At 46.8% G+C, this 133,702-nt stretch overlaps 1 long non-coding RNA gene across 1 annotated transcript; it reads left to right on the forward strand.

Moving 5' to 3' along the window:
* The first annotated feature begins 2,556 nt into the window (after positions 1–2,556).
* Positions 2,557–116,599, forward strand: LOC113600636 (uncharacterized). Its single transcript, XR_003421732.2, has 5 exons — positions 2,557–3,133; positions 42,040–42,135; positions 80,361–80,426; positions 81,113–81,233; positions 115,505–116,599. It is a non-coding gene; the product is annotated as an uncharacterized LOC113600636 (long non-coding RNA).
* Positions 116,600–133,702: the final 17,103 nt, after the last annotated feature.

The raw sequence follows: 133,702 nt of genomic DNA on the forward strand, positions 1-133,702 counted from the left end.
TTATTTTAGAGGGGACGGGAGTGGTGACGCTCATCTAATCCTGTGGGTGGTAATATTCTTGTGGGCCCGTGCTGAGTCCGGTGACCACATCATGCACTGGGGGGAAGGGAGTGGCACCTCCCCTGATCTGGGCAAAGGAAAGGGGGTGCAGATGTGTATCCTGCCAAGGCCACAGAAGTGATGTGTCCAAAGATGTTGCAGAGGCTGCCAACATGATCAGAGAAGAGAAAGCCCAGAATGATCAGCCCAGTGAGCCTCTAACAAAAAACAGATGGGGCGCCCCTGGGTGGCTTAGTCGGTTAAGCGGCCAACTCTTGATTTCGGCTCAGGTCACCATCTCGAAGTTTGTGGGATCGAGCCCCTCATCGGACTTTTTGCTGACAGCCCAGAGCCTGCCTGGGATTCTCTCTCTCCCTCTCTCTCTCTCTCTCTCTGCCCCTCCCCTGCTTTCACACACACACACCCCTCTTTCAAAATAAACATTAAAAAACAAACAAATAGATGGATGGCCTAACCAAGAACAACTGATTGAGAAAATAAAGGAATTTCAGGCCTTAATGGGCAGGGCATTTGTAATCATTTTCTAAAGCTCATCCACCAATTTGAGTAAGGAGAAAACAAAATCAAGGTCAAAGGTAGGAATATGTACCTGGGAAGGAAAAATAAAGTGGATTATGACCGGGTGAAGAATAATTCAAATTTAGCGGCTGTAAGAGCAAGAGGGAGTTTAAGAGATCAAAGTTAGTCCAAACCCCATTTTATGCATGAAAAAATTGAGGCCCAGGAGAAACAGAAGTGAAGGGCCTGCCCCAGCTCCCGCAGCTCAGTTATTCGTGCATTGTTAATGAGCACTTAGCAAGCACTGATTAAATGGCAGGCATTTTGCTGGGTGATGGAAACTAACAAAACTGACTGTCCAGGGGAGGAGAAAAGGTCGTGAAAGGCAATGATCACACAATAATGCAGGGAACACGGCACCAGCAGGGCTCAGGGTGGACCGTGGGTGTCCCACACCTCAGCTCTAGGCTCGTTGCTTGCTTGATGCCCATGAGCTCTGGGTAAAAGAAGGCTTGTTTTTAAAAATCCGGCCTACTGAGCTGCCCATTGGAGCTACATCAGATCAGAGGCCTGCGCTTTCAAAGAGACTGCAGTTTTCCAATCTCATGTGCATTTAGAAGAGAACATCCTAAATGTGCCTTGTGCTCGGGCAGGTCCTAAGAGAGCATTCGCACGTCTCGGGACTAGCACAACGTCACTGCCTGTGGACGCCACCACGAGTCCCGGGGGAGGCAGTGAGATTTAATCCGGAGCTTCTGACTTCCAACCCCTTCACTGGACTACCACCTGAGACATATTCTGGCTGGAGTCCACCACAAGCAGGCATGGTGGGCCCTTCACCAAGTCATAAAGTCGGTTTGAAAGGGGTGTTTGACCGAATGGGAGCCCCTTCTACCAGTGGTTCTCAAAGGTCACTGCCCCTTGGAATCGTCTGGGGAGCTTAAAAAATCCCTGTGTGATTTTTTTCCACCTATATGATGGAGCAAGGGGAGCACAGACCTGGGTGTTCCTGGGGAGCAAGCCTCCAGCTGCTCATCTCTCCAACGGGAGAAATACCAAACACCCTCAGAGGACTGGCTGTGTGTCAGTTGCTAATAAGAGGGCTTTACAGGATCGCCTTTCTTAGTTCTGACAACAATCCTTTGAGTTAGTGATTACAGCTCCATTTTACAGATGAAGAAACTGAGGCTGGAGAGCTTAAGTCACGGTGCCCAAGGTCACATGACTAGCAACAGGCTACAGCCTCGCACAGCCTCCAGGGAAAGCCTGCACACTTAACTCCTCCAAGGGGCAATGGGACAGACAGGCAGCTCCCCAGGTATAGTCATCTTCTCTCCTGGGGCCATCCCCTTCCTGTTCTCTCTGTCTCCGGGGATCCTGACCCTTGATGGCCACTGCTCTCCAGCCTTCCGTGACTCACCACCTGCTCAGGTCACTCTTCCTGCTACCATTGCTGTCTGCCTCCAGCGGGACTGCTCTCCCAGGGCCTCAGGCCTCCTCAGGGCTCTCATGGGACCCTCCTTACCCTTCATCCCTCCAACTCAGCCCGCTTCATTTTCTGCTCCCTATCCCCACCCGACAGTGGAGTTTTGGCTTCAGCCCAGCAGTCCTCCTATGAGGGCAGAGAGCAGGGAAGAGGGAGCCTGGAAGGTTCCTTCCTCTACTTGTCATTTCCTGGCTGATTCTGCCATGAGGGCCGATAGAGAGCTTAGCCATCCTCAGAGAGCTGATATTCACTGACAGCTCACTGAGTGCCAGGTGCCTTCCATACATCATCTCATATCAAACTTGCCAGAAACTTGCAAGGTCACTATCACACCCCAATCTCACGCATAAAGAACTGGGGTCTGTCTTCATTCACCAAGCTAGGAGAGTGGCAGAGGTGAGATTCCAACCCCTGGCCATCTGCTCCACGGCCCACATCTTCTCCATGACATCACAAGAGAAAGGTAAAGGGACAAGGAGCACTTACAGAAGTGTCCCTCAGCCCTAGATGTACCCCCAGACCAGCAGCCTCAGCATCACTGGGGAGCCTGTTAGAAATGCAAGCTCGCAGGCCCCGCCCCACACCTACTGAATCGAAACCTGCATTTTAACAAGATCCCAGGTGATTTCAGTGCCTATTAAAGTTTGAGAAGCCTGGGTCTGGGTCCGTGGTCCGCCCTCCGCAGCCCTGGCTGAACACTGGAATCACCTGGGGAACTTTGCAAACACACACAGACTTTAGGGGGCTGGGGGCAACCTAGGCATCAGAGGGGTTTGCTTCTGTTTTGTTTCGCGGTTTAGCTCCCTAGGTGATTCTAAGGGGCAGCAACCTCTGAGACCCCTGTCAGGAAGAAGGGACAGGCTGAAGGCTGTGGAGGTAGAAGCCACCAGCGACTTGCCGTCCCCTCCCAAAGCACAGCGACGCAGTCGGGGGTGGGAGGCCGGGGAGACCCGGTGCCGGGGCAGTGCCCAGCCGGGTCTCCTTCCCGCCGGTGCGTGCGGCAGGGCAGAGACCGGCTGCGGAAGGACGAGGGCTGGGAGCCTCCTTCTCAAGAACCCCGACTGTCTGGACGCTGGGAGGCCGCTTCGGGTGAGTTCGCGGGGTGCCGGTCTGCACCGAGAACCCGGCGGCGCCGGGCGAGCGGGGCGCCGCGAGCAGCGCGCGCAGGCGCAGAGCCGCGAGGCGCGGGACGGGGCGGCGGCTCAGGCCGGGAGGGGGGCGGCTCGGAGGGCGGGGGACGGGGTGCGGCCGGGAGAGCCCGCGGGCCTCCGCGGAGGGCCCCGCCCGCCCGGCAACAGCCGCCCGCCAAGGCCGCCTCCGGGAGGGGGGCGGCGGCAGGCCGGCAGGTGCGACGCGGCCCCGGGAGGGCGCGTTCGAGCGGTTCTTTGTTTCCTGTCCGGCTCAGCCCCAGGCCCGGGCGCCAGCCGGCCAAAGCTGAGTCACGGCTGACTGCTGGGCGTGTGGCCACACGGCCCCCTCCCGGAAGAATGCGTTTCTTTCCTGAAGCCGGCTCCTCTAATGAGCTAGCAGGGACAAAAGCCAGAGAGGTGGCTTCTCTCCTACAAAGCCCTGCACTCACCCTGGGCAAGTCCAGGACCAAGGTCACCCCCACCCAGCCCCCCACCCTCGCAGCTCTCACACGGCCCTGAGCAGGAGCTGCCGTCCCGAGGATGCCACCTCCAAGGGGATCATGATCTGGGGGCTCAAGGCAAAGCCTCGCGACAGATCCGCAGCGTCGTGGTTCGGGCAGGTTTCTCTGGGGCTGCTCCACCTGCCCGGGGTGTGGGGTACAGGCTGAATGGGTTGGCCTGCGATCACCTGGAGGACTTGTCAGAAATGCACGTTTCCCCAGCCTTGTTCGCAGAGGATAAGATGAGTAGAACCGGGGAAAGGCATGGAATCTGCATTTTAACAAGTACCCTAAGTTTTTTTAAAGCACGTGGTCGGTACACTTCACTTGTGAGTCGCTGATTATGTAGAAGTTCCCGGGACCACGGATGCGTCAACCACAAATGGGCGTCGCTGAATAACAAAGTTGAGTTCGCCTGGGGAGATAGGATTAGCAGATAACAATACAATTGGCAGAGATGGGAGTCAGGCCAGGGTCCCCAGGCCCCCAAGCTTGTCTTTAGTTTATAAGCCCAGGTCAAACCTGCCCTGCAGGGATTCCCAGGGAGCTTCTCCAGAACCTCCTTTCTACTTTTGTGGTATTGAATACCACCTGAAATAAAGTGTCAGCTGGCACTTTTACGCCTCTTAGTATTATCGGGCTGTCTTTCCAGTTTGGTATGTGGATTTGGGTATACTGGAGCTTAAGCCCCTATCAGCCACTAACGGTCATTAACCCCAGAAGAATCTGTTCTGTCTAGATAGATGTCAGCTCAGGTGGATAGATGATCTCTACTTTAAAGCTGCTAGCCTATCACAAAAAGATAAAGAAAAAATTTACTGAAAATTAGGCTTAGGAATACATTTATCCCTTTGGTGGGCAAATGTTATCCTGTTAACAGCCCATAATAGAAAAAAAAAATGAACATGTTGTATTTTCTACAATGAAGGCAGATGACCTTGGCTCACATCTCAGCTTTCCCACGTATTAGCTGGTAACCTTGAGTAAGTTTCTAACTTCTTTGTGCCTCAGTTTCCTTATCTGCAAAATGTAGTTGTGAATATTTATTGCTTCCAGATATAAGATTTGCAAGTGTCGTTTTGTGTAATTCCTATTTTCCAAATGAGGAAACTGAGGCTCAGAAAGGCTAGATACCAAAGTCACCCCACCTCGGCATACACCTGTTCCCTCCCCCATTGACCACATCTCATCACTGCCTCCTCGCTCCTGACCGGCTGTCAGACAATAACTGTGCATATTCTCATGAGTGCACTCTAATGGCTAACATTTTTTTTTAAGCAGTTACTATGTTCCTTAAACTAGTGTAAACACTTAAATTCTTGCCACCCTTCCATGAGATGAGAATTGTCATCATCTCCCTCTCTCAGGACAGGAAACTGAAAGAGATATTTGAGATCGAACTGCCAGGAAGGGACAAAACCAGAACTTCCGAGCGGCACTCTGGCTTCTGGGCCTGGGTACTAAACTGTTATACTGTGTTGCCAGTTACATGTATTACGTAAGAGGGGAGGGAGGCTCCCCACTCTCCTGATCCACCAATGCAGCAATGCTGAGACTTTTTCCTTCCCATCAGCACTGCACTTCTGGGTGCAAAGGCTCCTTCTACCGGAACACTTGTAACTCTGCTGGCCTTTGAAAATTGGTATTTATGTAGGACAGCTTAGAGGGGCTTTGGAAGAGACTTGCGTATAGGCCAGCATTGAACCCCCTGATTGCCTGCAGGCAGGCTTCCACAGAGGCCCACCCAGAGCAAGGGATGGACGCTGATGTGGCTCCCTGCTGAGGGGCTGGTAGTGTTGTCTCAATGCTGATGTGGTCCCTGCTGAGGGGCTGGTAGTGTTGTCTCAATGCGGGAATATGGTTTGCAGGCTCAGCCTCCACCCATCAGCTGGTCTCCTGCACGGCAGCCAGCCTGACCCTCCCCTATGTGGTCACTCTTATAACACTGAAGTTTGGGGTGCGTGCTAGGATGCGGACATTAGGGGCGACTCTGGTGAGGTTTCAGATGTAGATAAGGAACATGTTATTGGGAACTGGACAAAAGGTGATCCATTTTTTTTTAACTGTTTTTATTATTTTTGAAAGAGAGAGAGAGCATGAGCAGAGGAGGGGCAGAGAGAAAGGGAGACACAGAATCTGAAGCAGGCTCTAGGCTCTGAGCTGTCAGCATAGAGCCTGATGCGGGGCTCGAACTCATAAACTGCTAGATCATGACCTGAGCCGAAGTCGGACGCCTACCCGACTGAGCCACCCAGGTGCCCCAAGGTGATCCTTGTTATAAAGTGTTTTGTGGAAGGTGAAAGTTGTGAACTGTGAAGTTGAACATGCAGCTGAGGAGATCTCTGAGCCGTGGTGAGGGAGCCGCTTGGTATTACCTGAACCCTCATGGAAAAATGCAAAAGGGGAGACATGAATTAAAGAAGGAATCGTTAAGCAAAATGGAGCCAGAGCTTGGAGCCTTAGAAAATGTTCAGTCTGCATAACTGCAAAAAAAATGAGAAAGAAAGGTGTGGCTGAACACCCACTTAATAACGCGGGTGTGAGCACAGATCTAATCAGCCAGCTCAGTGGAAGCCGGGAAAATGATGGGGTTAAACCAGCAGAGACACGGCCAGTTTGAAACGAAGGGAGCACGAGAAAGCAGGACAGAGTGAAGGCAAGTTCACAACCTTCTTGTATGCTACAGGACCGGCGTCTGTCAATGTGCACTGTTCTTCAAGAAAAAGGAGAAGGGCCCTAAAGGCAGTTGAGAGGTGATTAGGCCATCACTTTGCAGGCCAGAAAGTCTTCTTGAGGGAGCCTCCCTCCCCGACTTGACAAAACTGGCAGAGGTGGGACCATTGTCGCAGGGGGTCGGGAAGGCAGAGCACTGAACCAAAGACATTATTCTCCAGCCTTGAGATCTAGTGGAATTTGCCTTGTTAACCTGTGGGCTTGCCTGAGATCCATTGCCCCTTCCTTCTTTCCTGCTTCTTCCTTTTGGAACGGGAATGCCTATCCTGTGTCTGTCCTATGGGTGTATTTTGGGAGTGTGTAACTTAAATGGTTTCGCAGGCTCACAGCTGGAGAAGAATGTGGCCTCAGAATGAACCATAGCTTGAGTTGCCTGTATCGATTTAGATGGTATTTCGATGAGACTTTACACTGGAGATTTTCGAGTCGCTGCTGGAATGAGGCAAGACTGGGATAGAATGGACGTATTTTGCATGAGAGGACACAAATGCTATGGACCGAGGGGCATGGTCAGGCACTATGCTGAGCTCCACTCTGGGGTAACACCCCCTCTGGCCCACAAACACCTGGGGAGAGCTGTTATTTCTGGCTGGCTGTTGACCAACCAGCTCTCCGGGCAGCTCGTACTCTTTGCTTCTCAAACGTCCCTCCTAGGACACCTCATAAAGCACGATCCAGTGCCCCGGGAGCTGGGAGGAAGCCTGTGGCTCAGGACCTGCCGTGTGCCTTTGCTTGGGTCTCTGCCGCCTGAGCTCTCCAGCATGAAGAAGACCTACCCGGCCTAAACTCCAGTCGTCCCTCAAGGCTTCTCCCTGCCCGTTCCCAAAGTCCGTCCAGCCTCCAGGTAGTGTCGTCAATAAGGGAGAGAACTGATCTGAGTTTTACTTCTTGTGGATAAACAGAAAAATGGCCCAAAGCTGGGCAGCAGCTGGGTGAGGAGGAAGGGAAGGTAACCAACATTCCTGAAGCTTCTGATAGATGCCAGTTGTTCTACCCTCAGGCCGCAGGGACCCCCATGGCACCCTGGGCAAACAGGCAGGGAGAGGTGAAGCTGCTTGCCCAAGATCACCCAGCTAGAAAGGGGCAGAGGCGGGCGTGAGGGGAGCCGCAGGCCATCCTAAACGTACCCCTGTCCCCAACACTACACTGCCCTCAAGGACCTAGACCACCAGCATCCACTGCGGGTAGCCAGCCACTCGGCGCTCTCCTCCCTGCTGCACCTGCAATGGTCTGGGAGCTCTAGAAGAAACACTGATGCCCGGGTCTATCCCCCCAGTTCCTCATTTTGCGGTCTGGGGTTCAGCCCGGTATTGGGCTTTTAAAGATTTCCAGTGATTCTAACATGCAGCCAGGACTGAACTCCACTCTCCTCAGGGATCCACATTCCCTCCCTCTGTAAAATGGGGCAAATGGTACCTTCCGAACACGGTGTTGTAAGGCTGAACTGAGAGGCCTAGGCGGGGAGGCCTGGGGAGGGACGGGACACCCTTGACAAGGGCTACGGGAGCCCCTGTCCTGTGCCCCGCGTTATGCCACGGATGGGTTTCCCTGCACATCGACTCAGCTGCCTCCCCTGAATGGATGGTGCACCACCCTCCTTTCATCCACCCAGCTCCTTACAGCCCGTGGAACCCTTTGCTCGTGAGACCGTGAGACCGAAGCTGCCACATCGTGGTCCTCAACAAAAGCCTGTTAAACAGGCGGATGGATGATGTCCTTTGACCTTCACAACAACTTTGAGAAGTAAACTGGGGAGAGTTCCTTACCTCCCCTGATCACCTGCAAGACGTGGGGAATCCAAAGTCAAGTCAAGGTTCTGGCACCAGCTGTATGTCCCAGGGACACAGTTCAGAGAACTTCTCAAAGCTTTTGTTTCTTCATTTTGTAAAGTAGGAATTTCTAATAATTCCTTTGTTGTAAGTCTATTCTGAAGAGCTGCTGAGACAATATATGGGGAAATCTTTTATATAAACTATTATTTGATGAGGGAATTGAGGTTTGGGGAGGCTAAGTGATTTGCCCACGGTCACACAGCTAGTAAATAGTGAAGCCAGAACTTGAACCCAGGACCAAAGAATTTCTGGGCTTTTCTCATTCCCCGTATAGAAACACAGGCCCACATGTACTTTAAAAACAAAAACGAACACTCCAATAAGTACCTGGTTGTAGAGAGAGATCCAAATATTTGGAGTCTTAGGAGGCTCTGGGGATTTGGGGCTCCCAAGTTGCCGTGTTGCAGTGAATTTTGCAGAAAGGCAGGGCTGGGCCTTGGGTAACGGTTTTTGTTTGTTTGTTTTGAATGTTTTATTCATTTTTTTTTTGAGAGAGAGAGAGAAAGCGAGTGAGATAGAGTGAGAGCCGAGGAGGGGCAGAGTGAGAGGGAGGCACAGAACCCAAAGCAGGCTCCAGGCTCCGAGCTGTCAGCACAGAGCCCGACGTGGGACTCGAACCTGTGAACCGTGAGATCATGACCTGAGCTGAAGTTGGACGCTTAGCCGAGGCACCTGGGGTAAAGGGGTTTTTTTTATAGGAGGACCAGCCTGGAAGAAAATTCAGAGAAATGAGTAAGCAAAGGACTTTGTCCGAGGTGGAGAAGCTGAGAGGAAACCACGGAGAGGAAGAGGCAGTCGTGTGGGGAAAAGCCTTCACCCCCTCGAGGGGGCCTTGCACCCGGAAGAGGGGCTCTAAGCAGCTTGGGGCAGAGCCCCCAGCTCACAGCCCAGGCCCGGCTGAGGAAGGGGATGAGAAGATCCCCCCTGTGCCTGGGGGGCTATGGGCCGGTGTTAGCTCACCTGAGTGCAAGCTACTGCCTTGAAATCACACTAGAGAAGGAAGGAACCCGGCCTTACTGACCACCCGTCCTGTCACCTGTGATCACAGTACGATTAGGTTAGGACCTCATGCCTCTCAGTGAGAGAGGCCTTCTTTACCCCGTGACACAGGTGAGGCTCAGACACACTAGGTCACTGGCTACTTCCCAGGGCCCCTCCGTCCCCACGTACCCCGGCCACCCCTCTAATGCAAGCCCAGAATCCACGTGTCTGCTCTCCCCTGGGCTCCCAGTGAAGTCTGGGACAGACTGTGCAGGGCAGCCCAGCAGGCAGGCTGGCATTACCTAATTGCTGGCCGGCTTCTTTTGTCACCTCGTTTTTCCAAGCTGCCTGGCTCTGAAAGCCTCCACCTCAGACAGACAAATGAGACTCGAGCCTTGTTCTGCCGAGCTCCAGCAAAAGGAAGAGATCAGAAGCTGTCGCCTTGATGGAGCAGCAGCCAAGACGTGTACAAAGCACTGGGGGCAGCGGATGTCTTTAGCAGGCAACAAAGCCCAGGCCAGTGCCCTACTTACGGCTGTGACTTCCCTTATTGGGCTCTGCCTTCCGCTGTGAGGTGCCTGGGGTCAGCATTCTGGGCTTTGGGACTTGATCTTCATCAGCCAGCCTCCCTAGGGAGAGAGCCCTTGTTAGAGCCAGCCCCTAGCATCCTAAAAGCCTCTCCTACCTCAGCCAGGCAGATGTTTCTGGGGTCGGGGAAGAAGAAAGCAATCAAAGGAATGCACTCAGTTGCACAGCCTCAAACAGGCAGGCCTTCGTGCCTGGGGGGTTGAAGCCAACTCCCGAAGCTGGCACAGGGTACCCAGCTCAGAAGCACATCGCGCCCCCTCTGGGCTCTGGCCTGAGGCTGCAGCATCTGCCTCGGAGAGAAAAGTCACCGGAGAGGCCGAGGGTAATCGGGCCTCACCCTGTCCGTGTCCTGGCCGGTAGGTGGGGTGGACAGACAGCCCTGCTGCCCTCCCTGGACTTGGGCATCTCAAGGGTAGAAGCCGGGCCCACTGAACTAGGGATCTCCCAGCACAGGTTAGCCAAGTACTGTTCTGAGTGCCTTAGGTAATTAGCCCATTAACCGTCGCGTCAACACTAGGAGGTTTGATTCCCGTTTTTTTTTTTTTTTTTAATTTTTTTTTTCAACGTTTATTTTTGGGACAGAGAGAGACAGAGCATGAACGGGGGAAGGGCAGAGAGAGAGGGAGACACAGAATCAGAAACAGGCTCCAGGCTCTGAGCCATCAGCCCAGAGCCTGACGCGGGGCTCGAACTCACGGACCGCGAGATCGTGACCTGGCTGAAGTCGGACGCTCAACCGACTGCACCACCCAGGCGCCCCTGATTCCCGTTTTCCAGATGGAGAAACTGCCAGAGAGATTAGGCTCCTAAAGCTCATAAATCGGGAGTCAGGATTTGAATTCAGGCAGCGGAACTCCAGAGTCTGTGTTCCTAACCGTTACACGACAGTGACCCTCAGTGAACAAAGAAAGATGAGCGAGTGAATAAAGCAACCCGTTCGTGGCTTGCGGAGAGAATGACAAAAAAGCCTTCCGTTCAAAACTGTCTCCTCCACGAACCGTTGCAGGGCCTTAATCTGCCGTTGAAATACGTAGCTTTTGAGCTTTAGTCTACGATCGTCTTCAAAACCTGGTCCTAAGAAACTGAGGTGATGGCAATATTGGCCAGGCACGCTAGCCACCAGGAAGTCTAGGCCCGGGAAGAAGTCAACCGAATGTGTGAGGAGAGACACAGGGAGGTGGGGGTTTCCGCGAAAACACTGTGATATTGTCCGTGTTGTGGTGCAGAGGCCGGCGCATGGGCCGCAAAGCCTTGGAACTGGGTTCAAGTGGCTGTGCCGTCTACTGGCTGTGTGGCCCCCGCCAGGTCCGTGGCCTCTGCGAGCCCCAGTCTGTCAGTGGGGTTACCGATACCCGTCTCATGGCTTATGACGAAATAAGTGACTGTAGGTAAGATGGTCAACGAGCGGGAGCTGTTACACAGGTTATAGCTAAAAAATGTTAGTAACGATGACTGACCTGTCGGTCACCTGTTCTTCCCTCCCAAACTGGTTTCTGCTCTGGCGACTCCACATGTGGTGTCCCAGGCACTCTGGTCAAGGCCCTCCCTCTCTCCCCAGCCCTGCCGTCCTTCTCTTCAGTGTCTTTCTTTCTGGGGTGTCCCCGGCCCTCCCCTCCCTGCCCTCTGCCCCGGCCTGGGCCCCCCGCTCCCTGTCACCCATCCTCACCACAGGATGGGTGGACGAGGCTGTTGGAATGTCCACCTTTCCCAGTTTCCCCCAGTTTCCCCCTATTTGTCTAGTTCCAGCTCTTTGCCAGTTGGGGTCCCCAGCTGGTCTTCACACCCCACCCCTTTTTCCTCACTGTCTTCTTGCTGCCCACTCCCTGGCTGGCTCCCTTTCGCTCCAGCTAAGCCCTAATTAACTTATGCACCAGCGGTAGGTGCATGCCGCTCCTTCCAAGTGTTCATCAAAGTCTTGTGCACAACAGACCCCAGACACGGGATACAGAGGGCCCTGGTCCCTGGGCGGCAGGGGTGGGGGGGGGGGGCTGTCGTCAGGGCAGGGCAGCAAGAGGATTCCTGACACCAGAGAGGGAGGGTCAGCGGTCTTCTGTGTGTCCTGGGGTAATTCATTTGTCTGTCTGTCCCGCCAGGACAGAAGTCCCCCGTTCTGAACACACAGGAGTGGAGGAGGGCAGTGAGGGTAGCAGGATACTTAATGAAGATGCCCGCGAAAGTGCTGGTAACCATCACTCCGCTAAGGACTAATGATGATAACTAGTAATAGGGAAAGAGTCATCGTTGACAAAGCCTCTCCCATAAGCTCTGTCACTTGAACCTCACCACCACCCCGTGACGTAATGGGTAAACCCATTTTACAGATGAGGAAACTGAGGCCTGGAGAGTTTAAGTGATTTTGCCAGGGCCTCGGCCGCCGGCCTGATGACCTGAAACACTTTCCTATCACTTAGTCCTTGTCCTTTCGCATCCCCCCATCACCAACCCACCAGTTCGTCCTGGCTGGCCCGAGGTACTGAGCGTTTTGGAGGAAATCACGCAGCCACGGGGACTGTGGCCAAGGACAGACCCAGCCTCCAACCTCACCCAAGCTCTCGACACACTCCTTTTCCGGGGGTTGGCCTGCCCTCTCTATGTCCTCCTTAAAAACAGTTCCAGACCGTCCCTTCCCTCCTTCCTCGTCCCCTTCACACTCAGTGGGTGACCTCGTTTCCTGTTACTCCAGAAGGCCATGGCCCTGGGGCAGGAATAACCCTTAGTTCCAACCCCACGCCGGCCTCTACCCCATCTTTGTTTTCTCCTCTTAGTCTTAGGGCCACAGATACTCTTCCTGGTTGAGGCCTCCCCTCAGTCAACCCTTGACCCACCTTCCTAGCTCTGTGGCATCCTTCTCCATCAGCAACCAAACTTCCCTTCCGAATTTCTACCCCCTTCCTCTGGACCCATGTCCCTGGCCTAGGAACATGCACCCCTGCATTTCTCACTCTACTTCCCCATCCCAACTAATTTCGTGAAAGGATAGTCTACACTGGGTCCGTCCACCTCAGCACTACCGACGTTGTGGACCAGATCACTGTGGTGGGGACTGTCCCGTGCAGGTGCTTGGGTTTGCTTGGACTGTAGACTTGGAGGCTTAAACCTGGAGGTGTATTTCCCCCACTTCCGGAGGCGGGAAGGCTGAGCTCGAGGTCTGGCGGAGTTCGGTTTCTAGTGTGGGCTCTCTCCCTCGCCCACAGATAGCCGTCCATCAACGCATCCTCAGTAGCCCGTCCTCAGAGTGCTCAGAGCGAGGCTACTGGCTCTGGGGTCTCTTCTTATAAAGACACTAGTCCCATCGTGAGGGCCCAGCCCTCCTGAGCTCATCTAACCCTAACTGCCTCCCGATGCCTCCTTTCCAAACTCTACCACTTTGGGGTCAGAGCTTCAACCTGAGGATTTGGGGGGGGACACAAGCACTCAGCCTCTAGCAGCACGGGGGGACACTTAGCAGCATCTACCCACAAGACACGCTTTCCGTTCAGTTTGGGAAGGATGCAAGGACCCCAGCTGCCAGCAGTGATGATTGTGACAGCGTCCAATTGTGACAGCCGTGGAGAAGCCCCGTTGTGACAACTGAAAGGGTTTCCAGACCTTACCAAACATTTCCTAGAGGAAAAAACCCTGTCTCCCTGTCCCCTGTTGGGAACCACTGGTCTACACTATCTATTCCCCTTTCTTATCCTCATTCACTTCTCAATTCACTTGCAATTCCTTTCTACTTCTCTGCCATCCTACTGAAACTGCTTTCGGAAGCACTCCCTATACCCTGCACGGGGCAATCGCTCGTGTCCGTTGTGCTGGGCTATGTCACTCCACTGGAAACCACCTCTCCTTGCTTCTGAAAGTCTCTACTCTATGGGCTCCAGAGGAAGCCCCTGGTAGTCGCCCTCCTGACTGCCAGCCTTTCTCCGCCCTTCTTGCAGCAAGAGCTCCATTTCTCCCACGAGACTGAGATGCTAGTTACTCACTATCCAGCCTTTTTTGCAGCTGGGACTGGTTACTGGGGTGTGAGGGAGAGTCTACGTGGGAGAGCTTCACAGGGAGCATTTACTTTCTGATACAGGGGAGGAGGGACACAGAGAGAAAGCCGCCTTGTTGGCAAAAAAAAAAAAAAAAAAAAAAAAAGATGTCTGGAGTTGCTGCAGCCATTTTGCCAACATGAGGGAAAGCCCCAAAAGGCCTGACTTAGCCATGGAACCAGCCTAGGAATTGCCCGCTTACAGACCTCTTGTGAGAGAATTCGCGTTCCTATTACCTGATTCTTCAGCTTTTTTATTCATTCAGCGATTTGATTACTTGCAACCACAAGTCCCCTGACCGATCCAGCTTCTGAGACTCTACCCGGGCCTCGTTCTCATACTTCTCTGGCCGATCCTTTGCCACCTCCTCTTAGGTTTCCTCCTCCTCCACCCTCTCCCCGACACGATGCTGTTTCCAAGGCTCCTGGTCCTCACTCCATCCTCACTCTGTCGCGCTGAGGACATCCTAGGTGCTGATGACCCAAATCTGAGCCTGGTGCTATCTCTTGAGCTTGAAACGCTTATGTCCAGCTGCCTGCTAACGTATAGTCGCTTTGTTGTTTCCTTCTAGCTCTCTTATCTCTGTCCCCCTCTCAATGTTGGGGCTCCCCAGGCCTCATTCCAGTGTCCTTTCACCTTTTCTAGCTATACTTTCCGCCCAGGTTACCTCATCCGTTCATGTCCCTTTAGATGACATTTGTACATTGAAAACCCTAGGTTATGTCTCGAGCACAGACAGAGCTCTCTGTTGAGGTCTGGATTTGACAGGAATGGCCCACGAAGCTGTCACACCCACATGCCAGGTACTCAGTTCATCCTCCTGAGAAGCTGCTCCTCGATGGTGCGTTCCAGCTCAGTGACGCCCACCTCTGTCCTCCCAGACCGGAACCAGCGGGTTCTCTCATCTTGCAGATTCCAAGAACTGCCAAGTCCCTCTGATTTTACCTCCGAAATCCCCCTCTGCTCCGCCCCTTCTGTCCCCGGCTGCCTGATTCTGGCCGCAGGCCAGGCCACAGGTCGTACTGCAGTCCCCTCCCCGTGACCTACGGCCTCCGCCCCCGCTTCTCTGCAATCTGGCCTCCGGCCTGCAAGCGGAGCGATAGTTCCAACCTGCAAATCTTGCTCTGTCACTTTTCTGCTCAGAATTCTTCAGTAACTCACCATTCCCTTCTAGTAGTGATTTTCAAACCGTTTTCAGCGGAAGGACTCCAATATACAATAAAGTAAAGCAGAAGAGTAGCTGTTGAAGTTAGGGAGGGACATCTGGAGGCCCTCCTAGATACTCAGCCTCCCCATCCCTTGCCCCAGTCCAAACCCACACACGCGTGCACATGTGCACATGCGTGCACACACACACACCGATTCCTGTGTCACTTTCATGCCATCCAGTCTGCCTTCCCCGGATGTACAGGAAGCACCACACCACACCCCTGGTAATATCTAGCATCCGTTGGATACTCTTGAATAATATGCCGCCCCCTACTTTGCATGATCCATTTCAGAACCGTATTTTGAAGCGTCACCAAAGAAAGTCACCCATTTTTGTGACTGGGTGCAAGGCAGGGGCCTGTATTCTCTGTCACTTGGTACAGCAAGGGCTGGTGTCGCCTGACTCTGGAGGACTTGGGCTTCCTACTCCAACTCATCCTTGGCTGTAAGCACAAAAGAAACGCTTCCGAGCCCTCATTGCATCACCCTGACAGTGCTGCCTCAGCGATCAGTTGCTGGAACACGTTTAGCCAGTTGGGACTGAACTGCTGGACGGCGGGACCAGACTAATACGAACAATGGAAACCAGGCCTCTTTTCAGGCTCCTGCTCACTCAGGGGCCCAGGACACTCCGCCCCTGTGGAAGGGGTGACACTGGCAGGAGCGCTCCAGGTCCAAACCCCAGCTCAGGCCTCTTAAGAGGCATGTGCCTGGGCTGGGTAACCACTCCAAGCCTCAGTTTCCATATCTATGACATGACTGTCATTAGGATGAGGACAATGTCCGTCAAATGCCAAATGTGGTTTCTCAACAAGTGATGGTTTTTAGGGGGCACCATACAACGGTCCTTTCCCATTCCTACCTGGGCTCAGAGGTCGGCGCTTCTGGATTTTCTGAATGACCGACTTCACCCCTTCTTCCTGCTTTGTAAGGTGGGGGTGAGTTTGTGCATTCCTGGTATAGCCCCGCCTGGGCCCTTATTTTAGACACCCACACCCTTGAGGTCAGCTGCCCGGGCAGCCTCAGCCTTCACAAGGGAAGGGAGCTCTGCCATTTGGGGGGCAGTTCACTTGGGGCAGGAAGGATTAAGAAACCTCTTGCGGCCGATACGTGTAAGCGCTCGATCCAGAGAAATGTATCTTGTTTGCATCCTGACACCCAGTAATGGCTTTTAGAAAGGCGAGCTCAAGCAACAGGTGAGAGTGTGTGCAAAGCCAATGTCAGGCATCCCTGTGGTTCTGAGAACCTTCGATGCTGAGTGTGGTCCTCGTGACATCAGAAGGGCAGGGTTCCGGCAGGCCCACTCGAGCACCTAGGCGGCCTAGAACCACCGCTCACTCTATTGCAAAGGAGCGGGGGGGGGGGGGGGGAGACCTGAAATGGGCCGAGGACAAAATTGGGCCCTGGCTTCCTCCTGGAAATGCCGTGGGGCCCTGTAGAAGAGGCAGTCAATTCATGTAGAGTACTTCATACACAGCCTGGCACCCGAGTAAGTAAATGCTGGCCTTTGAAGCTCGGTGGAACTTTTCTTGCAAAGAATAAGGGGATTGTAAGTAGAGCTGAAGCCAACACAAAACATAAATCTGGTCACGGCGTCCCCGTTGCCAGTCCCTTCAGCGTCTTCCAGTGAGGACAGGCCTCGTGCATAGCCCGCAAGCCCACAGACGCTGGCTCACCTGCTGTCACCCTTGGCCCCTGCTGTCACCCTTGCTTGCTCATGCCAGCCACAGAGCCTCATTTCAGTTCTTCAAGGAAGTGACCTCTGACCTTTCCTGGTTCCCAGATGCTTATTCCCCCTGCACCTGCCTCCCAAGGCCAAAGAGAGCAGCCCCCCAACAGGCAGCCCTCCAGGCAGCCTTGCCCCTGGGATTGTCGCTCTCTGGGTAGAGATACTCCGGGAAAGCAGCCCCTGGGAAGAGGAGAAGCCTTAGGAAGAGACAGGGTCTTGCTTGCTTTCCTTGCTCCTGTGTGCCCACACCTACATCCTCAGGGCTCCCTGTGCCCTGTGACCACCTGCCGGAGGGGGAGGGCAGGGGGCCATGAGGCACAGTACCCTTCCCCGGAGAGGAAAGCAGAGTTGCTCTTTTAAGCCGGACAGCTGCACGGGTGCTCAAGTGTCAGCAGGAGAGGTTAGGCAGCACAGGCACACGCGTCCAAGATTTATGCCTTGCGAGGCCAGAGCTGGTACCCGAGTGGCCTGCCTTTGTGACTCATCTGTGCCCCCTACACCCGGTGACACGGCTCCGTTTGTTAACTTGGTGTTACTCAGGCTGAGAAGGAGCTGTAGAAATCGTGGGAGGGCGAGGGCTGCTGTTGAATGAGACAACACCTGAGAACGGCTTTGGAAACGGCGTATCAGGGAAGGGCAGTCCCGCTGTCATTGCCAGAAAGAGCCGGAAAGAGTGCCCTGGTACTTACAGGTGGACCGGGGAGAAAGGAAATGGCCTAGAGTAGCGCTGCTCACCTGCTCATTTGCAGAAGCCATGAGGTGAGTGTCTTGAATGATCCCCAGGCTTTCTCCACCTGCAAGATTGGGCAGCAGATAAGACTGTTTTCTTCGAGAAATAATCATTAGTATCGATGGCAGGGCTGACTTGCTCAGTATTGTGCCAACCACTTCACGTGCCTGACCTCTATAATGCTCACTGCAGCGCCGAGAGAGAGGGACCATTATGTAGATAAATAAACTGAGGTCCAGGGATGCTTAGATAACCTGCCCAAGGTCACACACAGCCAGGATGCAAACCTGGGTCATCTGACTCCTGAGCACGTTTCTCCTGTGTGCCGAAGGACTTGTCCAAAGACAACTTTTCAAGAAGGGGTTAACTCAGCAACCAGGTTCCGTTAACCCTGAGCATCTCAACCTTGGTTGTGCTGTACCATCAGGAGGTAAATAGAATAACCAGGCCCCATCTCAGACCAATGGAGTCAGAATCCTGGGGAGAGGTGGGGTCTAGGTATAAACGTCTTTTTGTTGTTGTTGTTGGTTTTGTTTTTTAACTTTTTTTTAAGTCTATTTATTTTGAGAGAGAGAGAGAAAGGTGGGGAGGGGCAGAGAGAGAGGGAGACAGAATCTCACGCAGGCTCCACACTGTCAGCACGGAGGGGGATGCAGGGCTCAAACTCAGGAACCGAGAGATCATGACCTGAGCCAAAGTCGAGAGTCAATACTTAACCTACTGAGCCACCCAGATGCCTCTGGGCATGAACGTTTTCTAAAAGCATCTCAGGTGGTTCTAGGATGGCCAAGGTTGGTCAGGAAGGGCACTTCAAGCAAATGGGGGCAAAGGGCTGTCCATTCGGCCCTGCTCCGTCCCTGCCTCTCTGCGCCAGCCCCCTCCTCCCCCAGGACTGCTGAGCACAAGCCAGGAAGTCTGACTTTCGCCCTGACCTTGGCACAGCACTGCCTCTTGGGACTGCTCTGAGGGTCCCTCCCGCCTGCTCTATGATTGACACAATCTACCTGGAGCTGTCCTTAACTAGCACAACCGGTGGGCCCAAGAGGAAAAGGAGCAAAAAGGCTTTTTTTTTTTTTTTTTTTTTTAATTGGGTCAAGAGAAAACCAGAATTATAAAAAATGCAAGTCACGGTTAGAACGCCGGTCGTTTTTCAGGCCGCTGCCGTACTCTGCACCTCCTACGTAGGAGAGCCGGTGCCCAGGTGAGGGGTGGGGGCCCAGTGTGTGATGCGCGAGCCAGCCACCATGCTGGCCGTGTCTGTGCCTGATCCTGGCCCGGCCCGGCCCGGAAGACACCCCACGAAGGAGACACTGTTAGGGTCCTATGACGAACGAAGAGGCCGAAGTTCACTGTGACCACGTAGCACCAGAGGAGAAGGCAGCCCGGCACCATCTTTCCGGAGTCAGCCTAACTGGCTCCACTTGGTGGTGTCTCCTGGGGGGTGAGGGGACCGCCGGGTCCCCCCTGCTCCACTCGCCTCTTTTGTCTCCTCTCCATGTACTCCACAGGCTTATAACATGGGCTCAGGTGACCCCAGACCTACAGATCTGGGGCCATCAGTCAACACTGGCCACCCACAGAGCCACTCCCCATCAAGGCCACCTTGACTGCGGGTTTGCTCTGTGTTCTTGAGAAATCAGGAGAGGACACTCAGCCTCCCGGGCCCTCGGGCAGTGGGTATGAAGTCCCAGGGCCTGGGAGGGATGGCGTGTGAATTCTCTGAGAGTCCTCCATGTGCCAGACACAGCTGGAGCTCAGACTGTCCCCCCCCCCCCCGCCCCCCAGATGACCCCTACGGAGAACTCCCTGTCCTGTCTGGCTCTCTGACCCCACGCTCCCACCAGCCTTCCCACGCCCCCCACATGCAGACAGGGTGGGAAAGGGAGGCCTGCTTCGGGGCTGGGGAGAAATACTTGCAATGTCACACACTGTGCCCGAGTCGTCATTGTCCTTCTTGCAGTAAAGAATATTCGCTCTTCCATTCAGCTCACATTCTTGAGCCCCTCAGCTAAGTTAGGGGCCGGGCCTGCCAAGAGATACAGCCCAGAGCTGGGGGAACTCGCAGTTTTGTGGCGTAAACAGAGAGTTTAGCCCAAGTTGTTGAGCTATGGGATGATTGCAGTCCCAGAAGCATATCCAAAATCCAGCGTTAGCCCAGAGGAAGGCGTGGGTAACTTTTGAGGGGAGAGGTGCCAAGTCAGGGGAGTCCAGAAAGATAGCTTTGAGTGACACATGACCTCTGAGCACACAGGCCAAGGTCTACCTCCTCCCTGGAGTCTGATCTGACCGTTTCGCCATCCCTGGTCTCCCCTTCCGGGAACCAAACAGCACGTCTTTATGTTTTCTTGCCTTTCACAGATAACCTCTTAATTCCACCTTGTTCACGATGGGTTTTGTTTTGTTTTGTTTTCTTTTGTTTTGTTTTTGTCCAGGGCCCCCTGGCTCAACTGGGTTTCAAGTTCCTTAGGGCATAGACCATTTCTGGTATTTTCTCTCCTCCAGAGGGTTAAGACAATGCTGAGCACCCTTGAATGCTTAAGAAACATTGGTTGAGCAGGGCGCCTGGGTGGCTCCGTCCGTTAAGCGTCCGAATTCAGCTCAGGTCATGACCTCACGGTTTGTGGGGCTCAGGTCATGATCTCACGGTTTGTGGGTTCGAGCCCCGCGTCGGGCTCTGTGCTGACAGCTCAGAGCCCGGAGCCTGCTTCGGATTCTGTGTCTCCCTCTCTCTCGGCCCCTCCCCCGCTCACACTCTGTCTCTCCCTTCTTCAAAAATAAATAAAGATGAAAAAAAGAAACATTGATTGAGCTGGTGACTGAATGGCTGTTGGAAAAGTTTCGGAATTTGATAGCCAGTTCCAGGCGAAGTGTGGGAACACAAATGGGGGCACGATCGGCGAGAGGGACTGTGTTGTTGTGATGGGTACTTTCCATCAGAGAACCCGTGAAGCAGACCTTTACTCTGGATCAAGGGCAGGTGGGGAAGGTGGACAGCTTTTAAATTTCTCGTAAGCTGCCTTTCCATAACGTAATCTATGACCTAAGTGTAGTCAAACAGAGCTGTAAAATTAATTTCAAAGTCAAATATTGGGTCGAGGATTATGGGCTCTTTAGGGGTGATTAAAACTGCTGTTCTGCTTCATAATAAATAATAGAGGAGAGGAAGGAGTAAGACAGCATATTCTGTTCAAAGAACAAAAAGGCCCAAAGAAGTGATATTTTCCCCACTACGGTTTCCAGTTTTAAGAGGAAAAAGAAAAGGCAAGTAAATAAGCTGATACTGAAATTACCTTTTAACATTAATTTTGATCATGGTAACAAATATACCTTATTTAAGCATACAAAGGTATCACAGTAGTATTTTTTTTTTTATAATAAAGAGCAGAGGCTCCCTTACCCTCAGCATGTTTCTTCCCTGAGTCCCAGTTTTCAGAGACAGGCATTTTGGACTCTTTCAGACATTTTCTGGTATTTTCCTCCGTAGTTTCAAGTAACATATTTCTTGACTTTTCCCCATTTTAGACCTATATTAACTTCCCACTATAGTAGAGGAGAATTTAATTTTTACATTTTATACACACTTGCACACATTCACAATCATTCTCCAATATAATATTTCACCTCTTTTGGATTCTTTAATACTCAGAATTTATGTTGATATGCCCCAGTCAATATTGTTAACTGTTATTCACAGATAAGCCCCAGAGTCTGCTATAATTACATTTCCTTTCATGTACAGTGTTTTCTTTTTCCCCGGAGTTAATCACCCGGGTACATTTGCTCCGATTTTCAGGTGCCTCTCACCAAGTCCTCTCTTCCCAATGGAGGCAAGTACATTAAAAGGCTATCAGGTCATTTGTCCTTGTGGTGGCATAAACACAGGTATTCAGTGTCCTCCAACCTGTGGCCCCACCGTGAACTGAGAGCTCTCCAGACCTACTGAACCATGTTGCCCTGGACATGATTGCCTTGGATTAGATGTTACCCGGGTCGCTGTTTTTGGTTTACTTTCCCGTTTTGTTGAAGTACATCCTTGAAGTAGCTTCATGAGAAAGGATCCATGGAAAATGAATTTGTTGAGATTTTGCCTATCTGAAAAAAAATGTCTTTGGCTTAGCCTCACATCCACACGGAAGTCATTTTCCTTCAGAATTTTAAAAGCATTGCTCCACAGACTTCTAGTTTCCAATGGGATTGGTGAGAAATCGGAATACCATTCTGATTCCTAATTTTTCATATTTTCTAGAAGCCTTTATGATCATCTCTTTATCCCTGATTTTGTCAAATTTCACCATAACTTATCTATTTTTTTTTTATTCAAATATTCTGGGCAGTCGGTCCACATTTTTTGGTGTCTTTTTAAATAATTTCCTCCTCTCCATTTTTTGCTCTGCTTTCTTTCTGGAATGCCAATAAATTTGGTGTTGGACTCCTTGCATTGCTTCTCTGGTTCTATCTTTCCTCTCCTATTCTTTTTGTCTTGTTCTATTTCCTGGAAGGCTCCTTCAACCTCACTGCTCAAGCCTTCTATTGAAATATTCATTTCTGTTATAAATGTCTTAATTTCTAGAAGCGTTTCCCTACTCTCTGAATGTTTCTTTTTTATCTGGTCCTCGATCCATGGATGCAACATCTTCTCATTGTTTGAGTTTATAAACTTTAGTTTGAAGCTGTCTTCTGTTTTCTGCATTATTGCAGCTTTAGGACTTCCTGCATTTTTTCCCCTTTTATCTGTTTGCTTAATTAGATCTCTGGCATTTGGGTTAGAGGCTTCCCTCAAAAGTCAAAGCCGCTTGTCTTTCTCTTCATATTTAAGAATGGTGACATTTAAAGCTACTTGGGTGCTCTGGGTACATATTTATTATAATTCTTCCTTTTTTTAAGTTTGCTTATTTTTGAGAGAGAGAAGGGAGAGAGAGAGGGGGGCAGAGAGGGGGGTGGGCAGAAGATTCAAAACTGTCTTCGCACTGACAGCTGCGAGCCTGATGTGGGGCTTGAACCTGTGAACTGGAAGATCATGCCCTGAGCTAAAGTCCGATGCTCAACCAACTGAGTCACCCAGGCGCCCCTTGGTTATAACTCTTAAGAGCTGGGGTTCTGGACTTATGTAAACCTGTGTTCAAATGTTCTTTCTTCTTTAGCTCTGTGACGTTGGGCAACTGCCCTACCATCTGTCCATTTCCTTCTATGTTAGAGATGGAAATCGCCGTAATGCTCAGGCTAGTGCACCGTGAGGCATTCTTGGGGGTCGGCCTGCCCTTTCGGGACTCTAAAAGTGAGCGCCTCCTTAATTCTTGTGGCCTAGGGTCCCGCTTGCCTCCGCCTTGTCCCAGCCCTCCTGAGGATCCCACAACCTCATGTGGTAGCTTTGAGGATTCAGGCAGGATGTAATGCATCCCATCCTGGGAGGTTGGCCCAGAGCTGGCCTGTGGCAAATGCTCAGCAACTGTGAGCCGTTATGAAACATTTATTTAATAGCCACTGAGCATTTGGTGCTATGGCTGTGAAGTCAGAAGATTACAAGAGAGAAGAAAAAAGGAGAGAGGATTGAGCGAAATGAGGTGAAGAAAGCATTATGATGAGAAAAGCAGAGAAAACAAAAGGAGAATCATCACAACCTAACCAAGAAGGGCTAACCTTGCGGACAGAAAACTGCGGAAAGCAAATTACACAGACACTGAAGCTTCAGGGGGCAGGGTTTCTAGGGGAAGAGAAATACCTTCATCATAATGAGGAATGAGTTAATAAGAAAAATCTGGAATCCCCGTCCCTTCTGAAACACAGAAGTGATTGCTTCTTCAAGGCCTTCCTGAAGGAAGAGAAGCAGCCTCCGGCCCGGGAGAAGACGATCTTTTACAATTTGTGTCCCCTTGATTTGAATACATGCCACTCACTGCTGCCGCTTTTCTGCTTTAATTGACCGTCACGCTTCTGGGCCTCTCGGTGATCTGAGTCAGGGGCAGGGCGAGTGTATAGGTCTGACAAACAAATAAGCAAGCACTGCCGATTCCTTCCCTCCTTGAGATTGTGGGAAGTAAAATCTTTATGAAATAAAAACCTCTCTCTCCCCCTGCCCCATCCCTGGGCTCTCCCTCTCCCTCCCTCCCTCTCTTTCTCTCTCCAGACACCAGCATGCAGTAGAAAACTAGGGGAAACTTAGAAAAATATGAAAGAGCCCGTGGATGTTGTTTTCCCCTCCAGACTCTTTGCTCTCCCCCGTTTAAGAACTCTGTGCTACTTGGACTCAGTTTGAGCTACATGCCTAAGGTGATTATCGATAAACTTTTGTGGTTGTCCCAGCCTGATACTCCCCCTTGGGCCTAAATGCGGGGGGTGTGGCCTCCCTGGACATGGCTGTGGAACAGAAGCCATGGGTGCAGGAAAGCCGAGGCGTGGTGGAGAGAGGGAGAGACCACACCAGCCGCCTCCCAGGCCCGCCTCAGGAAGAACCTGGGAGAAGGGAGAAGGGATGGCCTCAGCACTTCCATCACCAAACACAAAGGAGATGTTTGATCACAAACCGTTTGACCTTTCTGGAATCCCGTTGTTTCTTTGTGCTTTGCTGGCATCTAGGGAAGTGACTGAAACACCAAATCTTTTTTTTTTTTTTTTTAAGTGTATTTATTTCTCAGAGAGAGCGAGAGAGAGGGAGGGAGCGTGCCTGCACGTGTGGGGGAGGGGCAGAGAGAGAGGGAGAAAGAGAATCCCGAGCAGGCTCCGTGCTGTCTATGCAGAGCCCAACATGGGGCTTGATCCCATGAACCTTGGGATCACGACCTGAGCCGAAATCAAGAGTTGGGCAGGCACTCAGCCGATGGAGCCACCCAGGCAATCCCCCACCCCACCCCTGCCCAGCCACATCTACTTTAAAATAAAAGCCCTACTCTAGGGGGTGAGGGAGGGTTTGTCTGCCCCTCAAACCTTTCCTGAGGGGCTCAGGCATCCTGGGAGGAGCTACCACTGCTAAGCGTGTGTGCCAGGAGGCGAGTGGGCCCTGCGCCCCGAATGAGGGGGCCCTAATCCGATACGAATGATGTCCTTATAAGACAAGGAAGAGATGCCAACAATGGGAGCACGTAGAGGAAAGGCCATGTGAAGACTCAGGGAGAAGGCGGCCATCTACAAGCCAAGGAGAGACGCCTCCGGAGAAACCAACTCTGTCCACGCCTTCATCTCAGACTCGCGGCCTCCGGAAATGTGGGAAAATCAATGGTCGTTCAGCCACCCAGTCTGTGGTATCCGGTCATGGCCGCCCCCGCACGCCAACACGGACAGGATGAGAGGAGTCTCCTTAAACGCTCTTCTCATTTCACGATTTCCCAAGTGAAGTCAGAAGCAACGTCATCAACTGAGACGGAGACGTGGGGGACTGGAGAGCGAGGGAACGCGTGAAGCTGGGGACGTGGCTGGGTTTTCAGAAAGCACGAAGGGCTCCCTCATATTTGAAGTAACACCAACCGGCCTGCTCCTCATCTTTTTGACTGTTCATGCTCAGTGTTGGGGGGAGGGGGCGGGGGTGGGGGTGGGATGGGGGCCGGTGTGGCGTTGACAGAAGGCTGAGCTCCACTGGGGCTGTTGGGTGAGTACCACAGTGCAAGAGAAGGGAGGGGGCTGATGTGCACGTGCGGAGTTATGACTGGCCATGGAGTTTAAGCTGGGTGAGGGGAACTCGAGAAGATGACGGAGGGGAGGGACACTTGGGATGTGGTGAGATCAGTGTCTTTATAGGCCCTGGTCCGGTTGTGAAGAGGTGGGAATTGAGGTTCTGGAAGAAACGAGCAGAGCTGGGCGATTGGCAGGTGGTTGAAGAAGCGGTCACAGAGGCCTTGCAATTCTTTGTTGTTTGTTTTTTGTGTTTTTTTAACATTTATTTTTGAGGCGGGGAGGGGCACAGAGAGAGGGAGACAGAGGATCCGAATCGGGCTCTGTGCTGAGAGCACAGAGCCCAACGTGGGGCTCGAACTCACGAGCCTGGAGATTATGACCTGAGATGAAGTCAGACGCTTCACCAGCTGAACCACCTGGGCGCCCCGAGGCTTTGTAATTCTTTTTTTTTTTTTTAATTTTTTTTTAATGTTTTTATTTATTTCTGAGACAGAGAGGGACAGAGCATGAGCAGGGGAGAGGCAGAGAGAGAGGGAGACACAGAATCCGAAACAGGCTCTGGGCTCTGAGCTGTCAGCACAGAGCCTGATGCGGGGCTTGAACTCACAGACCACGAGATCATGACCTGAGCTGAAGTCGGACTCTCTATTGACTGAGCCACCCAGGTGCCCCGGCTTTGCAATTCTTAATGACGGGAAGGTCCAGCAGCTTCGAGGGAGAGGAAATCAAGGGACGAGAAGGGGGGTTAGAAGGACCAAGTCTGTGGAGACTGAAATCAAGAACTGTCATTGAGGAGGCTGAGTGACAGAAGCAGGTGCTGAATGGGAAGAAGTGAGGGGAGTGACCCTAGGCTCGGTGGATGGTCACACCTAGGCGTGGTCCGATGACATCAGCTTCAACTCTGGGGGGGGGGGGGGTCTAAGACCAATAAGTCTCGCAGATGACCCTGATGGGCGTAGCCCGGGGGTCAGAAAGCTCGCGGGTGACTGGCCAGAGTCACACAGCTGCCCCCAAAGCTGGCTGTGGCCCCGGGCATCCACACACTCACCGCTCATCCAGTCCTTCTCTGAGCCACTCCACCAGCACCTCCTGAGGGTCCAGGACGTGCCCTGCACAGTGCTGGACACTCTGGAAGGTCGGAGACAGAGATGAAGACGGGGCCCAGAGGAGCGGGGAAGAGGCCGAGCCCTTGCCGCCCACCAGGGCGCTGCCCCCGAGGGATGAGCTGCCTCCCCATCTGGGAAGGCGGGTGTTAAGGAGCTTCTCTCCCCGACCCCACACGCAAGCGCCTGCTCCCTCTGTCACTGCGTTCGGGCACCCTAGTAAGAGAAGTCTGTTTAGCTTTTGCACTTGATACTTCCTGGCTTTCAGGAATATGCAGTTGATTTTCCCTTCCACCGTAGGCTTTTGATGATGTGAGTAGAGGGTGCCTGTCACTAAACATCCAACAAAAACTTCATCTGATTGAAACACGAAGAACCCGCCAGCACGCTGACATGTTACAACCTGAGTCAAAGCAGTTGAGGCACACCTATGCCCTTCCCCCGTCACCTTCCAGACCACCCTGCTGGGATTCTGAGAACCAAGTTCAGCTCCTGGTCCAGCTTCCAAATGTGGCCAGTACCCAGAAGAAGCAGTACCTTTGAGTAAGAAAAGCATAAGGCCATCTCCCTGTCCCAGAGCCACTTGACACGCTCTTTTCTGTGCATTTTCTGCCATCCAGAGACCTCAGCAGGGAGCCTTCCTGCCATCCTGCCCGATCCACTGTCAATCACACACACACACACACACACACACACACACCCCTTGCTTCTGCTGCCTGGCTTCTTGACATTAGGTGCCTGGCCAACTTGGGGAAGGCCTCACACAATCCCTGACTTCAGGACGGGGCCCAAGGTACAGTGCAGTGTGGCTCTGTGACTCAGAGGGTGGCAGGCCCTCCAGAGCCGAGGCCTCGTCGTGTTAGACATTCTGTGTGTGGTAGTCAGGCTCTCGCTGGGGTGGGCTGCTGCATGAACAGTGATCAGCCACTTAGCAAAGGACTTTCCCAGTCCCAAAGCTTCAGAGGAAATGCCGTGGAACTCTAACCTTGGATTTAGCCCGCGTTATCTATGAGAACAAGGCTTGTCACCATGTTATTATGGGGAAAGTCCTCAGTAATGGCTATAGATTTGGCCGTAGAGTCATCTTACGCACAGCAGCCTCGACTGCAGCCAGATGCCTCCTGTGACCCAGCGACAGGCCTCCAGAGTTCCAGAGAGGCCCTGGTCACTTCCTGCCAGTTTAGGGCCCCGTGAGAATAGAAGGGTGAGGACAGAAGCGAGATAGTTTGATGGCAGGATTTTTAGGGTTTGATGATGGATCCCACGTGGGGGGGGGGGCCATGGGGAGATAGAGTCAAAGTTGGTGACAATAGAGTAAGAGCCCCCCGAAGTTCCCAGGACAGGGCTGCAGTGCGGTGCGGTAAGACACAGGCTGGGAGAAAAGTCTTCTTACCACACAGGACCCGTCTCTAGGAACCGAGTCAAGCTTAGGTTGATTAAGGATTGCCTCCCCCTTCCTCCTCCCACACTTGCTCTCGGGAAATGGCCCCACCACCCCTGCAGTCACTCACGCCAGAAGGCTGGGAGTTATTCTCAGCTCCTCCACCCTCCCCACCCCCACATCCCATCCACATCCTACCCTCTTCTCCATCGCCGTTGGCCCCAAGCTCATTCAGCTCCTTTATTCCAGCAATAACTTGCCGGTGGCTCCATTTTACCTCCCTCTGATCTGTCTGTCTTGTTCCCATCAGAGGGACTTCTACAATGCAAGTCATGCCCTGCCATTCCCGGGCTTACCTCTCCTGTGGCATGTCAATCAAGTGCGGTCTGCCACACCTCAGCACTCCCCTCTCCCCTCCCAGGAATGCTCTTGCCTCCTCTCAGTGTTCTTGGGTGGAGGTGTGGGGAGGGACCGAGTAGGACGTCTAAACTCGGGCCTCACTACTGGGGCTCCTGTACAATATCTCCGCTTAGGTGATTGCTGGCACGTCGGACTTAGTATGTCCCAAACCTCACCCTCAGTTCTATCCTGCACCCCACCCCAAGCCTGCCCTTCCTCTAGGTCAACGGCACCTCCGCTAGGAGGTCACACGAGAAACCTGGCTGGCTGTCCCTCATGCTCATTTTTCTCTTCACACCCTGACATCCCGTCCGGCTTTCCTGTCGCACATTTGCCCACTTGTCCCCATCTCCACGCACTGCCCCCAGCATCCAGGCCAGGGCCTCCAGCCTGGGCCCCCCGGGTGGCTTCTGGACACTCCACCTCCCCTCTGCCCTGCTTTCATCTTCCCCCACTCTGACACGGTGGCCAAGGTCTCTTGTTTCTTTACAGCTTTCATTACTCCTCTCCTGAAGGACCTAAACGCGCACACACACGTCTTTTTCTTAAATGATATATATACTCTACACACGGCTCTGGAATTTCCTCCTCCTCCTCTTCTTCTTCTTCTTCTTCTTCTTCTTCTTCTTCTTCTTCTCTGGAATTTTCTTCTTCTTCTTCTTCTTCTTCTTCTTCTTCTTCTTCTTCTTCTTCTTCTTCTCTGGAATTTTCTTCTTCTTCTTCTTCTTCTTCTTCTTCTTCTTCTTCTTCTTCTTCTTCTCTGGAATTTTCTTCTTCTTCTTCTTCTTCTTCTTCTTCTTCTTCTTCTTCTCTGGAATTTTCTTCTTCTTCTTCTTCTTCTTCTTCTTCTTCTTCTTCTTCTTCTTCTCTGGAATTTCCTCTTCTTCTTCTTCTTCTCTTCTTCTTCTTCTTGATTTATAGTTGGCATACAATGTTTCAGGTGCACGAAACTTGCTTTTTAAAATTGACTATCTGTATATTTCAGAAACTGGCCCCCATCAGTACATAAAGAGGTCTCTGATCCCTACAGTTGTCCAGCATTATGCCGTGTGAATGACCACCATTTGCTCAGCCAAGCCCTTATTTGTTGATATTGATGGGTTATCAGTCACTTAATGGTATCTAGGGTCTTTTTTTAATCTTGTGTAGTCATACAATGCCAAAAATGAATAATCTAGTATATGATGATTTTCAAGCATTACATATACAGGATAAATGCATGGAAACAAAGTCGCTGAGTCAAAGTAGTGCATTTTTGATTTTGATAAATATTGCCAAGTTGCTCCTCTACAAACGTATAACTCCACCAGCAAGCTATGAGATTGTCTGTTTCCTCACACCTTTGCCAACCCCATGTGTTTTCAAACCTTAATCTTTGCCAATCTGAGAGAATGATTAAAAAACAAAGAAATCAAATCATCTCACTCTTTTTTTTATTTTTATTTTTTTTAACATTTATTTATCTTGAGAGAGAGAGAGAGAGACAGAGTGCAAGCAGGGGAGGGGCAGAGAGAGAGGGAGACACAGAATCCAAAGCAGGCTCCAGGCTCTGAGCTGTCAGCACAGGGCCCGATGTGGGGCTCGAACTCATGACCCATGAGATCATGACCCGATTCGAAGTCAGATGCTTACAACTGAGCCACCCAGGACGCCCCTAGAATTTTTTTTTAATGTTTATTGATTTTTGAGAGAGACAGAGACAGAATGCGAGTGGGCTAGAGGCAGAGGGAGAGGGAGGCACAGAATCCGAAGCAGGCTCCAGGCTCTGAGCTGTCAGCACAGAGTCCGACGTGGGGCTCGATCTCATGAACCATGAGATCATGACCTGAGCCGAAGTCGGACACTCAACAGACTGGGCCACCCAGGCACCCCTCTCACTCTCTTACTTAAAACTCTGTGGTGGCTTTGCACAGTGTCTGTGTGAAATCCCATCCCGGTCCTGGCCCACACCCTACTCTCCAGCCTCATCTCTTGCCTCTGCCGGAGGCATATCTTTGTTCCAGGGCACATCTGCTTCTTTTCAGTTCCTGAAAAGTTCCAAGTCCATCAGCAACTCAGGCCCTTTGCACAAGCTGTTCCTGCATCCTTGCCCGAATCTTCCAGGTCTCCATGGCTACCCCCTTATGGGGGCTCTTTGACCACCGTTAAAAGTCGACGTCCTTGCTGTTCCTTATTATTGCACACTGTTTCCTCCATGTTATTTATCGCAGTCAGAATTGCTTGTATGTTTACTTTTCTTCCCCACCGGATTTTGAATTTCACAGCGCCTGGCTCATACTGGGTGCTTGCTCACTGAGAACATGTTGAAGGAACGTATGAATAAATAAATGACTGAACGTTTCTCCCTGACTTGCAGTGACATCAGGCTTTCCCCATATTCTGTCTCGTCCCATTGTGTGTCTTAAAGACTTTGTGCTTCTAAAGCTGGAAGGCTCCCCATGCTCAGGTGGCTGTACTTCCCAGGTGTCTTCAGCCAGCTAACTTCATTCTTTCAGAGCCTTCTGAAGGCAAAATGTGACTCACACCTAGGTCACAGCTGTCACAGGTGTGCCACGGAAGCAGATTAGAGGCCCCATCAAAGACTTTCTGTAGTTGCCGCAGCGGCTCTCAGGCCGCAACACGTTCTCTCAGGAAAAGAGACAGATCCCGGGCTCGGGTGGGCTGATCAGATTTTTTCAAGTGAAAAATCTGCCTCGTACAGTGTGAGGCCAAGAGTCAAAGCGAGATGCAAACTTCGGAAATCCAAAGTGACACTTTACATGAGAAACAGAAAGCATGTGACATGCAACTTTTGTTTTTTGTTTTTTTTTAATTTTTTTTCAACGTTTATTTATTTTTGGGACAGAGAGAGACAGAGCATGAATGGGCGAGGGGCAGAGAGAGAGGGAGACACAGAATCTGAAACAGGCTCCAGGCTCTGAGCCATCAGCCCAGAGCCCGACGCGGGGCTCGAACTCACGGACCGCGAGATCGTGACCTGGCTGAAGTCGGACGCTTAACCGACTGCGCCACCCAGGCGCCCCGACATGCAACTTTTGTATGGGGTGAGTTGTACCCACCCCCAAATCCGTATGCTGAAGTCCTAGCCCCAGAATGTGAAATAGAGTTCTTCCAGAAGTAAGTTGAGGTTATACTAATGCACCGTGGGCTCCAATCCAGTGTGACTGGTGTCCTTACAAAAAGGGGAAATTTGGAGACAGATGCAGGCAGGTACAATGCCATTGTGAAGATGAAGACGAAGGAACGCAAAAGATGGCGGGCAAGCTGCCAGAAGCTAGAGGAGGATATGACGCAGATTTTCTTGTGCATCCCCCAGAAGGAACCAACCCTGCCGACGCCTTGATCACGAACTTCCAGGCCCCAGAACAGTGAAACAATCCATTTCTGTTAAGTCACTCAGGTTGTGGTACTTTGTTGCAGCAGCCCCTGGAAAACTTGTCCAACCGGCGGTCATGTGAGGCTAACTTGGACAGCTGTATTCTGTGTGCCCAAAGTAAATTTATCCATTTCACCATCTAAATAACCTCAATCACAAGCATTTCCTTGTCTGAGTGGTAGGAAGAGCATGTGGCTTGGGGGTGGGGGGGAGGTCCTGGGGTATAGTCCTGGTGCACATTCCCCATTCTGGCTTCAGTAGACGGTAAGGCGAGTGGCTGCACTAAATGATCTCTCCCTTCCCTCCCAGATGAATGCTCCATGGTTCTGTACCTCCCACACCCTTTCCCCCTGTGGGCATGGTTACCACCAAACAGTTTGCAAGGCTTAGGGAGCTCAGGCCAAAAAACCAGCAACTTAGATGTCAGAGGTAGGGCCATGGAGACTCTGCAGTTGGACTGTGGGAGCTATTATCCCGCACGCTTTCCCTTTCTGTCCATTCCCACTGACAGAAGTGACTTCTCTTTTCCATTTGTGTGGAATTCAGCTTTAAACCATCTCAAGATGGCTCTGTCTACCTGGAGATCTCACCTGGGGATGTTATTCTTAGGAGCCCCTTGGGAAACTGTGAAGGCATTCTTTGTTATCACCATGACATTGGGGGAGGGGTATCAGATTCATGGACAAAAGCCAGGGGTGCTAAGGGCCCACAGTGTGCAGGGAAAACTTAAAAAATTCTTACAAAAAAATTCTCCCACCCAAATTTCAGTGTCTCTGCTGAGAAATGCCCATAGGGTGGTATCGAGGAAAGAATAAGGACCTTGGTGTTAAGCAATGTTTCAGTGACCTATTGCCATGTAACAGATCACCCTAAAACTTCATGACATCACATAATAGTCTTAATTATTCTCTTTCACAGTTCCGTGGGTTGACATGCCAGCTGGGTGGTTTCACTTGGCATCTCTCATGCAGTTGTAGTCAGATAGTGACCTGGAGTCAGAGGAAGGTTCACATGGGCTGGAAGTCCAAAATGGCAGCTCACTCACACGGTTGGCAGTTGATGGCAGTTGAAGTGCCCACATGGCCTCTCCATGTGGCTTAGGCTTCTCCTAGGATGAGGCTGCTTTCCAAGAGAGAGTGTGCCGGAGGGAATATCCCAGAAGACCAAAGCAAGAGGTGCAAATCTTCTAATGATCTAGACTGAGAAGTCACCAAAACTCACTCACGGCATTATATAGGTCAAAGCTGATGCAAGACCTGCCCAGACTCATGGGGGTGGAGAAATAGACTCCATCTTTTGGTGGAGGAGTGGAAGAAGAGCATGAGGGATTAGTCCATCTTTGAAAATATAATCTACCACAGAGGACTTGGCATCAGGTCCTGCCTCTACCACTTACTGTATCAATGACTTCCATTAAATCCTGAGTTTCAGTGTTTTCCTTGAAAGCATAGGATAACATGGTAGCAAACTTGCTAAGATGTCTTGAAAGCCTATGGACACGATTGCTAGTTGTTACTGTTGGTGTTTTCATATTAGTAGGAATAAACGGTCCCAGTTCCAGAAATTCTCCTAACGCAATGCATATACCTGACACTTTGTCTTTGCTGACTTTATCACTGAGGGATTTGAAGGTGTGCGTTTGTAAAGCCATCATTGGACCAACACAAGTCCAGTCTTCTTTCCTTTTTTGGATTTTTAATTTTTATTTATATTTTATCAAAATACACCATCTGTGAAAGTCCCTTGACCTCCTTCCTATCTCATCTTTCTTTTGTTCCCCAGAGGCAACCACTTGCAACATTCATAGCTTTTTTTTTTCTTCCTTTTTTGGTATTTACATTCATGTTTTTTGGATAATAGGCACACGTAGTTCTCTCTCTCTTGAGTCATTTATTTTAAATATTTTCCACTATAGTAAGTGAACGTTTTAAATCATTCACCCCTCCCCTTCCTGTGCTTTCTCTCCTCCCAACATAATTGTTTATTACTTTTTGGTTCAATCCACACACAGTGTTTTCATTATTATGATTATGTAAAATAAACATTGTTCATTACTGAGCCAAGTAGTGAACTGAGATTTTGTTTTGTTTTTCTCAACGTTTTCTTCTTTCTGGAGTTGATAATTCCTTTTATTTTGCATTTGTTTTGTTTCCTTAAATATCTAAGTCTTCCCATAGTTCCAACAGCTCTGCAAACTGATTCATTATACAATCCTTTTTAGATCTCAAATCTATCAATAATCAGAATTTCCTAGAGAAATTTTTGTTGGAGTTCTCAGTGTTCTTCTCTAATCTAAACTGGTTGGTTCCTAGGCCTGCCCCACCACTGTCATTCTGGGACTTTCCTTCACCCGCATCTTGGAAATTCCCTTTCCCCTCTGCATTGTTGGATCACAAGCCTTCTTCCTCTTTCTTGGTTACTCCCTCATCATGGAGCATCTTCCATTGGCTTCCCAAGAAAGGGTACATCAGATGTAAACTTATTTGTATTTTGCGTGTTTGAAAATGTCCTTGTTTTGTCCTCATACTTATTCAGTAGTGTGGCTGGGAATAGAAATCTAGGCTGAAAATAATTTTCCCTTGGGATAACGAAAGTATTTTTCCAATGTCTTCTTACTTCCAATGCTACTATTGAGAAGTCCAATCCTGTTCTGACCCTTGATCTTTTATATGTAACTTTTTAGTTTTCTCTTTGAAAACTCTTAAGACCTTTTTATCCCTAGATAAATCAAATGCAAAATATAAAGGAATTATCAACCCTAGAGTTCTGCGGTGTCACAATGGGGTATCTTGGTCTAGGTCCGTTTTCAACTCCTGTGCTAGGCATGTTAGACAAGACTCGTGTCCTTCAGTTCCAGAGCATCTTTTTGTATTATTTCCTTGATAATTTCCTTACCATCACTTTTCTCTATTCTCTTTCTGAAACTACTTTTACTGGGTGTCGACCCTTCTGAATTACTCCTCTAATTCCTTTCTTACTCATATTGCTGTTCTTTTGTTTGCTTTCAGGGAAATTTCTGTAACTCTATTTTCCAATGCTGGTGCAGAATTTTTGAAATTTTCATTTCGTATTTCTGATTTCCAAACACCCTTTCTTGCTTTGATTATCCCTTTTTCATCACATCCTATGGATGCAGCATTTTCTCCTCTGCCTCTAAAGATAATCAAATATACTTTATTTTCAGTGTCTGCTGCTCATTCATCATTTCTGCTTCCTTCATAGATCCTTTTGTCTTCCTGTATGATTATTGTATTCTCTGTCACGTTGGATGCTTTCCTCTCTGGTGATTGTTGACTGCCGCTCGGATTGGATTTAAGGAAGAGGCCCTAAAGAGCTGATTGAAGTTCTGTATACATGGATGGGATTTATTGTAGGGTGCTCAGGTAGGCAATGACTTTTTCACCAGGAGCCTCCAAATGTCAACATGTATAGGTCTTTTTCCTGGATTGGGTTGGTTTCTGCAGGAAAGAATCTTTCAATCTCCTGCCCTTGTCGGTCTTAGGCAAGGAGGGGGAAGAGGCAGGGGAGAAGGGCTCACTTAGTGTGCAAACTTTCACCTGACCCCAGCTTCCCTCTATATCTGATGTCGGTAGCACAAAGTCTCTCTGATTCAGTTTTTCTGGAAAATAACTCTCCTGTCCCAGGCAGGAGGGGGAGTCGGGGTTGGGACCTGCAAGTCTATCTGTCTCTTACAAATATTTCTAAATAATCTCTCTCTTTTCAGGCCCCACACCATCCCCTTTTATAGGCTTGTCAAGGTTCTATGGAACAGTAGAAACTTGCCCCTCTTTGAGCTGTGTTACCCTGCCCCCCGGCACTCCGTTTGGACTTTCCTCCTTCCTGCCAATTCCTTCACCGGTCCAATGTCTTTATACACTGCAGTTCAAGGTTACATTATGTCTCCCATCATGTAAGAAACCTTTGAGGAGAGGTCGGAACTTGCTCTACCCACCATCTTGAAACTGATGGTCCTGGCAGCCCAGAAGTCACTGCTGGGAAAACCTGCCTTTTGTGTCAACCTCAAATCAACAAGCCTCTGTGCAGCATCTGGAAGGGCTCGAAACTCTAAGGATAGTAACAGCCGCAACAACAATGGCCATTTTTCGTAGGGCTATGTGCCACTTTGCATAACTTACCTTTAATCCTCACTACAACCTACAAAGTGAGTGTGATTATCCCCCATTTACCCAAGGGGAAACTGAGGCCCGGCAAGCTTCAGTAACTTGGCCCAGTGTATCCCTTTGATAAAGTGGCAGGGTGAGGATTTGAATCCAGTCTGGGTGGCCCCAAATTGCCTCTCACAACCAAAGCCTTACAAGTCCACCTCAAGTCACCCAGCGAGTGGCCCTTAAATCTTGGGTATCAGCCCGGACCCACACACTAGTATGCTTCAGCGCTTAAAAGCTGGGGTGCATCGTCTCCTGGTGCAAACAAGTCCCCATGGAATACATGTTCCGTTCAGCCGTTCGCCTCTTGTGTTTGAGGTGAGCCCTTCAGGTGAGCAGACCTTGGATCTGCCGCGTGCAGCCGCGAGCTGATTTGAAAAGCACCCAGTTCAATAGGACGACTAATGAGACCAGCCGCCCTCCCCCTGCTTCGACTCCCGCGGATCTGATCTGATCTGATCGCGGAGCTGCCTCGGGAGCTGGCGTCACCATGGTGATGGTGGCGGGTAGCCGGTGGCGGAGGGAGGTGGGCGTGGGGGAGAGGGAGCTGGGAAGAAGCCTCCTGCAGCGGATGGGACCGAAGGGTTCCTCGGAAGAGCTGGGGTGGGGGTGCGGCCGTGGGGGCGGGGCTGCGCCCACCTGCCTCGCCAGCCTCCCCCGGGGCTCACGTTCCCACCTCTACCCCTGACTCACCACACGCAGGTGACTCACAGCACCTGGGGTGTAAGCCAGGCAGAGGAGGCGCGCAGGCGCCCAGGGTGCGCACTGAGCTCCAGGGGGTGGGGGAAGGGCAGCATCTGGAGGAGACCACCCCCAGAGGGACCTGAGCTTCGCTTGGCCAGGGTTGGGAAGGTGACACTGAGCGCCCACTCTGCTGGCCTCCGACCCCACCCTACCTTCGACTCCACCATGTCCTCCCTGGTCCCCGAGCCTGGGGACACTCATACCCATTGACACTGCTTGAACCAGAGGGTGAAGAGGCCTCTGGGCTCATGGCTTTCCCTGGGCTGGGTGCCCACATACATAGCCAGTGTCCCCTGAACGCCAGTCCCTTCTCCGGTCCCTCTACAGGCTTCCCCCCGCCTGCAGCACAAAGACAAGACTGAAAGCGGCTGACACACACAACCTTCCCCTGCAGCCCTGAATCCTACCTCTGTCCCCCCCCACCCCTGCCCTCCACACTCTGCCCTGGGCCACATGGGCCCCCTTCCGTTCCCTGCAGTTTCCTCATCACGCCCTGCCCTCTGTCCGGCCAGACACCCCCCTCCCTGCTTGTGCCCCTTCTGGAGTCCTCTCAAACACCACTTCCTCAGGAACGCCTGGCTTGGCCTCTCAGATCAGTCACTCTCCCCTGAGGCTCCCGTGACCCTCTTCTTTGCAGCGATGGTCACAGCTGCCATGTCTTCATGGGATGTCTCCCCCTTCCTGCTGGACTGGAAGGGCCAGGGAAGAGCTAACGTTTCCCGCACGAAAGGAAGCTTTCCTTGAGTACCCGGCCTCAGGGTGGGGTACCCGCCATTCGCCTCACGTTTCGGAGCATTTGCCTTCTTTCCCACAGCCATCAGCCCTGGTTCCTATGTCACTCAGGATCCTGGGCCCCTAAGGGCCCCCCCCTTGCAAGGGTTTTGTGACAAAGGCCAGGAGTGATGTCTGGGGCCAAGCTCCCCTACATGCGGGTGGCGGGGCTCCCAGCTGGGGCAGATGGAGAAGAGTGGAGGTTTAAGAGGCCCTTCTCTGAAGTGGGCAGAGAGGCTGGTACCTCTCAGCCCTGCAGCCCCAGCCCAGATCCTTGCAATGGGCTCCAGGGAGTGAGTCACCTCTAATAAACCCAGGCAAGAGGGATTTTGATAAGACAGAAGGAAGGGTGTTTACACGTGGCCCTTTGATATCAGGCGAGTCTGTGGTGTGGGAGGCCAAAGAACATCCTTTAGAAAGTGGGAGAGGTCCTGCTAGGAAAGAGAGGGGAGGCAGAGTAACTGGCTGCCTCCACCCCATATGTCCTTGAACTGATTCTAAAAGGGTTCTGAGTCAGTCCTCCTAGAGAAAGGTGTCTGACTACATAATGTGAATCAAATGCATTCTCAAGCTGTATGACTTTGAGTAAATCATTTTACTTCTCTGCTTGATAAACTGCCTGAAAGCCAACTCAGATGATCTACTGAGGACCTTTTGACTCTAATAAATATTTATGGAGTCCTTAGCGTCTCCTTTGGCATGTACTTGAATTTGAGTCTCAAGTCTAGCATCCCCTGGTTTTCCGCCTCTGTAAAACGGAGCCTAATCACAGGGCTGTGTAGGCCTCCAGCCTGGTGCCCTAATCCTGGGAGGAAGGGGCTGGCTATTCTTTCGTTACTGTTCCTCCCTTTCCTCACCTCCCAAGGAGTGGGGAATGAGCGGCCGCAGGTGTTTGGAGACCGTACGTGACGTTTCTGAAAGGAAGCTCCCGCCTTGTTAAGAATGTTCCAGAGAGCCAAAAGATTGCTCCTATACTCTTCCGTGAGACCTTGTTCCGGACAAACGGGTACTACTTCGAGAGCCAGCGGAACTGGGGAGCCCATCTGAGCAGAGGAAAGGGAGACAGAGTGGGGGCGGGGTGCCCTGTTCAGAGGCCAGCCCATAAAACCTTCTAGAAGACTAGAAGAGATCTTGGAGGTGGCCTGCCCCACCCTCCTGGTGTGACATACAAGGAAACAGGTTCACAGAGGTGAGGTGAACCCCCCAGGATCCTCCGGAAAACAGGTGGTAGAGCTGGGTTGAGAGCCCAGTTCTCCTGTCACCGGGGAGAGATTGCCTTTGGACTTTAGTTACCCACTGTAAGTTCTTTTGAAGCCTAGGGCCCTGCTCATTTCCATCAAGGATTAACAGGGAACTAAGGTATAAAGTCCAGGGGGTTGGAGCTAATTTTCTGAGCAGTGGCTTCCTTTGAGCTTATGAACTGATACACAGAGTACAGCAAAACGTAGTAGCAGATCAACAGTGAAGACTGGCTTATCAGTCATGAAAGGTCATTCCTAACTCTTAAGTTTCTGTTTGATTAGTTGGTTTGTTTTTCATATTAGCCAAAGGTAATCATTCATCTATGGACCTCTTGAGACTCAGTGTATCAAAGAGCTCACTAAGTTGGCAATAGATACCGTGATGAGAAGGAATATCGTGGTTACTCAGGACCCAGGATGGGGCAGCCCACACATCTGCATCACTGCCTCCCTGCAAAGGCCCAGGAGAGACCACCACATGTGACTGACGAGGAGTGTTGAGTATAAATCTCCTAGGAACACCCTGAAATAAACCAGTGTCCAATGAAACCGTGGAGGAAGCAGAGTTAGACTGGGCAGAGTTTCCACTTGTTTACCAGAGACTAGAGAAGGACTCGCAGGGTTAGAGTCCTCATCTCCTGGAGTAGGAGCAGGACTCTCTGGGTCTTTCTCGCCCTGTGATAGAAGGAAGTGGAAAAGTTGTATTTGTCGGGTCCTGAAGAATATGATATGGTCTCCCGGGAAACAACCTCCAGCCCAGGGCAGGAGAACGGGGCCCACTATGCCACCCAAGGGTAGCCCTACAGGCCTTGACTTCCAATACCACAGGTGGTGCCCAGGGCAAGGAGTGGCAAGGAGATAAGGAGGAAGAAGATGGGGTCCTGGGGGCTGGGAGGTCACTGCTGTCATAATGGTTGGAGCTGCAAGTACCTGGCACAGCCTGTCAGAGACAACTGGACATAGAGAGGGAGATTCTGTTCAAAAAACTCCAGAGAAAGTCCCAAGTTTCCTTCCAGGCTCTGACGAGGCACGAGGACCGTGTTGCCAACAGACCTTGGGGGACGTGGAGCGAAGAGGGAGTGAACCAAACTGTAGAATATAGAGTGTCCAAGTTAAGAGGACACACCCAGGAATAAGGCAGCCCGGTTTGAGTCTCAGCTTGTGCACTTACTAGATGTGTAACAGGCATTGGGTAGATGTCTAAAGCTTGGTTTTCTCAACTGGAAAAAATTGGGACAAGGATACTCACCTAATGTTGATTAAATGGCGTCAGACATAGGAAGTATGTATCACAGCATCTGGTACATTAGAGTAAGTGCTTGTATTGGTTATCTGTTGCTGCATAACAAATTACCCCCAGACTTAGTTACTTCAAACAACAAACATTTTCCTTATTTTATTTTATTTTATTTTATTTTATTTTATTTTATTTTATTTTATTATTTTAATATTTATTTATTTTTGAGAGAGAAAGAGAAAGACAGAGCACGAGCGGGGGGGTGGGGGGGCCAGAGAGAGAGGGAGACACAGAATCTGAAGCAGGCTCCAGGCTCTGAGCTGTCAGCACAGAACCTGACTTGGGGCTCGAACTCATGAACCGTGAGATCATGACCTGAGCTGAAGTTGGACGCTTGACTGACGGAGTCACCCAGGCACCCCACAATAAACACTTTCTACCCACAGCTTCTGTGGGTCAGGAAACTGGGCACAGCTTAGCTGGATGCTTTTGCCTCAGGGTCACTCAAGAGATTATAGTCAAGCAGTTGGCAAAGAGGTCTCATCTGCAGGCTGGGCCGCAGCAGGGAAGGGACACACCCAAGCTCACTAACATGGTCGTTAGCAGGCCTCAGTCCCTCCGCATGTGGTCCTCTACACGGGACTGCCTCATGACATAGCAGCTGGCTTTCTTCGGGGCACCCAACCCAAGAGAAAGCAACAGCAAGAGAGAAAGTGTTCAAGAAAAAAGCCACGGTCTTTGAATAGTCTAATCTCAGAAGGTACCCCATTACTTCAGAGACATTCTACTCATTCTATTCATTAGGTCAATAGATCCAATCCATACTCAAGGAGAGAAGTCACACAGAGCATAAAGATCAGAAGGCGGAGACTAAAGACCGTCTTAGGAAATGTCTATCACAGTGTTTAATATTACCTATTTTTATTATCCCTTCTGTATAGCTTAGTCTCCCAATAATTCTCCAGCAATGCCACTACAAGTTTCCACTTCTATGTTTTGTCGCTGCTGTTCTTTCCACCAGAAAGGCCTGCTTCCAAATCTTTACATTTTCCAATCCTACCCATCTTTTAAGGCCAGACTCCAATGGTACTTCCTTGACGCCTTGATTACCCGCCACCTCGCCGGAAGCAGTTGTTTTCTTATCTGAAGTGCGGGGGGGGGGGGGGGGGGGAGAGTGGGGGGGAAGAGTTTGATGGGAGAAAGTGACAAAGTACAGCTCTTTTGTGCTCCAGATAAATGCAATGACACCTAAATGAGAAGGAGCAAGGTAACCCAAACACATTCCGTGTACTTCTTCTCAACAACAGGCCATTGGTTTTGGCATTCTGGGTCAACGAGGCTACCGGCTCTGTTAGACTCTGGCAGAAACTGCTTTCATATTTCTGCCTGTTCTGGGCTGGCTGAGCTCCTACCCGTTTCCTGACCCTTAGGACTAGGCTTTGCTAATAAAGGTGACGTGGGTCAAAAAAAAAAAAATAAAGGGCCTTCTGTAGGTAGGCTCCAGCACTCCAAGCAATGTACAAACACAGAGCCTGCTGCCTACCATGGAGATAAATCATTTGGCAAATAAATTGAACCGTGGTGGTTTGTTCTTCTGTGATTTGCCGTGTAGGCTTGAAAACTCCATCTCCCAACAAGGTTCTATTAGGCCTGAACAGAGCCTTATCCCACACCAAAGTACTCTTCTCTGATGATCCAGGCATCGCAAAACAGGAGGAGCTGCCATAGGGTTTCCTTGGGGGTCACGGGCTGCTAAGAAAGAGACAAAACCAGTGCAGCGAATGTGGCTTATGTGGAGTCAAGGATCCAAATGAAGCCAATTCAGCCACAGCCTGGAAAAGAGGGACATCAGGTCAACTCAGGAAAAGGGAAGGAAATTCACATGTATTATCCAACTGTTGTATGCCAGACCGGGCAGTTAATATTCATGGCCTTATTGAATCATCAGGAAAGCCTGGGGAGGGAGGGGGGTATTTCTCCCCACTTTACAGGTAAGGAAACTGAGGTTCAGTGAGGTGAATTGGCCCACCCCAGTTTATATCACCGGTAGAACCCAAGACTGCTGGACTCAATGCCTGTGTTTGTTCCATGATCCCCTCTTACAAATGACAATGGAAGGACAAAGGGAAAGGCAGGGCTTTAAGACAAGCTAACTAAAGTAACTCTAAAAATAGCTATTATAGACCAAACATAAAGCTGCATTTAGTTCTCCAACCTCCCAAATCAAATTGTAGCAAGGCTTCCCTTGCTGTTCCCGAGTTGGAAAAAAAGCTGTCTTCTACAGTGACAACCTGGGTGAGAGGGCAGGAAAGAACACTTAGTATGATTATTAACATTACCCCTCCCCAGTCCTCTGCCCCCCATTACCACCCCATCTTTATCAGAAGATACGTATTAAAAGTGATGACGCAATCAGAGAGTTAGCAGGATGGAAAATCTAAATCTAATTATCAGCTTGCATTCTTGTGTGAACTCTTCCTTTCTCCCCTTACTCTTTCTTACTCCTACTTTCTGTTCTTTTAAGATTGGGCCCACTGTCCTGTCCCAAAGGAGATGCCTGCCAAAAGGAAGTAGAAGGCTCAAGTCAAGAGAAGACACAGGACTGATTCAAGGCTGTGGGGTAAGAGCAGCCCCAAATGATTGGTGCCAATCCCTTTCTGCTCACCTCAGCTTGATGACATGGAAAGGTTTAAACGTCTGTTGAGTCTTTCGCGGGATGTGGTTATTGAGAGACTGGGAGCTCTAAAGAGCCCACTCAAGACAAAGAGCATGGGTCCTGTGATCTTCTCAATAAATTAGCACCAATTCTCTGCCAAGCACTGGGCTAATAGGTACAGTGGGACTCAACTGTGTGGAGACTCAGACCCTGTCCTCCAAAGATCTAGAATTCTGCAAGAGAGGTATAATGTGCAAATGTTGCTTAAAAATAAGACCGCGTGTCATAAATGCCATTAGAAAAATAGAATCAAATTAATATTCCTGAAAAATGAAGGAGATCCTGATACATGCAACTAACTTGAATGAGCCTTAAGGACATTATTCTAAGTGAAATAAGCTAATCGCAAAAAGACAAATACTGTATGATTTCACATATGATTTTCACTTGTTTGACTACCTAAAGTAGTCAAATTCATTGAGATGAAAAGTAGAATGGTGGTGGTCAGTGGAACGGGGTGGTGATGCTTAATGGGTACCGAGTTCCAGTTTTGCAAGATGAAAAAGTTCTGGAGATTGGCTGCACAACAATATAACTACACTTGACAGTATTGGACTGTATGCTGAAAAATGTTTAAGATGCTAAAATTTATGTTATGTGTATTTTGCCATGACTAGATATAAAAACAATTAATGGAAAAAAACCTGCTAGGGACCTACAGAAAACGAAGCAACTGTATATGTAACTAGAGATACCCAGGAAGTCTTCATGGAGGAGGAGGCATTTGAACTGAGCCCCTTTTAGAACAGAGAGGCTAAAAGCTGGACAGGAATAGGGCATTCCAGGTGAACAGAGCAGCAGGAGCAAAGGCACACCTTTAAAAAAAATAATAAATCCAGAACTTTCTCTCTTCCATTGCATCAACTCTTAACAGACATTTTTCCAGTGATCAAACTGCTGGAGCCTGTATCTGTGACTCTCTCCTGTGACATCTCAGCAAGGCCAGGCTCTCCTGCTTCTCCCTGCCTTCATCTCTCTCCCTCTTTCTGTGCATGCCTCTTCCTGCCTCTTGTTCTCCCTCTCTCCCTGGTGTCTTTTGAACCTTCTAAAATGAAACCCTCGACAAAGGTTTGCTTTCAGCCCAGAATTAACCTTCCTTGAGGTCTCTTGACTAACAGAAAATACCCAGAGACTCTCACACCTTTATTAACAGACCTTGTTTTGTTGTTCCCTTTTTCTCCCTGGATACCAGAAGCTTGAGAAGAAATTACCTCACCTCCTACAACAGGCTAGGTCTCAATTGTAAGAAGGGTCTTTCTGACAGACATTTCCATTGTCAACTCTCCCTGATTAACGGCAGTTTTATAGAACAGCACTCCGACGGAGGAAAAGGCAAAGATACAGATTTATACTTAATTCGTGAACAGAGTCAAGAGAAGGGTGGGTTCCACCAAGAATTTCTTCATCTTTGGAAGGATTATTAAAATCACAGCTTATTATATTCCCCATGTTCATCATGGAGGTCTATGGCCGGCATCCTTTTGTGATGAGAATGGTAACCGGGCCCAGGGAAGGCATCGAAGGCTCCGGAAAGAAAGCCCCCCTGCACAGGCCTGGGGATTCAGGACGGGCAGGCAAGAAGGTTCATTTGCTCGGGGAAGAGTCGTGGAGCTCAGTCTCCCCGTCCCCAAAGTACAGACTCATGTAGTGGGAATGCGCAAAACGTGCCTGTGAGAGCGAATCGAGCTGACCTGAAGTGAAACCCCGCTTCACTCTGCCCACTGTGATTTGGAGAAGCTGCCAGATCTCTGGTTAGAAAACTGCTTGTTTTCGGTTTTCTGTCTCTTCATCCGGTCCTTCATTTTCGATCGTTACCTTTCGTTCTGGTTGAGGAGGACGCGTGCCTTTTTTGGGGGGTGAATCGAGCCACGGCCTGGGCATATCAGAGGAAGCATCATCACAGGCCCTGTCTCCTCTCCACGGTGTCTCCACTCTAGAGAATTCACGTTGCGCTTTTTCTCACCCCTTCGGCGCAGTCTAGACAGATGGTTAAGTCATCCAATGGTGGAGAGAGAAGCAGAGATCAGTGTGAACATTTACTTTGTTGTGCTTGATTGCTTTGGAGTTGAGGGGGGAAATCCAAGTTAGGGACCACAGTCTTTCCTCGGTGTCTATTTAGTTCCATTAAAAATTATCACAAGTTGGGGCGCCTAGGTGGCGCAGTCGGTTGAGCGTCCGACTTCAGCCAGGTCACGATCTCGCGGTCCGTGAGTTCGAGCCCCGTGTCAGGCTCTGGGCTGATGGCTCGGAGCCTGGAGCCTGTTTCCGATTCTGTGTCTCCCTCTCTCTCTGCCCCTCCCCCGTTCATGCTCTGTCTCTCTCTGTCCCAAAAATAAATAAAAAACGTTGAAAAAAAAATTATCACAAGCAAATCATGGACTCTCAGCATTGGGTGGAACCTCGGGTATTACCTTAGCCAAGCCACGCATGATGCAAGAATCCTCCAGAAGCAGCATCCTAGCTGGCTGTTGCTGGCTCAAGCAGTCACACATTTTCCCCCGTGAAGGGCGAGCTCCTTTTAGTAGTGAATTGACTGTTGGAAAACTCTTCCTTAGACTAAGTGAAAACTATAATCTGCTTATTTAATGGCGTCCACCCACAGACACTAGCACCTGGTATATATGTGTGTGGACTGACCGACGGACAGGCTGACTGACTGAGTCAGTGATTCCGCAGAGTAAACTGGCAGCAAGGAGGAGAACAAGGTCAGGAGAGAAGACAATTGCAGTGGTGAGAAGTCATGGGCTGAGTAGAAAGCGAGGAGAAAAGAACGTTCTTCTCTAAGGGTTTGTTTTCTCCCTGGCGAGGAACAGAGGAGAAATGATTGTCCCAGCAAATGTTTCCACTCCCTCACATCTTCTAAACAAACCAACAGGAAACCCCAAGAATCTAATTCATAAGTAAATCACCTTTCACATTTGTGGAATGAATGAAAGTACTTTTGATTAGTGAAAAGTTGCTCAAGACAAGTATCGCCGGTTTCCCTAAGTTACTTTCTCATGACTTCTCTCCCTCCCTCTTTCTCTATTTCTCTCTCTCTGTCTCTCTCTCTCTCTCTCTCACACACAATACCATGTGCGAGCGCGCGCGCGCACACACACACACACACACACACACACACACACACACACCAGAACTTACAGATCATGGCCTCCCGGCCTCCTCAGAGCAAGCTAGCTAGATAAAGCAGCTAACAGTGACCTTTGCTTTAGCTCTGTCACCCTCCCTCTCTGTCTCTCCTCCTTAAACAGCTGCCCGCCCCTCTGCCTATTAGGAGGGCCGAAGGTCCTCCCCCCACCTTCCCCCGATTCCCACACACCCATCCACGGCTCCATGTTCTTGCAGGGCTGCTCAGCTAGAGCGGGAGCCTCCTCCCCTGGCAGCAGCCAGGCAGCAAACATGCAATGTATCTTTCCTGCCGCTGTGTGGGAGGGTTGGGGAGAATTCCCAGGGTGCAGGCTGCAAGCGCTCCCCTGAATCTCCAAATGAAGATGGCTCACCCAGGCTCGCACGGCTTCACGTGGTCGTCCTGAACTTGGCCTCCGATAATCCGACATTTTCCCAGCCCGTTTTCCTTCCCACCCCATCGCATACCCTAGGATTCCCCCTCTCCGGGCACCACAGAGCGATCTCTTCCCTGTAAATGGGAGAGACGTCTTCCTTTGCCAAGATGTCTCCCTACAGGAACCCATCCTCTGATGTGGTCCCTTCCGGAGGTCACCGGAATACAGCGCATGGCAGCAAAGGCCGTAGAGGCTGGTACTAAAGCTACCACTTGTGTTCTGGCTCCTTCCTAGAGAGGTAACCTCCCTTACTGCAGGTCTCTCGTCGTCTGGTATCTGGGATTGGGATGCCGTGGCCATCACAGCCAAGTGAGATGGACGGGAGGCAACCGTACGCCCTTCTCTGGCAGCAAGGACGGCCAATCCGGATGAAACCAGGCAGATCCGGATCCTCCCAGTGTTTGGTGATTGAGCTACAAATAGACCCTCGGCTCTTTGCCTTTCATTTTGCAGATAACTGTAGCTATAACTCATCAAAGGTCTACAAGACAGTCTCTGTGCACTAGTGCTTACAGAATTCTCAATGTGGAAAAGATCCTAGATGTGAATCAAGGTTAGGGAGCTCCTCCTGTGCTTCTGACCTTCTGCTGGCAAGTTTACTTCTGTTCACCCAATACAGGATGTCTTTTTCAACCCTATGAATTGAAATTGGTCATTGCTCTCTGCCCTCTATCGGCACTTTGGTAGACCAGATACTCTAGGAGAAGCTTCATGTGGCCCTGTTTGCAGTTAGTGGGTGAGTGGGTGCCCTGCCTGTCTCTCTACTCAGACTGGGGGCTCTGTGAGGGCAGGTCGCACTCTTCCTGAATCCCTCCTGGCTCCTAGCACAGACTCTCATACACAGGAGTTTAAAAAGGGCCCATGTAGTAGAGTTCCCATCTTCTGCTTTCCCTTCTACTGAGCCAAGAAATAGCGACCTATCCTAAGCAATGGGAGTCTGGCCTCCATGAGAATGGCTCCCATGTATAGAGGGGGTTTTTATTCAAGAATCTGGGGGCACCCTGGGTGGCTCAGTTGGTTAAGCTCTGACCCTTGATCTCAGCTCAGGCCTTGATCTCGGGGTGGTGAGTTGAAGCCCTGTGCTGGGCATGAAGCCTACAAAAAAGAAAAGGTGGGGGCGCCTGGGTGGCTTGTTCGGTTAAGCATCTGACTTCAGCTCAGGTCATGATCTCAACAGTTCGTGGGGGGGAGCCCCGCCTCGGGCTCTGTGCTGACAGCTCAGAGCCTGGAGCCTGCTTTGAATTCTGTCTCCCTCTCTCTCTGCCCTTCCCCTGCTTTCTCTCTCTCTCTCTCTCTCAAAGATAAATAAACATTAAAGAAAAAAAAAAATCTGGTAAGACCAGAGAGAAGAGTTAGAATGTGCTCCAGATGTCCTGCCAGAATGAGCCCCAACAATATGTAGGGGCCTAAGTAAGCCCAAGTCTTACAGGCTTGTCCTCCTCTGTATGACCTTGGCTCAATGACAGGAAGCCACACGCTTCCTTTGGCCTAAGATGCCCAGAGCAGCGTCCATCCTCCCATTAAGTGTTGTCAGGATGGTAGCTAAACCTCTCTGATTTTGCTGGATAATTTCCACTTCCAAGTGTTCTGTCCCATCGTTCCCATCCATTCCCGTGTGTGCATCAGACTGTGCCATTTCCGGTTAAGAAAGCAGAGCTTGGACTCCCACTCTCCAAGAATCCTTCTTTTGGCTCTTCATACATCCACTCTGATCGTTTGGGTTCCCCCTAAAGCGGCCACAGGCAAGACACTGAGACAAGAACTCAATCGCAGTGTATTTGGGAGGTGCCAAAAAGAAAAAAAAAAAAAAAAAAAAAAACGGAAACGGGAAAAAGACAAGAAAAGGAAGGCAGCTAATAAAGGATCTGCGATCTAGCCAGCTACCAGTGTGGGGTCACTTAATCCCGTCAGGGAAACTCTGGGGCTGGTGTCAAATGCAGTGTTGAGAGGTAGCTCGCCTCAAAGGGGTGGAGACCAGGGGGTCCTTCCCCGGTGCTCATCAGTCACTGGTTGCAGGATGCTGCCTTGGGGCTGCTCTCAACCTTCCATCTGTTAGCAGGTGGCGCTCCAGGGCGAGCGGACGTCCCCAGGCAACAAGAAGATACCGGTGCTGGCGGGTGGAAGCTGGAGCAGTGTGTGGGGATTGCGAATGGCCAGGAGGCGTTGTGGGGCACTGGCCAAGTGCGCCTCACCTCCCCCTTCTAGGAGACACAGCTGTAATTCCCCTTGAAGGGCTGTGGCTTGTCATGCCGGAGAGCAAAGCCCTTTGAGAACAGGACCCAGGATATAAATCGGTGGCTAAAGAGACTGAAGAAAAAGACACCAAAAAATGTGGTGGGTAGGCACTAAGGCCGACTCTTCAGGCCTCCCGACTCTGCGTGGTCCAGTCTGGTTAGTCACGTGGGGACTGGAGGCAGAGCACAGAGCTGTTTCTAACAGGTGGGTGGGTGAGCCTGACCCCAGCCAGAGGCCCAAGGGTGTCCAGTTTCATGGGGACTTTAGCAGGAGAAAACAGGAGGAATAAGCAGGCGTGGGACACGTCGGGGACTCATAGCTACTGGGGACCAAATGCCTGCTACAGGGTAGCCCTTCCCATCCATTGGCTTATTCCAGCCTCACAACACCCCCTCTAGATCAGCACGTGACCCCTGAGATGGCCCCCGGGGGTTGTGCCCGCTCAAAATGGCTTCCTCTTCTTCTGGGCGATGCTGATTTAGACCACGAGGTAGGGCGAGGGCTGCCAGTCGTGGTCTTCCATCGATCTGGCCACAGAGGCTGCTCCAGCTACTGTTCACCCTGGTTTTCTGGATAAGTATGCTAAAGCTCAGAAAGGTTAGGTCACATGCCGGAGCCACATATCTCCCCGGTGCTAGGGCCGGGAGACCCTCCGTGGATGTCTGGCTCCGAGGCCATTGCACTGGGTCCTCAGGTCAGTTTCAGCAACAGCATGTGGGCTAGTGCCAATGGGGAGCCAGAGCTGGCTTTTATTCGCAAGAGACCATCATCCATATTTTGTAATTCTGCAAGCCAGTTACCGTCGTGTTGTTAGCTTGGGGGTATTTACACCACAGAAATTGGCAAATGATACAAAACCGGGGCTTCCTCCCACCTGTTGTTAAATATTAAACACACGCATCTTGGAAATTCATGTCTTCCCTGGGCCCCCAAGGGACATTCTCAATGTCCCTTTGATGTCCCACCAGATGCCTAGTGCCCACCTGATGTCTGAGTCTGGTAAGAAATGTCCCCAGTCGGGGGTGCCTGGGCGGCTCAGTCGGTTGAGTGTTCGACTTCGGCTCCGGTCATGATCTCGTGGCCCATGGGTTCCAGCCCCGCGTCGGGCTCTGTGCCGATAGCTCGGAGCCTGGAGCCCGCTTCGGATTCTGTGTCTCCTCTCTCTGCCCCTCCCCCACTTGCGCTCTGTCTCTGTTTCTCTCTCAAAAATAAATAAACATTAAAAAGTATTAAAGAAAAAAAAAAGAGATGTCCCCAAAGAGTCACAGGTACCTGGTTGGGCCTTCCCCAGCCTGCCATCAGGGGCAAGTGCAAAGCTTCTTCTGCTTTTGATCTTACACAGTTCAGCTCAGCTTGAGGCTCCCATAGAGTGTGCTGCGGGACTTGGCAATGACGTAATCCCTGCATCCAGGCCTGCCTCACCCGGGAAAGGGAAGAGTTTTAGGGGAGCTCAAGCATGATCACCCCCAGCTTGCTTGTGGAGTCTTCCACAGAGAAAGGAGGAGAGAAGTTTCTTCCTGTGAGATGAGTGGGGAACCCAGAGTGTCATGGGCATGAGCACACCTTCCTCTGGTTTGTCTTCATCACTCTTGGGCTGAGGTAGTCACAGCCCTTATTTCTAAGATCAGGCCTTCTTGGCTCAGTTTCGGCTCTGGTCATTGAAAACAGAAGTCAATGACACAGTTTTAGGGAACAGACTATCCTCAAAGATACATCCCAAAATAGATACTCTACCTTGTGTGTGTGTGTGTGTGTGTGTGTGTGTGTGTGTGTGTGTGTGTCTGGTTGAGTTTTGAGTTTTGTTTGTTGTTTTTCCCAGACTTGGGAGAGAGCCTCCAGAAAAGCAAAAGTGGGAGACTTCTGTGGGCTTTGACTAGAAACCAGGATAAAACAAGTCAGAGGGGGCAGAGAGGTCTCCAGTTCCAAAGAGGAAACTGGGGGAGACGGGTTAATTCCTCCGGGTCACGAGGGTCCTTGCAGAAGGAACAATTTCCAAAGCTAACAACATTCCTCTAAATGCCTGCCTGACAGCTTGGCTGAAATCCAGCTCAAAAATGCATTTGAAAATTTTAAGGCAACAACTTAGATAATTGTATTCAGAACTGGAAATAAGTGACCTTGGGCTAAAACTTCTCCAACCCAGTGGAACGATTTAAATGCACGTGTTAGTGCTGATATTTAATCCTCTACCAGCACCCAAGACAGCAGAACAATCCTTCCTTTCAAACTTTTTCAGCCTCCTCCCCTCACAGAACCTTCCAGGGCTAAGCAATTTGGACTTTAAAATGCTAGCTGTTCTTGCTTATTATCTCCCAGTAAAGTGCTACAAGGGTCTGAGTCCCATCTCCTGCCTTCTGCCCTAGCTGCTGCAGATCGTGTGGATGACATCAAGGTGGCAGGGACTGTATAAGCCCCCCATGTTAAAATCTAACGTTAAATGGCTGAGCACCACCCTGCCTTTTGACTCAGCTCAAAGAATAAGAGCCTGATGCTTTCTTTAATTTGCAGGTACACTCAGGCTGCAGGGCACCTCTAGAGGAATGAGCTTCCCCAGGTGTCAGACCTCAGGTACATGAAAACTCCTTGAAATGATGCCACATGGGGGCTCTTGGTCACATCTGAGCCATGGCTCTCCAGCTCTGGGAGGGCTTTCCTCCCTCATCTTTCCTCCCTCATCTGTCCCCAAAATGTGCTTTCCCCTCATCTGTCCAACCACCTGACACTTGGGCCCAGTCTGTCCTCACGACACATGCTAGGGTGATAAACCATCTACTCTGGGGGGACGTAGTCAATATCTGTTACATTTCTCAACCTTTCCTTTGGTTCTGAGTTTTCAGAGGTGTCGTCTGATTTCGTCACATATGTGAATGCAAAGTTGACACCTTCCAAGCTGACTTCTCACCCTCTGCAACATCTCTATCACGTTTCTTAAGGGGCATTGTTGAGAACCTTTGGGCTTTTGAAGTCTTTTGCCAAGATGGTTTTTTATAAAAAAAAAAAATTCTGTTTCTCATTGCCAACTTGAATAAGTAACACCATTATTTTTACTTTGAATTTTTACTCTATATACAATACATACATATTTTGCTATAAATGTATGTTCCTGCCTAATTTAAGCCTTTAAAAACTCAAATCAAGTCAACTGCTTATTAGTATGTATGATGTGTTCAGGCTATGGACTAGCTAGGGAATTAAAGAAAATATAAGCTCTGTTATTTGGGCTCAAGGAACATAACATCTTGTTGGGGGAATAACAGAGGAGAGTGTAGATACAGCACTGGGGTACATGGACCATAACAGACAGGAACCATCAGCCCAGGCACTAGTTTATAAGCCTGACATCTCCAGGAAAACAGGATCTCCACCACAACACTGGCCCAACATAGAGGATGGATGACAGCCAGATTCTTAACTAGCGACTCTTTCATAAACAGAACTGGAATGGCCTCTAGAAGGACAAGTGAAAAACCTATAAAGAACCTTGTGGAAAGCATGAACTCATCCTTTTACCAGATCCTACTTGGAGAAACTCTGGCCCCTGCATTTCCAGGATGAGATGAAGGGAGACCCATGTGGCTCACAGAAAAAGCAGAGACTTCACCCATCTTGCGTGTATCCTACTATCCCCATGGCAGTAAGGCTCTGAACGTCCCTCACCTACGTCAAAGGGGTTCATTTGACCAAAGCTTGCTTAATTCATAAGAAGGTATCAGCTCCCCCCATTCTCGTCCCAATACCATACCAGTCCACATCTGATAGCTGACGGGCAATTATCAGGGAGAGAGGGAAGAGCAAGTTTTGTCCCCAGTTGTAGCTTTCCCTTGGGTCTTCCCCTGTGACCAGAGTCAGTCAATCAGGTGAATCCCAAATTATACAAATCCAGCTGATGCAATTTAGAGGGAGAGAAAAAGCAAAAACACTTTATGGTCAAGGAGAGAATGTGTTTATCATCTTCCTCAATATATGATAACATTTAGAGTATCTGATGCTGGAAAAAAATGGAGGCTTTCAAAATAATTTTGAAGCCCTATCCATTCCTCTAAATAAGGAGTCCTGAATAAGTCCCCTGTTTTTATCTGAGGTCAACCCCAACCTGGGGCGCCTGGGTGGCTTAGTTGGTTAGGCGTCCGACTGCAGCTCAAGTCATGATTTCACAGTTCGTGAGTTCGAGCCGCCTGTCGGGCTCTGTGCTCAAGCTCAGAGCCTGGAGCCTGCTTCGGATTCTGTGTCTCCCTCTCTCTCTGCCCACCCCCACTCACACACTCTCTCTCTCTCTTTCAAAAATAAATAAATGTTAAAAAAAAATTGAAGTCACCCCCAACTTGCTGATTTATGCATCATCTTGATCAGTTGTCTGTTCAGAGTTCTAGTAGTTCTGTCTCTAAACTGCAATGACTTTGGCCAAATTGCTTGACCTCTGTGGTATTGTTTTCTTACCCTAAAAATGAAGCTGTGATCTCTAGGTTCCCTTCTAGTTCTTAAAGTCTACAATTCTGTGACTGTGCTGCACGGAGATAGACTTGCCCTCAAAGAAGTGTTCTTTATTTAGGGAATCATTTCTGTGGGTATTAATCTTCAGCAACGCAAGAAATGCACGGCGCCACAAATAGGCTGGGACAGAATACTTTCCCAGGAAACCTAGAATTTTCCAGAATGACCAGGGTGATCCACTCCCAGCAGCCTTTTCAGTCACACTTGGCCCAGAAAGAACCACACCATCTGCAGGGATGAGTAACTCTAAGAAAGTAGGGCAGTGATGAAAAGTAGGTGCAGCTGGATGGAATTTCAAGAAGCAAAGTCCTGACAAGCTGACAGTACATTACCATGCTATCAGCACGTGATTCTTGCAATGATCGGGTCTCTGGACGCCAATTGTTCTCCACACCTAGGCTTGCCCCTAGCCCGTGAAGAGTTTAAAGATGAGGCTGGGAGGGGAAGCAGAGCGAAGGGAGGGCGAGGCGCATTAGCGTGTCACCTCGACACTCACCTGAGCCCTGAATGAGGCGTGGTTCGTGCAAACGGTAACCGGCGCTTCTCCCGTGTGTCACGTACAGTATGGGCTTCCCCCGCCCTGCCCGCTGGGCCCGCAGGGTGCGTCAGATAGGTTGAAACAACTCTGGGATCCGGAAGATGGCTCGCCACCCATCGAACACTGTACCCAGACACTGCCTTGGCCTCAGGCACCGTGGGGGTTCTGCTGTGTCAGGGACCCAGTGCTGCAGTCGTTTTGTCTTTCAAATGAGAGACGACAGGCAGCCCAAGAAGGGACAGTGTAGCGTGGGACTGGGGAGGGCTAGACGGCTCCGTGAGGAGCCTGTATCCGTGAGGCTGGAAAGTAGAAGATGCTGGCGGCTCTGGGAGTTCTGGCTTAGTGACCTGGCCTCCCTCATGGGCACTTTCATGACTTGCTCTGTCGACATTTCCTAGTCCAGAAGGCAAAGGGAACTTTCTCCATTCAACAGGAGAAACAGGCACTGCTCACCTTGGATGTGGAGATTCTGTCCTGTTGCATGCATTAGAAGATAGTGGCACCTAGGGGATCATACACACACATACACACACACACACACACACACACACACACACACACTCACACACACACACACATATACACACACATACACACACATATACACTCACACACACAGACACACAGACACACAGGAGTGCCCACTCTGGAGCCAGGCTCCTGCTGTGACTGTGGAGCCCCAGGCTTTCCAGCCCACTGGTGAAACCACACTCTGCTTTCTGTCCTGGGCAACGAGGGGTGGAACCAGAGGGACCAAGTACTGAAGAAAAGGTCCCGGTTTGGCATGAAAGTTGCTGAAGTTGCTGCTGTACCCACATAGGGGACTTCGGCCTCTGCCAGGGCAGTCGGAGCTCAAAACCCACTCCAGCATCCAAACCCTGTGGGGTCTCTGGGCACGAGTCCCTGGTAACTCCACACCACCCCAGACATTCCTGAACAGGAATGAACTCCATGCCTGTCCTCGGGCTACAGTTGCCCCTGCAGGGAAAGGCAGGTTGGGTGGGGCCCTTGGAGGAGGCTCCCAAAGAACACCTGCTCTGAGAAATGCTGTGAATGACTCACCACATGACGCTCGTCCCTCGAATTCAGCCCAGACTCTGTGCCCAGCCTGCCGGCAGGGCTTGGAGCAGTTGTAGAGTCATAAACCAAGAGGTGAGTCATAAACCAAGAGGCTGACCGTCTACACTCCTGAGGGACCCAAGACTTACTCATAAAAAGGCAGGCAGAACTCATTTCTATTCACCTTCTCTCCTTCTGGCCTCTCTTTGCCCATGGTGATGATGGCAAGTGCCACGGTATGTGCGAATATGCTTTTTCACTGCTTCCAAACTGTTGTTGAAAATTTCTAGACCATGTTAAGCAAAAAGAGTTAACTTGAGAAGGCTACACAGTCTATTAGTGTAGGTGATCAAATTACGCAGCCAATAATCTAAATCTGCACATTCAATATGGTGGCCACTGGCTACACGCGACAAGTTAAATAAAATGAATTAAAATTTAGAATTCAGTCTCCCAGTTACACCAGCCACGTTTCAAGTGCTCCGCAGCTACTTGTGAGTGCGATAATGAACAGCACCGTTATATATTCCATCATCACAGAATTTCTATTGGACAGAGCTGATCTAAATACATAACAAGTATTAGGAATCCACTTAGCTATGCACTTATTTGTTTACTACGCAAACAGATGGAGGGTCAGCCATAGGTAAGCACCTGTGGGGGGAACAAAGATGAAAAACAGGTGGTCCCTGCACCCCAGGAGTTTGTAACTGATTGGGAATCCATATGTGTAACCAAGCCACAGACTTTTCCATCCAGGGAATGAAACTACGCAGGAGTGAACAGAATGCTTAACAAAGAGCCAGCTTTAGGGAAGAAAAGCAGAAGAATGAGTCAACCTGGTTGGACCTGAGCTTATAAATACTTCATCAGCATCTGCAGCAGATATGGGCGCAGTGAGTTAGCTTAGACCTGAGTGAAGGTGTCACAGTCAGAGCAATTAAGCCAAGAAAAGGGAAGCTCAGACCCAACCCCCAGAGCCTTCTGATTCTGCCCTGTAAAGAGGGCAATTTTGCGAATACAGCTGGTCCAAAAGAGGGCCATTTTCTCAGGCAATCACATCCCAACCAAAGGGCTTGTATAGGTTAATTTTGCCCTTCGCCTCCTGGAATTCTTGAACACTGTGCTTCCCACCACACTTCTGAGAAAGTGGTGAGCAACCAGCTGGCTCTTTCTCCAGCCCAGCTGTTCCTTGTTTGAAGGATTTTCACTGAGTGATTTTTAAATGTTTTTACAAGGTGTTCAAATTGGGCAGCCGCATTTGATATGCATCAAGTAGAGAGTCTGGACAAGCAATCACCAAGCACCAAGAGTGACCATTTCTCAAGAACTTCTCAGCAAGGTCATCTTTGGGAGGGAATGCCCAAGGAAGAAAAACATCAGAAAACAAAGGGCAGACACTGGCTTTGTTAAGTAGAGATACTATCTGAAAATGACCACTTGAGTGGGAAAGAAGCACGTGGGGAAATGCAGAAACCCAAATCCAAGCCCCCAGAAGGATGGGGGGGGGTAGGGTATTTTCAACCTCGAGGGAGTTCTAATAACTTACAGCTGGGTGATGCGGTACCCCTGTCCTCTAAAGACATGTATGAATTTGCTTGGGGGGAATATTTTTTAACATTGAGGGTTCACTGGAGATGGTGTGAGTCATCAGACCAGGCTACAGAAGTCTTCTGAAAGAAAGACTATGGAAACGGGAAACTATCTTTTTGTAATATTTTGAATAGGGTACACATTCGCAGGATTCAAAATTCAAAAAATATAAAAAGGTTCACAGTGAAAAGTCTCCTTTTCACACCTACCCCCATCTGCCTGGTTTCCAAACCTCTCTCACCTCTACTTGGGCAATCATTTTGCACCTCACCTAATTCTTTTATGTTTTTACAAGAGAACACAAATGCATATTCTCATTTCTCCTCCCCCATGTTATACACAAAATGCACCAACTATTTATGTAGGCCTACCTTTTTCTTAGCTGTCTTGTAGCTATCTTGGATATCTTGGATCCCTTCCCTGTCACGAGCACATCTCATTCTTTTTCTCAGTTGCATGATATTCTATTGTACAGAATCTGTCATCACCATCTACCCAATGGTACCCGATTGATGGGCACTTAGCGGCTCCCTATATTTCACCATTACAACAGTGCTCTAATTAATAACCCTGAATATGCATTATGTCACATGTGTACAAGTATATCTCTATAGTCAAATCCTAGAAGTGGAGCTCAAGGTATAAGCGGTTACAATCTGGGTAGATATCGTCAAATCGCCTTCCCCTGAGTTGTGCTAATTTACCTTCTACCAGCAGTGGTTGGTATTGCGACCAGACTGTGTTATCAAATTCTGGGATTTTTGCCCACATAATAGGTAAAAATGGGATCTGTGTAGAGAATTAATTTGCATTTCTCTTATGATGAGTGAGACTGAACATCTTTTGTATGTTAAAGAGCCATTTGTATTTCCTTTTCTGTGAACCAGCTAATCATATCTCTTGCACCTTCTTCTCTGGAGTTATTGGCTATATTTAAAAGTCAGTTTATTGATTTTTAAAATCAACTTTCTTTATGAATTTCAAGCTCCTTATTTATCAAGGACACTAGCCCTTGGTAACATGAGGAACAGTGAATATAAACACAACTAATCAAGAACTCTCTTGCTCAAAGATGTTTTCATGAGTTCCCATAAAATTCTTGACAAGGCAAGGCCTTCCATCCCCACTCCTCATGCTCTCCCCCAGCCCACCTTACGCATCACCTCAGGTCACCCCAGGTTTCTAGTTGTCCCTCTCTCACTTGATTTTCTTTCTTCTTTGTATTAGTTTTTTCCTCTTCCTGGGATGAAATTTCCCCTTTGTCCTCCTGGTAACTTCCTGCTAAACTTCTCAAGACCTATGGCACTTCTCATTGGAAAGAGCAGGTGGAGGGGGAGGCTCCTGGGTGGCCCAGTTGGTTGAGCTTCTGACTCTTAATTTCAGCTCAGGTCATGGTCTTACGTTTCATGGGATCGAGCCCTGGGTTGAGCTCTGTGCTGACAGTGTGGAGCCCACTTGGGATTTCCTCTCTCTCCCTCTTTCTCTGCCTCTTTCTCTCTGTCCCTCCTTCTCTCTCTCTCTGTCTCTCAATATACATAAATAAACTTTTTTTTTTTTTAAGAGCAAGTGGGGACAAAAAGGAGTGACGACTTGAAACCGTGAGACTCTTTCCCCAAATCTTAGTGAATTGAGGGCAGAACCAGGCTGGGCAATAGACCACAAAGCAGTGGTAAGTCAGGAAGTGGCAGTCAGTCGGAGACCCTGAGAGAGGCAGAGCAGTGTGAGGCCCAGGGATGGGTGTGGCACAGTCCGCTAAGCGTCCGACTCTTGATATTGGCACAGTTCGTGAGTTCAAGCCCCACATCGGTCTCCGTGTTGATGGCGTGGAGCCTGCTTGGGATTCTGTCTCTCCTTCTCTCTGCCCCTCCCCTGCTGGTGTGCTCTTTTTCTCTCTCTCAAAATAAACAAATAAACTTAAAAAAATAAAGAACTCAGAGGTACCTTCTGGTAGGGACCTGCCCTAGGAGCAGCAGTTCAGCATATCCCACTCTGAGGCTCCCCCAAACACTCTTTTTCTTATGTTCACTCAATACATGGGTTTTTTTTGACACCTACCATGTCCTAGGCACTTTGCTATGAATTGTAATGGTGATTACAACACCAGCCTGTCCCAGTCACTGTAGTTTACCAGGAGAGATGGACACATACGGAAGCCAATGTCATACGTGCTTTGATGGAAGTGACCTCTGGGGTTTGAGGCAGCGCAGAGAGGGGGCTTGGCCCAGGTTTGGGGGTGTCATGAAGGCTTCCTAGCAAAAACGACTCCTGCGTCAATTGGGACCCCTCAAAGAATGGCATCCCCATGGGAGGCCCCTGAGAGCATCTGTCCCGGGATAGGGCAGTGAGCTCTCCTGGGGCTTAGAAGGAGCCTCAAAGTGACATACTTGACTTCCAGGTAAAGGAGGAGACTTTAGAGAATCAAACTGAGAGATGCTTGCTTTCTTCCTTCTGATCATTCTGACCCAGGCAGTCAAATTCCCGCACGACTTACGCCTCAAGAAGTAATGTCTATGCAAATTCTAAGCCAAGAACAGAAGCTGTGCTTGGTAGAACCCATTCTGCCTGACGTTTGTATTCGTTCTTAGCATTTCCTGACGCCATCTTCTGCACGGATCGCCTCCCCCACCCTCCTCCAACTCCTTTAAGGGTCTCAGATCTTCCCAGCAGTCTGACTGAGTATTTACGTAGTCTGGACACGGCGAGGCTACGTTGACCGGCAGTGAGGACTACAGACCATGGGTGCTTGGCTCTCAGGGCTTTCTCTTGGTTGCTGGTCCCCAAATTTGCCCCTCCCCCATGGGTCCTCAGGAGCCCTTGGGGTGGGGGGGGGGAGGGAAAACTCTTCATTCAGAGTCTTCACTTCCACTGAACACTAGTATAGACGTGCGAATTTCCTATGCGGCAGAGAAAAGAGCTGTGCTGACTATGTTAGCTAATTCTTATTTAAAGCCCAGAGAGTCAGTCTTCATCCTTTATTGTGACCAGTTAGCGGAAGCAAGAAGTCAACAAGCCCGTAGGGCCAGTGCATGTAACAGGAAAGTGGATGCGAGTGGCAACTTCTCTTTTTCCCCTTGCAACTTAGAATTCCCAAGGCCTGGCTGCCTGTTTTCTTTCATCAGAGGAAGCAACGACACGGGGGGACCTGTGTGGCTCGTTCTTGCTCTGACAAGCACACACCTCCACCAGGGTGCTAAATAAGGAAAGCCCCCTTGGACTTGCTTTCGGGACCTTCAATGAGAAATGAAGGCCAGTCTAGAAATCTGTATTGATTTACCTCCAGCACAGAGAGTCTGGGGTAATAGGAAGCTGATTGCTGTGCTGTTGTCTTATCTTCTCAGCCTAGCTACAAAAAGAATGCTGCTACCGTGGCTGCATCCGGACAGAACCTTCTAGGTCAGCTAGCTGTGGGGCAGCATCAGGCAACTTGGTCTTCGTAAAAGGACGAGAGGCTTTTTGCCACAGAAGCTCCTGTGTCTCTAACATCTTAGAGAAGCAATAGACCAGCATCAAGGGTATAGGTCAGAGTTGATAAATATAGCATAGCTAAATTTCTCTCTCCTTCTTCTGTCCCTCTCTCACAAGAGACATTAGAACTAATCAATCACAGGACTTTTTTTCTTCTGAAAGCATGTACCATGCTGAGAGCCATAGTTGCTGATACAGATTCTTGGGCTGCAGAGAAAGTGAAGAGAGGCGTATTGATCTCCTTTCCCGAGAAGGTTAAGTTTTATAGTTAACGGAGTCTAAAGGGATCCTTTGCTGACACTTTATAATTAGGAGCCCAAGTGGATTCATTTTTTTTTTTTCTCATGGGGAGAAAAGCCCTGAGCTACTGGTTCACTGGGAGCATCCTGACAGACAAGAGCAGGGGTGGGCCCAGGAGACCCTTTCCTGTCCCAGGAAGAGCCTACAAGACTGCACTGAGCATGCTGGAGATAGGAATGTAGAGCGGATACATGGTCTCCGAAGTCAATCCCCACCTCCCCCGGCGGCTGGGAGCCAAAAACCGGGGCTGCAGCCCGGCAGAAGGACACAGACGATCCACTGCCCAGGTGTGAAGTTTCTGGTGATTCCTGATACCCAGGAAGGCTGGAGAAGAAAATAACTCCCACCAGCCTCCTCTTACATGGCTTCATTCATTCATTTGTTTATTCACTGAGTCACCGACATTTCCTGTGGCTCTATCTTTGGCCAGGCAGTAGGACTTAGCTGTGGGGGTATTAGCACAGATTCCTGCTTCTGAATCTTCTAACCTTCCCCAGCCATCTCCCCCTCAGTCCTCGGGCATGCATTGCTTTGGGTGTGGACTGATAGAAAGACAACACCACTGAGATTGAAAACCAAGGCCAGGCTTTCCATCTGCCAGAGCCTGGGATGTCAACAACCAAGGTCCTAGCAGGGACTTTTTGGGATGATGGGTCATTTCTACGTCTCGGCTGTGGGGGTCTTAACATGGTCACATGCTTTGTCAAAACACACAGAAGTGGACCCTAAAAAGAAGGCATTTTGCTTTATGTAAATTGCTACCTTAAGAATAAAGAAAGTATTAATATGCAGTGGAAAAAAGAAAACAAATGCGTACAATATGACACTCTTTATGTAAAAATCTGTAAATGCATGTAACACTAGAATATACTTTTTACATTTTTATTTTTAGAGAGGGAGAGAGAGAGAGTGCCCGAGTGGGGGAGAGGGGCGCGGGGGGGGGGGGGAAGGGGGAGGGAGAGAATCCTAAACAGACTCCACCCTCAGCACGGAGCCCACCTGGGATTTGATCCCGCGACTGACGGTGAGATGATAACCTGAGCTGAAATCAAGAGTCGGACACTCAGCCAACGGAGCCACCCAGGTGCCCCTAGAATATACGTTTTAAGTGCACAAACAAGTTATAACAAAACAGAAATCTCTGACGAACTGAGGAGCACTAGCTCTGGCATTGTCATTACTTGCAGAAGCTGGGGATAGCGGAGGTATTGGGCTCTATCTATAGAGATTGATCTATTTTGTTTTTAAAAAGAGGAGGATCTGAAGCAAATATGACAAAATGCTAAGGTCGGTTTGATCTTGGTAGTGGGTACAGAGGTATCATATTATTTTCTGATCTTTCTGTAGGTTAAAACGCTTTATAAAAAAACTGGAGATATTTCAGACACACACACACACACACACACACACACACACACACACACACACACGGCCCTAAATGTCTCCGGTTCTAAACAAGAGATTTGGAAGCTAGAGGCAAATAAATAACAGTGAAAATGAAAGCAAGAGAGTTCGTGAGTGGGGTAAATCCTGTGTTACCAGGCAGTGGTTGTAGGAAGAGACGTGGAGCAAGGGGTATCTGAGCCTCCTTTCCAGGGAAGAAGCCCAGAAGTGGCAAACCTTATAGTCCCCAGGGTCCTTGGAGGACCCGCGAACAGCTGGCAGAATTTCCCACATCCTGCAGTAAACAGAGGCAACACAGTAATTTCCACAACCCAACAGGGGCGTGGAAGGAGCTGAGACAAACAAGATCTGAGAGGAAGAGGGTCCCCAGAAGCGGCTGTGTATGCTACCCTCGGAACAGATGCCAAAAATAAATATTTGGGTGAGTTGTAGAAAAATAAAGAATTTTTTTGTGACTGGCCCCTTTAAGCTTGTATCCTTAGAACTTGGCTACATTTAGGATGGGTCAGCCGAGCCCCTGCTCTCAAGGGCCCACAGTCTGTCTGGGAGACAGAGAAGCAAGGAAACCATATCTACTGGGGATATGATGCCTTCGGGGGAAAGGGGTAATGAGTGATACGGAAGCTCCTGGCCCCGAAAAACCGTTTTTGTGAGACTCCGCCGTCCCTCTCTCCAGTCCCACCTTTGGGATATATATGAGTTACTATTGCTAGGCAACAAATCGCCTCGAAACTAAATGGCTTCAGATAATCAACACTTACCATGTCACAAAGTTGGTGTGGGCTAGGAATTTGGGAATGGCTTGGCCAGGTGGTTTTGGCTCAGGGTCTCTCAGAAGGAAGCAGTCAGGACATGATCAGGGCTGCAGTCACTTGGAGGTTTGACTGGGGTGGGAGGGTCCACCGCCACCACAGCTCACTCAGATGCTCCTTGTTGGCAGGCCTTAGTTCCTTACCACGTGATCCTCCCCACGGGGTGCTTGAGCGTCCTCACAGCATGGCGGCCGGCTTCCCCCAAAGTAAGTGATCCAAGAGAAAGAGCAAGGAAGACTACATCCTGATCCAAAGAAGCTCAGCCCACACTCTAGGGGAGAGAACTAAGCTCCACCTCCAGAAGTGGGGGTGGGGCGAGTATCAAATTATTTATGGACTTAGTTTAAAACCACCAAAGGGCAGGAAGGAAGTCAGATTTCCTGAATTGCCCCACTGTCCTGATCCCCAAAACATGATGGATTTTACGTGGGTCCAGTGGTAATAACATGAGGAAGCCCACGTGACAAGATTGGAATTGGGACTCAGACACAGTTGGGAAAGGTTAGGGGTCTAAATACAAGAGCATAGCCAAAACGATCACTGCTGGGATAGGGCTCTCAGGAAGCCAGCACGGGGTGGGGGGCGGGGAGTAGAAGTCAGACGTGAGCGCCGTCAGCCAAGGTCTGAGCTGTGCTTTTACGCAGGATGATAGGATCAAGGAGGGATGGGGCAGGGCCCGAGAGGGACCCAGGAGGGGGCCCCAGGCCCCAGGCCCAGGGCCGGACTGCCCAGTGGGCCCCCTAAACAATGAGCTTTGAGACCCTCAGCGAACAAGATTCTTCAGCGAACAAGAATGTTGCAATCTAAATATCCCGAGTAAGTTCATTATAATTTCAACACTTGGGTAAGTTTGTGAGTCAGTATTGTTGTAAGCTTGTGTTTTATGAGCCAGTATTGTTTTTATTTTAAATTTTATTCTGAATTACATAATGGGGACGGGGGGGGATCGAGAATCTCTGAAGCAGAATTTGCCGATTGGCGTATCATAGCGCACCGATAAACTGTTCGTGGGGAGGGCCTCCTCCAGAGCCGTGAAGCTAGTGGCCAGTACAGAGAACCTGCCATAAGGGGTTCTGACCTCCAGCCTGTGTGGGGCTGACCTCCAGCCCGTGTCCTGTCCACCACGCCTGGCATCCTGGTGCAGGGACGAGCCAGCCTGCAGGGAAGGACACATTTTTGTTATTTCTAGTTTCCGCTAGCTGCTGGCTCGGCCAGTAGGTTATAGACCTGTTGAAATACGGATGCCTTTGGCCCTTGGGGAAGGAGGCCAGGCAGGCTAAGAGAGCACCCTGGAGCACCCAGGCCAGATCCCTTCTACCAGGAGCAGCCTGCCCAGTGTCCAAATAGGAAGGAAGGAAGGAAGGAAGGAAGGAAGGAAGGAAGGAAGGAAGGGAGGAAGGAAGGAAGGAAGGAAGAGGAAGAGAAGAAGGAAGGTAGGAAGGGAGGGAGGGAAGAAGGAAGGAAGGAAAGAAGGAAGGGAGGGAGGGAGGAAGGCCACCTGAATCCAGTCCTAACTAGGCTGCTAACCACTCAAGCATCGGCGCAGTCCCTTGGGCACGGCTGTGCATGCCAGGTGAAGGTTTCCTTACAGTCTCCTGCTAAGTAATCGATCCCCAAGTATGGGTAGCACAGGAGGCCAGTGCGAATCAAGGAGGCATGGAAGCAGAGACTGAGAGAAGCAAAGACTTGGGTAGCTACCACCCAGGGTTCGGCCCCCGTGGCCGGCTGGGGAGCAGCGTGCCGAGAAGGCGGAACGGGCCCATTCTCCCAGAGCTTTGGAAGCCGACCGCTGGTGGCAGAATGTCAGCAGCGCTCAGGCCATTCTGCTCCACTCCCTGATCCTTGTGGGGCCGTGCCTGAACCCCCCTCTGAAGTGCCCTTCCCTTTAGAGAGCTCCATTCCGCCAGAGGGGCTCTGAGTTGGTCCAGAGCAGTGAAGGGATCTGCAGCCAGACCCCCTGGCATAATAAAGCCTGAATCTGATAGGAAGAGGTCTTTTGGGACAGCTTTGTTTGTCCGCGGGATTTGGAGTCAGGGGCCTGCGGGCTGGGGTGTGCTGAAGGAAGTGACATATGCAAATGAGTCACATGCCTGCCCTGCGGAGACTGACAGCTTTATCACGAAGTACCCCAATCTCCCCGGGCCTGTGTATAAAGAGGCCTGGAGCCTTCTCTTGTCTTTTGGCAACAATCCAGCTTGCTCAGGCATGACTTCGCACAGAAATCGGGTTTGGCTTTAAAAACGCTCCTTGTGATGGCAGCTCTGCAGCCAAGACAGGCTCTGTGCTGAATTATTGAGCGGGGCGCCTGCTTGCCTGCCTCGGCCAGAGCCTTTCTTCTCTGTAGCTCCGTGGCCTGACAAGTCAGTTTCAATACGCAGCGACGCAAGGCCCTGTGCTCGCTCGGCCTGATGCTGGGCCAGATTCCAGACGTGCTTGTACAGCCGCCAACACACCCCGGGCACCAGGCTTTACTCCAGGGTCACGGGCCCTACAGATTCAGACAAATGGATATCTCGATGGTCTCCAAGCTATCGTCCTGTAGGAATCCTGTATCAACATATCTAACACCAATATCGCGAATCAACGCCCCAACCAGCTTCTTCACCTGTTTTCTCTATTTTGATGAATGGTGCCACCATCCACCCAGGTGCCTGAGCCCAGGTCTCGGCTTCACTCTTCATTCCTATCGCCTTCAGTCTCTGCAACATGGCATTGGTCTCCGAGTTTGTCTATGCAGCCTCTCAGATATTTCTCAGTGGGGCGCCTGGGTGGCTCCGTCGGTTGAGCGTCCGACTTCGGCTCAGGTCGAGCGTCCGACTTCGGCTCAGGTTGTGATCTCACGGTCGTGAGTTCGAGCCCCGCGTCAGGCTCTGTGCCGGCAGCTCCGAGCCTGGAGGCTGCTTCAGACTCTGTGTCTCCCTCTCTCTCTGCCCCTCCCCTGCTTGTGCTCTGTTTCTTCCTGTCTCTCTCAAAAATAAATAAACATTAAAAAAAAAATTAAATATTTTTCAGTGCCTGGGTGGCTCCGTCGGTTGAGTGTCCGACTTCAGCTCAGGTCACGATCTCACGGTCCGCGGGTTCGAGCCCCGCATCCGGCTCTTCGCTGACAGTTTAGGGCCTGAGGCCTGCTTTGGATCCTGTGTCTCCCCCTCTCTCTGCCCCTCCCCCCGCTTGTGCTCTGTCTCTCTCACTCTCAAAAACAAATAAACATAACATTTTTTTTTAATTTTTTTTCAATGTTTTTTTTTATTTATTTTTGGGACAGAGAGAGACAGAGCATGAACGGGGGAGGGGCAGAGAGAGAGGGAGACACAGAATCGGAAACAGGCTCCAGGCTCTGAGCCATCAGCCCAGAGCCCGATGCGGGGCTCGAACTCACGGACCGCGAGATCGTGACCTGGTTGAAGTCGGACGCTTAACCGACTGCGCCACCCAGGCACCCCATACATTTTTTTTAATTAAAAATAAAAAACAAAATTCTCAGATGTATTCAATCGTCCCCATTCTCACCACTCCTGACTTGTGGCTGCTATCTCTCCTCTGGGCTCCTGACCTACTCAAGCTCCCCTTCTCCCATCCTTCGGCAACACCATCTAATCCTATCGTTGTCCAACCTTCGTTGGTTCTTACTCATTGCAGGATAAAGTCTAAAGCATGGTCGTCAGAGAGAGCTCAATTTGAATGTGTTCTGCCACTTGCAACATACGACATTGGTCAAGTCAGCCTGTGAAATGACAGTAATAGCAATGGTGAGGATTGAGGTAATGTGACATAGTTCAGGATCCAGTGTCTAGAAAGTACCAGAAATGCTAACCTTTGTTGCTATTCACATCCTGGCTTCCCCTGCCCTGTCCCTCTTTATCTCCTGACCAGAGGGTCATATCCTACCCAACCACACACATTCCCTGAGCGTGCCCTGCCATCTCATGTGTTTGCACTTCGGGTATACCATTCTCCTGCCTGGAATGACCTCTATCTCCTTATCTAGCCAACGACTTGCTACTCATTCTTAAAGGCCCATCTCAAATATTACCTTCCTCGAGACGGTCCTGATGCTCCCATCTCAGCATTTTCTTAACTTTTGTGACTCTCTTACAACCTGTTACCTTGAAATATTCTCATGCGCGCCTGTCTTAGCGTGCAGTGAGCGCTCTAGGAACAGAGACAATTATCCATTCAAACGTTCATTCGCCAACAGGCGTGTGGTATTTCTCACAGGCCAGGCATAGTGCTGGGTGCTGCGGACACAAGATGGCATTAAACACTATCTCTATTAATCAGGGCGCTTAATTGCCAACAATAGCATCCACTATTTTATTGTGGAAAGAGTTTTATTCCAGAGAATTGTGCCGCTCACAGAATCGTGGCAAGGGCCAGGGCCAGGCTTGGTGTCTATACAAGTGCCAGCAATGAAGCTGGGAACTGCAGACTAAGAAAAAGCACCAACTCCATTAAGGCAATGTTCTAGTCGGAAACACCATAATTATAGCCATCCTGTGCTGGGGGCCGGATTTTGGAAACTCACCTGTACCTGCCCCCAAAGGATCAGATATCACCACCAAGGTTTTCAGAAGATCTCTTCAGTTTTTGCTTCTATTTAAAGTCTCATACAGGGGCATCTGGGTGGCTCAGTCGGTTAAGCATCCAACTTCGGCTCAAGTCATGACCTCTCGGTCTGTGGGTTCGAGCCCCGCACCGGGCTCTGTGCGGACAGCTCAGAGCCTGATCCCGTGCCTCCGTCTTTCTCTGCCCCTCCCCCACGCTCGCAGTCTGTCTGTCGCTCTCTCTCAAAAATGAACAAACGTTTAAAAAAAATAAAGTCTCATACAGGTATACCTGCTTGATGGAACTTACATTACCTTTCTATATCCCAGCTGCCAGGCGGTCTCGTAAATGCAATTTTTAGCTTTCTAGCTCCAACAGGAAAATGCGCTCCGAAGGGTTTGCAATGAGGTGGAGTGAGCCAAACTACAATATCCTGGCTCTCAAAGCGCTCTGGCTTGGGGGGAGAGTCAGGCAAGCCGACAGATGGTACAATGTTATCAGTGTAGCAGGGGGCTGGGCACCAGAACAGCAGTCCCCAAACCAGGTGAGGGGTTCCGTGTGCAAGATAAAGCTGCGTATGCCAAGTTTTAAAAGCTTGCATTTTACGCTGAAGGCATGGGGTAGTCACTGAGTGATGGGGTCCTACTTTAGTCCGGGAATGATGAACCTGGATTGGAGAGGAGCAAGTCTAGAGTGAAAAGGCCAGTTAGGAGAGCACTGCAGGCATCTGGGTCAAGTGATGATGATCTGAGCCAAAGAGGCAGCAACAGGGCTCGTTTTAGGGAAACTCTCCTTTCAGGAAACCATGGGGTCGTGAGGACCTGACCTCCTCACCCCTTACAAGTAAACATTTAGCCAGGCTGTCCGATCAGAGCCCCCCACCCTCAACCACAGAGATGGGTGCAGGTGTGGTCACGTGACCCAACCTGTGCCAGTCAATTAGGAATATACCCAGGCTTGGCCGGACCCATCACAGAGAAGCTGGTGTGTTTCCATGAGGTTGACGAGTTGATGCATGAAACTCTAGAGTGTCCAGGAGCCGTTTTCCCATCAGGTATCTCCAATCGAATACCAAGGTGCAGGATGTTACCGGGAGGTTGACTGGCTAAGGAAGAGGGGACAAGAGTCACCCAGAGTGATGTAATTTGCATCTCCTGCACCAACAGCAACACCTACATGTAGTGAGTGCTCAGTTACGTTTAATGAGTGAGGAAATGAATGAAGCCTTTAAAATGTGTATTTATAAATACAGAATGGTACTTCTGTCACGTCATTTAAAAAGTCAAACCTTGAGGGGCGCCTGGGTGGCTCAGTTGATTAAGCATCTGACTTTGGCTCAGGTCACCGTTGGTGCGTTCAAGCCCCACATCAGGCCCTGTGCTGACAGAAGGGAGCCTGCTTTGGATACCCATCCCCCTCTCTCTGCCCCTCACCCACATATTCTCTCTCTTCTTCAAAAATAAATAAACATTTATTAAAAAAAAAAAAAAAAGTTGAGCGCCTGAGTGGCTCAGTCTGTTGGGCGTCCGACTTCAGCTCAGGTCATGATCTCACAGTTTGTGAGTTTGAGTCCCGCGTCGGGCTCTGTGCTGACAGCTCAGAGCCTGGAGCCCGCTTCCGATTCTGTGTCTCCCTCCCTCTCTGCCCCTCCCCTACTCACACTCTGTCTCTCTCTCTCTCTCTCTCTCTCTCTCTCAAAAATAAATAAACATTAAACAAATTTAAAAAATAAAAAAATAAAAAGTCAAACCTTGAGATTAAGAAAAAAATCTATCAAATGGATTTACTGGACATGCAGAAATTTAAAAACAGGTAGATTCCTTGTTTTCTTGGGGGCAGGAGGCGAGGATTACACTGGGCATATTGTTTTGTATTGCACGTGATTTCCCTCGAATGGTTGAAGATATAGATGAATAATATTAAACATATCGCATTACTAAATACTGTATTCAACTAGATCCCCAATTGTTTTCCTTTAAATGGTTGATGCCGTAAAAAATAATCCGTGTAACAGCAGGACTCACTTTCAAAGTCTTGGAAACCTGTTTTCTAGGGGCTGGTGCACCCAGACAGCGGGTCTTATTGAGTTGCAAAAACAACAAAGGCGATATAAGTTAAATTGCTATTTTAATCAAGTAGGGATCGAACATACGATAAGATATGTAATACATTTTGCTTCACATCGTGTACCGTGATTCATCCACAACTTTTGGTTTGCATGTGTGCTACTGAGCCCAATTAAACATCTAGCCACCGTCCTTCCTCGTCACTCCTTCCTTTGGCTAACAAAGGATACGAGAAATCGGGAGAACTTGCAGACCTGGCCATGGGTAATTCATTTTCTTTCCATTTCTCCACTTATACCAGGAACCAACACTTGTTTTGAGCTTTAATTAAACAAGTTGCCCGGAAGGTATTAGCAACACGTTTGTCTCAGGCTGGGAATCTGCGGGCGCGGCTGGTAGTTGGGAGTCTGTCCTGGGCTGTTGGGCAATTGAGGGAGAGGAACCCTGAAGAGAGAGGAGAAGAAGGAAAGTGGCACAGCGCTTGCACGTGTCTCCTCCCTAAGTTGTGGCAATAAACAAGCCAGGCAGGAAGGCACCCCCCCCCCAAATCTCTCTGTGTCCTTTTCTTTGCCTCCGAACAGTCTCTGGCTGTGTTCTTCTTACCAGGGTCACATCTCCCTCGTCCCCTGAGCCTGATGGAGGGAGTGTTTGCAGAAAGGAAGCCCGAGAACTTGGGAGTATGGGAGCACGTCTTCTATCAAAGGATGAAAAAAATAGTCACACACATGCGAGCAGGCAATTTGCAAATCCCCTGGGAAATTCTGGCCAGGGTTATTCAGCTACCCCCCCATCGCCTTTGTCTGCAAGGCAGAGTTACCATAGGGGTAATTCGCAGCATCAGGGGCTTGGGCAGAGGGGGGTACCCCGTGGCAGCAGGTATTCTGCTAACCAGATGTCACCGCTCTCTACTCCCCCATCTCCTTTCTGGCCCTGTCTGCTTTCCTCCTCTCAGACACCCTCTTGGTCACACAGTCCTCTGGCTAGCTCATATACCCTTTCCCCCTTGTTCGGGAGAAAACGCTGTATTATTTTATAGTGACCTTTCCAAGAGCAGACACAAAGGAGGTAAGAACGGGTGTAAGAAGGGACTAGCATACCAGCCAGAACAGGTGCTGAGTTAACATTTGTTGACTGGCTGATACACAGAAAAGCATCTAGATAACTCCTAGAACCAAAGAAGCTTTGAAAGTAATACAGAAAAAAACCAGATCGTTCTTTCCCCACTCTTCCATCCGACGCTACCCTGCCACGAGCTTCTCTGGACGTCCCCCTCCACACAGACATTGTGGACCTCAACATGCTGCCCTAACCTAGCTAAGCCCCCAGATGATTAAATAAACCACGTATCTGGAGGAGTGGAGGGGCCAGTTTAGTAGGTGAGAACCCCAGACCATGTTGAGGTCTGGAAAGCCCCATTATATCTAACATCACATAAACCACAGCTTATAAGGCTGAAAACGTCCCCACATGGTCTGATCCTTTTTGGTCAACTCAGACTAGAGGTAGCTGTTAGTACTAAAATGAATAATAATGCTATTATCTTTGAGCGGACCTATCATTTGTCAAGCACGTCCTCAAATTCTTTTATTCAATTATACATAACTTTAGTTCTGTCACCCCACCTCACAGCTGGGCACACTGAGGTTCAGGACGATTAGAGGACTCATCTAGATGACACATGGAACACCGGCTGTGCCATGATTTGAACCCGGATCTGTCTCCTTCCCTACCGGGCAGTGTGATAAGCCACATGAAGAAGAGAGCACGTTCATGTGCATTGCCTGTCAACAAGGGGTACCAGGTATTCAACTACTGCATTTAAAAATTTTTTTTCAACGTTTTTTATTTATTTTTGGGACAGAGAGAGACAGAGCATGAACGGGGCAGGGGCAGAGAGAGAGGGAGACACAGAATTGGAAACAGGCTCCAGGCTCCGAGCCATCAGCCCAGAGCCTGACGCGGGGCTCGAACTCACGGACCGCGAGATCGTGACCTGGCTGAAGTCGGACGCTTAACCGACTGCGCCACCCAGGCACCCCTCAACTACTGCATTTTAGAAGTCAAAGCTGACTTTCCTACAGGCCGGCTTTCTTCTCAGGAGAGTCCCATTTTGCCTGTGATGGAGACAGATGTCCCCATAGAAAACCCTGGTGACCCATTAAAATGTTATGAAAACTGCCTCTGGCCAGACCGGTAGGAGCCAAGACGAGAACACAAAGCACATCCTCTGGTGATTTAAGGAGGCGTTGGCCTCACCACCTAGTGGGGCTAGTACAGGTGCAAATGCTATTAGGCAAAGCCACACAAATAACAGACTGAATTAAGCTTTAATCTCTGAACCATTGTAAGGATAATGAGTGCACTTTATAATAATTGCCAGAAGTGAGAGCAGGGAAGAAAACATTGGAAAAGGCCGCAGCTTCAGTTTCTTCCTTTGCAAACCGGGAGTGTAGTACCAGCCAAGCTCCTGAGCCCACAGAAGGCTAGAATAAAAATGCTCCGCGATTAACGAAGAGGAAACAGATTTAGAAAGAGGCCCGCTTTACCAATGGGTCTGCCAGCCTCCAGCTCCTAGCTGACCGTTGACCATGATGACCACAAGCCTGCCCTGAGGCAGGCTCTCCTGTGCATTTTCCCCGTAGGCTGGAAATCCAGCTCACTTATATAACAGGCTTCGAGGCAGCACTCGTCTTTAAGCAGGAGGGACCCCGGATTACTCCCCCATTTCTGTGGCTTCCAGGGCAGGCATTCCCAGCTTCCTGGGAATTTGGTGAACCACCCGAATGTGTCTGCCAAGCCTCTCTCTTCTGGGTGTATTTGATTCATTGTTGTCCAGAACCCCCAGTGGGTAACATTCACCCGTCACGCTGGGTTGTTGTGCCCGGGAAGCAGAGCGCCAATGGGGGTAACTGGGTACGGCTTCTGTCTTTCTCTTGTTTCTGTCCTCACTGTTGCTTTTTCTCAGAGGAAGAGACATTTACCTGTAGAACCACAAGAAAGCCCGCAGAGGGTTCTTGGGAAGACATAACTATTCCAGCCGCCGTCAACATTTGTGTACAAATACCTGTTTGGGTATCTGTTTTCAGTTCTTTGGGGTATAGATCCAGGAGTGGAAATTGCGGAGTCTTATGGTTGATTTCCACGTATGCGTTAATGTCCAGAATAAGGAAAAGCATAGAGATAGCAAGCAGATTGATGGTTTCCGAGGGCTGGGAGGGACAGGGCAGTAGGGAATGACTGTTAATGGCTACGGGGTTCCTTTTGAGGGGACGCACCTGTTTGGGAACTTCATAGAGGTGAGAGTGGCACAACACTGTGAATGTACTAAATGCCCTTCAACCGTACATTTTTAAGATGGCTATAAATTTGTTTTGCGAATTTCACCTCAAGAATTATTTATTTATTTATTTTTTAATGTTTCTTTATTTTTGAGAGAGAGAGAGAGAGAAAGACTGCAAGCAGGGGAGGGGCAGAGAGAGAGGGAAGCACAGAATCTGAAGCGGGCTCCAGGCTCCGAGCTGTCAGCACAGAGCCTGACACTGGTCTCAAACTCAGAGACCAGTTAAGCGTCCGACTTCGGCTCCGGTCATGATCTCGCGGTTCGTGAGTTCGAGCCCCATATAGGGCTCTGTACTGACAGCTCGGAGCCTGGAACCCGCTTCAGATTCTGTGTCTCCCTCTCTCTCTGCTCCTCTCCTGCTCTCACTCTGTGTGTCTGTCTCTCTCTCAAAAATAAAAATAAACATAAAAAATAATTAAAAAAAAAAAAAGCACCTCCAACACCTGAGACCTGCCTTCCCAGGGAAGTACAATAGGAGAGAAACACAACTGAGAGCTTAAGAGCCTCAGACACCTTGATGCAGTTGTGGTGCAGTCGTATTTTATGGGGGAAAGGAGTGGTCTGGTAGCTTCAGATTCACGAAAGGCAAAAATCTTCATATTGTCATTATTACCATAGGCGTTTCTTAAGATACGGTAAGCTCTTTCCATTGCTTTCGTAAGTAGTATTCATAGTCCTAGCAACAACATTCCAGACAGTTCTTCTTATGAACCTCAAGGCTGAGAACCACTGGCCTAGACTGAAAGAAGGGAAAAAGGCAGGTGTATGATGCACATCTTTGGTCCTTCCAAATATGGCGTCTTGAAGATAAAGAGGGGGAGGGATCAGGCATGGCGACTCTCGTTAATAACACCGTATTGCATATTGAAAGCTGCTAAGAGCAAATCTCCGAAGTTCTCGTCACAAGAAAAAAAAATTCTGTAACTCTGTGCAGTGATGCAATTTAACTAGATTTACTATGGTGATCATTTCACAACATATACAAATACTGAATCATTCTGTCGTACACCTGAAACGAATATGTTATATGTCAATTATATCTCAATAAGGAAATGAGCAAAACATTCCAAAAATACACAGCAGAACACATCAACAAATGGGAAAACATACCGTCTTTTCTGACAAGAGGACACAATGTCATTTTCCTCTCTTGCATCGAGATCCGCTGATCTTCTTAATTCGGTTTTTAAATTCAGCATAATGTCAATAAACCTGTGCATCATTAAAAAAAAAAGGGTAGGAAATTTTGAAAATGTTCCTACTCATTTGTAGGGTTTAGCTCCATTCTGTGTACATATTAAAACTCTAGAGTATTAATACATGTTAATAGATTTTTTGTTATGATGTCATCTCATTTGGGGGAGAGTTGAGAGAGGTTGGGCTCTATTAAAGCATAATTATTTTTAATTAAAGAGGTAAAATCATGATTCTCATATAGATATAAAATGATCGCATGTCAAGGATTTTATTAAACTCATTAATTGACAAGGGAGAACTTGATTAGCTGCCACCCAGGCCATAGTCTCTATTCTTTCACATGGGTGCTGTCCTTCTCCACTCAGCTCAGCCTGGCAGACCCCTCCAGACCCCAGCTGGGCCGGGACTGTTGTTCCTTTTCTGACATTTCTTAGCCTCAGATGCTTCCTCTCCATGAACCCTACTGAGCTGGTGGAGGGATGGCTCCTGAATGGGGTGAAATTACAATCATCAGTTTGAAACAAAGAGAACAATACTACAGACCCAATAGGACCTATCGGTCTCCATGCTAAAAGGCAGCTTTTCTCTGAGCTGGAAAGTGCAAGGTCTGGAGGGAGATCAAAGGGAGAGAGAAGGAGCATGGGGCTGAGCACCCCCACCCTTGAGAAGGCTGCTATCCAGGCTGGGAAAGTGGAGGCTACTCTGTATTAGTCAGGAATCTCCAGAGAAACAGAATCAATAGAACATGCACATATATAGAAAGAGAGATTTATTTTAAGAAATTAGCTCATATGATTACGGATGCTTGGCAAGTCCAGAATCTGCAGGATGGGCCAGCAGGCTGGAGACATAGGGGTGAGTCAATGTTGTGGTTCAAGTCCAAAGGCCATCTGCTGCAGAATTTATTCTTGCTCAGGGGAGGCCAGCCTTTTGTTCCATTCAGGCCTCCATCCGATTGCATGAGGCCTACCCACATATGAGGAGCAATCTGCTTTATTCAAAAATCCACTAATGTAAATATAAAGTTCATCTAAAAACAGCCCCATAGACACATCTACAGCGATGTTAGACTAAATATCTGGTCACCTTAGCAGAAGTTGACACGAGCTGACACACAAAGACCATTACACATTCCCAGGACCGTAGCCTGGGTCTTTGGAGCCCATGGGTCAGTGGTCCAGGTGCTGAAGACTGCTGAAGAACAAGGCTGGTGCTAAGAGAAGGGGAAGGGAAATATGGCTTCAGAGTGGCCAAACGGAAGGAGGTTAGGAAAAACCCAGCCCAACCTTATTACTCCCCTGTCCAGCCCTCTACCTCCTGCCCCCTGTCCCCTAGAGAAGATTTGCTACCTGTCCAACCTCCAGGCTTATCAAGGCATTTCTACTGAGCTCGTAAAATGAGCCACGATAGCTCGTCATGGCCTCGTTCAGCTGGACCATTCTTGTGAAGGCCCAGCAAGCAGCCTGGAAAATCTGAACATTCTTCACTTAATTCCTGGGGTGCCCTGTGATGGCTTCACAGATTTACGGTCAACCGTGGTTGCAGGGGGGGAGTGCTGGGACCTGGCAGTAACCTGCTGTGTGACACCATAGAGGAAGATTAGCCACCCTGGAACCAATGGTTTCTCTTTATCTCTGTTGAGGCTTTGGGCCCTTGACAGTGTGTTGAATAATGTCCCCCTGCCCTGCCCCCCAAAGGTATGCTCATGCCCTAATCCCTAGAACCTTTGAATATGACCTTATGTGGAAAAGGGGCCTTTTTGGTTATAATTAACTTTAGGATCTCGGGATGAGATCATCTTGATTGTGTAGGCGGGCCTAGTTCCAATAACAGTTTTCCTTGTAAGAGAAGGGCAGAGGGGCACTGGAGTTCGAGAAAGAGGCCACATGAAGACGAAGACAGAGACTGGTATTGGGGGTCACAGGCCAGGGTGTGCCTGGAACCACTGGAAGCCGGAAGAGGACAAGAAGATTACTCCCCCAGAGCCTTCAGACACCTATGTCAATTTTCTGGCCTCTAGAACTGGGAGAGAATTAATTGCTGCCGTTTTAAACTGCCACGTTTGTGGTGACTTGTGATAGATTAGCCCCAGGAAACTAATATACCCTCTTGGTGGCCCTTAGAAGTTGTCTGAGGCACTGTGGATCCAGATAAACACTGGCAGGCTGCCTGAGATGAGGCAGACGAAGTGTCCTGGCCACAGAGAAGCTGTGATAACATGCACATGTGTGTGAATTCATCCCCCCCCCTCCCCCGGCCTTAAGATCTCTTTATCGAGAACCAACCACATGGTAGGTGTCATGTTGGGTACTGATGATCAGGGGATAATCAAAACATCTTGGGAGGGGCAGCTTCACAGCTGATTGCCACCCGCGTCCCTTGGTCGGACCAATTCTTTTTTAGAAACTTTTTTTTTTTTTAACGTTTACTTATTTTTGAGAGAGAGAAAGACAGCGCAAGTGGCGGGGCGGTGGGGTGGGGTGGGCAGAGATGGAGGGAGACACAGAATCTGAAGCAGACTCCAAGTTCCAAGCCGTCAGCACAGAGCCCAACATGGGGCTCGAACTCCCGAATCGCGAGGTCATGACCTGAGATGAAGTCGGACGCTTAACCGACTGAGCCACCCAGGCGCCCCCAACAAGAAAGCATTTTTTAATTAAGGTATCTACATTGTTTTCAGACGTCATGCTGTTGCACACTTACTAAACCACAGTGCAGTGTAGACGTAACTTTTATATGCACTGGGAAACCAAAAAATTCATTTGACCCCCTTTATTGCAGAATCGCTTTATTGCAGTGGTCTGCAGCCAAACCCACAATATCTCCGAGATACGCTTGTATCTCGAGATACGCGTCAGCTGTGCTTGAATTAACTTCAATTTCCTCATCTGTAAAATGGGGGTGATGGCTCGTAGGGCTGGTGAATGGATCAGATGCTCAATACTCAATAAACAGCAGCGGTTACTATTTTTACAGAACTGGTCCCTTTGCATAGTTGTCCTCTGGCTCTCATTCGGAGGCCTGGGATCCCTTCTGGTCTAACCCGGAAAGTTTTGTTTTTCTGCTAGTGCCAGGAAGGCACCTTTCAGAATGCGTGAGGACAACTGGCAATGAAGAGAACAACCGGGCAGAAAGCACCCGGCAATGCACACGTGGGCCTTCAGTATGACTTGACCGCGTGCCTGCCTGGATTTTCAAAGAAAGGAAATGGCAGCAGTGAAGACAGATGTCAGGGCCCGCGACTCTACCAGCCTCCTTCACGCTCAGAGCCACTCTGCGACGCAACTCTGGGGGCCCATTAGAACAACACTGGTGGATGTAGCAGCCCCTTCCCGGCAACCTGTCCTCTGATGTGGGGAAGAATGAGAATTTGGACTTTCAGATGCTAATTCCTCCTCACCTGAGTCCTGAGTTTTATATATTCATTAAAATGGCAGTGGGTGTGCAAACAAGTTCTTGTACGTACGTGTTCATAGCATCACCGTTCATGACAGCCAAAGGTGGAGACAACCCAAATGACCTTCAGCAGATGGATGGATAAACAAATTGGGGCGTATGCATTTACTGGAATGCGATTCCACCACGGAGAGGAGTGAAGCACTGGCACATGCCACAACTTGGATGAAACTCAAAAACATGCTAAATGAAAGAAGCCAGGGAGCCCCTGGGCGGCTCGGTGGTTTGAGTCTCCGACTTCGGCTCAGGTCATGATCTCACGGTTCCGGGGTTCGAGCCCCACATCGGGCTTTCTGCTGTCGGCACAGAGCCCGTTTTGGATCCTCTGTCTCCCTCTCTCTCTCTCTGCCCCTCCCCTGCTTGTGTGCTTGCTCTTTCTCTCGCGCGCGCGCAAAATTAAATAAACATCTTAAAAAGAAAGAAAGAAGGGGTGCCTGGATGGCTCAGTCAGTTAAGTGTCTGATTTCGGCTCAGGTCATTATCTCATAGTTCGTGGGTTCAGGCCCCACGCGGGGCTATTCGCTGACGGCGCTGATGGCGTGGAGCCAGCTTCGATCTTCTGTCCCCCTGCCTCTCTGCCCCTCCCACACACTCTCTCTCTCTCAAAAATAAACATTAAAAAAAATCAATAATAAAAATAGAAAGAAGCCAGACACCCAGGATCACATACTGTATGATTCCATGTATGTGAAACACCGAAAACAGGTATTTCCATAGAGATGAAAAACAGATTGGTGGTTGCCGGGGGCCCGAAAGGGGAGAATGAGGAGTAACTGCTTACGGGGTACAGGGTTTCCTTTTGGGATGATGAAAACGCGTTGAACTTTTCTAGCTAGTTGCACAACATGATGAATATACTAAATGCCCCTCTATTATTCACTTTAAAATGGTTATTTTGGGGGGCACCTGGGTGACTCGGTCTGTCATGTGTCCAACTTCAGCTCTGGTCGTGATCTCACAGTTCATGAGTTCAAGCCCTGCTGACAGCACAGAGCCTGCTTTGGATCCTCTGTCCCCCCTCTCTCTCTACCCCTCCTCTGCTCTCTCTCTCTCTCTCTCTCTCTCTCTCTCACACACACACACACACACACACACGCACACACATACAATAAAAAAAAATTGAAATAGTTTTTGTTGTGTGAATTTCACCTTTTTTTTTTTAAATGACACTTCACCTTCCAACATGAAAGAATCCTGAACGATTCTCAAAGAGCCTGATCTCAAAGATAGCCTCAGGGCTATCTTCTCCCCAAGTCTGGTTCTAGGATCTTGGCTTATTGCCGTACCGGGAAAGAGAAAGATGCTGCAGATCTGGAGCCAGTGCAACAAGTCGCCCTTCAGTGGGGATTATTTTGAAAAGAGACAACCAAAAAGACAGGTCCAGTCCTCTCCACAAGACGTATTTGATCTCAAAGGCAGTTTGTCCTAGGTTGTGATATCTTTATTGCATGCAATTCATGCTTCCATTCCAGAAATATTAGTGTTTTTTAATACCTCCCCCACACCAACTGTAAGATCTTACGGCAGCTTTCTGGATTTGCAGCGAGTCTCATATTCCTTCCGAACATGGTTGGCCAGAAACTTGGGTGTCCCTGCCTAACATATGGAGAGAAAAACCGATCCTCTCACTGTGTTTTCGGTTCTCTGAACGGCCTTCCCAAAAGATACTCTTAGGAGCAATTATGCAGATGTGTGGACAAGGTGAGGCTACTTTTGGAGGATCTACTGCTACCTCAGAGGAATAAATGCCAGAATCTCCAAACAGCGCTATGGATGCTCAAGAGCAGAAGACGCCCCTGTGGCTCTCGGTTGGAATCCTCCCTCTCATTTATCAATCACTGTTGGTGCTCCAGGGTTGGGACGGCAGTTTGTCGATGTTGGGAGTCTAGACTCTTTCTAGATTCTGTGTGCTCACTTTAGGATGTTGTCCTTATCTACAATGTCCAAAATGGTTCAACAGCACACCCACACTCCTGGAGGAGAAGGGAAATAGGAGCAATGGAGGACAAACTCATTTCCTTTCAGGAACATGGCCTGGAAATTTCACACATCACTGCTGCTGATATCCCATTAGCCAGAATCTAGTGGCCCCGTCACACCTAGCTGCAAGGAAGGCTGGTCTCGTGCCCAGCTTAACCTTCCGTCCGAACAGAAAAAGGGGAGAATGGATACCGAGAGAGACAACTAGGACTCAGGCCCACCATCCAACTAATGTTCCTTCCTTCACTCATATCTCCAGCGCCTTTGCTGCCATTTAAAACAGGGGGTTTGTGGGGCTCCTGGGTGGCCCAGCCAGTTAAGCGTCTGACTTCATCTCAGGTTATGATCTTGTGCTTCGTGAGTTCGAGCCCCGCGTTGGGCTCCGTGCTGACCGCTCAAGCCTGGAGCTTGCTTTGGAGTCTGCGTCTCCTTCTCTCTCTACCCCTCCCCTGTCCATGCTCTGTTTCTCTCTCTCTCAAAAAGTAAATAAACATTAAAAAAATAATAAAACAATAAAACATTGAGTTCGTGCCCCACCTCTGAGCCTTTACTCATGGTCTTCCCTAACGTGGAAGGGTCTGTCCACTTCTCCACATCCATATTGCCTTCACTGCCCCCTCTGCCTCGTCTCCTCCCTTCCTGACAACCTTCCCTGACAATCCCAGCCCTCAGTGACTTGGGAAGTCCCTTGACCTTTATGTTTTCATTGTACATGATGTTCTATATAGCTTAGGTTTAATTTCAGAACTAGACAGCACATTCCTTGGGAACAGGGTCCTCATCATATATTTTTCTTGTATCCTTCATGCTCTCTAGCTCAGTGCTGAGCACACATATGTATTTAACAATTACTCTCTGAAATGAATTGAAGTTGATTAGAATGACATGCTCAACAATCTAGGACAATATTTTTATTCTTCTTTGATTATAGTATTTTTTCACCTAAGTGGTCTGCATGTAATTATATATATACAGTTTTATATAAATACATACACATATTAATTTACTTATATAAGTATATATAAAGAGTTTAATCTCTATAATATAAAAAATTTATATGTACATACATATATGCACACATTTGCAACTCAAGAAACCAGGTTTATTCTTATTTAGTTTTCTTATCCTCTTGTTTACTGGGCAACTTTTCATCAACGTTACCTGCACTGTTTCAAAACTTAAATAGGATAAGCAGAACCTGAGCATTTAGCACAGCACTGGCACACAGCCAGCACTAAATAAATGCTAAGATTAAAAAAAAAAAAAGGCAAGGGCAAAGTATAAATGTAAACTGAGTTAGAACTTACTACAAGAGCAAGGATTCTGGTATTAGACCCTGTCTAACTTTGTTTCTTCTATTTATTCACAGTTTTGTAGAGTATTAAGTGAATTGACTCATCGTGCTCGTCAATCATCTCTCAGTTCCATGCACACCCTTTATACTTTGATCTGTAAGGCTATGGGCTTAGATTCTGAAAATGAGATTTCCCAGATTTCCCTTGCAAGCTGATTTCCACTTAGGGTCTGCAATTGGGAGGCACAACTGGGAGACTGGGAGGCAGGAGGAGAGAGGAAGGGACTTCCTTCCTCTTTCCACCTTCCTTAGGACAGCTACCACTCTATCAACTTTAGACCAGAGTCTTGCCACTTCCTACAGGCCCTGTCACCAGCCACCCAGCGCCCTTTGGCAATCTTAGTGCCAAGTACATGATGGTCCTACAGCAGCCCAACAACAAAGATGGTGGCTCTTCCTCTACATTCCTAGGTTATACCTCTTTCCTTTTGTTCCCCCCAGCCCTAAGTTGCTCCCTGTATTTACCGACTTCACTGCTTTCTTTTGGATATTCCAACACATGTGAAATCCATTCACTATATTAAATACCCCCTGGTTAAAATACCTATTATAATTTCTGTTTTCCTGATAGCATTTTGATTGATACGGCATGCAATGTGCTTAAGGCCTTTCATCTTCTCAACAAATGTTAGTTCTCCCCTAGGTGATTATATCTGCTGTGTTAAAAGAAAATGCATGATAGAAGCGAAGATATATTCACTGTATTTTTTTACATTACCATTTCTTTTCAGAGTTCTTGAGCTTTCTCCATGGGCTCCCATTTCAGATGTGAGGGTTAGTGCAAACTCCCATGGATGGTAAGTGAGAATCAGGGCTTGGCCTTGGTTGAAATTGGGGGGAGAGCCAAAGAAAATTAACTTTCCAACAAGTAGGCTTATACCACTGGGATATGACTGAAGCCCAGGATGGGGGATCCTAAAAGAGAACAAAAGAGAATGCCACAAATATCTATCACATCATCTGTTCTCTTGGCTACTCTTACCTCTTCCTTCTCCATTATGCGTTTACACTGACCTGATCTGAGAAACATCTCCAACCCATAAAAACATTGCTTCTTTAAGCCCATGTTTCTCTTACTCATTACCGACACCAGTTTTCCTAGATTCAAATCAGAAGCCCATGAAGAACCCCTTGGGTGAGAAGTGATCCCATGAATGTTGAAGGAAGCTTTGCCCTCACTGGAGAATCAAGGCACTAGGTTATCATGAAATCCAGTCCTTTGCAATTATTATTGTATCAAGTGAGATGTCATCTCACTGATGGGCTTCCGAATTCCATCTCAATGGAGAAATCCACAGCAACCAACAAAGTGTAAGGAGAGAAAGCAGAGCCAGGGAGGGGTTAGTGTAATAAGCTGGTGACTGCAAATAATATGACTTTATTTATTATTTTAACAAATAAATCAGAGCTTATATTTCCAAATAGCAAATTTTTTTTTCCAACCGTGCTACCATGGCTCACTGTATTTTAAAATTATCCCTAGAGCCTGCTGCAGAATTTTATAAAAAATTCTCAAATCTTCCTGGCCTCAAATCTTCCTCCGTGAGTGGATTTGGTGATTTGGAAATAATTGAAGTCATTTGGAAGTAAATCTGGTGACCAAGGTATGTGAACAAGATGGGAAACACCATTATTTGGTCAAATTTGGCTGTAACCAAAAGAAACCAGGACTGGGGGCTGGGGGTGGGGAATGTAAGCTAAATGTGAGTAGAGTTTTCAAAGAGAAATTGCAAGCATTTTAGATAGTATTTGGAAGAAGTAATAGTCTTCCAAAGATGACTTCAAAGATGACTATTTTATATATATATATTTTTTTTAATGTTTATTCATTTTTGAGAGAGAAAGAGAGAGACAGAGTGTGAGCAGGGAAAGGGCAAAAAGGGAGGGAGACACAGAATCTGAAGCAGGCTCCAGGCTCTGAGCTGTCAGCACAGAACCTGATGCAGGGCTCAAACCCGCAAACCACAAGATCTTGACCTGAGCTGGAGTCATACGCTTAACCAACTGAGCCACCCAGGTGCCCCATGGATGACTAATTTAAAGGATGGTGCTCATCATGGGTAACTGGATCATGTGTGTGTGTGTGTGTGTGTGTGTGTGTGTGTGTGTGTGTGTGTAATCAACCTAACTTTATAATATTATATTTATAGAAGTTGTTCTCAGTTTTCTCTCTACATATGAAGATGCCCCGTCCAGGGTATTCTTCCCTGCCTATCATGACCTCAGGCAAGGAGTTGGTCTCAGAAAAACATGGATTTTGGAAAAAGATTAGTATGCAAATCTGTGCCTAAACGACTTACTGTGTCTGAAATCTTAAGCAAGTTGCTTGAGCTCATTGCACTTTAGTTTTCTGATGTATATAATGGACAAAATACAATGGAGTGATTAAGAGGCTTAAGAAACTATGTATGCAAGTGCCTAGCTGAGTGCCTTGGCCCAGAGCAGACACTCTATGAATGGTTACTATTATTGGTGCAAACATAATTGTTTTCAGTTTATATTTTAATTCCAGTTACTTAGATACAGTGTTATATTTCACGTATACGATATAGTGATTCAAAAATTCCATATATCCCTCGGTGCTCATCACGACAAGTGCACTCCTTAATCCCCATCAGCCATTTCACCGTCCTCCACCCACTTCCCCTCTGGTAGCCATCATTTTGTTCTCTATAGTTAAAATCTGCTTCTTGGTTTGTCTCTCTCTCTCTCTCTTTTGCATGTTAGTTTTGTTTCTTAAATTCAACATATGAGTACGATCATATGGTATGTCTCTGACTGACTTATTTCTCTTAGCGTTAGACTCTCTAGCTCCATCCATGTTGTTGCAAATGGCAAGATTTCATCCTTTTCTGTGGTTGAATAATATGTGTATACATAAAACTTCCTCTTGGTCTATTCATTAATCAGCAGGCACTTGGGCTGCTTCCATATCTTGGCTATTATAAATAATGGTGCTATAAATATAGGGGGTGTATGAATCCCTTTGAATTAGTGTTTTCGTATTCTTTGGGTAAATACCCAGTAATGCACTTGCTGGATTGTACGGTAGTTCTATTTTTAACTTTTTGAGGATGATCCATAATATTTTCCACAGTGGTAGCACCAGTTTGCATATCCACGAACACTGCAAGAGGGTTCCCCTTTCTCCACGTCCCTGCCAACACCCATTGTTGATTGTAGCCATTCTGACAGGTGTGAGGTGATATCTCATTGTAGTTTTGATTTGCATTGTTCTAATGATAAGTGATAAGCATCTTTTCATGTGTTTGTTGGCTGGCTGTATGTCTTTTTTGGAGAAATGTCTGTTCATGTCTTTTGCCCATTTTTACATTGGATTACTTGTTTTTTGGGTATGCAAACATAATTATTATCATCAGTGTATAGCTGTGGCATCGAGACCCTCATCAATCATTTCTGAGAGAGAGAGACCGATGTAGAGAGACCAATATGTCTATTTATATGAACCAGACAGCCAAGCCTAGAGAAGCCCATGGTGAATTCTACGTAGAGGAGGGAGGAGCCAATGATAGCACAATGGAATAGTTTCCTCTTCTTTTGGTCCACTTATAGGATACTGCAAAATGGGAAAATTGTGTCATCTCAATGTACATCTGTGTTAGAATGTTAACACAAAGATATTTAACCAATAGTGTTAGGAATGCCTGCAGTCTTTTGCATACTCCACATAGTTGAGGTTTTCCTCTTTGAGAACCAACACTTTTCCCAAAATATTAATTGTTTGGCAGAAAAGCATTCAAAAACTCACCATTCACCCCTCTACCTTTTAAAGCAAAGGACAGGATTTAACTTTTTTGTTATAAGCCAGGACGATCATCATGAACATCTGTTGCAGTGTGGACGAGTAGCTCAGGGCTGGGCCTACTTTGGTTTTTTCTTCCCTCTCCTTCCTTGGTGTCAGGCATTGCCTGGATATGACAGGCTTGAGATGCAACACATCTACCAACCTTGGAAACAGGCAGATACTCAGAAACCAGCACCGTTCAGGACAGTGACCACATACTACTTAGGGACATAGATTCGTTCATAGGCAGACCTGAAATGAGACCCTCCTTCAGCCAGGTAATCTTGAGCAAATTACTGCACTGAACCTCAGTTTCTTCATCCGTTCAATGAGGATAAACATAGTACCTAGCTCATAGGCGAGTCATGAGTCTCCAGTAGGAAAATAGACATAAAGTGCTTAGCATGGCACTGGGCAGATATCAGATGCTCAATAAACATTCCCTACTACCATAATTATTACTACTAGCAAGCAAGGTCTCCCAGACACTCTGACTTCCCTACTGCGATACTCATAAACACTCGGCCTTTGGTTTTTTTCCTTCCATCTGTCAACGAGGACTGATAAAAGGTAGTCTGAACAGCCAGTGACCAAAGCCCCCTTGAATTTTTCCCCCCTAATCCAGTGAAACTCCCAGATAAGAGAATTTCAGCCAAAGGAGAACGCCAATAATTCTGTGAAAAGCCAATCATTCTCATGAGGGCCAAGTTTCTTACACGGCCCGAATGGCGCCCCTAGACCGGCTGTATCCGCCCCTCTGAACTGTGCAGTCAGACACGCCAAGAGCAGGAGTGCGCTCCGGGGACCAAACACCAAGTCACCAGGTCATGGCTGGTGATCCCTGGTGGCAGAAGCGGGGAGGCAGGCAGGAAGCCCCCAGAGTCTCTCGTCTGGCACTATTCACGGCACTAAGAGAAATGTCCTCCAGAGCACTGGCAGGTGCCTATCTGGTGAGGATTCGGTACGTTGCAGCTCTCCAAGTGGTTATTTTCTATCTTCTATATCCCGCAGGGGCTAATTCATGTCCCCAGCAGTGTACTATTCTGGCTATTCCACCACTGGGGAATATAATTTAAGGTCGCTCTGGAGTTACAGGAAGGCAACAACAACAGCTTCAGTCTTTGTGCAGTCCAGATCGGGAGCTGTTGGGCAGGTCCCAGCCTGTGCCTCACCACGTGCCAGCACCGTGAGGAAACCAACAACTGGAGCTGGAATAAGCCGACAAGTGTTTTCACCCAACACGTGCCACTGGGTTAGGGCTCCAGTCTCTGTACCAACTTCCTGGCAAACACTCACTTCTCCCAGGGATGCACTGCCTTAAAATGATATTCCCAGGATAAGTGCCAGATTGGAGACCATCTGACACTGTTTTATATTTCATATCCCCAAGCCTGTTCTCTCTCCATCAAATCTCCACAACCTCCATTTACGTATCAGGATGTGGACCTCACTTCATACAGCATTGCTTCCTTGCAAAGTTGGGGGTATATGTAATGCAAGTCATATTTTAAACGCACGAGGTGACCTTGAAATTGTGTTAGGTCGCTATCGCTGCATAACAAATTATCCCCCCCAACATGTGGGATAACACAATAATAAATATTTATTATCCTCACAATATCCGTGGGTCGGGAATTCAGGCATGCCTTAGCTGGGCGGTTCTGACTTGGGTTCTCTCCTGAGGTTAGAGTCACGATGTTGGCTCGGGCCGCTGTCTCCTGGAGAGCCTGCTTCCAAGATGGCTGGCTCACACTGCCAGCCAGTTGGTGCTGTCGTTGGTGGAGGCCTCACTTTCTCCCCACATGGACCTCTCAGGCTATTTGAATGTCTTCACAAGGCCACTAACTTCCCCTAGAGTGAGTGACCCATGAGGGAGAGCCAGGTGAAAGCTATCCTTTTTATGACCATCTTAGAAGTCACATCTTATTCATTGGAAAGGAGTCCATCACTCAACTAGGGAGGGAATTCACTTGACTTTTGAAGTGAGCATCATCACAGTATTAGCGAACACATTTGAAAGCCACCAGAAACATTTAGGAGTGAATCATTCATTCATTTAACAAATATTTGTTGAGTACCTACGACATGCCCACACCGTTCTAGAAGGTTGGGACACATCCTGGACAAAACAGACCAAAGTCCCTGCCTGACCTTGTCAGACTAAATTCTAGTGGAGAGAGACAAAATAAACAAGAAGCCTCACAACTGCGTTTTGTGTAGTGGGCTGCAGATTTAAGTGCTCTGGCTAAAAAGAGATCTAGGGAAGAGAGCTCCAGAATCCTAGAGTCAGGTTACATTGTTTTAAAACTTTATTTATTTTGAGAGAGATAGAAGGAGGGGCAGAGAGTGGAAAAGAGAGAGAATCGCAAGCAGGATTCGCACTGTCAACACAGAGCCTGATGTGGGGCTCCAACTCACAAACCATGAGATCATGACCCGAGCTGAAATCTGGAGTCGGTCGCTCAACCGACTGAGCCACCCAGGTGCCCCAAGTCAGTTACATTTTAAATAGAGTCATCAGACTTGTTCTCACTGAGAAGACCGCGTGGGGAAGGCAGTGATTGGAGAAGTAATGGGACCGTGTGCATAGCCTCATAGTCCACCATCTGACCACAGAACCCATGCATCCTGGTGGTTGTCACCCTGCTCCCTCATGGGTACATGGATGGGGAGAGAAGTTTCTCTGCACCTCATGAGAACCGCCAGCATTCCCTTCCCCTAGATTACATAGGAAAAGGTGTTCTTGTGGCCATCCCCAGCTGCAGGTGACCTTCATGGCCATTCAGAGGGAGCTTCCGTGCCACCCTGGGACAAGCTGTAGGCAGCATGGGCATATAACACCGTGCATCCAAGGGGGAAAGACAAGTGAGTCACTCGGTCCTAAAGAGATCGCATTTGGAAGAGCAGCACTTTTGCAGGGCGGAATGTGTGCTTTCAGTGCTTAAATTGATCACGGTGTTTCTACCACTGAAGGCAAGCTCCAGACCACACCCAACAGAAGCCACCCAGCCCTGGGAATGGCAGAATTTTGAAGTTTTCTGAATCATGAAGGGAGGGAACAGGAAGGAGAAGACATTCCTGGCTTGCGTGGGGCCCAAAAGGGGTCAGCACCCTGCTGGCCGTATAGGGTCTCTCAGGAGACCCTTGCCAACAGAGCACCTTGGGCTGGCGGAGCTAGGGATGAAGTAGGGCAGGGCTGGTGCCAGACGATTCAAGGAGAGCACCCGGTTCTAATTCAGCCATCCAGGCAGGCAAGAGGAGGCTCAGGGCAGGGGGAAGGGCAGGGGATATTTGCACAGCGATGTGTGAGCCCTATTTGGGGGGCAGTTATGATCTCGAGAGTGTGGCGACTAACACACTGGGACATAGGCGGCCCCCCAGTCTCCCATGCAACAGACCCCATGAAGAGGGACCCTATCTCAAGCGTAGACAGAGGTGCACAAGAGGGCATCAGTTCAGGGTCTGAGGGAGACCTGTACATGTAGCAAGAGATGGTTCCCTAACAGGATCATCAATCCAGCCCAGATGACCTCACCCAAAGATGGCTGTGAGGAAAGAACGAAGGAGAAAGCTCAGCCCCTGGAGGTGCCATAGACAGCCGGTGCTCACCACGTCAGTAGGTAACAAGCGCTAGGGTAAGTGACAAGAACACGAAGGAGCCCCCTGGGTGTCAGAACAGTCATCGATAGCCATGTCTGAAGCCCATGGAGGCTGACAGGGGACATAGGGTGCACATGTTGAGTTCCACATTTATTCTTTCTCCAAGGGAAATCCTTGAATGGCTAAAAGGCAGAGACGGGATCGGGGTCAACACAGCCAGGTATGTATCCTGGTGATGCCATTTACTGTGTCAGAGAAGTCCCTTTGTTTCTCTGTAGCCCCGGTTTCCTCACCTGTCAACCTCACACAGCTGGTGAGAGATAAATGAGAAACTGCTTCACATGATTCCCAGACTATAGAAGCAGTCCACAAATAGCTGCTATTTTTATTGTTACTATTTTTACAAATGTTGTGGACAGCCACTGTGGGGGCTTTGTTTGGTTTTGTTACCCAACACCTCTTCCTTTGGAGACATTGCCCCATCCCACCCCCACGCACTTGGGGGTGGTGTTCAGCTAATCTTAGGACTCCGACAGGGATGGACAAGTGACCAATCAAATTCTCTCTCCCAGGGATTGGAACCCTAAGTGCCTTCAGGCAGGAAGGCAGTCAGAGCTGAGTCATCCTGTGACAGGGAATTTCCTGGAGTGGCTCCTGCTATCATCCCTCCCAGGGTCTGAAATCCAACTCGTCCTTCTGGTGTCTGAGCTTGGCCAGCCTCCCCGTAGTGACCCCTCTTGCAGCCGAGAATCCCTTCTGACAAAGCAGCCACAGGGTGGGACATCTCTACATAGATGGCCATCGGAATGGCCGTGTGGGGACACCGAGGCTGGGAAAGAGGATGTGACCGTCCCACTTCCTCCCTTCCCTTTTCAGTTCAGGCTATCTCTGCCCCCTGCCCTCTCTTTGTTTGGTTTACTTTTTTTTTTTTTTTTAATCAGGGTAATATAGGTACTTAAATGTGATCAAATAGTGAATAGAGTTGGGACAACTGGGTAGCCATCTGGAAAAGATGAAGCTGGTTCAATATATGAGGGTAAATTCAAAATGGATCAAAGATTTAAATGTAGAAAATTTTAAAATACTTAAAGTCACTAGGAGATAGCATTGACAAATTACTATGTAATCTTTTTGTGTGGAGGACCCTGCTAATTATGACTCAACATCCAGAGTCTATCAAAGAAAATATTTCTAATTTTTTAAAATGTTTATTTATTTTTCAGAAAGAGAGTGGGAGCAGGGGAGGAACAGAGAGGGGAACAGAGGATCTGAAGCAGGCTCCCAACTGACAGCAGCGAGCCCAAGGCAAGGCTCGAACCCACAAACCATGAGATTGTGACCTGAGCCCAAGTCAGGTGCTCAACTGACTGAGCCACCTAGGCGCCCCTATCAAAGAAAATATTTCTAAATATTACTCCATATTAGTCAAAAACTTAGCATAAAATAATAACAAACTCCGTTAACAAACTGAAAAATCAAATTGCAGTGAAAAGGATTAATTTCCCTAAAATGTAAAGAACTCCTAGAAATCAAGAAGAAAAAGATACAAAAAAAAATTGAAATTTGGGCAAAAGACATAATTAGAGTATTCAGGAAAAAAAAGAATTATAAATGGCTCTTGAACATTTAAAAGATTCTTTTTTTTTTTAATGTTTATTTATTTTTGAGACAGAGAGAGACAGAGTATGAACAGGGGAGGGTCAGAGAGAGAGGGAGACACAGAATCCGAAACAGGCTCCAGGCTCTGAGCTGTCAGCACAGAGCCCGATGCGGGGCTCGAACTCACGGACTGCGAGATCATGACCTGAGCCGAAGTCGGATGCTCAACCGACTGAGCCACCCAGGCGCCCCTAAAAGATTCTTAACCTTACTCGTAATTAGAGCAGGTTGACACCCATCAGACTGAAAAAAAACTCAAAAGTTCGACAACACATTCTTCTAACGAGACTGGGAAAATAACCACTTTCACATGATTTGGGTGAGACAATAAGATGCTACAAAGCCTTTGGAGAGCAATTAGGCATTATCTATCAATAGCACAAATACATTTGCCCTCTGACCTCTGGAAAGTCATCTCACAGCTTCTCTGCACACAAATGAAATAACATATGTATAAGATTATTCATTTCAGCATTGTTGGTAATAGCAGAACATTGGACACACCCCCAGTGACTAGTTTTTTAAAAAGCCAAAAGTTTGCTTTAAAAAATCCATCCGGGGCATGTGGGCGGGTCAGTTGGTTAGGCGTCCAACTTTGGCTCAGGTCATGATCCCACGGTTCATGGGTTTGAGCCCCGAGTCGGGCTATATGCTGACAGCTCAGAGCTTGGACCAGCTTCAGATTCTGTGTCTCCCTCTCCCTCTGCCCCTCCCCCACTCATGCTCTGTGTCTCTCTGTCTCTCAAAAATAAACAAAGGTTAAAAAAAATTTTTTTTCTAAATCCATTCCATGGTCCACCCTAGCCCCATCCCTAATTCTGTTTCCAGAAGCTTTAAAACCTGTTAATTGATTTTTCAGATATTCATCTGTAAATTTCTCTTTTAAAATGCTTATATTATTGGGGCACCTGGGTGGCTCAGTCAACTGGTCATCTGACTCTTCATTTCAGCTCAGGTCATGATCTCATGGTCATGAGATCAAGACCCATGTTGGACTCTGCACTGAAAATGGAGCCTGGTTGAGATTCTCTATCTCCCTCTCTCTCTGCCCCTCCCCTGATTACATGCATGCATGTGCACACACTCTCTCTCTCCCTCAAAAATAAATAATGTTTAAAATGTTTACATTATTTCTCAATTCTCAATTTAAGCATGATCTACTGATTTTCTACTATAGAAGAGAACTATTTAGCTCTATTGTATATCATCCACCCCTCATGCACACACAGAGCTATTCACCATTCACCTTCATTTTTCCAAATGGTTACATTACAATTTTTTGTTAAATTCATACTTAATAGTTGAGTATTATGACGATGCAAATATCGTTTACAATTGAAACATAGGTATAGAATCATTAACATTCCTTTCTTGAATATTTAAAGTTTTTCCCTGGAGTTCATAATTGCCTTGTTTTTCATTTGACCATTTCATTTTTGTTTGACCATTTTTAGTGTATTTATCAACAATTTCTTCCCCAAATATTCTATGCATCATGTACAAGATCCTCTATCAGTTCCAATTTTTTCCTAGAACTTTTCCATTCATTCTTTGTTCTCTGCATTTGTTTCCCTCTAGTCCTGCTTCATAGCAGCCATCTTAAAACCTGTCTTTACTCTCACCCTGAGAATTTCCTTTGCTCCCTCTGTCTCATGTGTTGGATCCATTCATCCATGGGGTCTGGATCCCAAGCCCCCTAGATTTGATCACTCATTTCAGTAAAATACATTCTCTAGTAAATCCTCAAGAAAAAGTACCTAGAAAAAAAATTGAGATCCTGCATGTCTGAAAATGGTTTCATTATACCTTCACATTTGGTATTAGTTTGGCTTTATAGATCTGTTCAGAAATACTTTTTCCAAATGTTCCATTTCCTTCTAGCATCCAGTGTTACTGTTGAGAAGTCTGATGTCATCCTGTTTCCAGTCCTTTGTTGTGGTTTATTTCTGCTCTCAGGAAACCTCTCTGAAATCTTCTCTTAATGCCTGGTGTCCTGGAGTGCCCTTTCTTATTCTCTGATTTGTACAGGGTTCTGTTCTTATTTCATAAATTGACAGTGCTTTTGATTACTTTGATTCCCTGATGTTTTTCCTGCTTCCTTCAAGTTCCTTTTTTTTCCATTGGTTTCTGTCTTTCAATCTATCTTCCATGTTAAATGTAAGTCTCTAGTCATTCCAACTCCTAAATCCAATCTCTCTTTTCAGGCTGTTTTTCAGACTGTTGATTTTAAAATAACTACATATGCAATATATAAATGTATTCTCATTATCAAAAATTCAAACAGTATAAAAGTATACTGAGAAAAAATGTAAAAGTCCCCATACACTCTCACTCCTGCTCCTAAAAATATCCACTAACAATCGTTTGGTGTGCCAAGATATTTTCTACCATAGAGTCTAGATAGGGTGTTGGGGGGCGGTGTTTTGATTCTTCCTTTGGGATACAAGTTACTTAATTTTTGAATTGACTACCCAACATTTGAATATTAGGAGATCATATAAAAATTCAGATTCCTAAACTCTCCCTAAAAAAATGAGAATTCTGGCAACACTGGACCCACATACCATATTAAGAATGGCCATCTTTTCTACAGTTCTGCGAGTCCCCATTTGACCTGTGCCCACTCATATTACTTGCCTGGCTCCTTTAAGCATTGGGGTTAGTGGCGCCTCAGTTAAGTGATGCCTAAATTGTTGGTGTCTACTCTGGAAGTAGTAACACATCCATCAAGTAACAGAGTAGTCTACCACATCATAGGACGATCTGTCAGATAGGAAAACATAGAGAGGAAACGCCTCCTCTTAGAATGGCACGGAAAAGAATGGGCTGGAGTGGACTGGACACCAGGTCAGTGGTACTGTTGGACACAGAAAGTAGGATGGCTCATTAACTGCTGATCCCTGAGTATTTCTTCCAATTATCTTCCCCAGTATAGATTCCATGGCTGCAAAATACATTTTCTGACTTCTGTGTAGAAGAATAGGTACAAACTGGAGGGCAGACGAGGCAGGAAACATCGGACATGTCGATCTGCCCAGAGAAGAGGACCCTCAGAATGAACTGTCTGTCCCCATGGCCGTTGCATCATGAATGGCTGCCATTTACCCTCACATAGGTGTTTACCAAGGCTAACTCCTCACCCTTTGTCCAGTCAGGGAGTGGACCCACCGTGCCATTTTTCCCTGAGCAGCATCCCTGTGCATCAAGTGCAAGGAGGCTTTTTGCACCTGTAGCTCAGATCTCTCTACCCAGTCCTATCGATTTAACCCATACATAGCCACACACCCACTCATCCAAGGCAAATCATGATTTAATCCCAGACAAATGGTAAAGAATACAGATTTTATGAACCCTTTTATATTAAAAAGGGTTAAAGAGAATCTAGTAAAATCATTTCTGTGGGCAGATACTTAGCTATAAGAATATATTACGTCTTTGTCAGCAGAAGGAAACATCTCTGGCCCATTTTAATTCACTGCTATACAGATAAGTTTTGATGTTCCTTCTTTAAATTTCACAAATGCACGGGATGGTTTGGGGGGAAAGAGATTGGCCAGACCTCATCATTTGTCTACAGAACACAGAGCAAAGGGCCTTGAGTTCTGCCAGTCTCCAGTCTAGTGAAGGTCTCATGGGACATTTTTCACAGAAGGGCACTCTGACCCCTGTTTCTGCCGCTGTCATCTCCTTACCCCACCTCCAACCTTTCTTCCTCGTTTCCACCAGCCTCACTCCCAAGGGTCCTATAAGCATTCCCCAGTAAGCCCTTGCTCTGAAACCTGTACAGAGATCATAGAAACATTGTTATACCCACAGTTAATGTTTATTTTCTTGCTTCCAATGAGATACACCCTTTCCTCCACTAAATTGTTTCACTATACTGTACTTGAGAAATGACAGGGTCATCTTTGGTCAAATGTTCACCCTCAGCTGAAATAAAGGGGCATTTAATGGGGAATACAGATGGAATGATCCAGGCTCCCTCTGTAGACACTATTTTAGGAGTCAGCCAGGGAGAAAAGACAGAGAGGGGAGTAAGGAAGCAAATTATATGATATTTCTCTTTCTACTCTCCCAAATTAAATGTATTCCTGCCTTTGCTTTCATCTAACACTGCCACCATAATTTCTCTTGGATGCTTCCCATTATCGCATAGCAAAACAGAATTCTGCACCACGATTGAATCTAAATACTAAAATCATTTAAGATACACTGCTCCTGGGACATACAGCAAACTGTAATAAGTTTCTCAAAATGTGACCTAATTATAACTGTCCTTTTAAGTTTTATTTCCCACTGGGACCAAATGTCTGCAGTTAAAAATAATTCTTGAAACAGGTCCATGTTGCCACAAAACTTTTCAGAGTCACTTAAATGTTATCCATGTACCCAATTTATTTTTCTCCTCTGTTCCTATGTGATAAAAGCCAGACATCCAGGAGAAACAGGAGGCCAAGCCGGCAGAGAACATGCTGGGCCAGAATTCTCACAATGGAAGCCTTCCCATGTGACCGGATGGGGAATCAGGTTACCACTGTCTCACTGACACCCCGTGCACCCCAGTGACCCCGTATCATGGGGCCGTGAATGCCAACAGTCGGCCCTTCTTTTCCCATGCCCTCATGAATACCAGGCTCCTACGCTTTGAGCTTCATTCTCATTTGCTGCCCCCATGGTCTTTGAGATGCTCAGGCCTTGATTCCCCTCCATCCCCTTGGTCCAAAGTGTTCACTCTCTCCTTCCAATGTCCATTCAGTAAACCTCCATGTAGAGGCAATCCCGTCTTCTGGAACAGCACAAGCCCACTCTCTGGCTGGCCAGAATCCCACTGCTTTATTTGCACTGACTCTGATAGACCTGGCTCCTACCAGTGGGGTTTTCTAAGGACACTTTCAGAAGCTGTTGCTTTTTCAGTGTCTCCATTTAACTCTCTCTCGAAAGGAACAAAAGACATTTAAAAACGTCTGATCTAAGGCCACACACCTGGAAGGTTCAACACACGTGTTCTGAAGTCAGACGGACCTAGGCTTGACTTTTAGCTCGTCCACCCATGTGGCTCCACACATGTGCTTGAACTCCCCACGTCTCTGCTTCCTCATCTGTGAAGCGAGGACAATAAAGGAATGACTCTGTAAGGTCGTTGTGAGTATTAAAATTGATGAAGAATGCTAAGCAGTTATCACAGAGCCTAATGTGTGGCAAACACTCAGCAGATATGAGCTATTATTATTAGAGCATTTGAAAAAAAAAATCACTTCTTCCAGCTAAGATAATGCCATTAGTACAGATACTCTTTCTGCTTGTCAGAGGTTGCCAGAAAAATTCAAGCCAAAGATGGCTAGAAACTAAATTACCTTAGTCTCTGGATGCTCTTCTGTCCTGATTCCAGCTCATAGGAGAGGTAAACAGCCAAGCAGAGGAAGACCAGCCAGGATCATACCCAGGACGCCGTGGTGAGAACCCACAAGCACAGACAGGCCATTTCCAGGAGCTTTCCCAACCTGAGAAGGAGCAGCCGAGCTTTGATATGACCAGATACATTTTAATTTTTTTTAACATTTATGTATTTTTGAGAGAGAGGGAGGCAGAGTGTGAGCGGGGGGAGGGGCAGAGAGAGAGGGAGACACAGGATCCCAAACAGGCTCCAGGCTCTGAGCTGTCAGCACAGAGCCCGCCGCGGGGCTCGAACCCACAAGATCATGACCTGAGCCGAAGTCGGCCACTTAATCCACCGAGCCACCCAGGTGCCCTGAATTTTTAATTTCGGGTGTGTACATTTATTCTGTGTTAAACGGTACCCTGGAGTCCTCATTGGGGAGGGCGGGGGGGGGGGGGGCGGGTGTTGACCAGTTGACTGGTGAGCAAAGCTGAATATAAAATGCCACGTCTGATGCTGGGAGCTTTATAAAATGATACAGACAGTCACTGAGAGCTCCCCACCCAGTCGTGGCCAAACGCATGGCAGGCTTCTACCGAGGGAAAGTAGAAGAAAAGAAACAAAAAAAGAACATTGCTGGCTGGGAGCAACAAAGAACAGGCAGGCAGAAAACGAAAGCTGCGGGAGGCACTGCTCGGCAGTGACTCCAACTGGGACCAGGAGGCGGGAGGAGTAACGGGGAAGGGGGAGGGGAGAGAAACCCAGCCGTTCATCTGCTGTGTTTCCACACTAAGCTGGGTGCTGGGAGGGCCGAAGTCAGGAGATCCAGTCTCCACACAAAGCATCCGGCAGCATTTCTGGCATACGTACAAGGAGATAGCTGATTCAGTGTGTGATTATAGAGCTCACATGTAAGACAAATGTAATGGGAACAAGAGAACCTTCCATTAAATAGTAATAAACAATATTAATAATATTGAGTTACCCTCAATCAGCAAGCAGTGGCTGGTGGATATCCAAACCTCCTTATCCCTTCTTCACTGGTTCTCCAAAGGTCCCGCAGAGCGGAAACGCACTCCTTCGCATTCCCTATATTGGCTTGCCCCCCTTCCATGTCTCCCTTCCTCCCTTCTTCACGTATGATCACCTGCTGTATTCATTTACTAGGCTGTCATAACAAATTACAACAAACTCAGCGGCTTAAAATGGCAGAAATTCACTGTCTCCCTCTTCTAGAGTCCACAGTCTAGGTGTGGACTGAACTCCCTCTGAAGGTTCTAGAGGAGAATCCTCCTTGGCCTCTTCCAGCGTCTCGTGGCTCCAGGTGTTCCTTGACTTATGGCTGCATCACTCCAGTCTCTGCCTCTGTCTCCATGTGGCTTTCTCCCCCTCCATGTTTTCTCCTCTTCTGTCTCTTCTGAAGATGCTGGTCATTGGATTTAGGACTCACCCAAGTAATCTGGGATGATCTCCCAGCTTGAGATCTTTAAGTTAATCACATCTGCAAAGACTCTTTTTTCCAAATGTCACATTCATAGTTTGTGAGGCACAGGACACCGACGTATCTTTTTGAGGCCACCATGTTACCACCACACCTGCCCAATAAACAACTCACATTCATCCTAGTCTTTGCTTCTGGTAGAACTCAAACAAAGCAAGCAGCATAAGAAAGGCAGACTTTCTAGTCCATACCTCTACTCCCAGGCAGGTCTCATAGAAAAAATAGCAAACAAACAGCTCATAACGCTTATCAGGCTTCAAAAATCGTACCCCCAGGTTTTTACACATGGTACGTGGCCCATAGTAGGACTCAAAAAATATCTGTTGGATGAATGATAAAGTCTCACCATCAGATTCCCAGGTAGAGAATCAACTCTGGGGTTTTTCTTAACTCTTTTCAACACCTTTATTGAAGCATAACTTATATACCACAAAATTTACCCACTGCAAGTTTCCAGTGTGATAATTTTTAGTCAAATTATAGAGTTGTGCAGTCATCACCACACCCCCCGTTTAGAACATTTTCATCACTCCAGAAAGTTCTCTCAGACTTGTTTGCAGTCAGTCCCCACTTTCACCCCAGCCCTAGGCAACCACTGATCTGCGTTTTCTTTTCTCTTTGGGGATGTTTCATGTAAAGGAAATTACATAATATGTAGTCTCCGGCTTCTAGCTTCCTTCGCATAGCACAATGGTTTTTGAGACTGATCTAGCTAGTAACATATATCAGTAGTTCAGTCTTTGTTGCTGAGTTGTATTCCACTGAATGGATATGCCACATTTTGTTTAACCCTTAACAATCGGTCGACATTTGGATCGGTTCCAGCTTGGAACTATTATAAATGATGTTGCCATAAACATTCTCACACAAATCTAAGTGTAGTCATATGTTTTCATTTCTCTTGGGTAAATAAGAGTGAAATCGAACCTTTTATTCTGAAACTTTTCAAATCCATAGAAAAGTTGCAAGAACGGTGCGTTCTAGTACATTCTTTAGCTCGATTCGCGATTGGCAACATCATGCCATATTTGCTTTATCTCCGTAAGATATTTTCAAGTACTCTTTCGCAAAAAGTTGCAGACATCATGACATATTACCCCTAAATACTTTGCCTCCTAATAATAAAGCCATTCTCCTACATAACCACAATACCATTGTCACAGCTAAGACTTTTTTCCCAACTGTTTTCAATTTTTCAAAACTACGAAAAAAGTTGAAAGAATAATACACTGAAGTGAACTTGGACTTTGTCACTGCTTCCCATATTGTACCTGAAATATTTGTACTTGGGCCATTCTTGGTGCATGGCCATGGGATACTCCCAACTTGTCACACTCTTACTCCATTGTTTATTCCCAGGGGTTTTGGGGGCTGGTTTCATAAGACTCCAAGGTGCCTGTAGTGTCTTTTCCTGGGGGATATTGCAAAATTCCCTTGTCCCCTCCTAGGCTTGGCTCAGATGTCAGTTTCTCAGTGAAGCCTATCATTCCCACTGCTATTAAAATTCTCAACCCATCTTTTCCCTCCACCAGTACTCCCTACCCCTACTTACTCTGTTGTAACTCTTCCCCCAAAGTACGTGTCACCTTTTAACATAATGTAGAATTCATGTTTTTGTTACGTTTATCCATTGCCTCCCTCCACTACAACACAAGCTCTGTGAGGGCAGAGATGATCTTTTATTGTTCACTGCTGTATCCCCAGGCCCAATTATACTTCCTGGCACATTGAGAGGTCAATCAGTCCTCATGGAAGGACTGGCTGGATGATGCATGTGCACGTATGCACAGCTCCATCAGGAGGAGCAGGGACCAAATGACCCCGAGCCAATCACCCCCCACAGGCAGCGAGGGTGGGAAAGGATCCTGAGTTTAGTCTCAATGAAGGCTTCGGAAAACCACCAACCCTTTAAAAACTGCAAAATCAATAACCAACCCCCCCGCCCGCCGCCGCCCTTCAGTAGAACAGACCAGACCTTTCCAAATAGGAAGTCTCCCAATGCTTTTCTGAAGAAAGATATTTTTTGCCTCAGAAAGCCACTCTCCAGGGACCACAGAAGCTGGAATTCAGCCAGCCCTGGATTTCCTGGAGGAGGCAAATACCATGACCCGCCCCCCCCCACACACACACCCTTAAAAGGCCCTTCCTAGAGCACAACGTGCACCTGCCCCCAGCAGTCAGGTCCGACCTCCTGGCCATCACCATATCTATCCTCTCCCGGGGGCACACCTGACCTGAGGGAAGAAAGGCCGAGTGGCCAGTTCGGTCTGATGAGGGAAGCCAGTCCAGAGTGGGAACCAGAGGGGCCCTGCTATCAGGGAAGGGATCCTGGAAGGAACACAGGCTGTGGGGCAGAGGCGGTGCTGGGGAGGCTGTGAACAAGCGGAAGTTAGGAGAAAGCCCAGGATGGCAAAAGCTGTGAGGTAGAAGAAAGCCCTTCAAAGAATAGCATGAGGGTGACGAATTCCACAAATTCCCGCCCCTGAGGTCCCTCCAGCTGACCCAGTTTCCCAACGATATCGGGTTCCGGTCTCTTCGAGGCCTGGCTAGTCCACAGATCCTGTGTTCCAGAAGTCTCCATCACCCTCACTGTTTTTGCAATGCCTTCACCACACACCTGAGCACTTGAACTAGGTTGAGTGACCCTTTATTCCTTGCAACCCAAAGAATCTAAGTAAAATAGAAAGACGCGAGTGCCTGTCGTGCACAAGAGACCACGGGCGAAGGCAAAACTCCCGGACATTCTCTTGCAGTGCTTTATAGCCTCGCCACTAAAAGTGTTGTCCAAAACCCACCTGCACGGACCTCGCTTGGGAGATGGCTAAAAAGGCAGAATCCAGGGGCTCCTGGGTGGCTCAGTCCATTGAGCGTCAGACTTGAGCTGAGGTCGTGGTCTCACAGTTTGTGAGTTCGAGCCCCGTTCTCAGTGCAGAGCACTCTTTGGATCCTCTGTCTCGCTCTCATTCTGCCCCTCCCCCTCATACTTGCTCTTTCCACCCCCCCCTCTCAAAAATAAATAAAACATTAAAAAAAAAAAAAAGGCAGAATCCAGGCCCCTAGCCAGAACTACTCAACCGGTAAGTTGTGAAAACACTGAAATTTGAGGAACACTGCTTCCCCCAACTAATAGTCCCAAACCCATTGTCCCAGTCGCCTTTCTGCTTCTGGGCTTCTATCAGCCACTGATTTGACAGCCACCATCAATAATTCCCTGGGTATCAGAGCTATTGTTAAAGGTCTGCCTGTAAAACACAGGCTTCTTCAAGCCGTTTCTTTGCCTGTTGCCTTCAGCTGTCTTTCATTAGATTTTGTCTGCATGGCATTATAAATGCTTATCTTTTTTTCAGAGGTTCATCCTGTCTTGGTAAAATCCTGTTGGGTAAATTCAAGGAGTGGGGGAGTCTGTTCCTCTACCCTGTTCCTTACAACGGTAGATGATCCCTAACGAGCATTTTAACTACATTCTTTCAACATACCATCATCCTTGAGAAGTATCTACAGTTCAAGTTACAGCAGGTTTTCATCTCAGAACCCTGGAGAAAGAGAAAAACCTTGTCAAGCAGTGAAACACCAAGAAATAAAATGAGACCATTTTTTTTTCCAGGAGCGATTGATGTTTCAGGTTTCTCAACCAGATGTCCTCGAGTGTCGGCCCCACGGGTCAGTTACTGGGGTGGGTCACCCACCATTGTGAGCCTGCCTGCGGTTTTCAGAAAGGAGATCCGGAGCAGGACCAGGCTTTGTGTGCACCCCTATTCTCCTGTGTGCCCTTTATTAATCTTTTCTTCCTCCCAAAACGATGCACTGAGGGCTGACAAGGGGCCACTCACTACGCTGGATACTGGAGACGCAGCCATAAGGAAGACAGATGCCACCCCGGCCCAACTCGTGGAGTGTTCTAGCAGGGAGGAAGGCACAATCAGTCATCAATAACTCACTTCAATTATGAGTGCTGTGTAGGAGAATCACGGGGTGATAGGGGAGTGAATGAGGGCACTTGACCCTGCACTGGGGACTGCCTTGGGAAAGTGAGGTCTGAGCCCAGGCCGATAGGGTACCCAATGGGGAGCCAGGTAAAGAAAGAAGAGGGGTCTCCCTCTTCCCCAGTTGGCCTCTTCACCCCTTCTGTCGGCCAACCAAGTACCCCTGTTCCCATTGGCATCTCGGGCTGTTGACACCACCCTGACCTTGCCCGATGCCCTGTGGTGCTGACAGCTCCACAGCCCAAGCCCAGGCTTGGACACTTGCCTCTGTTCTTGTCTGTGTCTGCCCTTGGCCTGGGTCATTCTCCATCCCACTTCTCCAGTGTGGGTGCTGACCTCCCCCTACAGGGTAGGAAGATACGTGACGGCATCACTTTCCTAAGGTTATTAGGAAGCACTTCTTTCCAAACAATTCTCTTGTGCTCTCAAGACAAGAACGCAGGGCTCAATGCAGGGTATCCGTTTGTGATATTGTCAGTAGTCATACGGGAAAGCATTTCTAGCACAGCTGCGTCTTCTTCGTGCCAAGCACACCCCCTTGGGTCTCAGCGGCCTGGTGAGCGGGACCCCCGCTTGCTGGGTCAGGGTCAAGTTGCCTCTTGCTGATGCCCTCATTCAGGCCGACAGAGACTGGAGCGAGTGATTCTACATGCTTCTCTCCAGGTAGACAAGTGGCTGCTGGATCCCTCTCTCACTCTGAATAAATTCAGTTGTTTTGCTAACCGGCCGACAGCTTTTTCCAGAATGTGACGGGGATATTTTGGGGTTTCTGTGAACAGATGCTGCAGGAAGCACAATTCATTTGTTTATTAGGATGTAACCCTGTGTTTTGGGAAACAATCTGAAAAGGAAAAATGACCTATCCAACGCCTTTTGCTTTTTTCATCAGGCCCTACGCCGTGAACAACTGCTATTACCTTTCATTTACAGAATCCCCATCTGGTTAGGTACTTTGATTTCTGTTGGCCGTAATCCAGAACGGCTGATTTAGTTTATTTTCAGGGGTTTTATTTTAAGAAACTTTTGACATTTAAGAGTTTAATTGGAACAATCTGTACCCAGAAATTTTCAAATGCAATCTAGGATTAAAAGATGTTCTTCAGAGTCTGTAGGCTTGTAGAAGAAAGCAGGGCTTTCCACATCTGGATAGGCTTTGTACTTTAGGAGTTTGTTCAAGATGTGGCAGGAGATGGGGCACCTGGCTGGCTCAGTCCGTAGAGCATGTGGTTGATCTCGGGGTTGTGAGTTCAAGCCCTAAGTTTGGTGTGGTGCCTGCTTGAAAAAAAAACTTTAGAAGGAAAAAAAAAAAAAGAGATGAAGCCTCAGGTTGGGACTTTCACCAGTGCTGAGAAGGAACAGAAGAGCTACTTCCAAAACAGACTATTTGGACCCTCAAACCCATTCTTTAAGCTCCACTGATTAGGTACAGACCGTCTGCCACAGGCCAGTTACAGAAAGACGAAGGGCACGTTTTTCCTCCCTTCGCCTAGATGTCACCAGGTGGTCAAGCCTCACTGGGATGGATTCAGGAAATCTGCCTCGTTCTCTTAACCAAAGGTCAGGCTTTCCTGGTTCTGAGAGGCAGAGAGACTTGGTTCAGAGCTTTTCCACTGACAACTGAAGTCATGGCTGAAAGTTCGAGAGCTTGGTGGGGTTAGATACTCCCAAGAAGCATTCTAGCTTCCAGAGATGGGCCTAAATCTCCAGGGACATTAGGTACAGGCCCCAGAATCCTGAGTGCTCCTGGGGAGCTAATGTTGATTTGGGATCCCTAAAATTGCAACAGATTAAAGTGAGGAGCCTCCCAGCTTCCGAGAGGAGAAGGAGAAAGGGAGAAACCGGGCCCTTCACTGCTGACAGATCCAAGGAAATGGAAGGGAGGGGTGGCTCAGTCAGTTAAGCATCCCACTCTTGATTTCAGCTCAGGTCATGATCTCATGGTTCACGGGATTGAGCCCCGTGTTGGGCTCTGTGCCGATAGCGTGGAGCCTGATTGGGATTCTCTCTCTCCCTCTCTCTCTCTCTCTCTCTGCCCCTCCCTCACTTTCTTTTTCTCGAAATAAATAATTAACATAAAAAAAAAAAAAAGAAAAGAAAAGAAATGGAAGAGAGGTTTCTGTTCACCAAGCCCTGGGTAGTGGCTTTCCAACCATACCTCCAGCCCCTGGTTCTCTCCCAAATTCCACTTGTGGTGCCAGGTTTCCCCTCATTCTCTGCTCCCCATTTCTGCAGATTGTAACTCCGTTCTCCTAGTCACCATCCCAGAGTCATTATCCACCTCACTTTCCTGACATAAGACGCAGCGATTAATTGTGATTCTTGTCCAGCTTCTGAATCTCTCTGATCCTCAGTCACATCATTTAAAGTTTATTTACTCTGGGGCGCCTGGGTGGCTCAGTCGGTTAAGCGTCCGACTTCGGCTCAGGTCACGATCTCGCGGTCCGTGAGTTCGAGCCCCGCGTCAGGCTCTGGGCTGATGGCTCAGAGCCTGGAGCCTGATTCCGATTCTGCGTCTCCCTCTCTCTCTGCCCCTCCCCCGTTCATGCTCTGTCTCTCTGTCTCAAAAATAAATAAATGTTAAAAAAAATTAAAAAAAAAATAAAGTTTATTTACTTTGAGAGAGAGAGAGAGAGAACGGGGAGGGGCAGGGAGAGAGGGAGAGAGAGAGAATCCCGAGCAGGCTCTGAACCATCATCAGGGAGCTCAACGAGGGGCTCAAACTCACAAACTGTGAGATCATGACCTGAGCTGAAATCAAGAACTGGACGCTTAACCTACTGAGCCACCCAGGCGCCCCCTCAGTCTCATCATTTAAAAAAATACCTACCTCATAGGGTTTTTAGAGAGCCTTAGATGTCAAAAGTTTGAACTTTATTGGAGAAAGAAAAGGGGGGAAAAGACGTTAACTTTAAAAAAAGGTGCTAACTTTTTAAAGCACCTACTATGTGTCCGACTCTATTAGACATTTTACATGGAAGCTTTAGACTTGATATAGTCCTCCCTCAGCTTTTGAGTTGTGACTCCTACTATTCTCCTATATGTATCTTACTCCAGGCAAACTAGACGATTGTTTCTTTCTTGAGCAAACTTGAATTCTCTTCCAATTCTTTGCCTTTGATCGTACTCTTCTTTCTACCTGGCACATCCCACCTCTCAGGGGGAAATCCTATGCATCTTTTAAGATCCATTGGTGATGTGCTCGTAAATTGTTAACAACCAGTTCTGTGAACAGAAAGAGCTTGGATTTGTAGTGTTTGCCAATTTTCATAGCTCAATACTCCCACCAAGGCCAATTTCAAGCTACCAACTTGACTTCACTTGGCTCACAACATTTCTGGAAATTTAGGTATCAGTCCTCAGAGACCAGAATGAGCTGGTTCCAGCACACCACTGAGCCTACAGTGTCACCTTTCTTGGTACCCTCCCCACCCCCCCCACCCCCCACCCCCCACCCCCCGTCTGTAGTATGCCCTCCTTGCTCTGACCTTCATTAGTAACTTGTACTCTCTCACAAAAGGTGTTCTTCATTATATTATGGTTATAATGAATCCCTGTGATCATTAACTTTTCAAGGACATGAACTGTGTGTTACTCATCTGTGTGTTCATAGTGGTGACTAACACAATGGTGTTCAATAAATATTTGCTGCCTTAGACCCGATGATGAAGATTATCACTAGGGCCTGACACACAGCTGTGGGAAGGATACAATGACATCATGCATGTAAAGCACTAACCAGAGTGCATGGCCCAGGGAGTGCTCAGTTAGTGACAGCTAATTTTACTACCGATGGTGGCTTCTTGAATTAAAGGAGCACAAATTGTAAGTTCTAACAACTCCGCCAGGCCCAAATGCACACACATTGTAATCACCCGAGGAACGTGAACAAATCCCAATGCCCAGACCAGTACATCAGACAGACATCAGTATTTTAAAATTTCCCCGAGTAATCCTGTTGTACACCAGTTTGGAGAACCATTATTCTCTATGCTTCTAGTCCTCTCCCCGGCCGATGAGTCAAGAGTGTCCAAAAAGAAAGAGAACCAGCTAGTCCTTTAAAAATCCTCCTGTTCACTAACTAATTCCAGTAAATAGAAGGAAAACTCACTTGGAGGATTGCCTTATTTGGCGATCATGTTGGGCGGAGTCACCTGGGAGGGGAAAGGCCGAGAATGAGTAATGTAGCCTTCTGTAGAGGCAGGAGACAAATACCTCTTTGTCAGCAAACTCCTGGAAGTGAAGTTTTTCTAGCTGAAGAATTTCAGAGGCATCTCATTTAAACTAGACTCGGTCCTTGGGATCAATTCATGTAGTTGAAACGGAAGTAAACTTTATTTCGGTGAGCCTCAGGCTATTTGTCCCAGTTCTTCTGTTCCCTTGATTTTTATTGTATTAAAATAGCTGAGGTATTAAGGCTCAAAATGATTCTCATCCTCACATTTGTGGTCATGAGGGCGGACTTCCTTTACGTCAAGACAATAATACATTTCTAGCTTCGAGAAACAGGTATTGCTTTCCCCTCAGAGCTAGAGAAGCTGAGCAAGGATGAAATCTGATGGGTTCAAAGTGACAGAGGAGGAAATAGGAACCCAAAGATTCCTGTCCTAACCACCTGACACACTTCATCTTTTATGGATCCTGAGTTATTGTGGTTTTGTCATTTCTCATGTTAAAGGTATTCACCAAAAAAAGAAAAATGCTTCAAAAGGATTTGATCTGAAAAGTAAGGCGACTGCGCTGTAATAGGTTTCTCCTTTTGTTTTTCAGATAAGAATGATAGCCTGGTAGTTCGCTTTAACGGAGGGGGTAGGGGAAGAGAGGAGAGCGTGAGTGTGTGAGTGTGTGTGTGTGTGTGTGTGTGTGTGTGTGTGTGTGTGTTACAGAGTCAGATTTTAGAGGTCTAATATTTCCTTCGTGCCTCACTATGAATGAGCCTTTTAAAAATGATTTTTAAATGTCTTTTTGTGGCATTAAAGAAAACGTGTATGAAAGTGGGAGGTGGCCACGGAAATTGCTCCAAGCAGCACTATTGGCTCTGTCGGACCACACCAGATGCTTTTGCAAAAGCCATGTTTATTTCTACTCTGAGTCCAACTTGGAACTTTCTTCTAGAGACTCTGGATTGTCTTTGAAATAAACATTTGTAGCTATGCTATTCAGTAGATTATGATTCTTTTTCTCCTATGGTATATGCATAGGATATCATTTAAATATGTGGATGTGGTTTTTTTTTTTTTTTTTTTTGCTCCTAAGTAAAATGAGCCTTTAAAAGAAATCTTGGCAGAACCTCAGATTTCAGATTGAGACTCTATAATACCATAAACCTTTCAAATTCATGTCATCATCAGAATTCTGGCTGCTATGTGAATCAGCCCCAAAACGACGACTCGCCTTTCTATTACTCTTTCTCTGTTCTAATGGTATAAATTTACGAAGGACATGAAATTCATTCCCAAGTACCGCCACCAGGGACCCCTGAATAACGCTATGAGTAGAGCTCTGAACCAGGAATCAAGAAATCTACTGTTATCCCCAAACATCACAGTGATATCAAGATATGAGATAAAGTTGCAGTAGAATAGAATCAGACTGACCAGAAGATCTAGCAGATTCCGCTTCTTGCTGCAAAGCTGAACGGAGACCATAGCCGTAGAAATAGAAAAGTTCCATCTTCAGGTCTTACACATCATGCTCTGTTCTTTGCACAAGGGCTCTGAGATCATCTTTCTGCCAGGCTGGTTGTACAACCGTGCAAGAAGCATCTCAGACTCCCCTTTTCTTGAGACAATGGCAAGGTTGCACAAGTTCCCCGAACGCTTTAACATCTAGGCCCTGCCCAGAATCATAGTCACTGCAAGCCCCATTGTATGGCAGTTAAATGGTAAAACGGATGATAAACCAAGGTCCGGTTTGGTCGCGGGGGTGAATTGGGACTAGGAAAAGAGGGAGGGGACTATCGTTATCGCAAAAATTGTCTGAAGGGGAGAAGAGAAATGGATGGCTCCAATTCTCTGAGTGCCTGAGTCAGGAATCTTTGGAAGTCTCATTAACTGGGGCTAAGGAAGGCAGCGTTTAATACACTAAAACAGCAATTTGCTTGCAAATATACCCCTTTTAAAGAAATTTTTAAAATTTTTACTTATTTTGACAGAGAGAGAGAGAGAAAGAGACACCGAGCGTGGGAGGGACAGAGAGAAAGATAGAGAATCCCAAGCAGGCTTCGCACCGTCAGTGCAGAGCCCAATGCGGGGCTTGATCTCGTGAACCGTGAGACCCTGACCTGAACCGACATCAAGGGTCAGACACTTAACCAACCGAGCCACCCAGGCAGCCCACAAATATTCCCCATCTTAAGCCTGGAAATACCTAGACAGAAATAGGCCCGTTTTTAGGTGTTCACCTATTATGAAAGATGTCAAGATGCTGAAATTCTAATTTCGGAAGATCTAACATCCTCTCAGGTTTACGGCAAATAAAGGCAGGATACCCAATGTCCACATGTGAGAGAAAGACACTGCTTATCAAGTGAGATTGGTTTCAACTGCCTCTAACAAACAAATGACGTTGACTTAAAGAAGACAGAATTTCCTTCTCTCTCGTCCTATAAAAGAACAACTCTAGGGCTGTTATGGCAATGGCATGGTCTTAGGGCCCCAGGCTACACCATCCTGGGCACATGGTTTCCACCTCACAATTCAAGATGGCTGTTTGAGATCCACCTACAGAAAGGAGGAAGGGAAGAAGGCGGAGATGGAGAAGCTAAGAGCACATATCAGCTGTCTTTTTGGCAAGTTTTCCAGAAACTGTCTTCCTTTCCTATTACTTAGACATAATTGAGCCCAGTTAACCATATATATATATGTGCAAGGGAACCTGGAAGATATGGTGTTTTCAACAGGTGGTCACAGCCAGGTAAATACTGGAAGTTCTGCCCTAAGCAAGAAGAGAACAGATACTGAGGTAGGAACTCAGCAGAGTCTGCCACAGTCTGAGTAATGTCAGGGCCGATATTCAGGGTCAAGATGCTGCCACAGTTAAATCGAAAGCCTAGAGTTCAGGAGGCCTAGGTCCTATCTCACTTCTCCCCAAGTATCCAAGTGACCTTAGTAATCTCATCTTTAAAATAATAGGTATGAAGGGGCGCCTGGGTGGCTCAGTCGGCTAAGCACCTGACTCTTGGTTTCAGCTCAGGTCATGATCTCACGGTTCATGAGTTCAAGCCCCACGTCAGGCTCCATGCTGTCATGCTTGGGATTCTTTCTCTCCCTCTCTCTCTGCCCCATCCCTGCTTGTGCTCTTCCTCTCTCTCTCCCAAAACAAATAAACAAGCTTAGAAAAAATAATAGATAAGGCATGACTAAAAATTAAATGGTGTAACACAGAATATTATAAGCATATAAGATAGCTATTAGTTTAAATGCTGAATTAATTACCTGATCTAAAGCACATAACTTATGAAATTCAGATACACCAACAGGAGAAAACAGAATGGCCAAATCTCTGAGTTGAAAGGGGCGTTCAAAGGTGTCTAATTCAACCTCTCTCCCGGTATAAGAATCTCTGCCACAGTAACCCTAACAGATGGTCCCCCGTCTTCTGCTTCATCGCTTCTAGAATGTGTTTTTGTAGTTCCATTGATGGACAGCTCCTATTGTCAGATAGTGTATCTGAGTAGTGATCTAAAAGCTCCCTCCCCTGAACCTGTGTCTCCTGAAATAACGGAGAACAAAGCCGTTCTTTCCTCCTCATGACAGTCCTTCAACTATTGGAAGACAGCTCTTATGTCATCCTATGGTCTTCTCCCCTTCACGCTAAACATTCCCGATTGTTGCAACTGTTTCTTAAATAACCAGGTGTCCATCCCTCTCACCATCTGGACATCTTTCTCTAGATCACTGTTTCTGGAACTCTGCTGACTATGACCCACAGAAAGAAATCCATTTTATATATCATCAGTATGCATATCCATGCATGTAAGCCGAAGCACAAGTTCCAGAAAACAATAAGTAGCCTTATTAGCTGCCACAAACTTTTATTTTTCTATTCAACTCTATGGTGTTCTATTTTATTTTTTTGAAAGGCTGGTTTGCTATCCACTCAGTGGATTTTATGCTCGTAAGTGACAACCCATGGTTTGAAAATCACTACTCCAGGGTGCCTGGCTGGCTCAATCAATTGGTAAGCATGCGACTCTTGATCTCAGGGTAGTGAGTTCAAGCCCCATGTTGGGCATAGAGCTTACTCAAAAAAAGAAAATCTCTACTCCAGATATGCTCTGGCCCGTAGATATTCTTAGAAGGGGGTACCTTGATACAGCAGACTGATTTGAGTGAGCAAAAGGAGCCTCCACTTCCTGAGTCCAAAACTTGGTGTCTTTAAGGTAATCTAAACGCATTAATTTTCAGAGTAACACCATCACACCATTGGCTGAACATTTGAGTCAGTTATAATTGACTTTCTCCATATGAGCAACTTCCAAGCCTGCTTTCTCCCACCCTCTGCTTGTGTAATTGATTTTTTTTTTTAATCTACATGCAGAGCTTTAATTTAATCCTGTCAAACCTCGTCTTTTTTGGTCTCAACTTTTTTGAATGTTTCAAAAACTTTTTGGATAATTTTCATCATCAATCCTTCCAACTTTATAGCATATGCATGTTATATAAGTAAACTTTCCATAGAATAAGAAGGTTTTTTTTTATGGTTTTGCTTTCAAAGATGACTGTTTACCTAAAACTTTGCCTCTATTATAGCCGTTCATAAACAAACAGTTGAAACATAAGCCCAAAAGACAGAGATCAATGGTACTGGACAAGAAAATAACATTTCTGAGAGGTGGAACTTGAGATTATTATTTATCATATAGGTTTTCTACTTAAACTCCATTCAGATAATGTCTGCCCATCATGTGGCAAGAGAATGCCCACATTCTTCAACTTGGTGGGCGCTCCATTTATGAAGATCAAACATATACGGGCTATACTGCTAAGGTCTAGGAGAATCCTTCCCCACCCCTGAAACCCAGCAGAGACAGAGATCTCCAGATATAGTGGCTAGGAGGTAAAGTTAGGACAAGTGTGAAGGATTTTCATTCGTTCATCTATTCATCTATTTATTCTATAGATGTTTGCTGTGGCAGACAGCAAGGAGGAAAAACAGAGTCCTAGATTAGGCTGTGAGGTGTGGAGGACAGAAGAAATGCAAGGCAGTGAGGTCAAAGGCAATCACCTTCTACTTAGGGCCTGTACTAATCAGGCACTAAGTCTCAAAGAGCTCCAGAAATAAGGCCTTAAGGGTTGGTAAGAGTTAGCCAGACAAAGAGAGGCCACATACTTGAAGGCTTAGAGGTGAGAAAAACGTGGGGACTTAATGAATGGCAAAAGACAAGCACACTCCTAGAGTATTTACTTACCACATGTCCAGGCTAAGGCTGCAATGAGGACACCAGAGAAGATGGCCTCCGTCCATTGCTGTGGAGGAAAACGGGGGTCTACTGAGGCTCCTGCAGAGTGTAGGGGCAGCTTGGGGACACTTAATGCATTTGCTACTTGTGAGTTCTACATTCTTATCCGATCGATAGGAGCTAAAAGCTGTTGGCCAGAGAGAGAGAGAAAGAAGGGGAGGATGGGAGGGGCAGAGAGAGAGGGAGACACAGAATCCGAAGCAGGCTCCAGGCTCTGAGCTGTCAGCACAGAGCCCAACGTGGGGCTCGAACTCACAAACCACAAGATCACGACCTGAGCCGAAGTCAGACGCATAACCAACTGAGCCACCCAGGCCCCCAACAGATAGTATTTGCTTTTTCCTTTTACAAAATTGACCAAACCAAAAGGGGGAAAACGTTTGTAGGTGGAAGGAAAGAGACTAGTCTTCAAGGAATAAGAAAACTCATGAATATCAAGAAGACAGGGAAAAAAATTTTTTAATACGTATATATCTATTCACACACACACCCTCCCCCAACATCACCGTTTCTATATCTCAACTTCTCAGGAATAACCAAGAATTTGTAGAGAAAAAAGTATAAAAGGAAATATTGCTGGCTCTTCTTCAAGATGTTTACTAAAATCCTTGCATTATAAAAATGCTTGCAATTTTTTGCTGTCAAATAGAAGAAACATGATAAAAGAACACTGAGTAGAGTTATACTTTGTACTTAAAATATTATGCAAGCTTGAGAATTCAGAAAGCTACACATGATTCTGTACGCAACCTTCAGAAATATTAACAATCTGTACTGACAAACAGGGCCCTCTAATTTCCTCTTTTATGCTACCAGATTGATGTAGAAACTGGGAAAAGAATGTTCAGGTTGACATGAATAGAGAGAACATTATTAAATGAGTAACAGGATAATTAAAGCATGAAGTCTTCTATATCTTGAGATAATGGTAACAGTAAGTGTAGTTTTAGTTCATTAATTGGTTACGAACAATTTACCTTTGTGACTATCATATATTTGAATATGGAATACTTTATGCTTTGCTAGAAACTGAGAATGGAATTATCATGGAGCTTGTAAAACAAATAGGTTTTGGCCACCAAAAAAATGTAATTACAAGTCAGAAAACCCAGAATAAGTCGGTCTGACAGAGATAATTTTCCCCTCCACACAATAGAATTTGTCAAGATTTATGGAGAGAGGGTAACTCTCCCTTCTACTAAAAGGTTTCCATTTCAAAACCTTTTTACCACACGAGAAAATGTTTCATGACATTTGGGATGTGATGCGTTTGTAACCAAAAACAATATTGCCCAGGTTGTGGGGTCACATACCTTACTCATCAGACCCAAGCTCTGACAATTTTTGGCAATTTCCAAATATCAAACTCACCCTCAAAGTGGGAAAACTTGTCAATGTGATAATATTCAAAAGAAAGTGCCAGAGACTTAGAAAGTAATTCCAGAGGAGAAATCCCAGAAGCGTTGTAAGTTAAGTCAGCAGCATTAGAATAAATGTGTGGTGGTATTATGTCCCTATCTCCCAAGATACCTTGAAGGGGATTTGCCCATTTAGATGGTTACGTTCTGAGAGATTTGCTAAAAAACCTGCCTCTTACCTTTAGTCATACCTTACAGACTTACTGCAGAAGAAATCCAATGTTCTGGACTCAGAGAATGATGACAAGAAGCACATCGAAGAACTGTCTTGCAGCTTGAAATTGATTTTCAAATTAATTTCCGAAGCGAATCATAACTATGTATACAAAGAATGCATAAGAATGAAAATGGTGGGAAATTCACCAAACCTTAAAATGGATGAGATTATAGGGGATTTTATCCTCCATTCCTTTAAAGTTTACTTCCTGCATTTCCCACAATGATTATTTAATACTTTGGTAATCAAGATCAAAGAGAAGTTTGAAACTGGAAACACTATTTGTTCTATCTGCATATGTATTCCTTTTCCCCTGTGTGGTAGGATATCATCCCAAATATTTGAGCTGGTTCAAGTTCCATTTATTGTTCTCAACAGCAATTTCCTAGGTAGACTAGGAAACAAAATGAGAAATGGAAACTAAAATACAAATCACCTTTTTGCAACATAGATTTCCTTCCGCCTCTACTGCAAAGCAATCTAAATACACTTTTACTCTCAGGGGCAGAGAACCCAGGTGTTTCTTTGGTGTTTTCACTAAGAGGGAAACGGTAGATGGGGGGGCCACTGTCCTTTTAGTAACCCTCCCTCCCCTTTCCTTCCCCCGCCCCCAGGTAATTCAGTCTCCTTCCATTATATACTGGATATTTAGAGCTCCAAATGGTCCTCTGCCTGATACCCAGGGCAGTCATTTCTACATTTTTCACCAATCCCGCTAGCCCTTCAAGATAAACAGCTATTTTAGAAGTTGCTTCCAAGGAACCTGGAGCCTCCTTGGCTGTCACTTCTGGGCCTCAGAGAATTTCCTCAGGGGCTCTTCAAAACTGAAGAGGAGGGGGCCAACTTTGGTGAGCCATAGCTCCAGCTAGCCCTCTTTCCTCAAAGAGGAGGAAAAGGACTCCTCGGCTAGGTTAAAAGGGGATCTGTGTTTATAACCGAGATGCATGGTGACCTTCTCCCGAGGTCTGCTATGGAAGAGAAAGTCCCAGGACCCCTTCCTCCTTCTCCAAATCCAGTAGACCCAGTGCCAGGAAGTGACCTTGAAAAGTCTCTGTTCCACCTGTTGCGGGGGGAGTTGACTGGCTAATCACGAATACCTCAGAAAGGTTGTGATTCGAATCCAGTTTATCTTAATGTACTTCAGGATATAATGGGACACACGGGAGAACCTTCTCTCTGGCCTCCTTAGTAAGGAGAGTTGTGCTTTTCCAGGCTAGGTCTGTTTTTTATCTGGGAATGATGAATCTTGTAACAGTTCCTGCTTCCTGTTTGGAGGCTTGGCAAATGTGTAGCCTCCTTGAAGCAAATATCTAGGGCTTATCGGGTGTACTTTGTACACTAATCTCGCTCTAGTTCCCAACTTACTTTACTACGTTTATTTCCTTCTTTGTTGTTTCTCTTAACTTGTTTTTAGAGTATTGTCCTTACTTGTTTTATTTTGTTATATTGTATGTCCCTTTAAAAACTTCTTACCATCTTTCTGGGGACAAAGTGGGATATAAATAAAGCCAAATTGATTTTTTAAATATATATGGTAGGGGTGTTCATTTTTCTGCTATTTCTGTCTTCTCATCGCAGTTTCCCCCTAAATCCAAAAGTAGATCCCAACTCTACAATTCTGATTATGCAAATACGTCAAACTTCAAAAATGTGGTAGGATGAAATTCTAAATCTTTCGTAAGCAGGGATCAGGTCTGATTAGGCGCAATGCAACTACAGAGGGTGAAGCAGCCTGGGCCGGGAATTCTGCTTCCAGCTCTGCTGAGAACTAGGTGTGTGACCTTGGGCAGGGTGCCTTTCTCTGGATCTCAATTTCCTTGTTTATAAAATGAAGGAGTTGGACCAGGTCACCGTTCAAATCCCTTCCAGCTCTGAAATTCATTGACTCTCTGACCCACTGGGGCGCTTAATAAATAACAAGCACGCTTTCAGAGAACCTCAAGAATGACTTGTGTTTGGGACACTTTGGTCAACAAATATTTATTTACTTGGCATCCACCTGGAATGTGGCTGTGGTGAGGGACAAATCAGAGATGGTCCCCTGTGGGTCCTGCGGAGGCCCCAGACCTAAAGGGGAGACTTAGACACTTTGTCCCCACTGCCTGAGGGTTCCAAGTTTTTACAAGATCACTAGAAGCTGAAACTCCTTGCCAACAAAAAGAACCAAAGGCCTGGGGGCGGGGGGGGGGGGGGGGGGGAGAGAAGCATGGCATTCATGAGAAAGGGAGTTCATCTATTTTTAGAGGGAGAAAATTGTGTAGTCCTTTAGAGTAGGGGGGGTAGAGGATTTTGTTTTAATTAAACAAGGTCAAGGGCTAAGTTTAATACTCTATAAGTCAATAAGCACCTGGTTATTCTGTGCAGTTTAGTTTTGCTACGAAATTGTTATGTTTGGTGTATTTTCCCTTTAAAATTAACCATTGTTAATTATAAATGTGCTGATTGATTTTTGTTCTAAATTGTTTGCACTTTTCAACACACACGGAATTCTAAGCTGCTGATGGCGTCTTTTAGGGTTTGCCAGTTTATGAGGAATGAAGCCAAGTTAAGAATAAGCCATCAATACTGCAAAAAAGCTCGTGTGTCCATTAAACGTCCCGTAATTACAAGAAGCATCCACCCACTTTCAGAAAAAGGCTGAGAAAGAAAGGAGGAGAAATTCTTGCCAGATACAATTTTTTGCCACACACACGTAAGTAACCTCATATTCCTTATTTTTGCAAACCATTCCAGGAAGAGTCCTTAGACTTACTCTTGAATTATAATCATCTCAGGATCTTGAAATACTGAGGATTTCTCTTGGGACAACACATCCTTACCTTTCTAGAGGCCATATTGTTGAATTTTGCATCATAAGTATTAACAGGCGGAGGCAGGTTTCTGCTCATGTTTTAGAGGGTAGATGTGTCAGAGGCAGAGTTGGGCAAAGGTCGTGCCATCTGGAGGAGGAGGGACGTGCTCACAGAACCCCAGACCAAACATCTGGACAAACACCTGAAAATCTTTTCCTGTCCTGCAAAATTTAAAACCATATCCCCAACATCAGTGGCCACGTGTGCTTTGTAATTTCAACAAATTCCGGAGCACCATAATTCATGCTTATGCCTTCTGGCCCGGGAGCTATATAGCGCTCTGACTACTTCCTGCTTCTCAACAAGCATTTCGATTTCCTTCCATCCTTCCAAATGGAAATGAACTTGAAGTCTTTTTTTCTTTTTTCTTAATTGTATCTCTCAAAATCTTTGCCTGAGCGATAGCTGGCAAAGGAGGACTTGGCTTTAGACAAGACCTCTGGGAGATTAAAATAGGCTGGAGTCATTTCCATTCTTTGAAGGCCCTGGTCTAATATTCTTGTAATGGAGACATTCAAATAGGGTCAAAATATTTGGTGTTTGTTTTTTTTTTTTTAAATGCTTAGTTTTCATAAGCTGAAACTCTTAATGTGCACACGCGAAAATACAATGCAATAAGAAATAATAACGTGACTAGTAAAAATAATAATGCAATAAAATAAGGCTAGACAGTTGCAGAACTTATCAAAATATTAACTGATAATACATAACCATTGGTGTGGCTTGTTATGGGGCTAAGTTAAAGTTGTGTGAAGATCATTTCATTTTAATCCCATCCGTGTGTTTAACTTCAACTGAAGAGAAAGGTAAAGCTCTTCCAAATAAACCTGAGGCCTCAGAGCAGTGCCCCCCTCCTCCAACCTTGGAGTTGTGACATAAGACGGACTTTAAAGTCTTCAGGTTACTTGTAGACACCACCCTCATCAGGTACAGTTATCTTAAAACTGGGGAACTAAAAAGTGGTCACACCTTTCCTATCCATTTGCTGGAGTTTCAAATGACATTGTTTTATCCTACGCATTCTTTTCTTTTGAAGACACCAGCTCTCCTATGAATAGCTTTTTATATTCCTTATCCCTTTCTTGGATCTCTCGTAGCTCTGGAGAGCACCCAACTCGATGATGTCACGAGGAGGCAAGTTCGGGCCTCGCCTGGAGCGTCCTATTGGTGGTCATTGGCAGGCCTCCTCTCCCGTCTTCTCGACGGTGCCCCTGTTCCGTTCAGTCAGCAAACCAGTCGCCCCTCCCTGTCTTTTGTGGGGCCTCCCCCATTGATAACTAATATCCACAATCTTTCTGTTGTCTTCGACTCTCCGTGAGAGAAGCGAACCAAAAATACGTTGGGGTGTCGGTACCCCAGAAACTGTGACCTCTCTATCTGTTAATCTGTACATATTTTGAAAGATAATGCTTGACTGATTGCTACTTAAGCAGATTCCCTTCCCCACTCTGACTCTAAGGGAGACTTTTCTCAGAGCCTGTCTGCAAGGCAAACAATATGCTGATCTTAATAATTAAAGCACTTCCTGCCAGGATGCATTTTCAGTTGGAGGCTGTAAGTGCTCCAGAAAATATAAATTGGTCTAGTCATTACCCTTCCCCCAATGCCTGGATCAGTGATGAAGCCAGGAACCTTTTTTATATAATAGCTTCAAATATTTGATTTCTTGAGACTAATGATTAGATGCTCCTTGCCATGATGCATTGACAAAAAAAAAAAAAAAGGCAACAGTGGGAGTTCTAGATTGAGAAGTACACATGGAAGAGATAAACAGATGACTGTAGGATATCATTCGCTGTAAGGATCTCATAATCAGTTAAACATTTTTTATTTTGTTGAAGATACAGCTGAAAAGCCTTATGAACGTCTCATCTTAAATCGTATGTAATCTTTTTTAAATATGCCAACACAAAACATTTTTTTTTTTTTTCATTTGGGGGAAGAGGTTTCAGAAGAAAAAAATGAGAGAAAAGACAATAAATGGCTCCCTTTTATATCCTTAGGTCTCCTACATGCTGTTAGCGCTCCACAGCTCCCGTCCTGTGAATACCAGGCAGGAGCAGGCAGAGGGAGTGAGAAGCACTCAAACAAGTCAGGGCTACGTTCAAATTCTGACTCCAGCAATGACCAGTCAGTGAGACCCAGAGTACATTACTTGATCGCTCTGGGCCTCCATGTACTCCTAGAGCGTTTGTGAGAATGAAAAGGAAGAAAATACCTGGTTTTCCTGAAATAAATTTGTGGTAGACCGTGCTAATCCCCATTCCTCTGAGACGGGGAAGGTTCTGGAGAATGTGAAGAGCTTCTCTCACGGTCTCAGTTTGATAATGTCTTCAGAAGAAATAGTACTACCATGAGGAGGAGTCTTGACATTTTGTGGCGGGCAATATGGAGCACTTACCAGTGCCCACCTATTCCCGCTTCCTCAACCTGGCCGCCCACTGCCACCCACTTGCGGCCACTTGAGTTATAGTCATCGACATCTCTTTGCCTTTCCTTCTCCCAGGTCAGCAAGCAGTCAAAAAGCAGGTGTGGTTGGTGCCACAAGATGGACAAGAATCCTCAACCCTATGAGACAGACGCTGAGTGCGTCCAAATTATCATGAAGTGGTCGTTAAAAAGAGATCTCACTTCTTGCTTCTGACTATTTTTGAGGAGACTTATTAATTGGCGTGAGTAATGCTTTCCTTATAGATCTCATAAAATTTTACATTTGTCTGTCTGTGTTTTCCACTGCTAAGTTTCGGGAGCCAGGACTTGTGTTGACCCCGTTCAGGACCCACGGCACCAACCCTGCATTCACTGTGCTTCCTGATCCATCTGTCACATAAAAAGGCTTGTCTCCTGGGTGCTCCTTTCCAAAGTTTCTCCTCCCGATGTCAAGGACTGTGAAGATGACTTAGGATAGTTGTATCAGGTGGGAGGAGATATAAGCTCTTACTAGACATTTAGGAATAGGTAACGATCAGTCAAAAATCGAAATAAATTAGGATTCTCTGCCTTGGGTTTACTAGTGGAGGCTTCCTCTTCTCCCTGCTCCATGGTCCTCTCTCGAATTCTCTAAGCTGAATTAGAGTTAGGGTTTGTGGGTTTCTCCTATCGGGGCTGAGGCTTTTTCTACCAACTCACTCTCTTTTACATCCTTCTCTGCTGTTTCTTCCTTGTTTCTGTTCATCGCTTTTTCTTGTCTCCTTTTCTGACACCGGCCTTATTTCTTGCCTTTTAATTTCTCATTTCTCATCTTTCCCATAAAAGGAATAAGCTTCATCGTTGCTGACCAAGTCTATTTTTTGTTCTCTGTGGGCTTATGCTGGAACTCTATTCACAAACTGCCAGCATACACTGGGTCCTGATAAAACCATAGAAAGCAGAGAACCCACCCCAAAAATAAATAGTCACTTCCTTCTTGGAAAGGCCTTTAGTAGTACAACCAATACATCCTTCACCAAAAGCTGTGAAAAGCAAACTATTTCCATACTAAGTGAGCTCCATGAAATGTGCATCCTGTGCGTGCAATCAACAAATATTTCCGGAGCCTCACGAGGTCAGGCAGTAAGAAAGGTGATAAGTTCCAGAAGTTCAACTGGTGTTGCTTTGGAGTGACGTAAGTAAAATATCAGAGTTTAGAAGAGCCGTGGTCATCTAGAACCGCACAGGAGGGGAAAATGTGACATTTTCTACCCCTAAAGCTTAATAAGGTGTGTGTCCTTTCATTGAATTGTGTTAGAAATGCCTACCTTTCATTTGGGAAGAGGGGAATGGGAAACATTCTCAGAGATTCCTTAGAACACAAGAGACAACCTAGGTCACAGCTGTCACGGGCACATGGGAGGAGCCTAAGAACTCAGCTATGGGGAGTCCTGGTTTCTTTCTGGTCTCTGCTATGTGAGCTTGAGCGCGTTACTTTACCTCTCTGAGCCCTGCCTCCTCAGAATATCCATATTCTAATATAGATATATATCACCTCTATAGCTGGAGGTAGCCTAAAGATTAAATGAGATAATGGTTGTAGTTTTTAACACGGCACCTGCGTGTAAGCCCACAATTAAAAAGGTAGCTATTCTTCTAGTCATTACGCTCATAAGAGCAAAACACAGAGCTCATACCCTTGTGGTGTCCATATCACTGAGGAGTGGGGACACCACATTGCTAAGGGTATATATGTAGTTTCAAGCAAGCTCTAAACCAATCCCCTGGCTCCAGTTCTTTATTCCTATACAAGGTGACTGGATGCAACATAAATTAGGTACCAAAAAATATTAATATCCCAGGCTTTCCCAAACCTGGTCAGAAACTGAGAACAGAGACATCACGCTCCTCTCCTTTTTCTCTTGCTACTGAGTGGCTAGGACGGTTTTCTTTCACCCGGAGTATGGTTATCTGGGTGACGGCATCATTATACTGCTCATCCCTTCACATGCACCCCTTTCTGCCCTCCATTACTGAAAACGCTTTCAGCAGAGAAACTTAATCCACAATTTTATAAGCCACTATAGCCACGTATTTAAAAAAAATTTTTTTCTTTCCTGCGTAAATACAAAACATATTTTTTGATATCCGGAAGAAAACACATCTTGGGCAGAAGAAGGGAATTTTAAAAAGCACACAATAGGGGCGCCTGGGTGGCTCAGTCGGTTGAGCCTCCGACTTCGCTCAGGTCACGATCTCATGGTCCGTGAGTTCGAGCCCCGCATCAGGCTCTGTGCTGACAGCTCAGAGCCTGGAGCCTGCTTCAGATTCTGTGTCTCCCTCTCTTTCTGGCCCTCCCCCCATTCATGCTCTGTCTCTCTCTGTCTCAAAAATAAATAAATGTTAAAAAAAAAAATTAAAAAAAAAAGCACACAATAAAAGAAGCAAGGTGCAGGAAAATAGGAAAGCCAGGAGTCTACTGGGCCTCACAGAACTCCCTGGCCATTGAGTTTCTTGGGTTGAGTGGCCTTGTAAATTGGTGTTTGACCTCTGAAAAAAATGGGGTCCCAAGGTCAGACTTGGCCTCTGGGTCTTACTTTCCCTGTTTGGACTACTTGGGCACTGGATGAAATGTTGGCCCCGTAAGATAAACCTTCCCTCTCTCCTGTAAGTTTTAGTTTAAGCTTGTTATCCTAGGGCAGGGTTTCTCAACCTTGGCACTGTTGATATTTGGAACCAGATAATTGCTGTTTGGGGAGCAGTCCTGTTCACCGCTATAAGACCATTAGCCGAATCCCCAGTCTTCATCCATTAGAGGCCGGCAGCAACTTCCCCTCCAATGCAGTTGTCACAACTAGAAATGCCTCCAGACATTACCAGATGTGCCCTGGGGTGTAAAATTGCCCCCATGCAAGAACCACTGCCCTAAAGTTATCATTGAAGAGAGGTTAGAAGGACGCACGATGCTTGTTGGGTTCAGAGCTGGTACAAAATTGCATGTTTTAAAACAATTTGCTTATGAAAATATAATCAACACATATCTTACCCTTCCTCCCCCCCCCAACCCGCCACCAAAAAAAGTGCTTAGTTAAGCAAAGTACACTTATATATTAAACAATCCTTTCTTAGGGAGCCTGGCTGGCTCAGTTGGTGAGCATGACTCTTGATCTCGGAGTCATGAGTTCAAGTCCCACATTCATCATAAGGCTTACTTTAAAAAGTAATCCTTTCCAAAAAAAAAAAAAAAGTAATCCTTTCCTATAAGTAAATGGCCCAATTAATACCTATTGTTGCTAGGTTTGAAACAAAGACACCATGACCAACTCAAGTTCAGCCTTAGGATTTAAATTTTTTTTAATTTTTTTTTTTTAATTTATTTTTGAGAGAGAGAGAGAGAGAGAGAGACGAGCAGGGGAGGGGCAGAGAGAGAGGGAGACACAATCCATGAATCAGGCTCCAAGCTCTGAGCTGTCAGCACAGAGCCCAATGCAGAGCTCGAACCCACAAACCTTGAGATCATGACCTGAGCAGAAGTTGGAAGCTTAACCAACCGACTGAACCACCCAGGCACCCCCAACCTTAGGATTTAAATAAAATATTGAAAAGGTGATTTCTCCCACGAGCCTCCCTTTGGAAGAGGAACAGAAGTTGCTCTTTGGGTAGAGCAGTCCAAGAAACAAGTCTTCCTAGAATGTCTTTGCATTTCCTTTTCCTTCTAGCCAGTAAGCTTTCTCCAAAGAGCCATATGTCTTGCTTGTTTACTTTGTTCACGTATCTGTTTCAATATCTCCATATCAGAAAGGCCTTGCGAGCCCAATCTTCACAAACAGCACCTTCCCCAATCTGGTGCTCCTTATCCTGGATAGCACTTCTCACCATCAGACACACTGTATATTTTACTTTTCCTTGTTTTCTGCCCTCTACACCCCTAAGGTGTCAGTTCCAGACGATCAGGGTTTTTGTTTTATTGTCTGTTGTATCCTTACACCTGTGAGTAGTGCCTAGCACTAGATAAGTCTCAGTAAATATTTGTTGAATGAGCCAATGAACGGAGGTGGTGAGTGCTGGGCAAGGAGGTGTCTGTCAAACGCCAAGGAAGGTTCACGTTCCCCTGGGATGGGGTGGGAGGGAGACTTTTCCCTGCATCTTGTATAGCACCTTTTGAGTTGTGAATCCTGTGAAAATAATAGCTACTTAAAACAGTGAAAACGTAGGAGAAAACCATGGTCTGTTTCTTCCTTTCACCAAATGGGGCAAAATAGTACCTGCTCTATCATGTCCGCATTACTGTACTTGAGAATCATACTCCAAAGGTGTTTTCACCATGTCTCGTTTACCCTTAGTGTGAAAGTGGCTTGCGTTTATGGTTGGCGTGACATAAAGTGGCAGATTATTTTAGATCCTCAGTCCTCATTTTGAGAGCCTCTTGGCCTCTTTTAAGTCATGCGTCCGTGTTTCTTCAGTTTTTCAAGTATTTTTAGCCATATAAAAGCAAAAAAAAAAAAAAAAAGCGAAGCTATCGCTATGTGTCGTCTACAATTATGAAGAGCAGTTATTTCAAGCATATTATATCTACTTAACTTGATCACTACTTTTTGAGGACAATGAAGTGTAAATTCAAATTGGGTACATCAAAGAGTTTAAATGTAGACATGGAGACATTCTAAGATGATCCTGTGGTGAATATTTTTATTTTTTAAAAAATGGAAACAAAAGTCCTGCTACGAAGCAAGTAATTAGTCCTGTGATATTGTGATTTATAATGTGAAATATACATTTGGTCTTTGTCCCTCACATTTCTGGCTCCTAAAACCCTTGGAATTTCCAAAGTGAGGAGGGTGACAAAGGTGTCTTTTGTTATGTTAATAAGGCAACTTTTGGATTGCGCCTAAGGATGGGGGCCGGTTGCCAGGAGAATCAACCTAGTGATAAGAGAGTTGGAACTTTCAGTCCCATCCCCTGCATTTCTAGGGAAAGGAGAGGGGCTGGAGGTTGAATCATTGGCCATTGGTGACCAATGGCCAATGACCTAATCAGTCTTGCAGTAATGTAGTAGTAATCAGTAATGCAGCCTCCATAAAAACCCAAACGGACAAGATTCAGAAAACACATGGTGAACACATGGAGATTTGGGGACAGTGGCACACTCCCAGAGGTAGTGGAAGCTCCTGATCTCTTCCCTATGCTCTGCCCTATGAATTTCTGCCATCTGGCTATTCCCGACTTACCTGCTTTTATAAATACAGTGGTGATGTGGTAAGAGAAAGTTTCTCCAAGTTCTTTGAGCCATTCCAGCAAATTAATTGAACCCAAGAAGGGTGTCATGGAACCTCTGATCTACAGCCCATTGGTCAGAAGTGCAGTTGACAACCTGGGCTTATGGCTGGAGTCTGAAGATTGGGGGAGGGAGCCGTCTTGGAGTACTGAGCCCTTAACATGTGGAAGCTGATGCTTTCTTCCAGTACATAGTGTCCGAATTCAGTTGAATCATAGGACACCCAGCTGGTGTCTGAGAATTGCTTGGTGGTGTGGGGTGGAAATCTGTGTACACATTGGAAGTGGGTGCAGAACTGTAATCCCTTATTCTAACCAGGCCTCTCCTTAGCCTATCCAAGCCACACACAAACATCACATCTGACTTCTTGAGTGACATGATTAAAATTACAAAGAGCAGGATAGAATTACAAAGACCCTAAAATATATCTGCCCACTCAATGCATTTGAACTCGGTTGGGCAGGATACGTGCAATGGTGGTCGTGGGGGTGTAGGGGGTGCAAAAACGAATAAACATGTAAATGAATGAGTGAAAACACAGATGGTAGGACTATTTTATGGCAAAGCAAAAGTAGAAGTTTATTGCACAAGTCACTCCATCTTTCTGGAACTCAGTGCGAGGGAGCAAAATAGTGTAGAAAAATATTATGCAGAAAATAATCACTTTAGGCAACTTTGGGGTAGCCTGATTGTTTTTTGGAATGCCATCAAAGTGCAGCCTGACATTCAAAATTTAGTGACCTCTCCTGCTCTGGGCAAAATAACCTTGGGAGGTGAGGAGACAAGCTGGATATGTCCAAAGTGTACAACTTTGCTCAAACCAAGAACTAAGGGACAGTTCTTAGAGGCTCAGGACCAAGCTTCATTTTTTCACCCACTTTTACAAAGAAGAAATAACCATCAGCACTCTCATTTTGGAACTCAAAAACACTCTTTTAAGGAAGTGATATGCCCAGATCACCTGTGATGATCGGGATTTACTACAAGGATATTGGGTAGCAAAGGACATGTTGCTTCTTTCAGGCTTCTAGATTCCTCATGTCTCTGGGCTACTCAGTGCAGCAGGAGAAAAGAACAATAGCTTAGTGTCCTTTAGAATAAAGCCTGAGTCGGGGCGCCTGGGTGGCTCAGTCGGTTAGGCAGCCAACTTCAGCTCAGGTCATGATCTCGCGGTCTGTGAGTTCGAGCCCTGCGTCGGGCTCTGTGCTGACAGCTCAGAGCCTGGAGCCTGTTTCAGATTCTGTGTCTCCCTCTTTCTGACCCTCCCCCGTTCATGCTCTGTCTCTCTCTGTCTCAAAAATAAATAAACATTAAAAAAAATTAAAAAAAAAATAGAATAAAGCCTGAGCACCTGCTTCAAGCTCTCCTTGGACACTTAACATTTGAGCCTTCCAAAATGAGAGTGTTGAGTTGTTTTGTCCCCATTCAGAATGGACAGTTTCACATCAAGCCATCTTCAGCCTACATATGGCTGCCATGGGCTGTGGATCAATCCCCTGGCCAGCCCTATCAGTCACAGCAAGAGCATGGTTAGTCACTCAACATAGAAGGCACAAGCCGTGGCAACTTATGCAGAAAATAATTAGGCTACTTTCAGTAAAAGGCAGCTGTGGGTACATTGGGAAGAGGCTGTTTCCTAACCAAGCTATGTCTATTGATGGCAGTGCTGTCCAGGTAATCAAGGTTACCTGTAACCTCTCGCCTGTATAACTGACCATTCATCAAGACTTGTCAAGACTTCTCTGTCAGATTCTTCCATCCCTCCCCCTCTCATCCCCCCACCACCCTTCCGGGGCAGGCAGAATGTGCTGCTCATTTCAGAAATGACTCGTTGCCCAGCTGTGGGGAGTGTCATTGTCTGATCCCCTCTAGCTCTCAGCAACTGAGAGGCTCTGCCTCAGCTTTTCAAGACAAGATCACACTCTTGGGGGCCGGGGGGAATCCCCAGCCAATAACTGAACAAGATAATGGTGCAAAGGCCTGGCCATTTCCCCTCAGTGCAAGACTCCTTGAGCAGCAATCTCTGTGCTGCCCTCGTCATGGGGCTAGCCAACTTGGTCCAGTCTGATTGCCTTCTGGCTGCTCTGCCCTCCAGGATCTGCTTCCTCCCCTTTTCTGGGGTGGAAGACTCCTCCCTCTCAATATGCACGTCTCTTTCTCAGCCTCAACTTCCTAGAGAACCTCGCTGCTGCAGGGGCTCTCTTCCCTTAGCCCTGAGGATTTGTCAGATGCCAGTCCGAGATGTGTGCTGTCGTGTGAAAGTCTCCCAAGAAACTGCCCCCATCCCAGTGATTCTCGTGTTCCCAGAGGAGAGGTGTAAAGGAAAACACAAATGATGTGTTAAAACCTGAATAATCATCATGTGGGGAAAAAAATGAAAAATGGGTACAAATCACCAGGTTTGGGTTCAATGTTGGATTTTTTTCTTTTTCTTTTCTTTCTTGGTTCTTTCAAGGGGCGCCTGGGTGGCTCAGTCTGTGAAGTGTCCAACTTTGGCCCAAGTCATGATCTCACGGTTCATGGGTTCAAGCCCCGCATTGAACTGTTCTGACAGCGCAGAGCCTGGGGCCTACTTAGGATTCTGTGTCTGTCTTTCTCTCTGCCCCTGCCCCACTTGCACTCTGCCTCTCTCCCTCTTTCTCTCTCTCTCTCACAAAAATAAATATTGAAAAAAAATGAAAAGAAAATAAGTTAGAAAAATTTTTAAATAATAATTAGAAGTATTCAACACAAGTAGAATTAGTTGCTGCCTGAGATGGGAAACTCCTATCACTGGGCTATTCAAAAGGCCATATTTATTGAGTGAGAAATTGGGCCACGTGAATTCTCAAGTCCAGGTTCTATGATTTAATGAGAATTCAATATTCTTTACCCGCAGCAGGCAATACAAAGAAGAAAAGCATCCTTGGCTCTAATGGTTCACAATCTAATTAAAAGGACCCTGTTTCGTTTAAAGTTATTCTATATAAATAGAACTGTTTACAGTACCATCCATTTGATGCCAAATCTGTGCACACCCCCATATGTAAAAATCTTAAAAGCATACTCAAAAACTAGAATTGAGCTGCACACACACACGCACACACACACACACACACACACACACAGAGCTTAGAAGCAGGGAGCCCTTGCTCCTGTAATTTCTTCCCTCTCTTACAGGGTGACTTCTTTGACTTCTTTGACCTTCAGGTCGTGCAATAAGAAACATCTATTTCCTTGAGCTTTCCCCAGGTAGGAGCCAGATTAAAATGGAAAAAGAGAATCACTAAGAGGTTGTGTTGCTGGGGATTTTAATTTTTGAAACACAATCTAAATTGTAGTTTGAAAATTAACATTTTAAAAAGCTCAAAGGTGAAGAAGGAGTGCCTGAGTGGCTCAGTTGGTTAAGTGTCCGACCCTTGGTTTCAGCTCAGGTCATGATCTCATAGTTTGTGAGATCAAGCCCCACATGGGGCTCTGCACTGAAGGTGTGGAAGCTGCTTGGGATTCTCTCTCTCCCTCTCTCTGCCCCTTCCCTCCATTCTTTCTCTCTCTCTCTCAAAATACATAAACATTAAAAAAAAGTTCAAAGGTGAAAAAGGAAAGAAATAAGAAAAAGTTATAAAGATAATATTCAAACCTGTTCGTTTCTTTTCAATATGTTAATTAAAAATCAACATTAGCAAATGCCAATGTTCATTGTCGCACTAATCCTTGGGGGAATTTTTTGATATTTTTTATATCTATATTTGTTGAATGGAATACCAGTTGGAAGAAACCAGTTTCTAGGTCTTCGGCCTATAGGGTAGAAAACGTAGGTATGCTAAAGAGATCACATATTGTTCAAGTTTATGCATGGTAGGTTCCAATACCTTTATAAAATGATATCTGCAATGATACCTGCAAACATAGCGGAGGGCAAGTTTAAGGCCAGGCGAGTTTTGGATTAGTTCAAGCTTAAAATACAAGTAAAATAAAGAAGGCAGGCAGGGGACAGTAGCAGTTAAAATACCAGCGTCAGGATTTGACTTTGGATTCCATCTCTGCCTCTTACTAACTGAAGAATTTGGAGCAAGTTACTTCACTTTTATGTGTCTCTGCTTCCTGTGAAATAAGGATAAAGAAACCTACTTCCTATTAGTTTTGTGAGAATTCATATGTAAAGCACTTAGCACACAGCTTGACACGTGATAAGTGGCCAATTATTGAAAACAACCCATAACAAAATGTAACCTTGAAATAAAAACCTATCACTGGGGTGCATGGGTGGCTCAGCCAGTTGAGTTTTCGGTTCTTGGTTTCTGCTCAGGTCACGATCTCAGAGCTTGTGACTTCAAGCCCCGCATCGGGCTCTGCAAGTTGTGGAGACTGCTTGGGATGCTCTCTCCCTCTCTCCCTGCCCCTTCCCTGCTCGCATTCTCTCTCTCTCTCAAAATAAATAAATAAACTTTAAAGTAAAAATAAAAATAAACACCTATCACAATGATCACTTCTAATGTTTAAGTGGTTAACTTAAGCTATAGACAAGGAAGACTGAAATATGAGAATAAGAATTCTTATTTATTGACCCTCTACTATGAGCCAAGCATATTGGCAGACATTTTATTCACAAAACACTAATTCTCATGTTCTACCTCGTACTATTATCGCCATTTTGAAACTGAGGATCGGAAGGTCAGACTCTCTAACCCAATCTCTTTACTAGGCCAACTGCCTCTGGGCATTGCAATTCGATCAAATTAATTAGTAAATAAAATTAAGATATTAAACAATGCAACTGATTGCTGACTTCCACATCATTCCTGTCAGATGTCACGCACCATATGGCAGAATATTTCCAATGATGGGGAGCTTACCCTCTCTGAGGCAGCACATTTCACTGCCAAAGAACTGATGCTTACCGAACTCTCTTCTATTTTAGTAAAATATGCTTTAAAAAGCAATGAAAGTAGAGGAATGAGGAATTGCCCTCTGTGTTAGTAGGTTAACACCTTTGACAGCGTGATTAACTTGTACTCCTGGGTTGGCATCATAGATCTTACAGTGCCTGGTGGACCCTGGTCTCAAATCTACCAGCGGTCTTTAAACTACTGGATAGAAATGAAAAGCAAGGGGCGCCTGGGTGGCTCAGTCAAGTGTCTGACTCTTGTTTTCAGCTCAGGTCATGATCTCATGGTTCGTGAGTTTGAACCGTGTATCAGGCTCTGCATCAGTGTGGAGCCTGCTTGAGATTCTCTCTGTCTCCCTCTCTGTCCCTCCCCAACTTGCTCTCTCTTTCTCTGTCAAAATAAATAACTAAACATTAAAAAAAAAAAAAGGAAGAAATGAAAAGCAAGACAGAATATTCCACTGCCTTCCATCCCTCTCTAGTGCCATTACCTTCTGGATTTGTGGCACTTATTTCTAAAAAAGGCGTGTCCCGAGATGCATCTTTTGCAGCACAGAGAGGCTTTTCAAAGTTATAAGAAGGAATGATTACCTTTGGGAGGAGTCAGAAAAATTACCTAGAAGAGTTATTCACTAAAATGCTAAAACCCTGACTTGAAGAAGTTAAATCCTTCAACATGCAGTTAGCACTATGACCACCAAAATATCACGTTCACTTTAAGTCACCAAAGAATGAACAGTAAGCACTGTTTTTTCAGTTAATTAGTTACATATCGGTCTTTAAACAACTAAGTATGTACATGGAAATCCAAACATATACACACACCAGATAAATTACAAAGTTCTCTCTCTCTCTCTCTTTTTAAATGAGGAGCAACTTTTGTTTTCTTAAAGCTCTAAGATCCTTTGAGCCTGGAAGAACTACTTTGAGATCCCTTTGACAGTAAGCTCCCTCAAAATACTTATTTGGTGTTGTTTAGACACATAATTAGTAAGACCAAAAGTAAAATTAAAAATCAGAAAAAGATAAGATGCACAAATGGCGAGTAAGCACACAAAACAATATCCAACATCATTTGTCATTAGGGAAATGCATTTTAAAGTTTATTTATTTTTGAGACAGAGACTGCTTGAGCTGGGGAGGAGCAGAGAGAGAGAGAGAGACAGAGAGAGAGAGAGAGAATTCCGAGCAGGCTCTGTGTTATCAAACTCACAAAACCACAAGATCATGACCTGAGCCCAAACCAAGGGTGGGATGCTTAACCAACTGAGCCACCCAGGCATACCAGGGAAATGGATTTTAAAACCACAATGAGATAGCACTACATACCCACTAGAGTGGCTATAATCAAAGAGACTGACAATACTAAATGTTGACAAGGATATAGAACAATTGGAACTCTCACACATTGCTTGTGCGGATGTAAAATAGTGTAGCCACTTTGGAAAACAGTTTGGCAATTTCTTATAAAGTTAAACATATACTTACCATACAATCCCTCACTCCTACTCCTAGATATTTATCCAAGAGAAACAAAAGCAAATGTCCATGTAAAAAACTGGTATGTGTTCCCAGCGGATTTATTCATAATAGCCAAAAGCAAAAACAAAAACAAAAATAAAAAACCAAATATCCAACATTCAGTGAACGGATAAAGACATTAGTATGTCCATATATGGAATACTATTCAGTAACAAAAAGAACAAACCAGGGGCGCCTGGGTGGCTCAGTTGGTTAAGTGTCTGACTTTGGCTCAGGTCATGATCTTGTGGTTCGTGGGTTTGAGCTCTGTGAAGGGCTCTCTGCAGTCAGCACAGAGCCCACTTTGGATCTTCTGTCCCCCTGTCTATCTGACCCTCCCCTGCTTGCGGTCTCTCTCTCTATCAAAATAAATAAATAAACTTTAAAAATGCACATAAAAAGAATAAACTAAATAGACCCACGCTAACATGACGAACTGATTTTTGGCGAATGTGCAAAAGAAATTCAATGGAAGAACCTTTCCAAAAAATGGTTCTAGATAAATTGGACACCTATAGCCAAAACAAATTGAGCCTCAACCTTGAGTCACAGAATCCATGACAAGTACATAGAACAGGTAACCATGTTAGGGCTCTTTATACAGCTATTGATTAGAATTAGGTTTGATGTATATGACATAAACCCCAATTAGCAAGGACTTAATTACGTAAGCTTTTACTTATCAACAACAACACCAGCTTGTGGTTTCCGGCTAGTACCACAGTTCCCAGGTGTTGTGAGAGCCCTGGGCCACTTCAGCTTTGCTGTTCCACCTGGCCCAGGGTGGCTGCTAGAGCCCTTCCTATCCACATTCTGGCCAGCAGGAAAGGGAAGGGACAAAGCAGTGGGCATCCTTTTCCCTTATGGACCCTTGCCAAGAGTCAAACTTGAAACCTCTCCTTCCACCTCTTGGCCATCACTTAATTTACAGGGCCCACCTTGCTGGATGGGCCGTGAGAAATGTGGGTTGTATTCCAGGTAGCGTGGTGCCCAGCTGTATATCAGAAATTGTACTGATTTGCTAAGGAAAAAGGAGGAAGGTATATTGGACAAAACTTGCAAACTCTTCCACAGGCCACATTTACATTTTTTCCTTCAAAAGTTCTCAAGCCTCTATCTTCTTGAAAGGTCTGAACAAGAAATATAATTTGTCTATAAAAATCTGCAGGGTGGCTGGGTGTCTCAGTTAGTTGAGCATCTGACTCTTGATTGCGGCTCAGGTCATGATCCCAGGGTTGTGGGATCAAGCCCTGTGTCAGGCTCTGAGTGTGGAGCCTACTTGGGATTCTCTCTCTCTCTCTCTCTCTCTCTCTCTCTCTCTCTCCCTCTACTCCTCTCCTCTACTCATGCTCTCTCTCTAAAAATAAAAAGAAAACTAAAATACCCAAAACTCATTGATTACCATTCACTCAATAAACTTAGAAATTATTATTTTTTTTTAAGAAACCGTGCTAGGTGCTAAATTTTTAAGAGAAACACACACTGTTAAGGTAAAAAAGAATGCTTCATTATTAGTAGCAACTAAAGAACCCTTATTATTGGGGCACCTGGCTGGCTCAGTTGGTGAAACATGCAATTCTTGGTCTTGGGGTTGTGAGTTTGAGCCCCATGTTGAGCATTGAGATGACTTAAAAAAAAAACTCTTATTATTGGTATGTAGTTTTAAGTATACCTTTTTTATTTTTATTCTATAGAAATGATCTAAGACACAAGGGGTTAAATTTTGGCTTTCAGAAAATAATAGGTTGTGTTGTTGTATATGATCCTTTATTTGTATATGGGTTTTTTTTCTATATTTGTATATATTTATCAATGTATCAAAATATATTTGATATTTGTATATCATTTGTATATGATCCTTTATTTGAAAAATATCCTATATTTTTTCAGAAATAGACTGGAAGATGATATTTGAATTGTAGTAGCCCTTTCTAAATTTATGTCTTGAATCTGTACCTGAGTCAAGTAAATATTTCAAAAATGATAATGTCCCATTTATTTTCAGTATTTATACACAAGATGAGACCCAAGTCTCATCTCTCTTCTCATTTTACCCCTTATCTCATTTCATCACTAACCAAATCTCTACCAGGGTCCTTTGCAGAGAAATGAACATAAAGAAAACTTAGCTTTAATGAATAGAGAAATACTTCCTGGTATTTCTGTATTTAAATAAATACTGAGAATGTGTTCATCAGTGAATTTCACTTATTCATGTTATTATTCATAAATAATAGTATTAGTAATCTCCAAAATGCTATTCTATTCTTTTAAAAGCCCATTTATTCATCTTTCTTCCATGCAACCAATCTTTACCAATTACTTATAAGGACATGGCTAATGGAATATATTTGCCTTTCCCACTAAAATGTGATTCCACTGTGGTCCAGAAGTATCTTTTTCATTTCCATCTTTCCACTCTCAGTACCAGTTAACTTCTGGTATCTAAATAGCTATTCAACAAACATCTGTTCAAGAATGAATGAAAGAATAAATGTGGTCTTTCCAGAACCCAGATCCATTGGTGGTGTTCTGTTTTCCTAAAGATGATGAAAGTGGTCATGTTGCATGTTTCACTGACGTTCCAGAATCCCCTGGTCCTGATCATATTTACTTGCCCTTCTAGAAAGGCCTTTGAGATGTTTCAGCAAAGGAGAGCAGTAGGATATCATAACCAAAGCTTCATCATAGAACACGCTCTCCTTTCGGTCTGTGCAGAAGACATTAGGAGCTTTCCCTGCATTTAAGCATTCCCTTTATTCTTGGTCAAGTACAACACCCACTTCTTCCTGACCTCTGACTCTCAACTTACTCTAATAAAACAATCAAGCCTTTTTTTTTTTTTTTTTTTTTTTTTTGTCAGCAGCTCAGGGTTAATTGTTCTTTCTAGAGAATGACCTTCGTACTGTTTTTAATCCCTACCTTCTCGCATCTACAGATGCTGCCTAGCTGATATATTTTAACTTATTTATGCTGCTCGCTGCTCGAGTGCATAAGCGATTGCTAGCTGTGCTGCTGTGATAGGAAAGTTACAAAAGGAAGGTGACCTCATCTTATAAACTGCTTAGATAGATCTTTTAACAAATGGTGGTTTAGAGAAATAGTTCTACGCATGTGTCCTTTCTTTCCGCTGGTCACATACCAATTCAAATGTTCCTCTAGCTGTTACTTATTCATTTTTTTAATAGTTCAAGCCTGAAGCCTGCTAACTATATATTAGCCTGATTGAAAAAAAAAAATCAATGTTTAACAAATAAGTGAGGCATTAACTGTATGAGAGTTAGTCACGTCAAAAACACACATCTGACTTACCCAGAGTAACCATCTTTTGTCCCATGGAGTGGGTTTGGTTCAAATTTCCTATCAAGTTGCTGAAACATTGAAAGAATATTTCAAGGATTCCTGAGGATTTTATGGTCAAGAAAGTGTGTGAACTCCTCCTAAAAATAATTTCAAGTTGAGAGCAATTGCCCCAGAGGAAGACCGGGAGAACTAGAAAACAGAAATTCTACTCTCAGGTCCAGGAAAAATTTTACATCAGGTCCTGGGAACACTGCCAGAAATCCACATTGCCCTTGATTCCTTTTCCAGATGCCTGTTTTACTAGAGGGGGAATTTTTTTTTAAGTGTCTTCTGATATGTATGCATTCTTATTATATTTTAAATCCGTAATGAATTCCAAATGTTCCCTTTGCTTGTTCTTGGGTACTCCAGGACTGAAATACGTGCCAGGAAGGAACAAATTCTTTTTCTGACCTTTCACTCCATGATTGCTACTGATCACTTCTGAATTGCAAATTAGGCACTTTTGAAACTGTGTTTCCCCGGCTGTCTTTACCTTCCTCGAGCCCTTGTCACCTGGCGACAAGCTCCACTTGTGAGCAGACGTGGTAGTACCTGTATTTTTTTCTCATTTTTCTTTGTGCAAAGTGTACCTCTCATATGAAATGACTCTTGAATTCAGACAAAGTTCCTGGTATGTATTATACACCAGTGTTTTCATTTCTGCACCTCTAATCTCAGTGGTAACTTCCAAAAGCTATTCTAATATTTAACACCAAATTAAAATCTTTACCTGTGCTTTTACAAAGTGTAAAAACGTGATACATTAAAAAACTTAGCAGATCAAGAGAATGAGAAGACAAACCACATATAAAATATTTGCAAAAGACATATCTGATAAAGGACTGTGATCCCGAAATACACAAAGAACTCCTAAAACTCAACAATGAGAAAACAACCAACCAAGATTAAAAAGTGGACCAAAGACTTTAACAGACACCTCACCAAAGAAGATATACAGATGGCAAATAAGTATATGCTAAGATGTTCCGCATTGTATGTCCTCAAGGAAATGCAAATTCAAACATCAATGCCCCTACATACCTATTAGAATGGCCAAAATCCAGAACAGTGACAACACCAAATGCAAATAAGGATGTAGAGCCATAGGAACTCTCATTCATTGATGGTGGGAAGGCAAAATAGTACAGTCTCTGTGGAAGACAGGTTGTCAGTTTCTTACAAAACTAAACATACTCTTAGTATATGATCTAGCAATGGCTTTCCGTGGTATTTCCTCAAAGTAGATGAGCTTTATTTATAATTGCTGAAACCTGGAAACAAGTAGGTAAATAAACTGTGGTACATCCAGACTATGGAATATTATTCAGCACTAAAAAGAAAGAAAATGCCGTGAAGGAAAGCCATGAAAAGACATGGAGGAAACTTACATGCATATTTACTAAGTGAAAGAAGCCAGTGTGAAAAGGCTATATACTCTATGATTGCAACTCTGGGACATTCTGGAAAAGACAAAACTATGGAGACAATATAAACATCAGTGGTTGCCATAGATTAAAAAAAGAGAGATGAATAAGTGGAGCAGAGGATTTTTGTATGTTACTATATGATATACATGATATGATATATGATTTGTATGATACTGTAATAGTGGATACATGTCATTATACATTTGTCCAAACTCATAGAATGTATAACACCAGGAGTGAACTCTAATGTAAACTGTGGGCTTCGGGTGATAATGATTTGTGAATGTATTTTGACAAAATATACTATTCACTTTTCACAAATTAATTTTATGAATTTTAACAGGTATACCATTCTGGTAGGAGATGTTGAAAATAGGGGAGGCTATGCATGAATTGGGGCAAGGATATATAGGAAATCTCTGTACCTTCTCAATTGTGCTGTGAGTGTAAAACTGCAATAAAAAAATAAATTCTACTAAATATATGCTAAAAAACTATGCGTATGTTAAAAGACAATTTAACTGATTAAATTTTAAAAATCCTATTATCTTTATTCAACAATTCATAAATCAGGTCGAGTCCTATCTAGCATATAGAAAGCTCCAAAGACCTCTACAAAATGAAAGACTTTTATAGGCAGAAGGAGGTGGGACAAAACAAAAGGGGGTAGAAGCAAAGAGTGGATTGTTTGGGGCAAGGTCACCTTCCTTTTGGGGATGGCAGGGGTCTATCAGGTGAATTACCTTAGTAGTGCTGACCGGGAAATTCCAGACTGACTAGTTAAGATTACATTCCCAGGAGAAGCTGAAAATGCAATTACATTAGGTATTAAGTCTTGGTTTAGTAATGTGGGCTAAGCACAAGTGACTCCATTTGGAGCCTGTTGTCTCTTTTTTAAAAATTTTTATATATATATATATATATATATATATATATATATATTTGTGTGTGTGTGTGTGTGTATAAGTGACTGGACTCTGGACTCTTAAGGGTTAAGATGTTAAAATGGTGTCGAGTTTCTTGCTACAATCTTTCCCATCTTCGCATTAAAATATCATGTAAGACTTTTTGAAAAATAAGAGTCAACCAAATATTTTCAAGAGGAATTTCCACTGACTATACAGGGCAGAGGAGGTTGAATCTAGAAATTGTATCATGGATAATTTATCCTCTGAAAAAAAAGGGCAAAGGTGGTAGGAAGAAGTTAAGCCTTCAAACTGTTATTCGGTCAAAATCTACAAATCCCCAAAGAAGGTACAACAAAAGTACAGAGAGCTAGGGAGGCAGGAGTGGCTGGTTACAAAATGTGATGGACAGACCCCAGGAATAAGGAAGTGCAAATAAAGCAGCGTGTGGA

Source organism: Acinonyx jubatus, chromosome F2 (genome assembly GCF_027475565.1).
Source record: "Acinonyx jubatus isolate Ajub_Pintada_27869175 chromosome F2, VMU_Ajub_asm_v1.0, whole genome shotgun sequence".
Taxonomy (NCBI): domain Eukaryota; kingdom Metazoa; phylum Chordata; class Mammalia; order Carnivora; family Felidae; genus Acinonyx; species Acinonyx jubatus.